General features: G+C 38.6%; 11 protein-coding genes and 2 long non-coding RNA genes across 23 annotated transcripts; 5 read left to right on the forward strand and 8 right to left on the reverse strand.

Moving 5' to 3' along the window:
* Positions 1 to 3,928: 3,928 nt before the first annotated feature.
* On the forward strand, positions 3,929 to 4,404 carry LOC148700722 (uncharacterized). The gene has a single exon (XM_088707367.1). The coding sequence runs from the start codon at positions 4,004 to 4,006 to the stop codon at positions 4,223 to 4,225; it is 222 nt and encodes a 73-aa protein (XP_088563493.1). The 5' UTR covers positions 3,929 to 4,003; the 3' UTR covers positions 4,226 to 4,404.
* Positions 4,405 to 6,924: 2,520 nt separating this feature from the next.
* On the reverse strand, positions 6,925 to 13,383 carry LOC103707121 (putative E3 ubiquitin-protein ligase XBOS32). The gene is made up of 11 exons (XM_008791493.5): positions 13,132 to 13,383; positions 12,529 to 12,844; positions 12,359 to 12,418; positions 12,013 to 12,084; positions 11,749 to 11,921; positions 11,472 to 11,638; positions 10,618 to 10,676; positions 10,487 to 10,533; positions 9,314 to 9,454; positions 8,190 to 8,281; positions 6,925 to 7,599 (listed from the first exon to the last, which is right to left on the reverse strand). Exons 1-11 carry the CDS (start codon positions 13,140 to 13,142, stop codon positions 7,106 to 7,108), a joined length of 1,632 nt encoding a protein of 543 aa, XP_008789715.3. The 5' UTR covers positions 13,143 to 13,383; the 3' UTR covers positions 6,925 to 7,105.
* Positions 13,384 to 19,411: 6,028 nt separating this feature from the next.
* Positions 19,412 to 25,946, reverse strand: LOC103707120 (uncharacterized). 6 transcript variants are annotated; one of them, XR_016397886.1, is made up of 5 exons: positions 24,765 to 25,946; positions 24,163 to 24,245; positions 23,030 to 23,183; positions 20,905 to 21,393; positions 20,017 to 20,669 (listed from the first exon to the last, which is right to left on the reverse strand). It is a non-coding gene; the product is annotated as an uncharacterized LOC103707120 (long non-coding RNA). The 6 variants fall into 6 exon arrangements; XR_015971394.2 differs by lacking the exon at positions 20,017 to 20,669 and adding an exon at positions 19,412 to 20,004 and having other exon boundaries at positions 24,163 to 25,946; XR_015971392.2 differs by lacking the exon at positions 20,017 to 20,669 and adding an exon at positions 19,412 to 19,951 and having other exon boundaries at positions 24,163 to 25,945.
* A 656-nt stretch (positions 25,947 to 26,602) lies between these two features.
* LOC103707119 (uncharacterized) lies at positions 26,603 to 30,520 on the forward strand. The gene is made up of 2 exons (XM_008791491.6): positions 26,603 to 28,226; positions 30,254 to 30,520. Exons 1-2 carry the CDS (start codon positions 27,294 to 27,296, stop codon positions 30,260 to 30,262), a joined length of 942 nt encoding a protein of 313 aa, XP_008789713.4. The 5' UTR covers positions 26,603 to 27,293; the 3' UTR covers positions 30,263 to 30,520.
* Positions 30,521 to 33,595: 3,075 nt separating this feature from the next.
* Positions 33,596 to 41,880, reverse strand: PGR7 (proton gradient regulation 7). 3 transcript variants are annotated; one of them, XM_088707370.2, is made up of 6 exons: positions 40,781 to 41,880; positions 40,566 to 40,708; positions 39,132 to 39,212; positions 38,583 to 38,687; positions 35,723 to 35,872; positions 33,596 to 34,006 (listed from the first exon to the last, which is right to left on the reverse strand). In XM_088707370.2, the coding sequence occupies exons 2-6, from the start codon at positions 40,605 to 40,607 to the stop codon at positions 33,779 to 33,781; spliced, it is 606 nt and encodes a 201-aa protein (XP_088563496.2). In that variant the 5' UTR covers positions 40,608 to 40,708; positions 40,781 to 41,880; the 3' UTR covers positions 33,596 to 33,778. The 3 variants fall into 3 exon arrangements, with proteins under 3 accessions (XP_088563496.2, XP_089782295.1, XP_026660460.4); XM_089926169.1 differs by lacking the exons at positions 40,566 to 40,708; positions 40,781 to 41,880 and adding exons at positions 39,348 to 39,894; positions 39,954 to 39,982 and having other exon boundaries at positions 33,596 to 34,003; XM_026804659.4 differs by lacking the exons at positions 40,566 to 40,708; positions 40,781 to 41,880 and adding an exon at positions 39,348 to 39,959.
* Positions 41,881 to 42,024: 144 nt separating this feature from the next.
* Positions 42,025 to 45,290, reverse strand: LOC103707117 (protein transport protein Sec61 subunit gamma-like). The gene is made up of 3 exons (XM_008791486.6): positions 45,082 to 45,290; positions 44,778 to 44,893; positions 42,025 to 42,251 (listed from the first exon to the last, which is right to left on the reverse strand). The coding sequence occupies exons 1-2, from the start codon at positions 45,173 to 45,175 to the stop codon at positions 44,778 to 44,780; spliced, it is 210 nt and encodes a 69-aa protein (XP_008789708.1). The 5' UTR covers positions 45,176 to 45,290; the 3' UTR covers positions 42,025 to 42,251.
* Positions 45,291 to 46,955: 1,665 nt separating this feature from the next.
* On the reverse strand, positions 46,956 to 61,107 carry SCY1 (SECY homolog 1). Of its 2 annotated transcripts, none has more exons than XM_008791485.5 (8): positions 60,786 to 61,106; positions 56,557 to 56,726; positions 55,450 to 55,835; positions 53,978 to 54,277; positions 53,803 to 53,892; positions 50,273 to 50,396; positions 49,356 to 49,519; positions 46,956 to 47,508 (listed from the first exon to the last, which is right to left on the reverse strand). In XM_008791485.5, the coding sequence occupies exons 1-8, from the start codon at positions 61,028 to 61,030 to the stop codon at positions 47,284 to 47,286; spliced, it is 1,704 nt and encodes a 567-aa protein (XP_008789707.2). In that variant the 5' UTR covers positions 61,031 to 61,106; the 3' UTR covers positions 46,956 to 47,283. The 2 variants fall into 2 exon arrangements, with proteins under 2 accessions (XP_008789707.2, XP_088563495.2); XM_088707369.2 differs by lacking the exon at positions 46,956 to 47,508 and adding an exon at positions 48,437 to 48,975 and having other exon boundaries at positions 60,786 to 61,107.
* Positions 47,625 to 48,091, forward strand: LOC149751659 (uncharacterized). Its single transcript, XR_016397814.1, has 2 exons — positions 47,625 to 47,746; positions 47,782 to 48,091. It is a non-coding gene; the product is annotated as an uncharacterized LOC149751659 (long non-coding RNA).
* Positions 61,108 to 64,750: 3,643 nt separating the features above from the next.
* Positions 64,751 to 68,732, reverse strand: LOC103707115 (putative xyloglucan glycosyltransferase 5). Of its 2 annotated transcripts, XM_008791484.6 has the most exons (6): positions 68,536 to 68,732; positions 67,161 to 68,289; positions 66,598 to 66,906; positions 66,206 to 66,496; positions 66,003 to 66,116; positions 64,751 to 65,919 (listed from the first exon to the last, which is right to left on the reverse strand). In XM_008791484.6, the coding sequence occupies exons 2-6, from the start codon at positions 67,899 to 67,901 to the stop codon at positions 65,275 to 65,277; spliced, it is 2,100 nt and encodes a 699-aa protein (XP_008789706.4). In that variant the 5' UTR covers positions 67,902 to 68,289; positions 68,536 to 68,732; the 3' UTR covers positions 64,751 to 65,274. The 2 variants fall into 2 exon arrangements, with proteins under 2 accessions (XP_008789706.4, XP_008789705.4); XM_008791483.6 differs by having other exon boundaries at positions 67,161 to 68,707.
* Positions 68,733 to 84,893: 16,161 nt separating this feature from the next.
* On the forward strand, positions 84,894 to 89,596 carry LOC103707114 (protein SMAX1-like). Its single transcript, XM_017842770.5, has 3 exons — positions 84,894 to 86,867; positions 87,333 to 87,636; positions 87,739 to 89,596. Exons 1-3 carry the CDS (start codon positions 85,582 to 85,584, stop codon positions 89,347 to 89,349), a joined length of 3,201 nt encoding a protein of 1,066 aa, XP_017698259.4. The 5' UTR covers positions 84,894 to 85,581; the 3' UTR covers positions 89,350 to 89,596.
* Positions 89,597 to 96,599: 7,003 nt separating this feature from the next.
* LOC103707113 (thioredoxin domain-containing protein 9 homolog) lies at positions 96,600 to 101,997 on the reverse strand. Its single transcript, XM_008791481.5, has 4 exons — positions 101,837 to 101,997; positions 101,412 to 101,684; positions 97,214 to 97,372; positions 96,600 to 97,137 (listed from the first exon to the last, which is right to left on the reverse strand). The coding sequence occupies exons 1-4, from the start codon at positions 101,858 to 101,860 to the stop codon at positions 96,958 to 96,960; spliced, it is 636 nt and encodes a 211-aa protein (XP_008789703.1). The 5' UTR covers positions 101,861 to 101,997; the 3' UTR covers positions 96,600 to 96,957.
* Positions 101,998 to 107,211: 5,214 nt separating this feature from the next.
* LOC103707112 (ubiquitin carboxyl-terminal hydrolase 18-like) lies at positions 107,212 to 127,148 on the reverse strand. 2 transcript variants are annotated; one of them, XM_008791480.6, is made up of 12 exons: positions 126,471 to 127,148; positions 118,355 to 118,547; positions 118,125 to 118,213; positions 117,910 to 117,995; positions 117,648 to 117,816; positions 117,432 to 117,555; positions 113,321 to 113,478; positions 110,164 to 110,248; positions 109,860 to 110,072; positions 109,721 to 109,782; positions 108,845 to 109,106; positions 107,212 to 108,691 (listed from the first exon to the last, which is right to left on the reverse strand). In XM_008791480.6, the coding sequence occupies exons 1-12, from the start codon at positions 126,746 to 126,748 to the stop codon at positions 107,732 to 107,734; spliced, it is 2,679 nt and encodes an 892-aa protein (XP_008789702.4). In that variant the 5' UTR covers positions 126,749 to 127,148; the 3' UTR covers positions 107,212 to 107,731. The 2 variants fall into 2 exon arrangements, with proteins under 2 accessions (XP_008789702.4, XP_038984030.3); XM_039128102.3 differs by having other exon boundaries at positions 107,212 to 109,106.
* A 6,890-nt stretch (positions 127,149 to 134,038) lies between these two features.
* On the forward strand, positions 134,039 to 139,540 carry LOC103707111 (ATP synthase subunit epsilon, mitochondrial-like). The gene is made up of 2 exons (XM_008791479.5): positions 134,039 to 134,319; positions 139,266 to 139,540. Exons 1-2 carry the CDS (start codon positions 134,121 to 134,123, stop codon positions 139,292 to 139,294), a joined length of 228 nt encoding a protein of 75 aa, XP_008789701.1. The 5' UTR covers positions 134,039 to 134,120; the 3' UTR covers positions 139,295 to 139,540.
* The last annotated feature ends 3,190 nt before the right edge of the window (positions 139,541 to 142,730 follow it).

Raw genomic sequence — 142,730 nt, forward strand, 5'->3', positions numbered from 1 at the left:
TGGCTTTCCATCTCATATTCTTCCTGACAATTATCACTTTCTTATGCATGACCATTTTTACGAACATTAGTGATAACCTCATTTATGACTAATGTGAAGATATGGACGTTAGCGAACTATCAACTTGGATCACTGGGCTAAGGCAAAATTATTATATATGTTCAATTGTACATCATCCATCCAGAATTCGTTTTCTAGGGACAGATTTTCTGAGGCGATTTAAGTTTACAATGAAATACTATTTTTCCGGGTCTAAGTTTAAGCAATGTTTTGGTTGGATCGGATCTTGTTAGAATTAACTATCAATGTTGAACATTTTTCCCCCTTAAACAATTGCTTCACAACATGAAAATAAATGCAGGCTCTGAAATCTATATATATATATATATATATATTTCAGGCCCTGTGGCAGCACAGAATGATCTATCCAACCGCTGGTGTTGAACTGTTTCTGGTTGGTCCCGATATTCTCTTTCACCAGAAAGAGGCTCACAGGCTTAGGGAATACGACGAGGCATAGCCCTCCCTCAAAAGCAATGGTCTGGCTGGTTTTTTTCACCCAGTTTCAATTGTACCAGGCCTAGACCTATAATTTGAGAATACGGTTCATCCTGACGGTCGGTGATTAGATTGTATATGGACAAACTAGGTTCCGGTTTGGTACAAATCAGGGAGGGGCTGATTCTGATTCACCTGCACCCGTAGATATTGATTTATTAAATCCACTGGACCATGAACTCAAATAAATAGGAGCAACAATTTGACTTAACCTGCCAATCAACTCACAACCAGCATATCAGTTTAGATTTGGCAAAAACAGATCTGGATCGTAAAGGAGTTGACCTGACTTAATATATTTATTAAATGGCTCAGTTTAAGATTAAAAGTTCTAATTTGTCCGATCGGTTCCATGATTATGTTGGGTAGAAATAATTACAACCTGTGACCTATTTAACTTGCAGTCTAGGACATTTAATTTATTATCATATGCTTGATTTGACTTAGCCTGTTATCAAACAGGTTACATAAACAGGGGCAGATTACTTGTTTAATAGATCGATAGGGTTTATTTTGAATTCATAGTTTGTTTAATAAACAAATCAGGTTCAAATTAATATTTTTAAAGATATCTGATTTGACCTTTTGCCACACCTACAGATAAAGTAGGATTATAAAGCTTTACCGAAGCTTTATAATTATAAGATATTTTTTTTACATTTATTTTTTTTAAGAATATTCGAAATTGCATGAATATCCTTATAAATTTGCAATAACATGTATACCCTCATTAATTATTATATATATATATATATATACACACCCTTATCAATATCTAAAATTATGTGTATGCCCTTCCAAATTTTCTATTTACACGTATACCCTTAAAAATTATTTATTTTTGTGTGTAGACCATTATAAATTACTTTTTTTTGCATGTATGCCCTTAACTTAATAAAAGTAGACGTATACAAAAAAATAATTTATGAGGATATATACATAAATAGAAAATTTGTGAGAATATATATGCAAAAAAAGGTATATATGTAAATAGTAAATTTATAAAGATATAGAAGTTATTTCAGATATTGATAAAGATATATACATAAATATATCCTCCTATTATTTGCACAACTCATGGCATTGAAACTACGTGCTCGTAGTTTTGATACATAGAATCACCTACAGGAAATAGGAAATCCTTCAATCTTGAATGCAACCTGTGGTCAAGGGGACTACAGACGAAAACTGATACTACACTAGTGACACGTTTGGGAGCTTGTTGGCTCTGCTCAAGTTCTCTTTGAAGGACAACTAAAGATTTCTTATATAATTCGTAATGAGTTTTTCTTGAAATAACTCAAGAGGGATTCTCGTGTGGTGATTATCTTGAAAGATTTTATGGATCAGTAATGGACCAAGATGGTGCCGATGAGTTGGGTTAGCAAAGTCATTTAGCGCTCAATACCCTTGATCTAGGTCTAATCCCGCCCTCATCAAACTTCGGCTGGACGACTCGTCAACATGGGCCAAATTCAAGAGTTTGCACATTTCTCTATTGGAAATCACCATCTGCCTCTATCCAAACATGGTTAGTTGATATATCCTTTGCATGCTTTCATGAAGTTGTGATTTCTCTTAGCTCAATTCTTCCATCGTTGATTAAAAAAGAAAAATGAAATGTGGCGTGCATCTTTGCCATCGGTGTTGCATTTCTTGTGAGTAGCTTATAATTGTTTACACCTTAATTAGAGAACTTAATAGGCTTCTCAAACTTTTCTGCTTGAGAGCATGTTGTTCAATTCACACGGGGTATGTAGGAGATTTGCATATTATTTTAGTTGTGCGAAACTAATGATGAAAAATAAGATACTTTGAATAGTAGAAAGATGTAGAGATGGACGTAAAAGAATTATTAAGGGAAGTCCAACTAGGCCATTAAATGACACAGAATAATTTCAACTTGTCCTGCAGAGAGTAGTATATGTCTATCAACGTTTTGATGGTGCGATGGGCCGCACACTTTGAGAGGAGAATGTGATGGAAAGCCTTAAGGTCTAAGAACAGACAGCAACTATTGGAACTAAAGTATTGATTTGGTTCGATAGTTTTCGAAAAGACCAAGTAGTTTAAATGCTGAAGGTGATGGTTCCACCCTGACGATCCTAGTCTTTTGTTCATATGTACATTTTTCCCCGGCAAATGCTGTGACGTACTATTGAAACAACGCAAAATAAAGGACAGATGAGGTTGTAAAGCAGTGCAAGTTGAATTAATTTAGAGGACCTTTCTTGACCAATTAAACCGCGTGGAAACTTCCCTCAGGAAACCAAAAAATAGCCTGTCAGTAATTTTTTATGTTTCTCCTTGACATAGGATTCCATTATTTGCTCTTTCCTCCACCGCTGTGAGTCATGGACACGTACCTGTACTTCGAAAGAATCTCACAGCCCGGAATGAAAGGACGTCACCCAACTTTTGAAGACACTTGATGATTAAGATTCTAGCTAATGTAATTCGATAAGCAATGCGATTACACCAAGAAAATATTAAGCAATGAGTAAACAAATGGGGAACGGCAAAAGGAAGATATTTTGCCGTGATTTCCTCTGCTAAGTGGGCATCACCAAATCATGCTTGAATTTGTTGGACTGCAATGTGCCTTAAAGAACTGGATTTTAGCAGCGCTTTAAGATAGCTGAAAAGGAAGACAGCTTGCATTATGTGCCAAAAGGGGAGGCTTTTGAAGCACACACCAACCCAAACCCAACCTTTACCACTTGGTGCTGAAAAAGCACTGATTCAAAGAGAACCTGTAAGTGCTCTTTTGTTAAGCCTACTTTTCCTTTTAAAGTCACCAAATCGTACGTACTTGTCCCTAAGAAACAACGGGAGCTTCTATATGAACGACTGGCAGCCACTAATTAATGATCTCGCTATCTATCAGTTGATCATTTTGAACCCTTGTTCCCGGCCGTTCTTCATGAAGTCTAAGCCAAGGATTGCACCTAAAATACAGTCAATATTACCACTGTAAAATAACAGCATGTTATAGCTTTAACGAAGTCTGCAGGCAAGCGAACGGTCATAGAACACACACTAGACAACTAGAGCTTCTTGCAATCCTGTGGGGTGGTGTTCGTTTAAAGTTGAGGAGGGGTTAGTGTTCTAATTAATATTATAAGGTGCATGCTCTCAAAAGCTGTCGTGGGGTACGGCCTAGCTATAACCATGGCAAGCAAATGGTTTAAATTAACACACTGGATTTTACCATGGCATCTCCACCACACTTTAAGCCATAGATCAAATCATCCACCTTTCATCTGGTTTTGCATGGTGTGGAATCCAGCAAGGTTTCACCACCCCCATGAGCTAGGGGAGGTCCTTTCCCTATAAATTCAGGGGCCCTGTGTTCTCTCCCTTCAGAAACAAAGACAAGCTCCTCGCTCTCCAAACTACTCTTAGCAAAGAGCTCTTAGCCAAGAGGGGAGGGAGGAAGAAAGATATGGGAGGGAAAATGTCCCGTTCCTTCTTCTGCTTCGTCTTCAAGTTCTCCGGGAGGTCGCGCTACAGGGATGTCGACGATGTTGATTGGGAGCCAACGTACACGAGAAAGATACGTCCCAGCGACGAGGACCGGGGTCGATGGGTTGGTGAGCCCGATGTCGACATGAAAGCTTCAGATTTCATTGCTAGATTTCATCAATCCCGAACTCTCTTAGCTTGAAATTTCTAGTACCTTTTGTGTTGCTTTCATCTTTGAATAGCTTGATGTGTACCATGTAGTTCGTTCGATATGATCGCTACCATGAGAAGAATAACATGACACTCATTTGCAGTATATCCTTGTTTTCATTCTTGTATATCTGGCTTTCAGTTCTCTACAGGGCTAGTCTGGAAGTAAAACCGATATATACCATGTTGAGATCCTGAAACTTAAACACAGTAGCTACTGTTATGCGATGCATACTGCCTTGATCTCCTTCAAACAGGGCTTCATATAGATGCCTTGGTTACCCCTGTGCATCTAGGGTCAAGGCAGCGCCTTTTTTATTCCTTCTTTGTAATAAATGCAAGCATCTTCTTCAAAACATGGCATCGTAGAAGAGCATAATCATCCCAAGCAAAGTTGCTCCCTGAGCACTGCAGAATAATCATCTTTTCAAAGAACTGACGCCTGCTTCCATCGTGCTGGTAAGCGATCTGCTCGAAAACCCTCCGTTTCCTCAAGCTTAATCATCTAAGCGCTATACCGGTCGAGATATCTGCTTCAGTTGGTACTTTGCTTGACCTGCATCTCTCTGGCTTTAGGAAGTCAACAAGTCTAACACAAATATCAGCGGTCTTCTGGTTGACTCAACAAACTATGTAATTCCCTGTATATATTGCAAAACACAGAAAGAAGATCATGAGTGTGAGGAATCGTGTGGGCGTATATTTAGTCCCACATCGGTTATTCGCTAGGTAGATCTTAGGTACTTATACAGGATCAAGAAATTCAAATACCTTTCGATTAGTTATTTTGGGTGAGGTCCCGAATTGTTACAATGAGCTCATTCATACTAGCGTTCTGTGCAATATTATGTTATACTCTCAAACCCCCTCCAAAGATATGATGGTTGTGGTGACTTTTTTTTTTTTTTTGATGTAAAGGGAGGGTTTGGCAGGATACCGTTGGGGTGATGACGGCCACAGCAGTTCCGAGAGGTGCAAACGACGTTAATTAGACGCGCTGGTTTTTCTTAGGATTATGTATGGAAAAATTGCTTAAGGCCGTTTCTGCTACCAGCTTCGGGTTTTGCTTTGAACCCATCCCTTTCCTTCTCAGTCTCATGACTTCCGTCCATCATCACCGGAGTGCTGATCTTTTCGCAGTTTCCACTCCTCTCGAGAGTGTTTAGTGTCCCCGTGATCTTTGGTTGTAATTTAGTTTCGATAATCCTCGTCCAGCTTTCCAGAAGAAGCGTGGATCAAAGAGCTCAGAAGAGACGTCAGAAGATGGGTGTGATGACTTTGGTGTCAAAAAGAGGCGATGGTGGTAGAAATCAAAGAGCTTAGATGGATTAATCTTGGTGGGTTATATGATGAGTTTGATGCTTATTTATAGGACACTACACCTTACATGTTACAGCAGTTATGAACATTCTTTTTCGGGCTCGTTTGGTTCGCGGGAAAAGAAGGGGGGAAAGTGTGGTCAACGGAAAAGTAATGAGATGCCTCTTGTTTGGTTGGAGTTTTCAAAGGAGAGAGAAGGGAAAGTTATATTCCCATGGGAATGTGATTCCCACATTTCATGGGAAAGTCTTTCCCATGAGAAACATGGGAAAGTTACTTTCCCATGAGGCGGGAATCACTCCATTTTTACTTTTTCCCAAAAAGTCCTTTCAGCATTAAAGAAGCATTAAAGAGGCATTAAAAACCTAATTTTTATTAAGGGCATAATAGGAATTATATATAACTTTCCTAGGAAAGTGGATGGCCAACCAAACATAAGCACCTTGGAAATTTGTCACTTTCCCATGATCAACCAAACGAACCAAAAGTACTTTCCTAGGCATCCTCTTCCTAGGAATTTGTTTCCCAGGAATCATATTCCTAGGAAGGAAAATGCTTCCCGCGAACCAAACGAGCCCTTCTTGAACTCGTGAGACTATTACTGCAACTCTAATTTAGGGCTGGACAAACAAGTTGTTTGCAAGCTAGCTCAAAATTTATCTTGAATTTGACCTACTCATTTGGCCAAGCTAGAGCTAGGTTTCACCGGCCCGGTTCAATGTACCTCAAAAGATAAATATATAAGTACTTTATATATTATATTACTTTAATTAATATTATTTATATAAAATACCTTTTTTATTTATTAGAAACAAATATAAGTTATATAAAATAGAATGTACTTCAAATACAATATTAAAATATAATCAGAATTTTATCTTAAATAGATAAAGAAAAATCTTATACTCTATCCAATTATGTTAAACAAGTTGCGGGTGAATAACTCGAGCGCGGCGCTATTGCAATGTGAATTGCGCTTGACTCGTGTTCGGCTTGTTTACACCTCTAGCCTAATTGAACCATTTCTAAACTAACCAACTTTATATTTCTTAAGAACTCAGCGGCTTTAGTTTTGATGTCAATGATCTCGGTAAACAAGAACACCATGAAATCGATAGAGAATTGAAGAACATCACTTCCTTGCCTGCCATTTACTTCGATCTGCTCATCTTTCAGCCCTTAGCTTTGTGCAGACATGCTTTCCATGTTTCTCAAATAGAGAGGTCACAGCAAGAGATATTTGACCTCTAAGCTTCCTATGGTTTTTCTCCTCTTTAGAACCCTCCCTTTGGGCTTTGTATGCTTTCTTGCCATCCCAATCCTGTTTTCCTTTTGAGAATCGATATATACGTAGATAATATACTGCTACCATAAAAGAAAAAGTATATACGTAGATAATATTGCAAGAGTTTATGGTTCCTCTATGTTTACAACCAAACAACATCTCAAGACCAGCTTGATCGGTATCTTAGCACAAGATACAAAAACCAAGTACGAAAAAAGGAAAAAAGAATGAAATGAACAAATAGAGACTCTGAGACCAGAGAACTTTTTAGCTGTCACCAGAGCTACTCAGATATTGGTTAAAAGAAAAGAGCCATGGTCTGCGTCGACCATCCAAGTAGGAAGCAGATCGTTTTAATCCTGACCTTGGGCGCCTGACAAGGCATGGTCTTGTCTCCGAGGCTTCCATGCAGAGTGCGGAGTTGAGTTTCATGGATGGGAACTTCTGGAGGTTGCGTGATCGAAAGGAAGAAGAGCCCAAAGGAGTCCGGCTGCAGTGGATCTTGGGCTTGCATAGCTCGGTGGCCATCGAGGTGGCAGACTCCAAGCTTAAGCCTGAACCGGTGGTGCATATGGACAAAGGCAGGCTTACCTTTGGCAGCTCCTGGGTCAGGCTGGGTTCTGGGAGCTTGACAAAGGAGAAAATGGCATGCCGGCAGAGAGGGCAAGCTATCGAGCCAGGGGGGCCTCGCTTAACTGTTGAGATGCTACCGGTGGAACACAAGTACAGTGCACATCTGGTGCAGAACTCATGAGCGCAACCTACAACGTGAGCATTATTTAATCAGTAGTGATGGTATGTATCGTAAAAGGAGCGATGGCACTTTCATACGCTACTTGGTTGCTCACAGACAAGCGTATTGACATGGTACTGCAAGCCTAGAATGAGGTGCCAAAGAACTTTTATATGATTAAGGGGATGTCGTTGTTTAAGTACTGAAGTTCCACAGAGTTAACCGACCTACTGCAATTATGATAAATAATGAAAAACATATCCCTAATGGAGTAAGGAACATGGAAAATACTCAGAAGTTCATTATGGGTCAAAAGCAATCAGCAGTAGATATTCGAGAGCATGCGTGTAAAGTAGATGAACAGTGAAGGAACTGGGAGTCAGATGTGAGATTGAGAGCTTTAGCAACAGAAGGCAAGCTAAGTATACATTCAGTAACCATCAATTAGCGACAAAAGCAAGCATGTCCAAGAGGTTTTTTATCCCTCTGAATCAGTTTCAAATATGCAACTTGTTCTAAATGAAGAATAAAGCCATATAGAATCTTGAGGAGAAAATCTGGAAGTAGATGGTTGGAGGGACTGTCCTTCCAGCAATTGGAAGTTTGAATGAAACTTACCCTCTGCAGCCACTGTACATCTCGATTCCAAACAAATCACACATGGATCAACGCATGCAGGTGACTGGTAGGTCTTCCTCCATCCACATTCTCTGCAAAAGATAAGCAAATTTTAACCAATAATTTCCCTTGTTGAAGTAAGGTATATCCAGATATTTACTTCAAGAAATTCAGCACCAAAGGATGGGAACAAGGATTGAACTGTTTCACAAAACAACAGCAGAATTGAATATATACAAAAATTCGAAAAAAAACTGAAGCTCTTCACCATAGTCATATAAAAACTAAAGCACATAATCCTAGTCTTATACAGCAAGGAAACTTCTGGTGTTCTGTGATCTGTCCTCGATCCCTGGTATTATCAATGATGGTGTTCAAAATATGTTATTAGATGCACGCAAAGCAGCAAAGCATGCTCCTCGAATCTAACAACTATGGTTTACTGGTTGATTTGCTCTTCATCTAAGAACTGCAACAAAGTTGCCTCAAAAATTAGTGTCTTATCGGCCAGCAGAGATTAGATCTAGTTTCGTCATGCTACTATTTTCAAGAACATGCATTTGAACAAGATGCTGTAATAGCCTTGCACAGTTTTTTATTTTCCATATCAACATTTTTATCTCAGTCATAATAATCTTTTGCTCCCATCCTTGTGGCAACACTCTAATATTACACTTGAAGAAAATAAAAAATTAAGGAGGATGAGGAAGAAGAAGGAAAGACAGAAAGAATTCAAGTAGGCATCATTTCATGCTAAGTAAAATTATCTTTCTGATTAAAAGCAGGATAAGTTTGGAATGAAATTTAATGTATGCCATATTAAATGAGAATATTCTCTCTAGCAACCAAAATATCTTATGCTTCACAGGAAAATGGATTCATTAAGCTAACAGGTTCAGCAACATGATACAGTTGTAATACTAAGTTGCTAATATACAAGCACAAACAGGGAAGAAGAAATGTAAGCTTATACAGGGACCAAGATGCATGCAGAAAAATTAAATTCTCAAGTAACTCAAATCAGATTATACGATGAAAAAGAAGGGAAGATATGTCCTCAGAAGATTCATAACTAAATTAACTTAACAAACAACATGATGATATGTGGACCATGGAGCACTTACCGAGCAATTCTCACCATGCTCATAAGAGGAAGAGCAAGATATGGGGAAGGAAGAACACGCGTTCGACCTTCTGGCTGTTTACTCAGAATACCCTCAAGCCAGTTTTTGTGCCATGAACGAGCCACCATCAAGGGAGTCCAACTTTTAGTGCACAGAGAAAAAATATCTAGTGATTAGAGTGAGAGTACATGCACAATTTCAAATCACATAAAGATCCATTAAGCTCAGAGACAAGAAGAAGAGGCATTAAATGTGTAAGAGTCATTGAAGTTTCGCATAAACCACAAAGAAGTTTATCAGTTAAATCCTCAATGATTCCCATGCTTTAGACCAGGGGCCCTCATCTGAGAACTTACAGTCAACATAAGACTTACATAGAAAAGAATATGTTCAAAAGATTGTTTTTTCTCATTTTCATGAGCGATGAACAATTAAACTTTAGCTTCTCTTTGACTAACTAATATTTTCTAACATGCTCATCACTTAGAATCAACTTACAATTTTTTTCTTTTTCTTTCTGGATCAGTAAAAGGTTAGTCAGTTGCATGTACGGTATTAGGATCTACACAACCGATACAACTCAGGAGGAAGGAGAAAAGGGGACTACCAGAAATGAGGAAGCAGACATCACGTTTTTATATGCTTCTATCTATGTCTACAATTGTTTCTATCAGATTCCTATCTAAAAGTTTTTCAAAATATTTTTTCGAATAATTCTGTGCTTTCAAATTATTCTTTTGCATAATTCCCTAATTTGCTTGGTGAATCTAAACCTTCACACTTTAATGCATTATGATCTCCTGAAGCACTGGTTGGAATGTAGAATTTCGTAGTCCTTGAGACTGATCTTCCACCTCAACACCATTCCTTCCTTCTCAATATAGCAATCAGTGACTCTGGGAGATCTGACAATAGTTTCAAGGTTCAACCCTCTCCCATTTCCTCAAGACAAACTTTATAAACAATATCATTCATAGTTTCATAAAACACATTGTGAGTTCTCCAATAGGTAAGTTCTGCAAATCTACCTGAGCTACTGGTACCATGCCTACATGTCCTTCAATCAAGTCAACAATTGTCATTTCGCGTCAAATGTTTCTAACCAGAAACAAAGTGGAATCTCCACGAAACATTATATACACTTGTTTATAAACTGAAATAGCAAATACATACCCATTTGCATTTTTAGCAGTCAAGCTGGCTCCTCTTGCAATAAGAATCTGCATGTCCATGTTTACCAAGTAAGATAATAGCTATTGTTAAAAATAAAAAATAAAAAATAAAATAGGAACAAATAAACATACTTGACAACATACTGCATTTCCACCACAAGCTGCATAGTGAAGGGGCGTGCTTCCTGCTCCTGCCAAAGGAAAAAAAATAAACCTTCTCAAAAGGAATGAATGACACTACAAGGATAACTTAATGCAAATTTAATCTAACGAAACACAAGTTGTTGGAACATGCGATGTTAATAACAAATAAAATTTCACAAGAAATTAAAATAATAAACCATTGTTTCCCTCTTGAGTTTGTTAACCTTTATATATACCATTTGAACCTCTTCTAAATGCTTGCATACAGGAATGGATACTTTACATCAGGTTAATGCAAATACCATTTCATTTTGGCAGGGAGAGACAAAATAGCTACATGATGTTTGTCTTGGCAACGAGAGATTGTAAAGACTATCCATTTGGTATTTTGTAGTTCCGCAACCAGATTTTCTTTGTATCTTTCCACTACATTTATTTTTTTGCCATGTAAAGCAATATATAATGAAAAAGTCTGCCCTATTAAAAGATTCACCAATGATTTCCTATATGATTCCATAATGTAAGATTTCATGAAACAAGAATACTGCAAAAAATTCCCCCACAGCCCAAAAAAAAAAAAAATCCCCCCCCCCCCACACACACGGACACAACCAAAAAAAAAAACAACAACAACAAAAAAAGAGTTAAAAAGGGAATACTGTGACCATTGTTGGCACATATATGCTGTTTTCCACCATAAGTATAAAGCAATCAATACCCAAAGTCACTCATAAAAATTTGGAATCCTGAAAACTTAACACCAGAATAATTGAGTATAGATGTTCATAGAACAAAAGAAAATAGGAATGAGGAACCTAGTGACAAGAATAGAAGCAGATCACCTATCAGATCAATTGTTGTCCCATCTTCCACAGTGACCTCAGAAACACAAGCTCCCAAGTCCAAGAGTAACTGCACACTCTCAACATGTCCATTTAGTGCTGCCATATGAAGCGCGGTGATGCCTCCATCAGCTCTTCTGTTCAGCATCTTAGATAGAGCACTAAAGCTGGAGGAGGAGCAGAAGCAGAAGCAGAAGAAGAGGAAGAAAAGAGGATGTAAAATCATTATAGTTATCAAAAAATAATATCAATAAAAATAAATGAGAATTCAACGTACACCTCATCAAATGTTATTGAAGCTTCATTGGTCAATCTCCTCCTTACAATATTCCAAAAATCAGGTGTGCTGGGTACATAATCAGCAAGGAGGAGCCGAATACAGCGAGCATGACCATTAAGAGCTGCAAAGTGGAGAGCTGTTCCACCACTGAGATAATCCATCCTGTGAATCTAAAATTCAATGGCCAACTATTTATCTGAGTAATTTAGTTAGGTTGCAATGCCAAATAAACAAAACCATTATCATATTGAAAAGCCTTACATTGGCTTTGAAAAGCATTAGAATTTGAACAACCTCCCAGTGACCATACAGACAAGCTTGCATCAGAGCTGTCTGTCAAGAAAGCAGAATGCATTTAAATTGGAAAGCTTCCATCAATATTCATCCTCTCAAACTGAGAATTAGACTACAACAACTCAAGTACTAATTTTCATCAATCGGATCATAGTAGATATAAGCCAATGATATTGCTCAACCCTCAAAAGACCAATGAAATATTCTAACAAGACAACACTGTTGAAGTATAATTCTTTGCCAAGCAATAGGCAAAATAGCAAGTGACCTCAATAAAAGGAAAGGGAAGTAAGGATATCAAGATCAATCTCACCTGGCCACGAGAATTCCTCAGATTAACGTCAACACCAGATTCAATCAAGAGAGAAACCATCTGGAGGTAGAAATCACAGAATTGGCCTCAAAATATGCTCCTTTTTTTTATTGACTAATCAGAAGTCACAACCATAAACAATAAACGGAACCGATAAATGGATCGATCACCTCATGGTGGCCCTTTGCTGCAGAGTAATGGAGAGGCGAATTCCGCCCACCGAATGTGGAATACTTGGCGAGGCGGGGATTGTAATCCAAGAGGGCCTTGGCTTCCTGAAGGTCTCCATCTCTCGCGGCCGAGACTAGCCGCTCTCCGGAAGCCGAACATCCAAGGGAATTGCCCATGATGCTCAAGAACCCCATGTTCTCCAAACGCAAAACAAATGGGAAGAAAGAGTACTGCCTTTTCTGCACAAAATCCCCTTCTCGACTCCAGAAGAAGGAGCATTCAACGAAACATCCACCGTCCGCAATAATCTTGATGCTACAAAGCCCATAAAAGAGAGACTATGAAATAAGCCATATAGCATATAACAAAATTAGAGACAGAAACAAGTCTTTGTCCATCCATCACTTTCAGAATAAGCCTATTAATTCTCCAAAGACTAGAACACAGCAACCGATACCAATATCCAACAGAATCAGAACAAGGGTCAATGAAACCAGGCAAAGAAAACGGAAAAATCCATAGAGGGGAGCAATAAAATCCCAATTTTCTTACAGAACTCCTGATTTTCCATTCGAAAATGAGTACAACCCATATGAAATTACCCATCGATCATCGAAGCATGAGATGCTCATCTTCCAAAATGCCATCTTGCGCCGTTTAATCCGCTCCCAGATCAGATTTAGCTGCATAGGGACATCTAGTTTGATGTATAGAGCAACAGAGCATGGAGCGAAGAAGGGAATAATAAATACACGAACAAAGTGACAAAGCCCACGCAGAGAGGAACAGGGAGAGAGAGAGAGAGCGCACAGTATAATAAAATCTCACTAGTAAGAACGTAAAGGAATGATATTAACAGAAAAGAGCCGGTAAATAAAGTTTAATTAAGTGGTAAACAAAGTATTAAAAAGGGAATACTATTGTACGGGAAAACAAAGAGACGCAGGGGCAGGGGCGACTTCTTTTTCACATATTTTTTTCTTTTCTTTGTTTCTCTTCTTTTTTTTTAATCGAAAGCCTACAAGTAAAGCATGTCAGTCTGAGAGAGAGAGAGAGAGAGAGAGAGAGAGAGAGAGAGCACCTATTAGAGAGTCCGGGTTGTGGAAAGGTGTTACTAGATCCTGGCCTTCTTACCTCTTCCTGTGATCATTGGAGTCTTCCGCATATTATTCAATTATACACGCAACCTCTATTGCTTGCTTGACGGTAGATTCCATTCTACACAAGCTTAGATTTCGTCAAACAGGATGCAGCCCACAGGCCTTAAGGAAGAATACAGACTTTTTTTTGCCCATTTTTGTTTCTTGGAGAGATTGGCGAGGGAATAATGGTCCTATTTGTTACAATAATGTCAAATGGTTGAAGAATTTACAAGATGTAGATCTATGCAGTAAAATGCATCACAGTTCACAGATGAAGTGTGGGGAGAGAGAGAGAGAGAGAGAGAGAGAGAGAGCACCTGTTCATTTAGATTTTCCCCTTTTTCTTTTCCATGTATAAATTATTTAATTGACAGAAGAAATCTAGAGTACGTCCAAACTAAAATCGCCATTTGAGGAATAGGATTTGTTACGCCACTCACTTTCCTAACAAGTTCCCAACAGTTTTTTTTATCAAAAAAAGAGGTTTCCAACAGTTTAAAGGAGTACTCTGGTGAAGTCTCCCACATGTGACAACTAGAAAACGATGTTGAAAATATTTTGATATGTTTGCCTTGTTTGTTTGATATTGCTTTTGCTTTAGGAAAGAGAAGGACGAATGCTAGGTTTTCTAGTTTCCTCTCAAAGTGCCTTGTAGATGATGTTACTAAATATTTATTTTTTGAAAGTATTTTTTGCTTTAAAGATCATAAAAGCATTTTTAAGAATGTCAAATATTAAGGCTACCCTTTTGAAGTTTCTATCATTTAAAATTTTAGCTATACTGTCTTGGCATTTTCTTTCTGGATCCTTTGTTTTGATGCACAAGACAAGCATAACCTCATGCTTAATCAATCATAATAGCACAAAATCTACCACTTTTGTAGATTAATCACACCAAATTCAATTCTTTTTTTTTAAAAAAAAAGTCAAGAAGTCTATCACTGTTACTAAATTAATTTTCTCTATTTTCTTGATCTTTTGTTTTTTTTTCTTTTTTGAATAGGTTTTCTAGATATAATGTAGAGGTTGTTATAGAAGATAAGGTGGTCAAATATACTGTTAACAAAAATCAAATATTTCCCTTCAACTGCAAATTTATGAATCGCAAAGATCCTGGTTAGATATGCAGAGTATCTTGAGCCTCTATCACGAGTAAGAGAAGTATCCATTTACAAGTCAAACTTCTAATTTTGAGCTGGTAGAAAATATTAATCATAGAGTCCTATCCTTGATCAATCACACATTAAAAATGCTTTTGAATATTAAATCAAAAACTTTTAAATGGATAATTGAGGGTAAAGATATCAACTTAAAGAGATGTGATGGCTAAACACTGCCTAAAATTCACCTTCCCTCTCACTGTACCTCTCCGTATCACCAATGATCTGTAACTCATTCATTGCTGGAATTGCAGTATTAAAACCTTGCGTACAGATCGTGGCTCAGGCCATAATTTCTGCTGTTTTCCTTTCTATTTTCCTTGATTTCGTCCGCAACAGAAATGAACTGATTCATTTATTGCACTCCGCTGGCATTCCATTCGTTGGTCCATCCTTTAAGGATCCCGTCTATTTCCTCTCGCTCTCTCTCTATCTTCCTCATCGGCCGTTTTTTTTTTTGTTTACCGTTCTTCTTGCTGTCCATGGAGAAGAACCTCCTCCTTGGATTCCACAACGTGATGCAAGAGCCCAAGAGCTGTCTTGGTTCTCTTGTTGGGTTCTCCAAGAAAGATGAGGTCTCATGACCGGTGAATCTCTCTCTTTCTCTCAAAATGATAAAAAGTAAAAAAAAAAAGGACACGGCAATGCTTGGAAATACTAAAAGAGAACTTTTTTTTTCATCTTGTCGTACTTATTATTTTTAATAAAATTTAGGTGACGTTCTCCCCTTCTTTTTCCTAAAAAAACCTTTCTTTCTCCGCTTCCACAGCCATCAGGACCACCACCTCCTGCTCCTCCTTTGCCTTCTAATGCTGAAACAGATTCAAAGAACACCAGTTCCATCTTTCTCATTATTGTGATATTAGCAGTCTTCTTTTTCCTTGCCAGGCTTTTCAATCTCGTTGTCAGATACGTAAGATACTTTTTGAGCCCGACTGATAGGAATCCAGATGACAGACACAACGCCGCAGCTTTGCAAGGCCAGCTCCGACAGCTCTTCCACCTCCATGACTCGGGTGGACCAGTGTTTCATAGATAGCTGGCCGGTCTTCCTCTACAAAGCCATCATAGACCTCAGGGACCCATTTGACTCTTCTGTGCCAATGTAAATTTAAGGCAGACGACAAGCTAAGGCTGCTCCTAAAGTGTAGCCATGCCCTCCATTTGGAGTGTATCGATACTTGGCTTTTGTTCCACTCCATCTGCCCTTTGTGTAAAAGAAACCTGCCGCCTGGCTTCTCTCCAAGCAAGGGCCGAAGTCCTGGTTGTTCTGTTCTTTGAGTCTCGGGGCGCGTGCTCGAGAGAGGTTGCTTCTGATAGAGTGGAGCCCGGGCCCATGGATTTTCCTGGAGAACTTGTTCTCGGGACTCCTAGTCATGAATTTTCTCAAAAGCCACGGAAACAGGGGACGACGAAGACATGGGCTGAGCTATTTCAGAGGCCTCAGAGGAAAATGCGATTCCTGTTAAGCTTGGAAAGTTCAAAAATATGGATGTTGTTGTTGGAGGGGGAGAAGGTAGCAGCGGTACTTGTATTAATAATTTGAATGAAAGATGTCTTTCTATGGGATCATATAAGTACGTGGTGGATGAGAATTCTCTGCTTCCTGAAGCAGAAAACAGGCATTATCAAAGCCTGGGTATCGGCTTTCATTGTCCAAGTGTGATTGCCATTTGATAAGTGAAGGATTCAAGGACTTTGATCCACCAAGAAAGTCAGAATCCATATGTAGTGGTGGAAGTGCTGGTCCAAGTGCTAATGCACACAATGAGGAAAGCTTCTCTCTTTCAAAGATATGGCTCCCACCAAACGAAGAGAAACTGATTGCCGAGGATTGTTCAAGGAGGGCAACTTCTTTCTGGTTGCATCAGGCAAGTGCTGATTCGAAGCTAAGGTGTGGTGACAGCTCGAGGACAGCGTCGGGATTTGATATTGCAGTGGGGGAAAAGAGTGAGAGTGAGATGGGTTTGGATGGAAGTTGGCAGCTGTGATAACAGTATGGAGTCTTGGGCAGAGGAGCCACCAACCCTTTCAAGGAGGGTGGGGAGGCCAAGCAAAGTGGCGAACCATGTTTGAACTGGATTAGTTTTTCCATTTAATTTAGGATTGCTCCCTCTTTGAAGTCCTAGAACTTGAAAGGGAAGAAGTCAAGAAGATTGGAAATATACTAATTCCATACAGAATTTTTAGACATACCTTTGGTTTTGTCAGTTGATGAGTGGATAGCAGGTATATTCCTCAAAAACTGAAAAACAGCTATAAATTCTATGTTAATTTAGAATTTCATATTTCTCATTTCAAATTCATGCTCACTTATTTTGCTTTGCCAGGGTTTTTGATAGAATTTTTTTTTTGCTTTTTTTAAAAATGTTTTTGTACTGGGAAATCTTCATTTGAAAAAGAAAAAAGTGAGATGAAAAGGATTGCTTGATCATCTTGCATTCATTTTTCCTCGTTTTTACTCCAATATCTTGCTTGTTTTATCCAAAGCTATGAGGTTCTGAAATTCAAATGCTCACTTGCATCTCACTTTGCGCTTTAATAGGAATTTTGTTTGGTAGGGCTAGTTACGTGCCAAACAGTAGATGATGAAACAAAAGTTAATTTGTCCGTTTCTTAAATAAATTTTTTTGAAGCAATGTTTTCCATTCATAAGGCATAGACATGGAGAATTAATACGCAAAAAAATGTTTGTCATGATAATGTATATTTTTATTAGTTATAAGTTTTGTCTCCCCATATGAAGGATGATTCTTTTTCGACATTAAATGTTTGTCAGAGCTCTCCTGTTCTTCACTCCTCACCTAGTATAGTATATATTATAGCTATTTGCTACAGGTAGTCATTTAGCAAAGCTAATCAATAAACTATAGATACAGTGTTTTTATGCTTGTGTTTGTTTATAATAGTATACTATACTAGTATATACTATACTATACTAGTATATACTATACCATAATTGTATATACTATATTGTTTTGTTTGGGAGATCCCAAAGCCTAAGCAATTTTGTTTTGCTTGACAGACCCTGGAACCCCATGTTTGTTCTTATTTGACCACCATTTAGATAAAAACCACATGGATCTCATGTCTCTGGGGTATGAAAGCCAAGATGGCTTAGAAACTGGTTGGAACTCCCACGAGTCCGAGTTGAAAGTTTGGTTACAGCCCACTTATTTCTCGTGCCAATTCAGATGCAAGATTTGGTTGCATCTGCTGTCACCCTTTCAATATAATCATGTTTCAAGTCAAATTACCAAGCAAAGCAATGGTAACTATTTGCAGTTGTTATAGTCATTCCTTATAGCTTTCAAATTTCATTCTTTTTGTGCAAGTGCAAATGAGTCCCCATATTGAATCAAGTCACTTAAGAAATGGATCGAGCAGCCTCGGATGTAAGCTCGGTCACTCTAAATCGGGTCAAGTTTGAAATCATCAGCATCATCTATACATTCTCCTACAAAATTGCGGTGAGAAAGGGTGCACAGTCCTTGACCAAGAAAGTACCATTAAAGGATCAAGCAAATTACTACCCTCAGCTGCCAACTTAATGCCTGCTGAGTCGAAATAATTGTCAAGCTGGCTAAGTTTATCTTGGTTCAACGATGGCTCAGCCATTGTTTAGGCCCTTGAAATCAATAGTTATGAGGATTGGTCCAATTGAATTCATTGGGATGGTAATCCTGTTAACAAACTCCTTTGATTCTTGTGAATTGTCAAAGCAGATCCCCAAACTGATATTAAGTTCTACAAAGTCTTGCTTGCACTGGATATAATAATCACATGATACAAGATGCCTTGTCGCCATTTCTAAGGTGGGGTGTCCTGCCCACCAGCCTCATGGGGCAGGAACTGTCATGAAAGGGATGGGGGTGGGTGTTACATGATCATCTCCTTAAATGATCCAAAAGATGCGAAGGACCGCTCGCATTAATGCGAAGTCCATTTAATCAATCACCTTATTCTATCATGGCTTTTGTAATGACCTAGCCTACCCTAAACAAAAAAAGTGCAGCTTTAATAAGGATAGGAGGGAGATCTTAGTTATGCCTGCTGTGAGTTGAACTCTGTATTCAGTGGTTGCAACCACCTTTGTTGCCCTTTGGTCTATTGGATATCTCATTAAGTCAGTACATTCATAAAACTGAGTAGTCGCGCAAAGTTATAAGGACAACATGAGGATTAAGTTAATGATTAGGTGGTTATATATAAGAAGCCATATTTCTTTTTGTTTAATTAATGATTAGTGTCTTGAAATCCCCATTTTGACCTGTTTCAATATGTTTAGGTAAGCAGAAAATCAACCAAACTTAGATATCAGTTAAACCAAAATAACTGATGTAAATCATAGGGCATGAGATTGCTGATTAACGAACATGAGTACTATATGACGATAAATAATAAAGAGCCGAGAAGTTTTAGATCATTAGATGGCCATTACTTCCTGATAATTCAAGTTGAGGTTGTCCAGTCCCCACCTTACTTACCAAAATCACTCACCAGTCCCCTTCCGATGTATCCTGTAAAAGGGTCATAAAATAAGTACATGATTTGGTTGTGCTATTAACCAACTAGTCGGGTTTTGAAAGCTTCTGGCTATCATAATATGCAAAAGGAATGAATATTGTTTGCGCTAAATGTTGATAATATTGAATTCTGCTATATCAACATGCCATCTTCGGAAAATCTGTTTAGATGAAGACTGGATCGATATAATTGCTGATTTACAGGTGACTATAACACCTGAAAAGACTACAAGGTTCCCATGATTTGTCACCAGTTGTGAACTGGCAATACACCTTAATGGTCACACACCTCTCAATGGAGAAGGTTGTGTGTCCCCAAGTATTTGGACCTCTGAGTAATTCACTTTAGGTGGCTCTTCCCTCCTCTGAAAAATGATTTACCAGACATCGGTTTTGTAATGGACTGTCATCTGAACCATTTGGTTTTACCAGGTAAAGGGCTTTCTCAGGGATCAAAATACTGAAGACAGAGTAATAATGGCCCAAGCTTTTCTCTCCTTGACGTCTGCAGACACTACGAAGTGCACCAGCATTTGGATTGTGGAAGGCATAGAAAATGAGCCGAATTCTTTGATGAACAAGTGCCAGAGACACCTTCACATATAGACCATATAAATAGATATCAGAACAGATCCTAAGTTTGAATGCTGCAATGAAAGACATACATATCAGAACATATCCAAGGCATAAATGCTCAAACACAAACTCAGATAAATGCTAGGAGCTAAATTAGGGCACCAGAATAAATTTTGGAAACAACTAATGGTTTGGACATGCATGGCATGACAAGAGCCTTAATTTAATTTTTAAAAATACGAATTTAATTTTTGAAAATAAAAATAGCTTAGCAATCTAGGAAGTCAATCATCCAATTCTCATATTTAAAGCCCAGGAGTAAAACCAAGATATGGAAGATTTTAAGCATATTTCCAATCTTCATCCAGAACTTAACAGGGTGGACCATATGATTCAGATACTGAGGAGCAATTTTGCAATGCAATGACAATGGCGTTGTTACAATTTAAATAGTTGTTCAGTGTATATTGTCCGAAACACATTGATCTTGATGAAAACAAAAATTTTTGACTGAAACTAGCAGAAATCAATAACAGGCTACTGCAGTCTATTGCTTAACCAGTCAGCTGCCAAAATGTTTCATACATAGGGTTACTGTATAAGCTTCAAAAGACAGATTGGTAACTTAAAATTTACATGGCTCCCCTACAAGGTAGATATCAAAACCAGTGCATAGATAAGGTTGCACTGCTTCAGAAGAATCGGTACTAACTTCGTTGATTAAGCTGTCCTTGTTCTGGAATAGAATCAGATAAACTGAGTCAACACAAAATCTGGGCATCAATAAGAAAGTACCATGCAAATAAAAAACATCGCAGAATCAAGAAGTATAACTAGAAGCACTGTCAACAATTTCAAAGTTGTACATGCATAAACTATTGTGAGATGTGAATTCTAATCATGTTATATCGTCCATATCATGATATTACTGCATGTCATACATAAGATCACTTGAGAAGATTAAAGCTCACTTTTGAAATTTGGGTCTTCAGTCACTTTGCTGGGCTGTTATCAGAAGCACAATTTAAATCGTCATTTGAATTAGATGGACTCTCTGAAAATCTTATGCTGGGGAATAGCTGCCTGTCCCTGCAGCAGCTATTCCAATAGCAACAAGAGCAGAATGCCTCAAAGGATGCCAGAGTAGCTGTTTCCACTTTTTAGTTCCGAGTGTTGATGGTACGGTCTCTGTTCTCTCCATCCCCAAGGGTTTCAACAAGAAACTCCAGAGTACAGGTCACTGCATTCATCAGGCAAGAACTTTGGAAATAAATGTTCCACACTGTTTGCTACTCCATCTGCAACAAATTGAGAGGAGGCAGTATCTGCTTCCTGTTCAATGCAGCTGACAACTTTTGAGCCAGCTCCATTTCTCGAACTATACCTTGGGCATGTTTGGTCGTAAAAACATGCAATAATTTGCCTACTCGAAGGATCAACTACACAGCAGCATTTACAACCTGATACATTGAAGAATACTAGTTCCATGAAATGAAGGATTAGCATCCACAAATTGAAAGGAAGATGTACATCATAGGTTAATATACTAGTTCTAGTGAAAAAACAGAAATATTGAGATTGAATATTTATAATTTGGATTGCAAGATGACACTCCTATAATGCTACCAGCTTGGCAAACAAATTGTAACCTTATTATTGAATATAGTGTTACTTTCCTATCTTCCATATTAACTTGAAAAATGGTAGAATGTAGTGATGAAAAGAAATATGGGCAAGAATTGTCTTTGTATTGTTTATATAGGCAGGATTTCTTCAATGGTCAGCTGAGAATAAAACACCTGAACAAGTGACGTGCGAAAAAATGGAGCTAGATATGGAGATATGACGTCAGCGGTCAGTCACTGCATATGCGGTAAGTCACCACAATGAGAATTCTAAAATGGATGCATGAGAAAACTAGGAAGCATAGGGTCAGAACTTGGTGCATTTAAGAAGAAAAGGGACCAATGAACCGAGGAAAAAAATCATGGTTTGACAACTGAGATAATCAGACCGTATGTGGAACAAAAATTTGAAGAGGTCCTTATTAGAAGAGATACTAGGCTTTGTCCAAGGGCTTGTGTAGTGAGAGAAGTGAGAAAAAAATTACAAATGCACTAACAGAGGAAGATGACCTCGACAAAAGAATGAAATGCGAAAAAGAGATTTAAATAGGAAGCACTAAAGAATTAAATAAGCCCTCTTCGTTTATTGTGGTTATAAAAAATGCATCCAGTTAACAATTTTTATGAACATGGAAATGGAAACCAAGAAAAAAAGTTAAATGATTTAAGATAAGTAGAGTTGAACCTGATAGAATAATGAAAAAGGATGTTAAAACTTGAAGAAAGAAAGTTACAAGTTCCCTGGAAAAGCATGACATAGAAAACATAACCTCATAAGCATCATATGACAAGGTACTATGCTTGTATTTAGGTGAAGTTTCAAATTTCTAAAAAAAGTTTAGTTTAATTGCATAAGCTTCTCCATGGATGGTCCTAGAGGGAGAGTGAAAACAACTTCAAAAATCTCAAAAGATCTGTCAAGGAAAGCATGTACCAAACCATGCTCAACAAAATAACATTTAAAGAAAAAAAAAATGAAAGCACGGCATTAAATGATCAAATTCTAGTACCATCTGCTTAAATGTCATGCATCTTCTCATATTTTATCTGAAAGTTGAAAAGAATGCAAGTCTTGGAGCAAGGAACCAAAATGGACCAAATGCAGTAGAAGTAAGAAGCATTACATCAGCATACCTTGTCACCATGATAGTGTCGTTTAGTTAATTGGATCACAACTCTCATGTATTTAAAGATAGATCGTGATTCCTCTTCACTAAACCCAGTGATGCCATCGAGATTGCCTTATTTTCAAAGGGAAAAATAAATCCCAGACATGGATATTATAGTTTCATTATACTATAAACTAAGTTCTTCAAAAATAATTAGTAAACAACAATAACTGGCATTTATGCCTTTTTTCAGAGCATAAAAGTGCAGCATCTGCTTCCATCAGAAATTAGAAGACATGCGCATAAAGTTGTTTATTTATTTATTTATTCATTTTTTAATCTCAGGTGGTTCCTCGTTGTACCTCTTAATTTCTCCACCATCAACTTCTCATGCCTTTCCTATTTTCCTTTTTTTTTTCAAATTTGTTGAAGACTGGTAATCTCATTACATCTGAAATAAAATTGTTGAGATTTCAATTCCCTGGAAAAGTTCTTGGGATAATATCTACCAGCCTCCTGAAGTTAAAGGAAGCAAACAAAAGATATATCAACAACAATGTCACTAATCAGAAGAAAAGGATATCGTAGTCAGAGACAGCTAAAAAATGATTACTTGCAGTAGAAATCATCTGATCTTATATAGTTAGGTGACCATGGGGTGATCAAATCACCAGCATGCCAAGCATGGTGACCCATCACTCATGTCTTCTCATTTATACGTTCTGGCTCAAACACATGAGGCCAACTTGAGCTCAATAAAACAGAACTGTATGAAAGATAGACCCCAAAAAGTCTTAATAAACAGCAAATAATGATTGTTAATGGCAAAATCTTCTCTTTTAAACTACCCCACTAGTTGCAGTATAGATATAAAAACAACAAAAACTTGGAGAGGAACTCAGGTGATTTGGCCCATCTAAGAATTTTAATAAACATGTTTTGGCAACTTAATCAGAAGATTTAATTATAACAATTAAAAACTTAGTTCTTATGTTTAATTTGTTATCACATGTTTGGGGCTTTTTATGTTTTATCACTTCATAGTTTAACTCAATTACACAAATGGAACATTCATCTCAATAAGAGGAGACCTTAACCATGATAAACCGTGTGTGTATTTGATAGCTTGATACCCTGCTTCTTCACTAGAATAGGTAACAATAGTTTGTCGTTTACCCTTCAATGTCCAATATAGCTGTCGAGAAATATAACATATCATATTCAAGCAGCCTGTATAATTCATGATGAACATTTCTTCCCACAGCTGTTTTAGGCTTGGAAAGGTAAAAACTTTCAGCACCTTTCCTTCAAGAACTCTTTAATTTAAAATGAGAATGCAAAGGGAAAAAAAGAAGCTTGATAAAACAGGAATACCATGTATTTATCTATATAACACAAAAACCATGTAAGCAGAACCTATGAAGCAATGACTGCACTAGAACTTAAACAAAACTAATGTTCATAATGCACAAGTGTAGAAAGGAAGGAAGCAAACTTGGTTGGTGGACGGTAGGATGTTGGGCAAAGCTTGCATTTTTCTTCCCATTCTTCTTTTGCAATTGCAGCATATTTCGCAACCTGGAAGCACTTCCAACATTAATGCATGTGATTCTTCTTCTTAAGGAGTTGATTCAACATTCAAGTATCATAAAATTGATACTTACAAAATACCATCCATAAAATTGAAAGCAACTGCTTAGTAATTACTTTTTTGTTGCATAATGTTAATTGTAATAATTAAAAGAAAACTCTGCAGTAGAGATACCATCAAACCAGCTTCCCATGGACTATTAACTTCAAAAAACCAACTTAGGAAAAGCTTCTCTAGTTTCACTCTCTATCACTCAATTGCGAATATCTTTTTACACCTAAATAAACACTGCATTTCATTATTTCCAGCTGCTTTTTCACAAAGATTTTTCAATATCAAATGGTTTGCTGACAAATCTGAAAATCTGAATCTGAAATCCCTTAATCTCATAATTTTAATCATTGGCTGCTTTTTTATGTGGTACCAACTTTGGATCTTTGGAATTTGCAAGTGGCAATTGCCATTATCTAGTAATTCTAATACAAAATGTAGGATTAGAAGGATACCTCGCTTTGCATTAAAAGGACTCAAATGGTGGGCACTTAGAAGCTGAAGCACATTATTTGGTATGCCCTCCATGTGGTTTTCATTTTCATTGGAAAGGCATAAAACCACTGGCAATTCAATTTTCCCTGCCAGGAGAGCAACGTATTAATATAGCTTGGGGGTACTCCATTACCTTGAGTCGATCTTAAGCCTGAGAACTGATCTCAAAATAGTTTCAGGCCAAGCTTCAGATATGTTGATCCTGCTCATTTTCAAACTGATTAAGTTTGCCAGGTAAATGTACGTATAAATATGACTCATTCTTTTTTCAAAATATATGTATTCAATATCAATATCAATTTAACGGAAAACGTACTTATAAATCAATAAATAATTCAGTTGTTAAATCAAGATCCTACAAAAGAATTGGCAGAAAGTATAAGGTCACACCTTGGTGCTCGACAAACGTAAATATTTCTTGACCAGACCCACTGGCATCTTCCTCTTAGCATGTCATATTATTTCCCCAACAAGCAACGGTGGAAATGGATATGACAACTGAAGAGTGATTTTTGGATGGGGGAAAAAAAAAACGCACCTTCCCCAGAGCTCCTTCGAACCCGGTTCGCATGGAGAAGAATAATTCAGCTGGTTAGCCAATCCAAAGAAATCAAGAAAGACCCTTAAAAACAAAGCCCATGAATTCCACATTACATAATCCAGAAAAAATTTAAAAGTACAGTAAATGTTACTCTTCTTGAAAAAACGAAAAAAGAGCTTTTTGGGGAAGCAATTAATACAGTTGAGAATGCACACTGCACTCCCAAGTTTGTTTGCAAACTTCAGCTCCATATTAGAAGTTAACACATCAACTAAAATAAATATTAGAAAATCAAAACTTTTGAAGAAAACAATCAATAAAACAAACCTTTAAAGAAAATTTATCTAAAAAATTAAGTGAGAGAAGGAGTAGGAGGAGGAGGATGATGAGAAGAAGAAGGCTTCACAGGAATGCGAATGATCTCCATTGCATTGACTATCTTCTCCTCTACTCCCAACACCGGACCACGAGAGTCGAGAAGACGTAGAGTCCAGAGGAGAGGAAAGACGAATGGCTGGGAAGCGAAGGGCTCAAGCACGGCCGCCTTCGGCTCTGCGTAGGGTCGACGCGCACTCGGACCGAGCCGCCACCAAGATGGTAGCCAGGTGGTGGTAAAGGGCCTGGACTCTATTCGGGTGCGAAATGCGCGGACATGGATTAAATCAGAAAATCGCATATTTCATGTTTGGATGATTCTGTATGGATATACTTTCCTTCCATCATTATTGAAATGGCGCTGGAGTGACGTACTCACACGTAGATGATTTAGTCAATTCTTTTACGAATTGAGGAGGACACGTAGAAACTTGCGATCCGCATCAAATATTATTTCCTGATAGGAGGGGAGCTCAATAAAGACTGCTACGCGGATGGGGCTCTACGCCTCTACCCCTCTCCCTCTCCTCGTATTTTTTAACCAAAAAAAAAAAAAAAAACTCGGACCGAGCCGGAAACGTTCGGACCGCGGGGGGGTTTATGTGCACAAGCATCGTCAAACTTTGTCGCATTTTATTAGTGGAAGTCAATGAAGGTCGTGTGAATAGCTAAATAATTCTTTTTTAACGTTACCAGTGGCCCATGAACATTATTGGGCGGTTCAAGATGCGTTTTCTCGATATCGCAGAGGGTTTGATTGAATGGCAACATAGAAAATTATCTATGGACGAATCGGGAGCTGAACCATTGCTCTGATTTCGTGGCGGGCCCCAGGCACCATCTTCCACTATCCGGTAGCAAAGCCTAAAGACGAAGCGTTCTTCTTCTTCAAAACGCCAGCGGCTGCAACCGGACTTCAAGTCCGCAAATCTACTACATAATCCACTCCGAATCTTGAGGTACACGTTTATGTCCCTGGTCTCCAGCATAAACGCTTTCATCCTCGTTGCAGCGGCGTTGATCCTCTCCTGCTGACGAGAGCTTCCACTGCCGCGTTATTGCCTTCTGACAAGCACCGGCTACTGACCTCCGACGGTCCAGATTCCCCCACGTGGAACCAATAGCTGGTCAGTGCTGCTTCACGGCGATTCGCCGATGCCTTCCCGGCTCTCCCTCCCTTCTCCTTTTCGCCCCCAACTCTTCTCAGAGAAGGAGAAGGATAGATTCAGAGGAGAAGAAAGATGCGAACTACCACCCCAGATGAGTACTAATTTCGATTTCTGGCTATCTTTTGGATTCAGTTTTCGGTGCTGAATTTATGTTTATGGTCCTTCAATTTATGTCAAAATACCATTTTTTGTGGGGAACTATATTAGTTTTGTGGAAACCATAATCCCATTTCCTGCATTAGAATCATTCAGAGATGGAATTTCTGCACCCAAAATGCCATCTTTTAGAGAACCCGTGCTTCGTTTTGCTTTCGGATCCTGAAAGCTGACCCCCCCCCCCCTTTCTTTAGTATGATCCCTGGTTTTCTACGATACTCGGAGGCCAGTTCTCGCTTTCGCACCCGATGGATAGCGCCCAGGGAGGCAGCAACCACCTCCCTGCCGACCCGGATCATTCTGCTGTGCCGGCGGCGCCAAGGGGCCCGGACAAGGGGAAGCGGGATGAGTGGAGCGAGAGCGGTGTGCTGTGTTTACTAGAGGTTTATGAGTCAAAGTGGCTGCTTCGGAACCGGGCGAAGCTGAAAGGGAGTGACTGGGAGGACATAGCACGCCAGGTGTCTGCTCGGTGCTCGGGGATGAAGGGCCACAAGACCCCTAGTCAGTGCAAGAATAAGATCGAGTCCATGAAGAAAAGGTACCGGGCAGAGTCGGCCGCTGCTCACGAACCCAACTCACGCTCTTCGTGGCAGTTCTATGCCCGTATGGATGGCTTGCTGAAAGGGACCCCAAATTGCTCGGCTCAGCCCAAATCCCATCATGATATCAATCTCCAGGCTCTGCCAAAGGTGGAGAACGAGGTCGACGTAATGGGGCGCTTGCAGGATAGCAACCAAGATGATGCGTCAAACACGTCGCCCGTCGACGGTGAAGCTGTTAAGAATGACAACGTTGATAAGAAAGAGAGCAGGGGTGATAGCGATGGGAGTGCCCCGAGAAGCAAGGCGGCCAATGCTGAGGATAAGGCAGGGAGGGATGGTAATCCATCCAAGAGGAGGAAGGAGTCAGGAAATGAGGTGGCTGATAGCATTAGGTTGCTCGCCGAATCGATCTTGAAAGTTGAGCAGGCGAAGATGGAGATGTACAAGGATTCTGAAAGGATGAGGGCTGATGCAGAGATTAAGCGTGGGGAAATGGAGCTCAAGAGGACAGAAATTATAGCAAAAACCCAGCTGCAGATCGCAAAGCTTTTTGCAAAGAAGTCACAGGGGAGAAGCAGTAAGACTGAGGGCTCATCTTTAAGAACTGAATTTGATATGCTGCCAACGAGAGATGGAACGGTCAGTTATATCCTATGCTCTTTCCTTGATGCTTTTTAACTCTTCGAGCAGCTGTTTTCTTTCCAAAACAATGATAATTTAGGTTTGCGTTTCCCAAGCATTCAAGTGAGTATCACGGTGTAAGGCTTCCTTGCACTGCTGCTTTTAATGTTTTCCTTAATCTATGATTCTTGTTTCCCATCTATGTTTGATGGGCATGTCTGAATCTTTGATATGAATTGTGAGAAGTGGCTTTCTCAGTTTGTACAAGTCATATAATCATGTAAAGATTGAGTAATGGTCCTTTTGCGCATGTTTGCAATTCGACAATGGAAGTAATATAATCTTTACATATAATCTACTGACAAAAATAGAAGCAACAATAGTAATTGTGACAAATACTCTGAGTACCATTAAATTAACAAGTTGTTCTTGGAAATTATTTTTGCTAGCTCCGGTTACCTAATCCCACTGCTTTACTTTCACTAACCTAATTGTCGATTCTAGTTCTGCTACACTTTGAGTACACCTAATAACTTTGTCCTCATGTAACCAAGAATATTCACATGAAAAACATGAAGGTTGACTTTGGATAGTCTCTTCCATTTGCAAGGAGTTTGAGGACGTACCATGAGTTTGTATCACGCCTTTTTTTTATCACGAATTGCGAACTTCTGTAAACTACCTTTTTTTTTTATGGGTTTGTTACTGCTTTGGAACATGGGGAAAAATATGACACTCCGTTAGCTCCTATGAAGCCCAAATGTTTCTCTGAGATCTATGTTAAGGGGCAAAAAAATAATCTAAGCTCTACATTACCAACTCGGCAAGGTGCTTTAATCATTAGAGTGAAGCAATAGTCTACTGATCAGACATGAGACCAAGAATTCTAGCCCTTTCAGTGCGAACCAATTACAATTTATGACCTGCCACACACATACAAGCTTGCAAAGAAGATGATAACTGATTTTCATTGCAAATGGCTAATGGTTGGCAAATTGAACATAATGTTTTTGAAGTTGGTTTTAAAGCCTGTAATAATCCTGTGCTCCAATACCATGAAACTCAAGGAGCAAGTACAATATGTCGTTATTCATTTTAGTGATATCTTAACAATTGCCAAGGATAAAGAACCCTGCCTGCCAGGCAATACATCACACTAGATATTGCAGGTTTTCCTTGTATGAACTCTAACTAATAAAATCATGTGCGCTCATAAATAAGGAAAAAATAGCAAATGCTTGTGCTGTATTTTATACGAACTTGGATAGACTTTTCTACTAGCTCTCTGTGATAGAAACAAGTGGTAAAATTGGAACTGTAAGTTCAAAAATAAATAGGTGGAACAAGACATAAGAATATCACTCGTGGAATTGCTCGATGAGACATTATCTGTTTCTTGCACAATTTTCTTATGAGATATGCTACACTGAGGACTCGAATTCTCTTATTCTTTATTTATCTTGGGACCTTACCTTGTACCTTGTCATTCTCTGTCGCCTAATAGGTCTTCTGTACCAAGATAACCATTGACTTTCTTATCCATATCATATTCCCAGCTTTCAATGTGAAGGTTTTCTTCCTTCCTATTTCAGTAAAGGTTGCCCTTGCCTATGGCTATGCTACATTTAACATGGGTTCACTAAGGTTCACCCTTCTTTTAAATTACTATTGCACCTTTAGATGCAGCTTGTTCAAGGACTTAGAATGCATATATGGGCATGTGATTTTGCTGAACCTTGATCCATGAGATCAGCTAGTGAAAACTATGTAGATGCATGTCCAAGTTTTGCTTAAAATTATCTTGCTCTTAGAAAATGGCAAATGGTTGAATAGGTGAGAAGAGAGGTGTCCACTCCCTCAATTTGAGACCAAATGAGTTATGTAAAGCTTGTCTTAATATTTTTATCTTGAAGAACTCTTTGATTGTCTATTTGTATCCATATGTGTGTTAAAACTCTTCCATATTGTATGAAGACTACATATCTGAGTGATATATTCATCGATCTGATGTGGTAATGATGACATTGGGTGCCAATATGTTTCAGGATGATTAGCTGCATGAAGTGGATTCTGTTCAAAGCAATGGTTCGTGTCACTTTGTTCCCAGAAGCGCTAATATCCATTGATTTAATCTCCAATATTTCTGTGCTGTATATACCAATGTATCAATCAATGTGTACTATCAACAATGCCAAAAAACTGAAGGGAGAATTTGCCTCCCCTCAGAAGGATAGCAAGTGCAGCAATAGGTTAAATAACTAATAAAATGGTGGCTAAATCTTGAATGCTGAGGACTTTTTTCAGCTCTCAAATATGCAGGTGCTTGGGCTTCACATCTGTAAACTTTGTACAATTATGTATCTTGGAAAACAACGGCAGGTAACTATTCTCTTTGATTGCGATGTCCCTTGTTTTAGTATCGGCCTTTTATTTTGTGCTTGTTGGCGAAATCTTATTGCTGCATCATAAGCTATTTCACAACATTATTACAGCTTAACATTATTCTTCCTTTCTTTCCCTCTTTTTTTTTCTTATTTCTCTCGTCTTCCATCTTTCCTTCTTTTTTTTGGTTCGTGCTCTTATTTCTCGCTTTCCTGCTTTCTTTCTTTCTTTTCTTCTCGCTTCCTTCTCTATTTTTTGTTCTTTCTTTCTTTCTTTCTTTTTTCTTCTTCGACTCCCCCTCCCACCAAGACTCTCATATTCTCAGAGCAAGATGATGAGCGACAGGACTCCCCCTCCTCTCCCCCTCCCACCAAGACTTAGAACCATGGTCGAAGGTGTATTAATATTGTATAGATGTACTCTAAAGTAGGTTGCACATCCACCATAGATAAGTATCCTAGTTCTAAAGATAGCATATTCAGTGCAGATATTATCCTAGATCTATTGTAGTCTTGTGTAGGAATGTGAAAAACTCCATTCTTGTTGCCTGTTATCATGAAAAATGAAGTTATTTTTAGCAATAGCTTTCCGTGAACGGTTGCTTCTTATCCTTAAAAACTTTTTAGTACTTGACATGGTCACAATCATATCGGCTCAGATAAATGAGTCGAGTTGGACACAACTCAACCTGTTTCTTAAATAAGGTAAAAAATCAAATTTGATTATTTTATTAAATAGATAATGCAACCTAATCAGCCGAATCAAGTTAAATTGGTTAAGCATTGCCATCTCTATTTGTCAATGATTCTTTCTATAATTAACTTCTGTTTTGTCCAAATAACTTGCTTTAGGAAGTTAATTTCAACAAAAAAAGTTGTCTTATGTAGCCTCTTGTATAAGTGGCAAGTGACCAACTATGAGCCTTCCATCTATCATGTATAAATAATTTAGTGAATCATGATGGATATAGTTAGTTGATCTATATTTTTATTGTTAGTATAAAATGAATCCCCATGACTCAATAAAAATGAATATCTTTGTTGAGCCAGATAAGCATAAGTCAACACTTGATCAAACAACTATAAAAAATATTGACCAGCATCTATTAACTATGTTCAACTAGAAGAAATGGTAAGTCAATCGTGGTAACAGGCCACTATTTAAGGTCAGATCAATTATATTCATATTTGTCAATCATGTTTACCGGTAATGGTGTCGGTCGATTAGAAAAGCATATACTATTTTATTTAACGAGCAATTGCATGTGTTACGATTAGAAAAGTATATACTTTTTTTTTTAATGAGCAATTGCATGTGCTACAGTTACCAACCACCCAATTCTTAGTAAATAGACTCCAAATAGTGAAGTATGGTAAATATTAATAGTGTGACAAATGATTGTATACAGATAGTTACCATGATTCATGCTATTACTTGTGATTGGCATGAAGAAATTTATTGGTAGATTGACTATTTTAAATTGATTGACCTTTTTTCTTCTTTTTTTTTTTTTTTGCCTTGGTCGGTGTAATATTTTGGCTTTTTTTACTCTTGATCGAACAACCAATTTTTGTCCATTGACCTGGTCTTGATCAATTAACCATTATTGATCGAGCAATCCTGCTCAGCCTTAGCCGATCCTATTGGTCAATTGGCCTTTTTCGGTCTTTGTTGATTGACCATACTTGGCTGATTTATTTATGTTGAATTTGGTGAAATGACGGTTCTTAATTGATTGATTTTTTCAATCAAATTTAACATACAATTCCTTAAATATTTCTGGCATTTGTTCATTCGTCTTTTCAATCAAGTTTAAATGGAACCTCCAATTTCAAGATTATGATACACATCTTGATTTTTATATCCGGGCAATTCAACCATATACTTTGAATAACTTTGCCTCCCAGATGTAAAATTAGGGGGCCCATATTCATATGGTCGACTTTTAGATCATGACCATATATTTTTAATGGCACTCCCCCGAGTTTAGGATTAGAAGGCCTATTTTGATAACAACTGCCAGTTTGGCCATCATCAAACAATCGACCATTTCCATTCTTCCTATTCATGAGATGGATCATTAGGTGAATAACCTTGTATTCATCTTACAGGAGTTTTGCGTAATCTGAGATAATATAGCCATAATTGATCATATCTTGTTTGAAGTCGTTTAATTCTTTTAGTGTCTGAATCATCATAATTTTTTAACTAAATAGTCATAGTCTCATTCTCACCTAGACGCCAAATCACTTCTTAAAGTGTAGCCAAAGCTGACATCACAAATTAATCACTTGACATCCCCACAGTGGAACCAAAAAAATCTTTGCATATTTTGAATGTTCTCTTGTGATCAACTTGGGTTTAGATCACTTTGAGAAGAATGCAGGTTCTTTTCACACCTCAAGTAAGAGGGCTTAATGTTGCTTTCTTTGGAATGAAAGTTATAAGATGCACCTAAAGCATGAATAAAAAAGAAAGGTATCAAATCCACCATTATTTAATATGAATGCATACAATATTGATATATCTAATACATATGATTGAGAGTAGAGATGAAATAAGGTACTGTTTTAAAGAATTGAAAGATATTTGCCAACCTCAATCCATGGGGATGGCTTCACATGACCAAGGAGAATAACATCTAGAAGATAGCATGAATGTGAATTAAGCAGGCCAGCCATATGCACTACTGCATCATCGTAGCCCCATCAAAAGAAAAAAAAGGAAAGAAAAAGCTTAGAGTGAAATTTTTTTGGAGCTTGGATGAACCATAGAATTCTTCCTTTAAAAGACATCATTAGGCTTGGATGGTCTTCTCAAACAGGGGCTTGGATAGACCCTAAGGCAATCTAGGCATGCAAGAGCAGAAATTAATTGTTTATAAGAAAATTGTGGGCAACCCCAGTCATTTCTGATATCCTTCAAATATCAGTGCGTGAGGCATCCTTTTTGAGGTCTTTTGAATATGAAAGAAAAAGTAAAACAATGGTGATGCACAAGATTGCTGGAGAAAAAAAAATTGAATTTATTACGAATTCTGTGTCTTTCACCAAATAACTCTATGAGATAATGCCACTGATGAAATACAAGAGTGAAAAAAAAAATCCATAAATCACCGTGCATATCAATACAAGCAATGATCAAGCTCTTAAACAGGATACGGAAGCCGCAATAAGAATCCACACCTCCTACATCATCTTCTTCAAGCATGTCACCTTCTCAAAGTCTGGAACAACATAATTCTTCTCAACCTCCCATGCAAGATGAGACATGGAATTAAATGATGATTTCACACCCTTCTCATCTGCAACTTCTCTTGGAAAAGGGATTCGGGCTGCAAATACCCCTTTCTCAGAATAAAAATGCATGTCAAAACCTAGCCTATCGACCCAAATCATCTTTGCACCCATTACCTGCTATCATGAAGAAATCATATATGTTAAATGAAGCAAGTTTGAGGATGCAGGCATTGATTGGATATGGAGAGATTATAACCGGCTCATAATGCAATCCTAAAAGGCTAAAACAGCTGTCAGAAGAAGAAAAGGCCAGCATTGCAATTAGCAATAAAGCATACATAATCCTAACATCTACCAGAACACATCCTTTATACGAGGTACCAAATTAAAGACTTGAAAGATCTGAATTTTAGGACATGCATTATCTACTGAAATTAAAATATTGTATCTTTTCTCATTAATTGATAGGAGAATTTATTAAATGTGAGAAGAAGTTATAGCTGGTCAAAGCTAGGTTCTCAAGGGAGGGTGATTCCATTGCCTTGTGCCATTTAAGCAAGAAAGTTCACATTATTAGCATGCTGCCGTACAAGACAAAAGAAGCTAAAGGAGAGAGAGGATGATCCCACTAGCTTAATATGGAAGATAACAGAGTTTGTTAGCACATAGTCCATGCTGCAGTCATCTACATGTAATTCAACAATGAAGTGAGCATCCTGTGTTCATGATAAAGCACCTAACTGGAAATGACATGAAATTTTTTGCTTTTATCGATGTATGCTTCTAGTGGTGAAGGTAAAATGTAAGGTGTATTCCACTTCAACAGTTCTCTGCATGTGTCAGGAAAATCATGTTATATATATTTCTCTAAAAAGAAAAACAAGATAGAACTGTTGTATATATATATATAAGTAAAAATAAAAAAAGAAGAAAAGAAGGTTTAGTTAACTAAAAATGGGCAGAACAATGTCCTATGGAAGGTGCCAGATCTATGTTTTTGCTTTTATCTGTGATACTAGTAATAATAAAAGCATAAACCAAGATCCGTGGTACCGAAACAACACCCGTGCTAATAGGCTGGTGGTAAGATATGGTACGATACCAAGCCATATCGTTTCAGCGCATACTGACAGAGAAAAATCGGCGAGGGAGGGTGAGAGAGAGAAGGAGAGAGAGGGGGAAGGGAGGAAGGAAGAGGGCAGCGGAGAGAGAGGCGGGAGGGGGGAGGGGGAGAGAGAGACGGGAGGGGGGAGGGAGAGAGGGTTTTTGAGCCCTCTCTCGTCTGTGGTGCCCGAATGGGGGCGAAGCCCTTGTTTCGGGCCTCGGGCCCCATTTTTTTGAAACTTTTTTAAGTGAAGTCAGACTTTGGAATAGAGCCTCCATCCCTATTTGGGCAAATGGAGGAGAGAGGGCTTCAAAAACTCTCTCTGCCACCCTCTTCCTCTCTCTCCCTTCCTGCCTCCCTATCCCTTCCTCTCTCTCTTCCTCTCTCCCCTTCTTCCTCTCCCACGCCCTCGCCGATTTCTCAGATTGAGGGGCGGACCGGCACCCAATACGGCTTAGTACACACCAAATGGGGCGGTTCGGGATGGTACCACCAACCTTGGATTTAACAATTGATAGGAAACTGATGTAATTTCTCATAGATATGTGAAATAGTTAATAGTTGTTTCACCGACTATGTTGAGAAATTGACACGAAAGCTCACTAGAACTAGGAAATGATGTTAGTTTAGTTAGAATGATTAAGTTGGGAAAATAACTGAATCTAGCACATACCACAAAATGGTTGATGAAATCTAGGCACTTATGCTAGAAGAAACATAGATGTAAATAAGCATATATAAAAACTTTCAAGAATCTATAGTCTATACACTTGTCAATAGATTCAAACCTGAAATCCCGAGTCCACAAAAACATTGCACAATCGCTGAACATCTTCAGCATGTCTTAAATTCATCTCCTCCACAATTTTTTCAGCAAAGTCTCGAAGAGGATCGGGGTCTGCATTCATATACTCTGAACAGGCCACCCATACACCATTCTGGAAAGAAAATTTATCAACAGTTTTTAGCAACTCAAGTTTATAAGTCATTCTAGTAATTCTCATGCAGAAAAGCATGGTTTGAATGAAGTATAACTGAAAACCATCAATAATTCCTACAGTCAACAGAAGATATGCATCCAATTTGCACACGAATGATAACAGCCAAAAAAATATAATTAATTAAAAGAACTCACATGTATTTGGTACACAATAGGAAAAAATTACTGCCCATGATGTAGAGCCAACGATGTTTCATAAATGGAGTCAGATCTATGTAGATGGATTCAGAAATTATAGCCAGCAATCTATGTGCTGAAATCTACAAAATCTACAACTTCTAATTAAACAAAAATGCTTTTCGCTAGAATGATTTAACAGAACAGTGAGGCTTTGTCCCTTTCTTTTTGAGAGGAACAGTTAAGCATTGCCAATGGCTTGATCATTGGTATTAATAAGAGAACATGAGGAACAATCCAAGAGCAACCATCCAGGTACATTGACAGGGTTTGAAAGATAACATAGTAGATTTAGAGCTGTAGGTGTGTGATTCTAGTTCAGTAAACGTGTCTTCCAATATTTTCCTTTCATGATCAAGCGAACATCCTGGATATCACCTAGTAGAGTTGGGGCTTCTGAAAATGGAGTACAATGCAATTGCCAATAGACTTTCAATTACCTAATTTAACAGTCAACAATTAAGTATGGATAAAATGGTTTAGTACACTAAAAGTTTGTATTCAGAATTTCAGAGTTTGAAATCATTCAGGCAAAAACACAAGCAAGTTCTAAGAAAAAAGAGGCTGAGATTAGATACAAAAGAAACAAAAAATATTTTTAAATTTCCCGATTAAATAACATCAAGAAATTCATGTCACTAGATGCACATATGCAAGCAATGCAATATCAAAAAGCTAGAAATGTAATGAACTAGTATGAAAGTATATATATGATGCAATCGAGGTTTTTGTTGGGCACATCATAAGTTAAGTCCTCCTTTTGTTAAGCTTGCTAAAATGATTTAAGTTTATAGAGAGATTATTGTATTCCTAGTTAGCGTATTGTTTACACCCTTAACTGAAAAGGTGGCCCCAGGAAAAATCATAGTGATTAGATAGAATTGCTAGAATTATCCATAAAGAACCAAATCAGGTTAGAATGAACAAAATAAAAGTCATCTTCCATGATTCCTAGTTTGAACTCTACTTTAGGGCACCCAGAATTGTTTTAGGTCATATTTTGGTACCACGCAACTGTGCACTGACACCGACAAACAGGTGCAAGCACACGCACGTACACACACATGCACGGACATAGGAATTCATGGGTCGGGGGAATCTTAAGATGATAGAAAGTTATTGAAACCTATTCCTCAAAGTTCCAAATTCATCTTTATTTTCTTTGAAGAGAAAGAGAAGGTTGAGATTTTCCCCAATGCATTGAGAATTTCACTCTCTTCTCCATAAATTAAAGAGCAGAAATACATTTCATATCTTGATCAAACTTGCAGCTCAGAACTGAAAATTAGACCAATTCTTATCCCTTTTGATCTAAATTTTTATCCTTGGTGTCAGTATGTTTCTATCTTTCACAGAGACAAAAAAACCTAATAATCTTCACTCCCCTTATCTGATGTCAGCAAGGCAGTCCAAATCCGTTCCATATTTAAATCTAGACAGGGCGAAAGCGCTTAAGAGTCCAGCACAGTGTGATCCTTTTCTTGGATGAGTAGGTAAGAAAATTAAGATTATAAGCTACATTTTTTAGCATGTAGATCTTAAACTAGAGTACTCTAAATCAAGACATTTTATTTCTGAAATCAGTTAAGCTGTACATACCAATGTCGAGCAATATGGATGAGTCGTGAAACTGAAAGATGCAACAATTAGAAAATTAGTATCTAAATGCTTGTATAGAAAATAGAGAATAAATTGATGGAGAATCAAATTCGATATTTGCCCATGTAAAGGTGAATATAGACATTCAAGAAGGAACTTAAGTTATTGAGAGACTAAGAAGAAAAGAAAACCTAATGTTGGGTAGATGGAAGTGGTGAAAAAAGAATTTACAGAAGCTTGTTATGACAATTGCACATTGTCACATTGCTCTAGAAACAATGGATATTGTAAAGGTTTCTTAAATGTGATATAAAAATAAGTCAAAGCTCATGGGTGTAATTATCATATAAACTACATAAATATGTACATTCATGTTATGTATCGCCGGTAGATTATTAGCCTAGAATGGAGAAACTATCTAGAGATGGAAACTTACAAGACTGCTATAATTATAGGGATGAGCCAATTCCCAGAGCTAGCTACCAAACCCAGGATAATAAAAACTAGAATTGCTTTTTTCTCTTCTAATGAGGATTTGATTTGCTACTTTTAGCCCCTAGAGATGGGAGATAAGGAGTTCAATGCACATGCTTTGTTTTCATAATTGTGGTGGTCAGCCGAGTCGACATAGCAGACCATCTTAATCAAGTTGTTTTAACAACTATTTCAAACTCCACGAACTTGATATCGCAACAGGTAAAGTGGTTGCAGAATTAAAATGTAAAGGTAAGAAGAATTATTAATTTGAAACCCACTAAAAACTTTTCTCCACAACTTCACATATAATACAAGTTAAAATGAGGCAGTAATTCATATAAGACTTAAAGAACATTGCTGGTTAGAACAAATAAGTCCAACAGTTCCATCCATACCTCCTTGAAATCTTCCATGTGAAGCACCCGCTCTATTGACATTAAGTATACAAGCTCTCCATTCACTTGTTCTCCAAACTGCTTCTCCCATTTCATACGAAGCTTCTAAAAAATGCACTCAAGTTTGAAAATTAATTTATTGAGAAGATTTACAGACTAATTTCTAATCAAGCATTGCAATTTAAAAGCAAATTCTTCCAAAAGGTGGCTGGTGAGAAACTCAGTAGTAAATACAACACCAATGAGGTTAGAAATCAGTGTCATTGAATTAATAGTGCAGAAGCAGAATATAACATTAACAAATGGCGTTCAGAAATTGAAGAAACTTTATCCGACTCATGTTCTTATTTGAATTGCATGCGAAAAAGTATTTAGGACAGAGATCCAATTTTTAGAATCCAATCAACCTTTTAATAGCAATCAAATGCCAAGAAAGGACAAATGATCAAGGAAACGGCTGAGAAATTACTGATATAATGCTTAGACACGCATACAATTCTGAACAGCTCACGGATCAAATAAAAGAAAGGTGAGGATAGAAAATGATACCCTCAGAAGCAATTCATCGTCAGGTTTGCTCAGGCTTCCGAGCAGCGTGCACTGTGGAGTTCGCGACCCACTCTGCTCAAACTGTAATCACCAAAAATGCACAGAGAAACCATCAGGCAGTGGGAGAGAGATCTACAGCTCCGATGATTCACCAAGTCCTCATTTTCATACCAAATTATTGCATCTTAAACCAATCCAAAGAAGAGAACCCATCACCTGTACGTGGAAGCTGGCCCGACCGCCGATTCCAAACAAGCTATCGGGCTGGCTCAGGCACAGGGCAGGGGCACCCCGAGCATCGACAACAAAGCGAGCGCCGATGCCGAGCGGCCACCCTTCGGGGGTTAGCGTGGAGAGGGTGCCCGTGGAGGAGAGCTCCATGATGGTCCTCGAGACCTCGGCCGGCGAGAGGCGGGCTCCCCGGGGCTCCCCCATCGTGGGGGGCACCTCGGTGGAAACGGATACAAGAGAGCATCGTAGGAGGCGGCGAGAGGAGGGATACCTGAGAGCAGAGAAGCGATGCGGACAGGAGAAAGGGGCGTTCTTTGAGAGAGAGGGGTTGAGGAGAGAAGAAGAAGAAGGGAGGGTGGAAGGGAGGAGGGCTTGGAGAAGGAGAGGCATTATGGGAGGACAGATGAAGAGGGAGAGCGAAAGAGATTGGGAATTAATCGGGGAAGTTGGATTAGAGGTTGGTGGAGGAGTTGGCTCGGGCTGAGTTTTCCCGAGTCGCCTGGTGAGTCGACTCAGTTCATCTTGGCAAACCCTTTTTTTTTTTTTTTTTTTTTTTTTTTTTTTTTTTTTTTTTTGCTAGCATTGGCAAACCCATTTGGTTGTAGGGAAAACGTTTGTCGGAGACGCTGCAAGATATGGTGAGAGTCTACCAGCCAGTGATTGATGATCCCACAAGGCGCAAGAAAGAAAAATAAAAAATATGGCTGCTGCTTGGCTAGATCTAACTTAAAGAAGCATGGGATAAAAACATCTTTAGAATAAAATCTTAATCTACCAAACATTGTGATCATTAATAATTATGCGCATGCAGTAAACCTGTGTCCGGTTCCATCTTTTTCCTGATTTTTTATCAAATTTCCACTCAGCTTGCTTCTTGAAAAAGAAAAGGTAATAAAGATATAGTTTATGTTGCTATATAGGGACACTCAACCTTTCCAATCCGACCTTAAATTAAAGAGAAGGCTTAAAAAGAATAAATTTCTTCATTTTATATAAATTTACAAACACTCCAAGTATCTAATTATAATAATATCAACCGTGCATTTTTTCCAATTGTTGCAGTATGATCCATTCTTATTTCTTGGGGTCAGAGATGTCGTGGAGGTAGCTATAATGTGGATTTTTATTAAAAAAAAAAGATGAAATATGACATGGATAAATCTTTAAAAGAAAGAGATGAATGGGGAGGGAGCTATATCTCACAATAAGCGACTCGCCGACGACGATCACCCCCGATTCGATCATAGCAAGAGCCCCACGCTACCTCTCCCTCCGTCGGCGCCAAGGCTGCTGTTGCCGCCCCTCGCCGGAGGTGAAACACCTTCCTCTCCTACATTGGAATTCATCTGAAACGATCATTCAGCAAACCGCATTGGCCACCTACTAGCTCTAATCAAATGAAACGTGGAGGAGGTTACCCATCATCATGAGATCATAATCCTTGGCCATTGATTTGCTGCGGCAGCCATCGGAGTGATTGCAACGTGGAACAAAAAATCTGCCATCCTCGGATGCATAGTTTTTTTTTATCCCTCCACCAGCGCCAAGGTCTCGGCCTTACTCCTGCAGTCCTCACGGTAGGGCAGTGTCGGGTTCAGCGGCCATGGCGAAGCCATCTCCCTCCCGTCCATTGGCCGTGAAATCACAACGTAAAGAGAAGAAATCTCTAGATCTGGGGCCCAGATCGATTACCCCCTTCTCGCCCTCTCGTTTCGAGGACTGGGAGTAAAAAGGGAGAGGGGATGTGAGGAGCACTTGAAGAGTAGGGAGGGGATCGTCGGGAAAGCGTGCGCGCCAACATTCATGCAGGAGAGTTTGCCGACATTAGCTGCGGGGAGGGGTCCATTGGATCAAAGGCCATCACTGCCATTGGTTTGGGGCTAGACTTTGACGGAAGGACGGGACGTTGGTGTGAGAACGGATGGAGGATCATCCAAGGATAATTAGGATCAAGGATTATCCATTGGTTTCCGACATCATTGATCCTTGGCTATTGAAGAAGAACTAAAAGAGACGTAGGAACATATTGATCCAGATGTGAGAAAGAGAGACACAGTAGCGTTTGATGAAGAGGATGAGATACAAAGAGGAGGAGGTGGGCGTTATGGCCGTGGAGGGTGGCGTAAACTTATTTTGTAGAGGATTGGGGCGGAGGTGATCTTCGTTGGTGTGTCGTTTTCGGCAAGACATAGCTCTCTTTCCATTAGGGTTTATAAAACCCTAGGTTTTGAGGAAGAAGAGAAGAGAGGTCTATCCCCTCCATTTTCTAAGAACAAATTCACATCATATTTATTCATGTCAAGTTCCATGTTTTTTTTTTTAAATCCATAACATAACCACCTCCATGTCACCCTAACCCTAATTGGAAGGAGAGTGAGCCATACTACAACAATTTGAAATATACAAGATTGGCATTACAGCAATTAGATATGTAAGAGGTATTTGCAAATTCATACAAAATCACCCACTTTACTCCTATATTTTGTTATTATGCCTATCCCATTTTTGTGTTAGGAGAGCGGAAGGTTGAAATGCACACTTGCAAAGTAACATAATCCTGCATTTGGACAAGATTTTGGATGTGATCGCTAGCAAATTTTTTGTTTTTTCATTTGGAAGTAAGCTATCTGCAGTAGATCAGTTTGCCCCTTTACCCAGTAACTCATCATTAACATTTCCTTCTCTATAGATAAATTCAGAGAATCCACTACAAGCTAATGATAAAATACAGACTGCCATCAATGGAAAAGGAAACAAGACAAACGACAAACACCCTATCATCTTTCAAAGGTACACTTCTATGTGTCAAATGAAAAGAAAAAAAGTCTTCATAAGATATAAACTTAAAAATGTAATTTCTTGTGTCGCTTCCTCCACAATTTCTCATTCCTGCAAACAAAAACATCAGTAAGAAAAGATTCAGTGCTGATCATGCTGATATAGGAACTGGTTTTGATAGATGATACCACGCGATATGCATAAATGAGGAAGCTTAAACATGTAAAAATAATGAGTTGAAATTATGATATGGGAAATCATTCATCATCCAGAACCATGATAATAAAAACCTTGATAAATCTCAATGAACTACAATCAGTTAAAGGTTAAAATTTTCTTATACTGATGATATAAAACAACAATTTCAGGGTAATGACTGAGATCTAAATAGTTAACTGCTAAAACAAGGCAAAGATGCTTAGATGCTCATGCAAATTAATATACAAGTGAATGATTCACAATAATGAATACCCGGTGAAACACTAGGATGCTGACAATATATTAGCTTGCCTTCGCATGCCATCTATCATACCAGAAGAGAAGGTCCGAATCCACGTATGCATGTATACAACACCACTAACACATACTTGTTACTCTAGCATGATTCATGCCACAATCGATGAAATTTATTCGCATTGCTAAAAACCAAGAGAATTGACTACCATGAAAGTGGCACCTCTAGTGGCATCAATGAAAAGCCAAGTTCCACGCAGATTCCTCCATGAATTTCTCAATGGTCCAAGCCATGGAATCGTTGGATTCCCTTGCTATACTATAATTCAATTACAAATAAATATCATTTAATGTCAAGAGCCTCTGCTCCATTGGAAGGTTTAAATCCAATATAATTAGGGATTGATAACATTAGATCAATCTGATCCCCTTAATTCTCCATTGAGCCTGCATTGGGGGTTCAGGAATCTAACTCTCAAAGGAAGAGATTCACAATGCATATTTTTGATATGACCCAATGAAATCAGCCCCATATGACAGGTTTTTTTGTTTATGTGGGGCCATGACTTCCAACATACTTATCAAGTTGCTATTACCCTTTAAAATTAGAAAACTTCTGATTCAGAGACCTTGACAAGAACATCCAGATAAAATGACAATAAATAACCAGGGGCATACCCTAGTTTAAATAAATGAATAAATATATTTACATTTGCTTTACATTGATCTATGTCAAAATAACAAGATGAAAAGAAACACAATTAAAGGACTTCAACAAGATGTTGAGGTTATGACTTGGATGTCTATTTCAATTTAATTTGTCTTACTGAGAGATTGAGGTGTTTGATAGGGCTTTAGTAGCAGCAGGTGGGAAATCATGATCTTTTATCTCCTCTCTATCATTTTTAAAATGATAAACCTGATTCGATCATTCAATCCAGATGGTTCAAACGGTTGAACTATCCAGTTCAATGGTGTAGAACAGATAATTGAGTCTTGAACTAACCCAAACTGTAATTACTAATGGGTGATTAGTGAACAGGTTGACCTGTTCAACCTAGATGGGTTTCATAACAGAGTAGTTGATTTTATCAACCTTCATAAGCTTTTCTAGATTATGTTGCAACTCTTCCAAACAATCAATCAGATCTCCCATGGGCAACCTATTATGTTATTGCAAGCTATTCCAAATCCTTTCCACACCTTAACTTTACTGGAATACTACAGTTTCCTCCTCCCACACCAAAGCTGCTCATAGATCCAGAATGATGCTTCAGAGTATCCATCAAGCCTTTCAATAACAACGCAATAAAATCATACGTAAGCATCTTCTTTTACCTCCTTCAACAACATTATCTGAAAGGAAATCAGCTAGGGAGACAACCTCCACACACCCCCGTCCCCCACCAACCCCACAATATATATATATATATACATATATATATATATATATACATATACATATATATATATATATACATATACATATATATATATATATATACATATACATATATATATATATACATATACATATATATATACATATACATATATATATACATATATATATATATATACATATACATATATATATATATATACATATATATATATATATATCACCACCACCATCAACTTGATCTACCATCAGGCTGAATCCTCATCTTTTATAGTTGCTGTGTACTCTTTCATCAGCTGTACTGCTACCTACGTGAATTCAGCACTTCATCAAATCTAATAAAAGATGCACTACAACAAACAGAACACTGATTAAATTCCACATCTCTGCATATATAACAAGATAATCATATCATGCAACCTACATAAGAAGCAAAAAATCGAAAATGTATGAATTTAAACGTCATAACAAGTGATTGGAAACACAAGAAAAACATATTTGATTGCAAGAAACCAGATAACTAAATATCAACAAATGATTCAGATGTCCAAGGACTCAATCTCAAAGCCGATCAAAATAAAACGTTGAACTTCCTTAATTCCATTACATATAATATCTTCTACCATAATATCTAACATAATTTAAGGGCCTCGGTGTTCACATTACAAATCTCCCACTAATGAAAGCGAAAAGAACCAGAAAAATCGATTTTTTTTTCTCGTTCCATTTTTCCTAACAAGCAAAATCCTAGGAATCTCTACGGGCAAAAATGATTTCATTACCTAGCCAGATCCGACGATGATGTTGTTGATCGGGATAAAGATCAGCTTCACGAAGAACCCCACGAACCCCATCACCACGAATCCGACCGCCGTGCGGAAGGCCACCTTTGTGAACTCTGCAAGCGGGATCCATGAAATCCAGTCAAAATTTAATCACGAATCACAATAAATTCTAATCATGTCAAAGGACCACCTATAAATCCATCAGGAACCACTATAAACTCAAAGAATCGCCTACCGATCCATCGATCCGTAGGACGAGATCGCGATAGATCGATGGTAGAGACGGGTTCGGAGCGCTAACCTTTGCGATCAGGCTTGTGGCACCTCTTCACGAGGCGCATGCTGTCCTTGGCGAAGTCCCGCAGGGGATCGACAACCGAATCCAAGGCATCCATCTTCAGCTCAGAGAGGAGAGGAGGGAGAGAGACGAGACGGAGGCGAAACCCTAGATACGAAATGGAGAAGAACAGTGGAAGATCTTTTAAGGCAAGGAGGAGCACCCTACGGAGTAGTTTGACCGTGCCGGCCGGCCCAACATCTAAGACAACATCAAACAAAAAATATAAAAATAATACTAAAAAAATTAGAAAAATATATTTTATTATAAAAAAAATTGAGCCAAGGCTCCCTCACTCTTTACATGACAGTATTTTTTTTATTTTTTCTTATCTGATCCCGTGGACAATGCTTGCACTGCCGCACAGCAAACTATTGGAAGCTCTTCAATCACGTAGAGCAACGAACACATGAATAGCCGATTTCCAAACCTATGGCTCTGATACCATGTAGAAGGACCCAAGATCACTACTCATCTCTATAATAATTAAATGTCACAATACTATGACCATAGCTGCTGCAGTTCCTCAAAACGGTGTGATCCTCGCACGACCATTTAAAGACAATTCTGCTTGTAATGCATGGAAAGATTTCCGGGTCAAGCCCCCCATCACACAGTAGAGTTAAGTCTGAATTATAGGAAAGTGAAAGCCCTGTTGACAGTATTTTAGTTTGGCTCTTTGGAGATTGATAGGCTTGTAATCTTTCAGAATCTAGCTTGATTGTTGTACAAGAAGGACTCACCCGTCTATGGAACTACCGTCCTCACCTAATATCATCAGTTGAACTGAAAAACCAATTCTTTGTCAAGAAAACTTTGGTGTGGATTAGCTTTTGTATTGCCTTAAACTAAATATCAAGTACCAACCAAAAATGGCATTATCACTAACTCCGACAGCAAAACCCAGATCACATTGTGTGAACGCCAGCAGCCATTTTCCATTCGGAAGGGGCGGAACCATGTTTATCCAATGAAGGCTGGTAGACAGTTCTTTTTCTTTTTCAGAAAAAAAGACAAGCCCATCCAGAGTCATTTGATTAAGATGATGGCCACATTGATTGCCAACTTAGCAAAAGATGTCTACAGTACGAAATAGCTCAAGCCTGTCAATATTTTTTTTCTTCTTTACCTCATATGTCACTTGCAAAGTACTGCAAAATATTTCATAGTAAAATTACAGTATTCATGCAACATTGAGGCAAATATCGTTGCAGTGCGATTACTAAATCTAGGAAACAGAACCTTCGTCTGGTTCATTTGGCCTACAAAAAGCTTTGCTTTTCACAAATCAATCTTTATCAGTATCTACTTGCTCTAAGTTTCTGACAATGGCACTAAATCAACAAACGTGAAATATTTTCCTCAAATTCAGTCAAGGCCAGAAGCTCCTCTCTGGTTCAGACATTCTCTAATATGTTCGTTCTAATTTGCTTCACAATAAACATAAAAAAGAGAGGATCTAGTTTTTTTTTCTTTTTATGCACGTGTGTATTGCAAGTAGTGTAATTCCAATTCCAAAAACACCTTCACATTCGCACATAAGTGTAGCCATACAGTAGAAAAGAAAATTTGAGAAATTTCTGGTGAACAAGAACTGAAAGAGATGTCATATCAACTTGGATGAGCCACTACACTGACAAAAAACTCACCAGAGGCCTCTATACTGAATTGCAGAGTTTCGATATTTTCTCAAGATATTATAGAGTATAAGCAATAAAATTGGACCAAATCTGGTGCATAGTCTACAAAAAAGAAGAATATAAAATCTTCTATGTAACTGCTGAAGCTTCCAGACAGTTTAGCAAGCCATCAATACAACAATATATATACGCAAAAGATCAATAAAATTAATATATATGTCTTTCATTGATGTTGCATTTGCTAGCATAGCATTTGCAATTAATATCCAAAACATATCATCATACAAAAATAGCAATCAATGCAATGTTTCTGCAAATGTTAATACTATACACATCAAACATTGAGAGAGATGGGGGGGTAGAGAGAGAGAAATTCAACTTAACATATGTTCACAAATCTAATTTTCCTTTTTTCCAGTGTGCATGGATGAAAAAAAAAATGCATGGATTTGCTTGGACATAATGCAGATTTGGTTGGACACATTCATGAGCCATAAGAAATCTGCATGGATTTTGTTGGACTCATTCATAACCGGTCAATATCATAGAACTCAATATTCTTGTACTTCTGTGATATTATCTCTGCCTGAACTTTTCTTGCTGTATCAGTTGCACACCCAACGAGGATGAGAATGGAAGTGCCTGCAAATCCTCGGAATGCAGTCAAGTGAGTGGTCTGTTCGATCACAGCGGGGCCAGCAGCCAGCACGGCCAAAAAGGCAGAACCTAAAACTGATATCCGGCTAAGAACCTGAGGATCAATTATATCCAGAAACAACATTTTGTCAGCCAGAGAATAATGATACAGGATCACAGACAAAGGCATATTGGGGCATGCCAAGTTTGATTTTTCAGCAACAATTTCAAAACCAATAGTTGAAACAACAAATTTGGGTACACTGGTCCCTTTTTTTCAATAGAAGTGTATGTTCAACTTCTTGGGTCTGAACTTTTATTCAATGAGAAGTTACTTTGAAAGAAAGAATAAGGTGCGAACATATCTAACTTTGAAAGAAAGAATAAGGTGCGAACATATCTAACTCCAGGCACGAAAGAAATTTTGATTGCTATTGGGAATTAGTCGAGACATCATAATGCTAAGCTATGTCTGAATTTGAAACACTATAGATTGTGTTCTCAACAGAGATGGGATATAACCATAGAAAAGTGTATTGAAATTTGAACCTGGGATTGAAGTTAGAGCAGTTTACTCGTTAGTGGATTGAAATCAAAGCTGTGTACTTGAGCATCACTAACATAACATTGGGTAGCAGTTTCCCCGTATTCGTTTAAAATAACAAGACGAAGCATGCTCAAAATTTAGAGCACACTGATGAGCAGGACGAAAAGGCACATTGACTGCAGTGCTTATAAAGGCAGTGGTTCATACACGCTTTGGAGATAGAAACTGAAGTTTTTATGATACATTTATGATGAAGGTGAAATGGACAATAAAAGCTGCCAATTCAAATGAAAAGAAAATACCTTTGGGGTACAATTATACTTAAAAAAAAATAAAACTATGTACTGCCGTACCGGACTATACCGGCCAGTACGGGCCGGTAAGTACCAGTCCGGCCTAGGACCGGTACCGGATCAGCGTGGAATCCGGTACCAGTAGCTTATCGTTGGATAACCGGTACGGACCGGTCCGGGCCGCCACCGGTACGCCGATCGGTACTGGTACGGCGGACCTTGCTCCTACCCATTCTCGGTATAGAAATTCTAGCAAAGACAATAAATTGAAAGTATGTATTCCCTTAAACATAGAAACGAATTATACAAAATTAGACATCATTATAGCAGTCTGAGGTTGACTATCATTTATTTAGTTCAAATTTAAAAAAATTTAAGGTGATTAAATTCAATAAGAATATCCTTACCAAAAATAAAAAAATCATTATCATCTTTTGAGATCTTTATTGATACCTCCACCATGTTGGATGTGTCATAGAAGCCCAACCAAGGCGATTTTTAACTTTATTATAATAAGCTGAGCATAATTGATACCTTGAAAACATTTTTAGTCAAATCAATGATAATCAAGACTAGACACTTGGAAGTAATTAAAAACTCGAAGAGTATGAACCGGGGCTTGCCCCAATGGTCACACATTTCTGCTTAGCAACTAGTGGTTCTAGGTTTGCATCTTGGGTAGAGCATCCCCACGTATTTGGACCTGGGTAATTAAAGTGCAGATGGATCTCCTTCTCTTTCTCTAAAAAAATGAAAATAAAAATAAAAATAAAAGAAATAATTAACTCGGAGCAGAAAATGACAATACCATACCAGTATATGTCAGGTAGAACTCCAAGAAATGTAAAGCTAGTTCTGGAACAGTTAGGTTATCTTTATTCGAATGATTTATGAAGACAAAGATATAATAAATGCTGAAATCATATGAAGGATAACTCCGTTCATCTGAGGCATCAGGTTATCTGTTTTAACAGCTGGCAAACAAGTCATTATACTATATATGCACATTACCTATTTAGATAAAAATGAACATTTTATTTCAAAGTAGAGGATGGTGGAATATACAGAACTTCATATACCAAAGTAAAAATGCTCACCAGATGTTAAATAAATTTTACTTACTGTTTTAAGAAAAGCAGCTGTACTTTTTCCAGGTCGGACAAGTGGTATCGAAGCACCCTGACGCTTCAACTGCTCACTTACATCATCAGGATCCAATTGGAGAAATGTATAGTAATAATTGAAGAAAGCTATCAGCAATACATTAGTAGGAAGATACAATCCACCTGTAACAAATGGCCGCTTGGAGTCATAGTATCTAGGAAATATTCCTTCTAACATAAAGCTGAATATTCAAAAAGAGATCGAGCATTTAAATCACTATAAAAGAGGGATATCAAGGTTGCCTACTTGATTGTGTTGTCTCATACTTTTAATATATATCAAAAGAAACAAGATTTTTACATTGAACAAGATCTCTCCTTCAAAGAGCACCCTGAGAAAAGAACACAGCATGCATGATACTGAAAGGCCTTCTATTGTTCCATCCCATTTGCCAATTCACTGGAATCAGTTTCAGAATGGAATTGCCCATCAAACTTATTTCTTGTTTGCACTGTAATGGTCTCCCTTATGATGAGATACCAAAGAACTCATGTAACTATATGCTTTGCTAGCATGCCCAATTCACTTAGATAGTTAGATGATTGACGTGTTTATTTGATTTTCATGCACTAAATCAAAGACTCTGCTGAAAGACAACACTGCTAATAAACTGAAAGATTGAGGCAGTCCCATGATCAGTCAGAAAGCCAATTGCTAATTGATTTACTTGTAAAAGATCATTTGTGCCAGAAAGTTTATTTTCTAACTAGAAATTCTGAGAAAATATTACTAAGTATAAATACTGAAGCTTGATAAATATAAGGTTTCGTTTCTGATAAATATTGTGAAAAAAAACACCCATTGAAACCACTCAAACTAGACTAAGCATATGCTCCTCTAGAAGAACTTTAGTGGGTTAATATAAACAAGCTCACCGCCTGGGTTCAATGCAACTGCAGCTTTTTTGAGAGCAGCCAAACCAGAGAAGCGTGCCAGAGTACCAGGTAAAGCTAATGATGATGTTGAAAATATGATGGGCATCACCCCTGAGCTGTTCACCTGTTCGAAATGATCAGTGAGACCAAGTACATGATTTTACTTTGTAAACTAGACAGTGCTATACTTTATGCAAGAAGGAATATTTTAACAGAAAATGTAAAACCAGATGGCACTTAGATCCACAATGAAACTCCAGATTGGTTGGTTTTGAGATCACGTAGTAGTATTTTCAGGTAAGCGGGAGAAAGAAGAAGCATCGGGGTGTAGTTGCGGTATTTTGTACAAGCTATTATTTCTAAAGTTGATGCATGCAGGTGCAAAGAAATGGATTAAAGATGAAAAGTACAGACATCCAAGGCATTGGGTTCTGCAAATAGCATACGTGCTTGGCAATCTAAGATGAAGATGTTAATAATGTGTTAGGACATTTATGGCATATGCAATGGCCATCAGAAAAGAGGTGAGTGGCAAGTGGCATGTCACAGTTGGCTGGCTAAAATGACAAAGGCAGCCTAAACTTCATGTCAAAATCTCTGCTAAATTCTGAGAATCAAGACTTCGAGCTTATAGAGTTCCCTAAAGGTGCTGCAAATCGGCTGGACTGTGACAGGAGCCATAAGGATCCACTCCTGGGTGGTCTTTCTTCTAAGCATAGGGGCTTGACACCAGGTATAAGTTCATTGTAAGATTTTGAGTTCCAGATCTGGGTCTAAGTCATAGTTAGACCAATATATGTAAATACAGGTACATAACATGAGAGTGAATTGGGCTTAGGTCAAATATTGGCAAAGTTTAATCCATGATTCAAGGTCTGTCCCAGTAGAATTTATAAAGCAGCCTATATCTGAATGTTGTTAGGTTTGAGTTTTAACATGCTCAGGCCAGATCCAAATCCACTGATAGTTCCAATGTAGCAAGGTTGGACAGGCTTTTATTTCCCCATTTGCAAAATTTCTTATTTGAATAATGGTTGATAGCAGTATTTAATCCACACCAACAGTTCTATCCTCTCCCTCTCAAATTCTGTTCATCTTCAAATGCCAGCGAAGATGCACAAGTATACAAGCTTCAAAGTCCAGACTTGCTGTTCTAACCTTACATGAACTTGTAATGGACCAATAAATCAATGTATCGATATTTTCCCACGCATGCTTCGATTCAAATGCCTCACCAGGTTGGGTCCATGACAGATGCAAGGGACCCAGCCTAATCCAACAAGAAGCTGACAGATACTGAAAATCTGCCGTTGGTATACTAAAGCCAGACACTAGTCAACTCAAAGCAATGTTCTAAACATGAACCAATACTTATTCAAATCCTATAACAAAGCACGTTAAGTGTAAGGTTCAAATATGTGAAATCAACCATTTGCAACAGTAATCAAATGTTGCCCAAGCACAAAGAGTGAGGTTCATATAATAATGCTATCATAGATATGGGAAGTTTTTTTTGTTCATTTTTTATAAATAAACATAAAGAGTACCTTTGGTTGCATGCAATTAAAAATAAACAACTCAGCTTGTCATAATCTGTTTTCAAATAAATGATTTATGGCAATAGATGAACTGCAAAAGGTCAAGTTCCACCTAGGATATACAAGGATGGAAATCAATAAGTAGGGGGAAGAAGGGAGGTGGATGGTGACCGTCATAACCTTTCTAGGAAATAGGGGAAATTTTGTGTATATGTGTGAATTTGTTGCACCATACAGCCAAAGGTAAACTATATACAACAGTAAATTCCAACACCACTTTCTATGTGTAAAGAAGTGCAGGCTTACAATACTAATACCTTAAATAAATCAAAATTATAACTTAATGAGATGGGATGGTGGTAAAGCTAGAAACAATTATTATGAGCAATATAATAAAATCCATCTTTTTTTGCTAAATTCTAAAAAGGGAATCACAACATAATTAGCTTTTGACAAAAGTATACTAGATGAACACAAATGAAATATACTAAATATAATGACACAAGATCTCACCCAAAAAGGCTAGTTAGAGGGTTACTAATCGGGTCCTTAACCCTGTTTAAGTATCAACGACCTTTCCAAGGTGTGGGACTAAACATACGCCTACACGGATCCTTACACCATGAGAAGGGTTTAATCACAAACACCATAACTAGCTCTTAGTTGGGCCCAAAAGGACCCATATTGCAATGTACCCTAGCCATGCGCATAAGCCATGGGCTGGGTCATTTTTTATACCACTTGTAATAACCTAGGACATCACCCAAAAAGGGCTAGCCAAAATTTATTAAATAGGGTCTTTGGCCCTACTTAAGTAATTAGGACCTCCCCAATGCACACCCAATGCGGATATATTTTTAAATGGGGCCAAATACTAATTATGGAAACCACCTTCATTAGCAGCCACTCAATTATACATGGTATATTGGCTGATTCTAGGTTAACAAATGGCCCAATCACATGAATAAATGTCCATTTTGGGTCACCACATGTAATCATAAAACTAAAAAATCAAATTCAAATTGTTGGCTAGATGTGCTTTTGTGATCCTTTTAATAACGTCCTCTGTTAGTAGCCCTATAACTCAACAAGTCATCCAAATCAGGAACATTTTTCATTGTGTGGTGTTCAATTGTAATATTGAAAACTTTAACAATGTCATTCCTTGCAAAAAAAAAAAAGTCAAAGTAAATTTAAAACGAATATTTTTGACCATTCTCATGTCCTCTTTAAAGTTCTTCATTGTATTTAAGTGTGGTAACCTGCCTTTTGTTCATTGTCTTCACAAGCTAGGGTCATGTTGAAGAAGTAAATATCAAAATTAAGTTTTTACTCATCTTCTAACTAGAATTTAATACAAAGTTTAACTTTTGCCTGAAGTGAAGAATTCAAATGTTGCCTTCCAAGATGTAACAAGCACCAAAGTAGTTATGTATTTCAGCCTCATTTCAGTCTGTTCCAGACATATCTGAGCCAATCTCCTAACAAAACAGTTCTGGATGAAACCAAGTAGATTCTAGCTAAAATACACAAAATTAAACCTATAATCATGAGCTTTCAGATACAATTTAATGAGCTTGACAGTCACTACACATAATTCCAATTCTTCATAGAATTAACTATTTGATTTGCATCATTTTTTTCTTTACTCGTTTATGGTTTGTAATTCAATGTTCTTAAATATACTGATACTTCAATCATACTATCATTATAGCTTATGGATGAACATTATATCATTTTCTATAGTTAGCCATCTCAGTAAAAGCATCTAAAATAAACATGGTAAAATCCAAAATCATAGGCCTAAGGAGGAGTGCCACAACATAATCCTAAATCAAAATATAAAGCCTTGAATCAAGGATGTTTCTTCAAATACTTGACTAAACTAAATGGATACACACACTATCACAAGAATAAATAAAACTACACCAAAAGTGCCAAACACAGCTCCTGAATATAACAGATAACTCATAAGTGAGAAATGCTACAAACCTTGAAAGGAAGATATGCAGATTTTTGAAGCCCCCCACTTCTACTGCTGTATCTTGAAGCATAATTGAGGGGTATTTTCCTCTCAGCTTCCTGAAACCCTTTGTTGGGATGCTTGTTATCCCAAAACAATAAATTTAAAATAAATCCTTTTTGAGTGAAAAGAAAATGGAGTTACCTGGACATACACAATACCAAGGACTAATAGAAAAAATGACATGATGATGGTAGCAAGTCCGATGTAATTTCCATCCTGAAATGCTTGTGCAATTGTTCGTCCAAATGATATAGGCAAGTATGATATGATGTTTGTGAATATTAATAGAGAAGTTCCATTTCCAAGTTTCAGGTCAGATATCCTTTCCCCAATGTAAGTAGTAAAAACTGATCCAAGTGTCAAAAATGTAACTGATGATAATACCCATTCTGTACTGAAGTCATTGACATATGGACGAAGGTAAAGCACTTGCCCAATGGCCTTGCAATAACAATAAAAAAATTATTAGCACATACAGGAAGTTGTAAATCCATGGACAACACAAGCGGCCAAAAGAAAGTCACTATTATTTGAAGATATTATTTATGAAAACATTGGTCCAAGATTTAAATGATCTTACTTCTAAGTAAAAAACCACTAGCAGTTTTTTGAGTATAAAATAAATTTTCAGCACAGTAGCCTGCATAAATATTCTCCTTGTCCTAGACGTCAAACTTTATGACACATATGGGATACAAGTATGAATCTTCAGTGGAAGGGAGAAAATATGTTCATTACAAAATATGTTCATGTAATGCATAATTCTGGCAGAAGCCCAATGCATAGTTACACATTTGATTAAAATTTAGTCACCTTTTCCTTCAATGCTCAAGAATCAAGTGCAGCATTACGGTCTTTGTGAAAGTTAATTTTTCAAAATTTAACCAGTTCTCCATAGAGTGCAGTACAATTCAGGATGGGATCAAAAATTTCCATCTTTGCATGGAGGATAAGATATGAGAACATTTTGAGGATGCACAAAAGTTACATCACTAATGGAAGCATTGATGGATTTCGTAATATGGCATGGGCATATCCAATAACGATGTAAGAAACATAAAATAGATTGAGGGGGATCAGGTTACTATTGAGGTGTGAAAGGACCCACAAGGATATGAACAGAAATGAGGAAAGATTCTGGAGAAGCTGGCAGTGACATCAAATGTGGTCCCTTTAAGGAATGGATTCACAAATCTAAACATTAGCATTTGGATAAGGTTTGTTGCAGCATGAATATAGTGATGAATGACTTGACTTATGTAGGTACCGTCCTACATTATTAACTAAAGGTTGAGTTTTTACCCTGGAACAAGTTTCTATGGTAATTGTATTTATTACATGTTTCATTCTTCAGGTTTCAGGTGTTGATGCTTTGACAGAGTATCAGGGGCAAATATTCTAAAACAATAAAATCACTTTCTATTAAAAGAAACCATAATTCTATAAGAGTAAGTAGAAAACAAATATTGGGGCCCTCTACTGCTGTCCTAGCAAGCTTTTGCTGAATGTAGAAAAGCAACATGGAAGAAAATGATATATAAAAGATATAACACAACTCTCTGCAAGCTGCAAATTTTATTCATTCCATCAGTAACAAGACTAGAGTTGTCTACCTGGACCACTGCAAACCCTACTGAAGCATAGCGTGTATACTGAAGAACCTTTTTCCTGCCTGCTTCTCCCTCTCTCTTCTGAAGATCTTGCAACTTTGGATAGATCTGAGTAAGAAGCTGAAATACTATTTGTGCATTGATAAATGGAACGATACCAAGGGAGCAGATTCCCAGCCTACCAATCCCACCACCAGAAAATGAATCTAAAGTGCTTAGAAGACTGTTCTGGTCCAAATTACCAACAAATGCTTCACGGTTGACTCCACCTAAAGGTACATAGACTCCAAGTCGAGATAAAGCTAAATATCCTAAAAGCTTCAGAAATTTCCCAGGTAGAGGGCCTTTAAAAAAATCACCGATGTCAATGGAGCTATCCTCAATTGCAGCTGCCAATATAAACATATAATTCGTCAGGTTTGAAACCAGAGTTTTACAAGTCATTGGTTAAATAATTGACAAATAAGTGAGGTTCTTCCTTTTAAAGTGGCATGTCAGGGTTAGATGTTATATTAGAAGGTTTACATCCTGGAAAAAATGGCAGGCTTATACTTTCACAAAAAGTTGCAAAGCTGATCTCTCAGTAATTCTTTCACAGCTGTTATGGTTAGCATCTTTCTTCAGGTATTCATTAAATAAGATAATGATGATTCATTTTTTAAGACTGGAACATATAACAAATGCTTTAACCAAATTTCAGAAATTTTATTCTCTTTGTTAAATTTTCTTTATTATGCCACTCATAAGTATTAAGGTATTGACAAAATGATAGTCCAGCTTAAACATTTTTGTGAAGAATACTGATGAATGTATTTCATTGTAAGTTTAATTCTTGCATTTATGCTCATTAATTTGTTTTTTCATACATAAGGCATAAAAACCAATTCTGAGTCCTTATAAGTCAAATTTTGTTGGAGATATAATTTTCCCATAAGCTAATCAAGATTCTTTATATAACTAAAAATTTTTACTTGATTAGAAAGAATTAGAAAGAGAATAACAGTGCCAAGTTTTGCCAAGCTATTCTCGGCAATAATCCTATTTATTACCAAGTTGTTTCTTGACTCTTATTATAGGTTGAACAAATCTCTAACTGGATAATAGACAAACCTGCTACCCCTCGATTTAAAGAAGATTTCTCCTTCCTTGGACTAAATGTACTTTCAAATGTTTGGGAAAAGAAATCCATAACACTGTCCCAAGCAACATTTAAACCTGAAGGTTTCTCCATGTTAAAAGCCAAAGGATCAAAAACTGAGCCATCAGGTTGTGGAATACACCTACAAAGAGTGCCAGTCAGTTGGAGAAAACAGCAGCAAGTCACAACACGAAATTCTAACATACAGAAATCTAATTTCAATCATTTCAGGTGTAGATCCAAGGGATTCTTAGACAGTTGAGTTGTTTGCAAGATCTAATTAACTAGGATTAGCAAAAATACCACATAACAAGAAAGTCATATGCAGAGAAAATTAATTTTTCTTAGTATTTTAAAAATTAATTTGGTGAAGACAGAAAATTTTGATAATCAACAAAATAAATTCAAACAAGAGTCATAAAAATAATAAAAAATATGCTTTTGATAGCCTTGAAGATCCATACAAGAATCGAATTGCTCTTCTATGTTATACAAAAATAGAACTGTTATTCTAAACTAATGACTGTTAGGGTAGCATGTCTCACACTTATATTGTCCATAATGAAAATGACGTGGAAGGGAAAAAGAAATTACAAATGAGACGAAACTAATTAAGAGGGCTGATGAAATAATATAAATATATCATGGTAGCCCTTAAAGTTTAAGACCCAGACAAAGGCACAGATATGTATTACATCAAAGCTATATAAATAAAATAAGTGTAACATTCAATATGAATTCGAGATTGTCGCCTATGTATAAATTTTTTTCCTACCAATGGTTCAGTGCTCAGATGTCTGAGGATTTGTGTTTAAGGACAATAATTATATGCTTTCCTGCCTCATCAAGGTTACACATAAACAAAGGACCACATTCTTGGTATTATAACACAAAATCCTCTCAGCCTTTCTCCCTGAGGCTAACATATTACATCTCTTAATCCAGCCATCTGCAAATCCCATTTTTTTACATTTTAGTATATGCAACTTCAAATTCACTCACTACTAAATGACGGTGAATGAGTAATATAAGCTAAATATTTATCACTGCTGAAACCAATCTTTTGATTAATGGTATCGCAGCCATCGATCAAAAGCTCCTCCTCGAATTAACTAGATCACAACCATCCAAAATTCAGCTATAATCCCCATATAATTAAGCAACTTTCGCATCATTCCACAAAACTTAAATGAAGATACCTCCTTTTCTTTGATCTTTTCAACTAATCCTGATTCTATTCCTTAAAAGAACCTATATATTCTTCTGTAACACGTGTCCATAGCATCTTGCTATAATTTTCAGCACTTTGACCCTGCATATGCAACATACACTCAGTTCCTCGCTTTAGGATGAAAGAGGTTAGGATATAGCTTGGCTATGATAATCAAATGGATTGAGATGATTTGAAGGGATGGAGATGTCCTGTCATGGGATGTGATAATAGTGACAACAGGTGTTGAAGGGGTAGTAACGTATGTTCAACTAAAATGGCATTTGAAGTACCTTCGGAAGGTGGGAAATTGTCATATGATTGAGATTATAAGGTTTGGTTTGAAAATAAAATAAGATTTGAAGGGGTCCTTGGTGTGGTCTGATGTACCATAAGGTTGATTTTTATTAACATATTTTGATTGCACAAAATATAGAAATTGTTACCAAGACTGCTTTAAGAAAAAGAATTTATCATTGTTTATTTTTGGCTTCCCTCCTAAGAGAAAAAGAATAAAGGAAAGAAATTAAAAAAAATCCCATGCCTTCTTGTGATCCTTCAAGACCCCTATTTGCCTCTCAGGGCTTTAGTATTGATAGCTAAAAATTCTGGAGACGCGAGTTTTAGAATGATTTCTCAGCGAAATCTCACTTTATTGTCCTAAGTTTGCTCACTAATGAAGGGTTACAACTTGGTCTTCAAAGTCTAGTCTATAAAGCATATGTTCATTGGGAAATGTAGGTGCTTCCCAGGCTTGTCATTCTAAGAACATCCACACCAATGGCAAGCAGCCCTGAAAACTAAGTAGAAACGATGCCAAGAAATTCTAAGCTAAAATAGTTTCTCCTCTGCCCAAATTCACACCACTGGTAGTACCAAGGAAACAATGGAAGGTTTGGCCCAAATTTTGACTAGACATTACTAAGAAGATTGGTGGAACCTCATATACATGCAAAACAGGAAAATTTTGGGGGTGAATAGTGAAGTATGTCCAGGAAATGCTTGTGACTTTTAATCATAACCTAGAAAGAATAAAACAAGATGCAGTAGTGAATTGGTAATAAAAAATTCAAACCAAGTAGAGTTATAGCTCTTATGAATGCAAGCTTGTTTATGGTCTAAATAAGACGGCTAGGATGCAGTACTTTCTGTTTGATATTTCAACCAAGACACGAGCATTCAAAAACAGAAAGAATATCATCAGATAGCTTTATGGTAAATAAATATGAAAATAAAAACCACCTTTTAGCACTCATTAGGTAGTCGATAAATAATATGAGAGTCAGTAAGCATACACAGTCAATCACCAGAACAATTTAAGGATTTCTAGCTTAAATGCACCTTGTGCTCTTTTTTTTTAGCTTCAATGCAAAGAGCAGTAGCAACATTTAGAAAAATGTTAGGGCTTCCATTTAGCCACCCTGATTCATAGGGGTAGATAACCATGCTTAGAGTCTGGAAATACATACTGATGCATGAAACATTATAACAAATGAAATGCATAAATGTCATGATTAAAGAATTCAGGAAAATATTACATCAAAGAGTTAGAAAAGGATTCAAAAAAACTGTATAAATTAGAGAGAGCATTAGAATTGAATTGCATCAATAAATCCAAGTGCTATGACAAAAGTCATCCATAATAATCAAAAATTACAGGCATCACAAAGAGAGGGAATAGTATATGGGCCCTAAACTTCACTACTCATTGAATCAAAGCAAGCAGTAATAAAAATAAGATTGGAATTAAATGGCAAATGACATCATTTCGCTAAAGGATAGACGGCAAAAAATAGCCATTGGAAATTGAAATATCAGAGTCCAAATGCGGTGACTGATTGGGAAAAGACAGCCATAGATGTCCCAACTGCCAGTGCCATCAATAATGTATTTACATGGACAGTTGAGTAAGCAAGGGAGCTGCTGCAATCAACCTCTAGATGTCAACCGTATTTCTCTTTACGAGGCGCAATCATCTTTATTTGTATATACATCTTGAAAAATGCAATAGTTAGGAAAAAGTGTAACCATGCAATTAAGAGACTCGATGATTTTCCTAACTAAAAGTAGGTTATAATGAAAAGAGAGCACAAGTTGATTGCTCATAAAAGAGGAAAAGACAAAAAAATTTACCTGGAAGGTTTACCAAAAGATGCAAGTTATGCAGCATTTAGTTGTACTGTTCTAGAGTGAAAGGCAGCAACAGGAGAGCCCGTATTCAATGGTGCAGCCGCAAGAAATTGTAAACCATGTAACAATGTTGATCAGTTTGGGTTTTAAATTCGATTTTTGCTAATATTTTATCCCATTACCCGCTGTTAGTCTGCTGAAACCAGATTCCGTTTGCAGTTATTATCCCATATACTATATAATATATTCACAATGAAATTAATTTGAATGAATGAATGTTCACCAATTTCATCACACATTGGTCTGCCTCCTTCAACCGCTTTGGTAAAGGAGGCAAGATTTCAAATTACGTTAATATTTTCCTTCTTCCTTTCCAGAAATCAAATTACTTTCAGATTAGCAGTAAAATTCTACAGCAAGATTTCAAAAATAAATAAATAAATAAATAAATAAATAAAAGAAAAGAAAGAGAGGACATCCATTGATAAAAAGTTCCAACGTTGCAACTTTCTTTAAATTTCACTTAAAACCCTGTAAAAACTAAAGCCTCCAATAACTTCAACTAGCATCCAAATTGAGCCCTAAAAATCAAGAAACACTCCAAATGAAAGCAAAAAATCCAAAAGCAATATGCAAGCACATTAAAGAATATAAAGAAAGTGGAAAAGCCCGCAAGAATAGAATTTCAAGATTTCACCCAAGTCCAGTAAAATCACCACGTAAGAGACTCCAATTAACAGATAGATCCAAAACCCTAACGCAGAGAAGTAATCAAGAAAGAAGATCAAATTACGGAAAAAGAAAACAGATACAGCCATATAGAATAGAGACCGAAAACCTAACGGAAGGGAAGAAGCGGACCTCTTGCTGTTTCCGTTCTTGAAGCCGAGACGCAGGAGAGATTTCCAGCTGGGGTTTCTCTTTGGCGCTCCTTCCACCACGGAGGAGGACGAAGCCCTGAGGACGCGGTGGCCAGACCACGAGGAGGCGGTGGAAGGCCGAGGGACGGAGGAACAGAGGCCGGAGAGTAGAAGAAGACCGGAGGAGGAGGAGAAGGAGGAGGAGGAGGAGGAGGAGAGAGGCTCCCGAACCGAGGGGAGGAGCATGGTGTCGCCGCTGTTGCGCTCTCGCCTTCAGCCGCGCTCTCTTTTCTCCGCTCTCTCTCCACTTCAAACGCTATTGTAACGTTTTGTAGAGATATATAAATCTTATCTCCGTCTGGGGAACGCTATCCCGCCGAGGCCTCATAAAATATTCTATGCGGGCCTAAGAGCTACCGTACCGTTGCCCTGGCCCCTTGGCCGGTTGCTAAGACGCATTAGGCCTCCTTTGTTCGGGATTAATGTGGAATAGTATTTTTTTTTCAGCTCATTCAACCAACAGAGGTTAGCGACCACTTTTTTAAAGTCACCAGAATACAAGATGGATAAAGTCATTCAGCCAAGAATGTGTGGAATAAATTTAGCCCAATTTATCCCTCTATTTTTTCTAAATCTTGTTGAATGCAATTTCACTGGTCCTGAAGCAAACAAGGGAAATAGGTTGCAGAAAAGCACTGCAACAATGTAAACAGGTTTCAATTGTCCAGTATTTCAATTGTCTACTTAACAATGCTCATATATATATATATATATATATATATATATATATATATATATATATATATATATATATATATATATATATATATATATATATATATATATTGTTCCCTGCAGCAATCTTATAATAGGATTTGGATCCTCTTCAATGCTAGATTTGCAGTAAAAAATCTAATATTATCTTGGATGGTTGCCATGCCATCAATTCTCAAATTGAAGAATGATGATGACTCAGCCATTAATGTTTTTGAAACTCAACTAATATAAACGCATTTGAATACAATACAGTAGTTATGCTATTCAAGAGAGGCTAATGTATGAAGAATTATATTCTACCTGTCAAGAAGTATGCTGAATGGATATTTGTTTGCCCTCCATGAGAGAAGTGACATCAGGTACGACGTGATACATGCAGCAAAACGGGGTTAAAAATTTGCACAGAGTTATTATTTGACATTCATGCGGTGGTAGTAAAACCTGAACAATCTTTAACATTGAAGATGCCTCTGGCACAAATGGTTTTATGGCAATACTACTGTAACATCAAAAAATCACTCAAAAAAGTCACTTAGGTGTCTTGCACCGATAATTTTGCTTCATTAGATGACGCACTTCACAGTACCAATTAAAAGGAGCAATTAAGATACACCACACCAACTGAATGACTTTTTTAAGTGACAATTGTGAGTCACTGAAAAAATTTTGAAAGGATTTACAAAGGCTTGCCCTCCTTGATATACATTTAGACCAGTTTTTTATCTCTCTCTTCAACAAAGATCTGTCACAATGGAGCGAAATGCATCCCTATATAATAGGTATCCAGTTAAAAGTGCAATCTAGGTAATGTTGCCATCAAAAAATGGTAAATCTTCAATGGATGTGAGTTGGTGGCCACTGGCCAGGATTCACAAACAAATGATCTTCTATGACATGTAAGTATTTGAGTGCTCAGAGATACCCACATCAACAGGTGAATGAATATGTCATCAAAGTGGCCAGTAAAAGTTTGCCACTACAGCTTTGCAGTTCTCTATCAGGCCTTCCTTTTTTTTTTGTTAATCTATCACCCTTTACTCTTCACAGCATTGGCTTTGGCATGGCTAGGAGCTCTCGAGTTATTAAGCCGAGTCTATTATAAACCACTGCTTATTCCCCTTCACCTGATATAAGCTGACCATTTACAAAGTAAAATTTTACATGATTTATTTCTTGACCTGCGGTTCTTTTGATGCAATTGAGAATCCTTCTACTGTTGTCTCATTAAGGCCCTCTTTTTAATGTTTTCATAATATACTTCTAATCAGGATATCATAATCATAACCACAATCATCATCTTCAACAAATTTACTACTTCAGTACTTCCTAAATTATGCATTAAATAGGCTTTGGCTATCACCTATCAGTTAGTATGTCCATGTTACACAAGATTGTTTGTTAATCGAAAACCAAAGAATGCTACAGAATCTGCAACACATTCACGGATTCAGATGCATCTCCTAATGTTATGTCATTTCAAGCTTCGAGCAAATGTCGCTCCTTTTAATATATCTTATACAGTATTTTATAGTAGATCGAATGCTTTTTAAAGTAAATTTTAATTCATTCTTGGGCATTAACTCCCACTACATTAAGATTGATCAATATCACAGACTAATCAACCGTAGTGACTACTCCATGATAAAATCCCCTATACACCACCAATTATATCCAAATTTGAGCATCATGAAAATATTATGGCATTCCACTCCTGTTGGATCCTAGATATACAATGATATACAAATACACTGACCTTTTCCAATATGTAATTATTTGTTCAAATGTATACCAAAAAATTATAACAAACTAGTATTCCAAGTATTTGCAAATCATATGCTTCTTTAAAATACTGTATGCAGGAAATTTTTCCTTTTTGATGGAAAGTAAGTGCAGTAGTGTGCCACTAGCCCATTATGCTTGTGTGATATCATGACACAGGAAAGCTGTACTAGATTTGCATCCATTCAGAGAGACAAGTTCACAGGGCTTGCATGACATTCAGATGGAACAAGTCATAAACATCTTGGCTCTGGTGTAGCTGACAAGTTGTTGGATTCATAGCAAACCGAAGACCATGCACGTGTTCAGCGGACCCCTCCTCCTTTGCCCACCTAAATACACTGAACAGGGCAAGGGAGAGCTCGCTCTGCATCAGCTTCTCTGACCCAGAAATCTTAATTCACATGTTCACTGAAACATGTCAGCCAACCAAATTAAATAGGTCTTCCTCTTTCCCAACATGTAGTTGAACTAATTGCAAACCTAATCAGATGAGCGAAGTTAGCAGTATTAATAAATGAATGCGAACCTCTTTATCTCTCTCTACTGGTAATAGGAAACTAATATACAATAGATTAGTATCCTTCCTTTCGTGATTAGACCGCACCAAAGGCTTTCTCATTCATCAGATAAATGATTCAGAATACCTATGATGTGCTGGGATGCATTCATGAGAACAAGGTCTTGCTCATGTAATGTGTCTAAATATAAATACTGAACAACCGGCTCTATATGTATATCATATGGGAATACTTGTAGAAAACTTAGATGATCTACATGTACTATTAAAAGCATTTTCATCTCAAAATCAGAAACCTGCATGATCTGATGTACTTGTGTTAATAAACAAAATGCAACATATTACAAACTTTACCAAAAATAAGAATGGAATCAGAGATATTGCAGGGCATTTGTTTATATGCAAGCATACCGTAGAAGATAATATGCTCATACAAGGAAAATGCTAAGAACTTGCGGTTAGCTGCATCAGACACCAAAGTGCAGAAAAGAAAAATGCAGCCAATATCTTTGACCCCCTGTCAGCATCCACATCCGTCCATATATGGGTATCATAGCCTGGCAAATTTGTATGCATTCCATAACAAATAAAAGAACTCATCAGGGCAAGATGATTACTGTTATTATTAAGGCAAGTGGATAGAAAGAACAAGCTGCATGGATGCTGCTTGAATCCTATACCAATTAGTTCTTAACATGTTATGTAATCTCAGCCTTCATGGTTAATACTGAGTGGCACGTCAGTGTCCCCTTGTGCTTCCCAGATAGAGAGATGCTATACCTTCATCTCTGTCCGTCTCCACCGATAACTTCTTTGCTTAGAACAAGAATACCATCAAACCATAAGGAGTAAAAAGCCAGAGAGATAAGAGGAAGTAAAAGCACAAGAAGTGAATGGAACCCACAAAGTGGGCAATGAGCACTGGGCATCTATCTTGACTTTAGAGTAAACTGAATTTGGTCAACTATACAGAATGTTACACAAGTATAATTGGACTGGAAAACCAGGACCCAACTCCCTCACCCTTCAGAAATAAATAATAGAATCCAACATTTTCGCTCTTTAGTTTACAAGTACATGCGAGCTGCATCTCAACAGCGAGCTGCACTCAAGCAAGAATAAAAGGGACTGGGTCCTATCTATAACAACATCAAATTTAATAGAAGAATGTCTGTGCAAGAGAAAGACTTCACAAAGGAGAAAGAGAGAATAAAAATCCTATCCAGATTTTGAAATGATAAAGTTCTTATTGCGTAGAAGCCGCTATCCATCCTCACCTCTTGCAAAGGTGAAGAACAAGAATTCGATAGGGAATATCTTGATTAAACAAATTCACCAAGGTGTTCTCCATGGAAAGAAAGCTTGGATGACCAAAAATAATTCGGATCTGCATCTTCTTTTTTCCCTTCGCTCATCAGCTCATCTGCTCCCCAATCAGATCAAGTCCCACAAGAAGAAATGACAACCCTTGGAAGAGGAGGAAGTAGAAGTGAATTCCTTGTGCAGATAGAAGACTTCTGGCTGCAGCTGTGAGGAGTAAAAGGGAAAGAGCTAACTCCTTCTTATAGATTTTATTGGACTTTTTGACAGGAGGGAGAGCTTCTTTTTCTTGTTCCTTCAACTTGTTCAGCTCCATGAGTTCGCTCTCCGAAACCCCTCTAAGAAGCTCTGGTTGGTTCACAGGCTTTGATTCCATTTCTGCTGCTGCTAATAAATCAGACTCCGATGGCCTACCTGCTTTTTTAGTAACAACCCACTCATACGAACTCCCCAGTTTGAATAATCCAGAGACCATAGCATTAAACTTGGTTACTGACATGGTGTTCTCGAAAAGAAGGTAAGGAACAACGAAGGGGAAGGATCTTGGAGCCGGCAGAATGTTGAGAAAGGACATTAGGACAGGCACGTAACAGATCACCCAGACAGGCAACTCAGCCTCGGGCACAAACATAGTTAGAGGGAGAATAACGCAAAACAATGTGAATGAATAGAACGGAAGGATTAGCTTCCTCAGGAGGAAAAAGAGCAGTATTAAGTTTGCCTTCTTCCATATGGATATCTGCATTGCAACATTGATGGTTTCCTGAGAATTTTATATGGCCAGACAAGCACAAAAATTATAACTATGGAAAGATGGCAAACCTTGGAAGTTATAATTGCTGGAAGACACAATCGGAATAGGTGCATTGGGCCAGAATGCCATCGGTGTTGTTGTTTCCTGTAAGCCTCATAAGACTCTGGAAGTTCACATGGCACCTGGTAAAAGGTGATTCACATGAAGGATCAAAAACTATTTCCTGAAGGAAATGGCAAAAGTCAAAGTATGACATGGATCATATAAGCACCTTGACATCATTAAGGAAGATGAATTTCCAACCATTGAGATGGGCACGAACTGCAATATCCATATCCTCCACAGTTGTTCTCTCAAGCCAACCCCCAGAGTTCTCTAATGCTTTGATTCTCCAAACACCAGCAGTACCATTAAAACCGAAGAAGTTTAAGAAAACACCATTTACCTGCTGTTCCACTTCAAAATGAAAGCAGAGGTTGATGTTTTGGAGACGGGTTAAGAGGTTTTCATCCTTATTTACAAAATTCCATCGTGCCTGAACTAACCCAAGTTCAGGATTTCCCTGCATTGAATAAGATCAGATAATTAATGTGCCGAAGGAGATTCACGTTGCTTATGCAACCAGAGTGTAGTTTCTATATGTGGACTGGATAATATAAGTACCTTAAAATGTGGAATTGTTTGTTTAAGAAAGTCGGGGTTAGGCTGGAAGTCGGCGTCAAATATAGCAACAAATTCATAATCCTTAACATAGTCACAGCTCATGGCAGACTTGAGATTCCCCGCCTTGTAACCAGTGCGGACCAAGCGATGCCGATGGACAATGTTCACACCGCGTTGGCTCCACTTGGACACCTCTGCTTTGATTAAGATTTTGATGGTCTCGTCGTCTGAGTCGTCCAGAACTTGAATTAACAAACGGTCTTTGGGCCAATCAATATGGCAGACAGCTGAAATAGATTGCTCATATACCTAGAATAGAGCAAAATTAAGATATAAGAAGTATTTCTTCTGAATTACATCATCAGAAACAGTATGAGCAGCAGACACATTTCAAATCTCATCCTTGTGTAATTATGGTAAAAAGATGTCAAATTATGGAAGAGCTCTTGGGTTCAAATATATCATCTCCAATTTCTTTTGTTGGACGAACAACATATAAATGTATTCGGGTGAAGAAAAGAAGAAAAGCACGGATAATAGAGAGCAAATGTTATAATTTTTACCTCCCTCTCATTGCACATTGGAATCTGGACTAGAACCATAGGGCACTCAGAGTTCGAACCCTCCTCTTCATCAGAATTGAAGGGATCGCCTTCTACTCTAGGTTTGATCTTCTTGAACTTGATCCAGAAGCACCCAAGGCACAAGATCATTCTATCGGCTGACTGTATAATGAACAGAACGATACAGAAGTTTGACAAGGCCTGAATTGGGTAGGTAATATAGTCAGCTCTGAATGAAAGCCATGAGAGATAGGCAGAATGCATCCAACCCCGGATCTCGGTGGTCTCCAGTATGTGCAAGTTCTCAGGTATGCGCAAATTGGGCTTTTGAAAGTGCCAGCCGTTCCAATAGGCGATCATCTCGAACACGAGCATCACCAGTGACAGCACTAAGAATCCCCTGAGGAACCTGAACAGTATCTTGCCCTTGCCGAGCTTATCGCTTTCCACCGCAACTCCCTGCCGAGAGATCAAACGCTTCGTGATGGCTCCAAGCAGTGCCCAGAGCCCAGCTGCCAACCACGCAACACATCCGACAGCTCGGTGGGCCTTGAGGAGCATGACCCAGGTGAACTGCTTTGCGTTCTTCCCCCGGCCCTTGTCCATGGACTGGAAGGCGGCAGCCTCAGGGCCATCGACTTCAACTACTGAGTAATTGGGGTTCTCCATCGTCACGGCCACGGGAGTGCCTTTGGGCGCCTCCTTCGCCCACCATTGAGAAAGATTCAAGCTTGGAGGCATCGCTTCCCTGCTTCAGCAAGCACTGACCAACCCGTGCAGCGGAGAACTCCCAAAACCCTCACAAGGCGCGTAAACCATCCACAACCGAGACCCCAAAATCCCAACTTTCCTCAATCCCCAGCATCAAAATCAGATCTTGCCGTCAGAAACCCGCACTCCAGGCTCAATGCAGTAAGCAAGGAGCGAGGGACCAACACAAGGACTTGGGGTTAGGGTTTTGTTCCTCCTCCGCCCTCCAGAGCTCCACAAGACAGCAATGTGAGGAAAGGTATCTGCAGTTGTAAAGCTCCAAACCATGTGGGCATTATTCAACAGGGTCTTGGCAAACAAATCTTCCAACCTTTTTCTTTATTTTTCCAGATCTTGGGTAGATTGCTAGTTCTTTCCCCTGTCCAGAGGCAAACAAACAAACAGTATCGAACAAGATCTAATGAAAGAGAAACAAAATCCAAATAAGCCTCAAGTAATGGTGTGTAAAGAGAACAAAAGGTGGTAAAAACTACATCAAAACCACTTCAGGACTTTGATCAAACAAGAACAGGAGCAGCTACATAGCAACTAAAGCCTAAAAATAAAGAAACAGGAATCTGAGCTAATCAAGCAAACGAGAGATGGAGTGAAGGAGGGAGCTGACAAGGAAAATGCAGACACCGAGGTCATCTCTTTCTGCTTCAGATCCAAGCAAACAATGGCACAAGACTCTCCACTGTTTCAGCCGCTTTCCTGCTCGTAGAAGTGCAGGGATAGGGGAGAAAAGGTGGGCAGAGAGGTGATTTAGTACCAATTTATATTCTGTTTCTGAGAATAAATTATTAGCTTGTTATGTGCTACATTTCTTATGGCATATTTCCCAGTTTCTTATAATTATGAGATGGGGGAGAATAATCGAATATTCATGAACGTATAGTATCCTGTAGTGAGTCATCTTAGCAAAAATTTGGAAAATTAGACATGTTTTCTTACCCTTTTTCCCTTTTCTTTTATTTATTATACTAGCCGAGAAATCTGTAATTAATATTGCCTAAACTTTCGGAAATAGTGAAAGACTGGCATTTTTCACCATGGAAGTTATGACCAGCAAGCAACTTATTCACAACCACTGATGAAGGATTCCTCGAGAAGTTAAGAATTAATAATTCTTTTTAGAAATTACAGAGCTTCTACAAAAAGATCAGTCCACTCCTTTGTATTTATTATTTTTTTACATATAATAAGGTCATAAAAAAAAACAGCATGCAATGAAGAAAGGCGATTGTTCCGGATGGAAGGCTTTTAGCTTTGGCAAGCAAAGGATCAAATGAATTGCTTTTTCCTTTTCCTATGTTCTTCTTTTTTTTTATTAGTGTAAATTTTCATAATTCTATCTATTAAAAATTAAAATTTTCAACAACAGAATAGCTTGATTTATCATCAAGGCTTGTGACAGGACAAAAGAGAAGATATATATATAGACACGCATATTAATTATCATCATTTACTAGTTGTTTTACTTCTTGCAGCCTTTCAATTTTTTTCTGGAGAAAAAAATATTTTCAGCTTTCCAAAAGATAATTTGACCTACTGATGCATGGCTAAAAAATATATTAGCTTTAAATTGAAGCCCCCCTATATCAATTTACTTGTAGTTTAAGAATTTACCTTTATTGCTTTAGAACATGCTGGGATAGATATTGATTTAGGACACAAATGCTTTATGTCAATACATGAAATGTATTCATCAAACCACCAGCAAATGAAGTCAATGATTGGCCATCGAATAATCAGATTAATCACAGCAAATGATTCCGACAATCCAATTTGTTCTTAAAATTTAAAAAGAGAAATTCTTGCAGTTCAATTCCAGGGTTTTTGATCAATAGAAGCCCAGCCTGGCACATACTTGGTTTTATTTTTGTTGATTATTCTTTTAATTAAAGTGAGATGTCAGATTGGAAGGTGATTGATGCAGGCAACTCTTGCTATCAAATGCTAATAAAGACAACACTTAGATAAACGATGTAATGGTGATTTGGACTTACTAATCTCTTTCTTACAGTCTCCACTCAAATGCCTAGACATTAATATATCATGGTGTACTTTGAAAAATAGACGACGCATGATCTCCTTATAATTTTAGCTAGCACGGTCCCAACACTCTAATGCAAGTGCCATAAGAGCAAGAATAGCATTCCACATTAAACAACAAAGATTACAATAATCACATAGATGAGATGTCATTGGCTGGCCTAAGTATCTCGCAGTTCTACAGAATACTCAGCTAGATTCTCTCCAAGCTCATACGAGATTTATTTTAACACTAATCTACAATAGTCTAATGTTTTAAGAATGAAGATATTCAGCCGGAATATCATATCCGCGGCTCCATAATATCCGGCGCTATCAACTGGCGAGCAACGTTTTGCTCGGTCAAACAGTGCTCGTCCAACGTGCAGAAGTCAAGCAGATCCGCTGCGAGCTCATACCCAATCATGATGCATTGTCTCGATCGGACGGCCTTTAGTGCCTTCGAATCCATTTTAACGGTCGGAAACATCCAGACCGCGACTCGTTGTTCTTTGGCCTCTAACTAGAGAACAGGGGGAAGGGTCCATCGGACGGTCAGGATCGGTGGTCTCGTTTGATAGCGATGAGAGAGGATCGGCGACGATTTGGCGAAGGGAGGCCACCGACAGTCCGAAGCGCGGCCGACAAGGGGCGTCACCATGGGATCGTATCATCGTATAAGATGACATGGTGGAGGGGCCCGCATCATCGGGTTTTTTAAAAAGCACGTTAGTGGGGCGCACGTGACGGCATGCTGACGACGCTGGTCTGCTCATCAGCGTCGCCGTTATTCGTAGAGATGGGGATGGTGGGCACGTGTTCAGCCGACACGAGAGAAACTTGAGATTGCCTCACCTACGTAATTGTGTAAAAAAACTTAAATAATATCTTTCGACTAGATATTTTAGATAAAGCTCTACATTATTACAAGTAGATCAGATCCATAACATATCTAAATTAGAAAATACTGCAGTACGGATCATTGGAGCTGACCACGAGCCAATTATGGTATTAATGATTAGAATTATATGGATTTAAACTCTTAGCCAATATAGATTTGAATTCTTAGTTTGATGAGTACATCGCGGCTTAAATGGAAAAAGAGTAGGTGTGGTTCTGCTTGTCAATTTGAGAAACAAACGTCATAGGACTCCTACTACTAACAGAATTCATCAATCTCGTAACTTAAAAAAAATAAATGTCATATGATTAATTGCTTGGTATGTATTATTTAGATATATAGTGCGTATTGATAAAAATATTTTCTGAAAATTGCATATTAATTTACCTAAAAGTGTATGTTAATCATTGTTAGATTTGTATCCAATCACTACTGGGAGTATATCAAGATAAGCTTACAGTATGTATCGATGAATGTGTATCCCCAACCATATAGTGTGTATTTGTGAATGTAGTACTCTAACAACTGTATATTAATTTGCTTATAAGTATGTATTGGCTTGTTAGATGACTAATTTGCTAAGTATATATCATTTGACTATGTGTCATATACTAGTGAACATCATGTTTTAGAAATTGTGTATTAATTAACCTAGATGTATGTATTGACTTACTAAATAACTAATTTGCTTAGTGTATATTACTTGGCCATATAGTATGTACTATAATTTTCTTTCTTTTGTTGCATTTTTTTTAATCATAGAATTGATGACTCCATTAGTAGAATAAATTTATGACATTTGTTTTTTTTTTTAAATGTACACTAAAGAAAACGTGACAAAATAGAAGGCATGTCTTATATTTTTTTCTTTTGTGCCCACCTCATATAATTTTTGTTCCTTTTGATGGGTGTAAAAAGTTCCAACCTTCGTTTATAGCCATGCGAACTTCAAGGGAGCTCCCCAAATCCCAATGCTGGCAAATGTGGTTAGCTTTTTGCTTTCTTAGGACTCATTTAGTTCATGAAAAAAAAAAAAAAAGTATGGTCAACAAAAAAATAAAAAAATGCTTTTCGTTTAATTTTCAAAAAAAAAGATGAAAAAGTAGTATTCCAATAAAAATAAGATTCACATGTTTAATAAAAAAAAATTCTTAGAGGATATAGAAAAGCTATTCCCACCGGTTGGAAATTGTGGTCTCTTTTTTTTTCCAAAAGTATCCTTAAAGTATTAAAATCTATGGTAAGATCTTTTCTTTATTAAGAATATAATAGGTATTTCATACAACGTTCCTGAAAAAATAAATGCTCAACCAAACATAAACCACTCTGAAATGTGTCATTTTTTTTATGATCAACCAAACATGCAAAACTATTTTTTCGGACATCATATTTTCAAAAATTATCTTTCCAAAAATAATATTTCAGTGAGAAAATTTTTTTTTCACGAACCAAATGAGTGCTTAGATTTTTTATCAATATAACAAACTCCTTAAGCAAAATAATAATAAGCAATATCTACTATTGTATAAAAAGATAATAAATAAATAAATTCTTTGCAAGAAAATACTTTGCTTCACGAATGAAGGAAAAATGGCATGCTCGATGTCCAAGGTCAACCACCGATATTGTCCAATTTTGGGCCTAGCAAAACAACAAGAGCCAGCCGGAGGTTGGTGAGCAAATTGCATGCACCGTCTGGCTACATGACATACGTGTTCTCAAATCACAATTCACAGACTATATTGTCCAATTTTGGGCCTGGTGGAAAAAAGATGAACCAGCTGGAGGTTGATGGGCAAATCATACGTGCATTGGACCCACTGGTGATGCAAGGTAGTCAAGTAGATTGCTCCCTTAAGATGATACAAATTTTGATACAGTTCAGAACAAACACAATCATGCCTCGGGTTTAATTAGGATCATAACTAGGTATATATAATAAAAACATAAAGAATTGTGCTGAACTTAGAAACCAACTTGATCGGAGTAAGAATCCCTTCAATATTTGGGGCATGTTTGTTGTATTTATCCTTAACAACAACAATAATAACATCTATCAAAGTCCAGCAGCATAGAAGGATAAAGATGGATCGTGTTAGGAGAAAAACTAGGTTACCCCGGAACAATTAGAAGGCGCTCGATTAGTGAACACTTAACCCAAAGGCGCCCGGGCTAGAGGCAACTAGCCCGGCTCGGCACCCGACCAGAAGGCGCCCGACCAGAAGGCGCTCGATCAGCGAACACTTCATCCGAAGGCGCCCGGGCTAGAGGCAACTAGCCCGACTCGACACCCGACCATAAGGCGTCCGACCAGAAGGCGCTCGATCAGCAAATGCTTAACCCGAAGGCACCCGGCCTAAAGGCAACTAGCCCGGCTCGGCGCCCGACCAGACGCTAGTTTCCAAGATGCCCCGCCCGAGCATTCAACCTATCTAATCTCCCTCGGATGCCTCACAAACTCGACCTATCCCCTCACCTACTAACGTCACACCCTTTCCGTAGTTCAGCCAGAGACCATACCCTGCTTCGCCGCCAGCAATTAATGCGCATGGCCTGTTCTGATCTCCGGCTCACTCAACCATTAAAGCGTATGATCTCTTCTGATCTCCGGCTCATTCAACCATTAAAGCGTATGATCTCTGCTGATCTCCGGCTCACTCAACCATTAAAGCGTATGGCCTCTGCTGATCTCCGGTTCAGTCAACAATCAATGCTCATGTCATCTACGGACCCCAGCGCCTCCACGGCAGGCAGTTGAATCACTCCACCACGTCTGATCAGCCACGACGACTCACTAACTCCGGTTTGATCTCCCACGACACCATTAATGCACATGATCGTGTTCAATTATGACAAAAAGAACAATCTGCCCCGTCACTTCACAGGTAATACGATACCCCTCTATAAAAAGGGGACCCCTCCATCTTGGAGGGGGAGGGACTCTGAAACTCAAGAAACACATCTACTCCTTTCTACATACTAGCTCCCTCTGACTTAGGCATCGGAGGGCCGGCGCCGGAAACCCCGGCCACCGGCTTCTTGCAGGTCTTCCGAAGGACGCCGCCCGCCAACCGACCACCGCCCCCCGTCCGAAGCGCCGGAGCTCCTCCTCCTCAGCCGACGGCCGCCCCCGGGTCCAATTTCCAGCAACAGATCGTGTCCATATACTAGATCTAAAGCTAATATAGGTAGTCTTAAGATTGCAGTATGACGAATCTACCTCATTAGTGTTGACTGCTGAGAGCTAATCCCGCTGTGACATATAAACACCTCCTTGACATTATTATGTTGTTGCAGAGAAATTCTCATGCACAATGCAACAAATGGACTTCTCTGAGCTCAATTTTCCTTTTTTTTATCCTCCAACATCACTATTTGCATGGCCCTACCCACGACAAAGCCAGGCAGGCATAACAAAAATTTTATCAAGAAAATGAACGCTGGTAAACATGATTGGCAAAAATCCGAGAATGAAATGGTCATAAAAGGTGGCAAACTACACCAATTATTTGACTCTTACCAAGATGATCATTTAAATCCTTCCAGTAGGGAAAAAGTGACAAGATTAGGGATGCCAACTGGGTCAATCTAACATGCAAATCAGCAATCAACCCATTCTAGTCTTGACTATGTCAAGATTAAACCGACCCAATTTCGCCATAGAAAGAACTATTTTTTGGTCGGTCCAAGCCTAACCTAACCCATATTCTCTTTCGAAATAGAGGTGCAGGTGTGTTAAGTAAACTATATTTAATTTTAGATTGGTAGCCTAGGAACCAAATCCAAGCCTAAAACCTAGAACCATATATTGGGTCGGATTCGGTCGGAAGTTAGTCCGATTGCTTAAAAGGTGCTGGAAATGGCACGATTAAGGCACCCAAATGGGCCCAACTAGTCCAATTGTAAATCGAACACTCCAAGCTCTGTGCAGTGTGTCCATGGTAATCGCAGCTGGTCTGCTGGAAACAAGTTGGATATGGGCCCACAAGGAACTGTTCAGGCCCACTAACCCAACAAAGGCTTTTTCCTAACTTTGCTGGCGAAGCCCATACCAACCCAGAGTATGTAACAGCCTTTTCAGAAAACGCATGTATGATATAAAAGTTCTCATGCATGGCAACATGGCAACTTCTTCCTGCGAACTCCATAACTCCTGATGAAATTTAGAACAGTGTTCCATGAATACTACTGCCTGCTGAAAAACAAAGCTATGATAGCCTTTCTACCGTTGCACATTTACGACCGGAGACAACATTAATTTATTGCAAACCATATATTTATTATTTCGTACATTGCTCAATCTTTAATTTTGCTCAGTGTTGTTGTTTATTTGATTTCCTTTATTTTGATTGCTGATTTCGTGAGCTATGATATCCATGGAGAATCTCATGTGGTAGGAAGAGGCATTTTATATGGTCACAATGAATGAACCAGAAAAACGAGCAATGTCAGTGGACTAAGTTATGGTCAGGTTGGGGTCCATCTGTCCCAGCCCAATCCAGCCTTCCACTAGACCCTGACCCTGAAGCGGTTGTAACTTGGCCCGACCCAACACTTCTTATGGTAAAGAAGAAAAGATAATCTACTGCAGAGTTTGAGTGATCTTGTAATAATTTAAACGGACACTATACATTGCCTGTATTATACAATCAGTTTGCAATTCAGTTCATTGCTGTTTTTCAACGTATTAGTATGTAATTTAGTTCGACTGATGCAGAAAGTATATATTATTTCTTGCAAGCTTGATGACTCCATCCGAAGTTATTGTAGCTCTTGATAATTTTTCCAGCAATTTAATTAGTTTCAGCTCCGAACATTTTTTTTCATCCAGTTGTCTCCATCCCATAAATTACCTCCAATCTGAGTTGGAGAAGGGCAAGCTCCTAATCTTTGTTCTTTCTGACATATCTGATCTAATTTCCAGCACATCCAACTAGCATCGTAATTTTGGGAAATCTCATCTTATGCACACGGGCCACTAATCGACGATGAATTTAGGATCAAATGTTAAATCTATATTTTATCGGTTAGAGGATGCCGATTTGGTTGCATAATGTATTTTCGAAATGAAATGAATGCACTCTTGTTTGCAAGATATCCAAGCATTAAATTAAGATCTTATAAAGCTTGCCTTTGAAGAAAATGGGTCATGATGATCTTGAACGCATCATTATCATGATTTATTTAGAGGAGGATCACCTACACAAGTTGGTTGGATTGGGTTAAATTCAGTTTGAGCCCACCTTACATCAGGCCTTGTACAGTATTTTTAATGCATTACAGATTATGTTGTTCGGCTTTAAAAGCTTGACTTGTCTATCCACCAAATTTGCAGAGTTGGAAGAACAAAAAGGATAGATGATTCTAATTGACTCAGTCAACATCAACTTTGAAAGCCAAAATCTGGGCCATATAAAGCTAACCCAACATATCATTAAACTGGAACGCCATCCTAACCCTATCTAGCTAATGGATTGGCTTTATTCCAAATCTTGTGACAAATCCAATCTTGACTTGGTTTATCAAGATTTTCATATTGTTAGCTATTCGTCATGTTGAGAGAACTAGACCTCCATTGCACAGCCTAGACGGGTTCCTTCCAATAAGTTGGGCAATGTACTTCAAATTACTAAGCCTAATGTATCTATTAGCTTAAACGTTTGGGACCAAATCCTTGTTAGTTACAAGGGACATTTTATAATTAGCTTCAATATTTTGAAACTAAGAATTTATAATATTAGGTGACAATATCGACATCATTTGCCACTCATACTAGTAGGCAAATTGGCTTGGTTTAGGCTGCACATACTCAAGATCCTCCACTAAATTAGAGCCATCATTTGACGAAACAATACAGACCAAAATAGACATCCAATTTGTATCTCTTACAAGCCTAATCATCTCGACACAAGGAAATTACTCCTCTTTTCTTAGAGAAAATTACTTAGGGTATACAAATACAAGGCAGATTTAGAGGACAATTACTGCATTATTTAATTTTTTGTTGATATAATATCAATTAAGTCGATAAGTTGACATCATGTTGATGAAATAATATAAACGACATCAATGGTCCCTTTGGGATTCCCCTGCTACTACTGGTCTTTTAATCCCTAAAATGCTACAAAGGCACTTCCATGACTAACCATGTGTCAGCCATGGAAAGCTTGTTAAGCCCAAATGAAGTGCATCAAATATCTAACCCTTGTTTAAATCCATGTAAGGCATAGTCCCGCATTCACATAATTTTTCTTCCAAAATCTAAATCATAGATCCTTTAAGGTGTTCACCTTTTTACTAGCATTGGAGTCCCACCCAACTCCCGCTCTGACACGTAGCACCCTCCACCTCACGATGGTCGCCCTTTTTATGCACCCGCTATTGCCCCTCTCCATTGGATTCAACTGTTGGATCCGTATCTTACACGGCCCTTAAAGCATTTCAAATTTTGGTCCATCTGCGGAGCTCTCGAACGATGCAAACCGTACGATCGGTGCAGCCGCTGCCGAGTTGCTGGGCTCTTAACCCCGGCCTGGCCCATTTTGATCAGGACAGTGCAGCCATCCGTGGCTACACGGAAGAGGGTTTGTGGCCTAATCTCGGCCGTCCGTACAGTGGTTGTCTTATACTTTATTTGGGTGGGGCTCATGATGGAACTGAAGTACACTGCATGGCCTCCAGTGCCGGGGTCCCCGGCCAGTCCGGGAGTAATTTATGGGTCATCTGAGGCCTGAGGGGACGGTAAACAAATAATAGCATTTTATATGAACGGAGCTTTATATCATCAATGCGTCCTCTGACTACAATGAAGAGAGGGGGAGAGAGTGAGAGAGTGAGATGAGCGCCCTTTGTACCTTTTCTGAATAAGAGGAGAGAGTTACTGGACACTCACTCCGATGCCTCCCTGTAGCCTGTCTGGGAATATTATTAACTTGGCTTTTTTTGACATAAAAATGCACTTAACCCTGCCCCTCCGCTGTCTCTTCACTTTATCAATGCATGCAATTAATCCTGGGCTTCTTTTTACCCCCCCAAAAGACTTAGTAAAAACTTAAAAAAAATATAATTACTTGAACTATCAAATGGAAGAGTGAGTTGAGAAAGCGAAATGGTTCAGTGACACAAGAAAGTAGAAAAAAAAAATAAATAAGGTACTTCCTGGCTGGTAATCTTCTCACTTGCTATGGATACAGTGCAAGGAGATGGCAAGTTGATGACAGGGTAGGCTGCTCTTTGTGAGATTCAGTTTCTTTTTTTTTTTTTTAGGACCTAGAGATCAAAGATTGCATAATATGAATCCATGACCTTTAGATTTGTCAATTACGGATCCATGACCTAGATATCAGGATTGTTGGGACTTGGGTCTCTTTTTTTTCAGATGATAATTCAGCTGCTCAAAACTAATGGCTTGGAACTGATACCTCTTGTTACTCAGGCTCCAAGCAATTTAGGCACCATCATGGATTTTCTGTTGATGCAAATTCTATGGAATCCACCAAAAGATGTTAGGAGCAATAATGTTCTGAACAGTTTATCTTATCCATTATAAGCCTTGGAAACCCTTAAGTGGGGTCCAACTTCTAGTTAATGCAAGGGGTCCTTTTGGCCTCACACCTGTAAAAGTTTATATATGATCAACTTTGGTACGCATTGTAGATACCATATATTCACACAAAGGTGTACTCCTGCTAGGGTTCGTATATCGCATGCTCACGTTCCGGAAGTAGGTTCTTGGAGGAAGACTGCTTCTCAATGGAGGATGGACCACACAAGAGAGAGAGAGAGAGAGAACACTCCCCATCTCTCCTCTTCAACCCTCCCCTTCAAAACAAAAGAGAAATAGTTTCCATGGTGCACTTCGACCAGAAAAAGCCTACACCTTCTAGACCTCATTTACTCTTGTTTACGACGGGTCGTCCTCAAAAAGATGGGCTTGTCCCCTCACCTTTACGCCCCATGAACTTTCTTCACATGCAATGCATGTAGAAAGAATCAATTCTTGTTTTTGTTTCATTTGTTCATTCAACCTTTGCCTTTCATCATGTCATGATTCCCATACCATTTCCATCACTATTCCTGCCTTATTCTACCTGCTGCACTAATCATCCCTTTAAAGGCCTCTCATTTTGTCAAACACTAGTTAGGGCTTGGTATTGGGTATTAGGGGTAGGGTTAGAGCTGGCCCTAGATTCGTGTATGCATGCTGAGCAGCTTTAAGCTACTTTTAGACCACAGCGATCGATCTGTTTGTCGCTAATAGGACGATCATTCAACTGTCGATGTGTGATTTATAACAAGTTTAGATTAATCATGCAGGAAAAGATAAGCTTAGGGTTTGGAATGATCATGAATAAAAGGTAAATAACTTGCATTTAATATACTAAGAATTTGGAGTAGATTAGAGGGAATGATATCATACAAACCTGCCCCTTATGCAACAGAGACGAAGTACTCATGTATAAATGATCAAAATACAACTTTTTTTTTTCTTTTATGTTTTTTTGGCCCCTGCTGCACCCTTGTTCTCTTTGGCAGTTGACATTTAAGAATGGCAGATGACAAGGAGAAATGCAGTTGAATTAATGGAGAGTCAATAAATGGCCCTTCAACAACATCTAAAAAAAAATCAGCAATTCTTCGTTTCCCTCCCAATACTTTGCTATCGCATGGATCAAGTTGAGAGATCAAGAGGCCAATGGCATGCTCTCAGTAAATTTTGAGCTTGGCCTTTTTATCGGATCTTCTAAAACCGGTCATGCGTTAGCATCGGATGATGTCATCTTCAAGATGCAGTCCATTCCACAAGCAAGCAGCAACCTGATCCTGTGATATGATTCAATGAACACTGGCACCAGTAAATATTCGTGGGAATGGAAAGATTTCGATATGTTTGCTTGATATATACAGACATATGCCACCATCAAAACACGAAGGCTGATGTTCAGATTAATTTATACCTGTCTATGCTTGCAGGAACTCATGATGTACCATATACCTATACATGCATGTATATATGTATGTAATACATGGTATTTAGTATGTTTGCGTTATGTATTATACTAATATTATACGCCATGGACTCCATTTGTTCTGCTTTCCCATCACATCTTGTAAATTAGAATGGTCTTGTATGCGTACAGTTAGGCTGAAAGACTTTAGGAGAAAGAATATCTTTGCTTCACAGACACTTCAGAGAGAACCTTGATAGCACTAAAGGTGGCATGCTCGCTTCTAGCTGTAGCCTACTTTTCTTCACTTTGAATCATATGTGCGTCCCATCCAGGAATAAAGCTACGAGAAGTCTTGGTAAGTTTTGCCGACTCTAAGCTTCCATAAAAAGTTCATTCTTTGAGAAATTTAAATTGAAAATATAATTTAAATTACTTGTGCTGTTCCTAACATTGATATGCTTTATATAAAAGTTAAGCTTCCAGATATTGTAAAATACAATAATAAAATCTCATGATTATGAAAAAGATACTAGAAACTATAATAGTAATATCCTATGATTTGATAGTAAACGCAAAATTTGAATATTACAATCAGATCTCATAATTTTTGGATATTGATCTGAGGTAATATATCAAGATTGTGCATGCAATATATGGTAGTTGTGATATTCAATATCGTATATACTATAATAAGCGAGATTGTGCATGATTCTAAGCTGTAATAGTCTTCTTCACTCATTAGTGCAAGATATGATCTCGCTTGAGTGTTAGGAGAAAAAGTAGAATAAAGCCTTTTCTTTGGCCCTTTCCAGTGGAGAGGATTTCTATTGTTGGCAGGTTTTAAGGAATCCTAAACCACTACAGCTTTAGGGAGGAAGTGTGCCTTTGTGCAAGCAAGCAACCAAGACTTTTGGAAAGCATACCCCCACTTTTCAGTTTTCTTTGGAATAATGAAGCCCCCTTTTTTTCCCCCAAAAAGAATGAGTAGTCTTCTCCCACTTGATTGGTGTATCCAATTGCCTCGTATGTCCAAAAGCATACCCACTTTCGAAATGCAATCACTCCCTTTACGTACAAATAGGCTACCTCAATCTTTGAAACCTCTTCAACACCCCCTCAATGAGATTATATTTGTTGCTTGAAGCATGGCCTAGATGACAAGAGCATCATAGCTTACAGCTTGGGCGGTGGTGGTAGTAGTTTGCACCAGAGGAAAGCTAAATGGAACCCCATGTCCCATGATTTTCAATCAATTAGGTACCGACAGGGCTCGTGTCGAGCTCATGCAAACATGATTCTATGACTCTCTTTCGTGCTTTCTCCGCAATTCATAAGATCTTGATGGAAGGCCTCAACAATGTTGCAATCGATTCGCATATGCTTTTCCATGGATTGGAAACTTTGAAGGGATAATAGATCAATTTGCGACACTAGGCTTTACTCATACTCCAAATATGGGGTAGAAAGGGTTGTTTGAATTTTGAATAAAAATGTTGCATAAAGGTAGTGGGAGTTGGAGAGATGAGGTCAGTCATGGCTTTTAGATTGGAAAAGGGATCATTAAAGTATGATGCTTTAGAGATGTGGGTTTGGTAGAGACAAAGAAAGTTCTCAGGGAAACATCATCCTTCAAAGCAACAACTACTACTTTTTGTAGATGGAGAAGAGCAGGGATGTTAGATGTACACCTAGCAATCTTTCTTATTATAATATTTTCCTTTTATTTTTCAAGGCCTTTTTTCTCTGTCGGTGAACAATGCCATGAAGTGAGACAGAACTCATGGCAGTGTATTTATTAATTCCAATTTTTTTTTTTTATGACTTGTTACTTAGGCAATCTTTGAATACATGAGGATATTAGTACAACAAACCTATACATATTTATGGCCCCTATCCTCTTCATGTTTCTTTCGATGCATGATTTTTGGATGTTTGCACACCTTTTATCCCCATTTCAGTATACCTTTGGAATTTTTCCCGTAATCAAAAAACAGATTAGAGTACTCCCCATTATGAGGTCACTGGGACATTTTGACTGTAATTATTTACTAACAGTGTGTAATGTAATATTAATCATCTATCAGTTCTGGATCAAAATGTCATATTCAATTAATGGTTGTTTTTATTTCCGACACCTTATGACATTTACCTAATAATGCAAGATATTTAACTAAAATATCATAACTTCGACTAAATGCATGCATAGTTTCCAAAACGTCTGTGGTTGCTCTATTTATTTATTTATTTTTATGAGTCCATCTAGGCATCATATTAGAATATACAGAAAAAAAATACCAATATAAAATGCTAACTAGCTAGGCATCATTCCCCAACTCTCCCATGACATATATTGTATGCTTTTATCCTAAGTGGGGAAAAGTTGGTTCAGCTGGATCTCGTTTTACCCATCTTTTCCCATATTCCTATAAAGGTTTATATTATTTCCTTAATTTGATCGAACTAAAGTATGGAACAAGTAAATTGAATTTACTTTTCAAGGAGTGGTGCATGAGTTCGCACTTAGGATTGCTGGTCTGGCTTTAGGATGAAATTTTATTGGATTAGTTTGGATATTTTTACAAGATTAGGCCAAAAATTCTATAGGAATCAGGTCTGTTGATCCATCTAGCTTACATTTTTAAAAGCCTATCTAAATCTAGGTCAGATCCCAGCCTTTTAGGCTGTGGGGAGAAAAAAAGGATCCATGGATGTCTTTTTTTCTTAGGCTAGATGAAATTTAGTCTAATCCACGAATCCTATAGAATTTTTAGTCCAATTCTATAAAAATAGCCAATCAAACCTTAAGTATTTGTAAATATTAGCAATAAATCAATGAATATCTTCATAAATACATATGTCTTGTATAGGGGCATACTTGATGCAGTGCTCAATATATGTTGAAGGAAAAAATGATAGGAATCAGAATAATCTTTGACCCATTTGTTTGAGCAACAAAAATAAATTGAAGATCATATAACTTTTTTTTTTTTGCTTGCTGATGTTATAATTTTGAGTAACATTGTGCATGCAATTATAGTTCTCATGTGATAAAGCTGCATATATCTCGTTTGCACATAGTTGGTGAAATTTGGATATTACAGTAAAATCTTTAAAAAGTATAATTATTAATAGCATACTGAATAGTTTTGGAAATCAAGTAAAATTGTTTTAGCTGTTTTGTCCTATATTTATCACTAATTAATACCTTTGGCGTATTAGCACAAAAGAGGTCCACGTCTCCTGAGACAAACCAAGTCTCCCCTCCACCCATTCATCCTCCTATTGACGCTGCTGCCTCCTTTTGGATTCGCTTGAATCTGACCCATTCTTGACAATGAAATATTACAGCATCGTCAGCTGGAATAAATTAGACAAAATCATATACTTAACATTATATTTTACTTAAAAATTCATGTAAAACTAAAATTTGTATTATTTTTTGAATTAACTTCATTTATTTTTTTTGGTACACCGGCAGCTCACACTAGTCTCGCGTGAATACATCTCTCCAAAATGATAAGAGTCAAAAGAGACGATCTAGTCTGTCTCTCGGAATACATGCATAGCTTAAAAAATGTTACACTGATGTAGCAGCCGGTGGACGTTTTCCAGAAGCGGATGGTCGAATGCCTTCGGTCCTTTCTGTAAAATCCACTCAATCACCTTCAATGAGTCTTCCTGCATAATGATACTCCGGGCCTTCAGAACTCGTCTCATATAGAACACACCCTCTTATGCGGCCCTGATAAATTTTCAGATACTATCATCTAAATCCATCCATAATATGCATACTTGCTAACGTGTAAATATGATTCGCTGTGGCTGGAGGTTGCAAAAGTGGTTGTTACTCTCTTGTAAACGTAATCATTTTTATTTTATTTTATTAGTTTTAAAAGTTTTTATTAAAGTTAATATTTGGGACGATGGTATTTTATAGAGCAGACAAGGGGAGTGGGGGAGTTGAAAAAGGAGGCTTGGTTTGGTTTCCCGGGGCTTGAAAAGGTGGGACGGTGGTGGGTAATAAAGAAGAAAAGAGAGTCGCTTAACTCCACCGCCCGCTTTACAAAGCTGCTCGAGAAACGCGTAAAAGGGAAGGCGAAGGGGGGAAAGGAGAGCGTGCGTGCGTGCGCGTTATCGTGGGTGGCGTTACTGTGGGGAATAATGATGACGATGATTTCCTTGTTTCGGCCGACTTTAAGGACATGTAAAGGAGTGAAGAAATAAATATTATATTTAAAAAAAAATAAAAAGGAGGGGGAGAGAGAGAGAGTTCTAACTGATTTTAAATTAAATCAGATCTTTAATTAAAAAATGTTTGATATTCCCACTCCTTGGATTTGTCGTCCGCCAGGTATGAGAAAATTAACAATCTTGATATTTAAATTTAGTTCAATCCATTTACTGGCTGGACTGATATATTGCACAAATATTATGGAAGATATATATTATTCTTTGAATTGTGTATGAGTAACTTAGCTTCACATTTGTCAAACATTTGTAATATTTGGATACGAATCTTGGATCTAGTTAGACTCAAATTCATAAACATCTGTATTCTTAATTGACCACTTATAAGTGTTCTTGCCAAAAGTGTGGAATGCAAGAGTCATTCAAACTAGATATGATCTTCTAAATTACTTAACCTATTTCAGTTTGAAAAGTCTCGGTTGGCTCAACTCCGAGGATCCAAACCTTATCCCTTGGTAGCCCATAGGCCAAAGTCATTTTCAGCTTGAAGAAGAAGAGTGCAAATAGCAAGATAAGCTACATGGCTGATCTGAAGAGATATGTTTGGAGTAAAATAATAACCATACAGTGACGTGTGAAAAAGGAGATATTGAGGAGAGAAAGAAGAGAGAGAGAGAGACTGTTCGCGGTCCCGGGAAAAGGTATGGTCAATCGTCGGTCAGCACACCCATCGATAAGATGAGAGACGGAAAGGATGGAAAGAAAGACATGGAGTAGGGAGGACGGGAAAAAAAGGGAACTAAAAAGTAAGTGAGAGAAACTAATAAATATGTCAACCATTTTAGATATAAACAAAGCAGAAGAAGACAGAACTCTCTTAAAAGATCAAATTAAACAAAAAACTGAAAAGAGGAAAAAGGTTATGAGAGAGAGAGAGAGAGAGAGCTTTTGTCCCGTCGAAAGCCAACTCCATGTCCCAAAAATCCTCCCCTTCCCCCAAACTTATTCCCCTCCTCCTCTTTCTCTCTCTCTTTCTCCACTCATCCCTCGTATCTCACTCTCTCCCCGCAAAAACCAGTTTCTCTCTTCCTTGAAAAATACAAAGAGGAACAGATAAGGGAAAGAAGATTCTATTCGTCCCCCCCTATTCCCCTTCCCCTCTTTCCCCTCCTTCTAACCTCCGTACAATTGAATAAAAAGAAGACCACTCCATTTCTTCGTTTACCCTTCTTGTATCTGCTTCGTTTCTCTTATCCCCTTCGCCTCCAAAATTCTTACAATTCCCTTCACATTTCTGCTGGTAACGTGGTGCCTCCAATTTGATCTTCTCCTTTTGTGGGAATTTCCCAGTATAAAACAAATAAGCAGAGGATGACCTGTTGGCTTTCTATTACCTTTCCTGGATATCTCTTTCTTCTCCGCATCTTCCCCTCTTCCTCTTCTGTGTCATTGTTTTCTTTCTGATTCTTTGTCGAGAGGAAGAACAGAGGCTAAATAAGAAGTTCGCTTTTTTCTTGGTTTCCAATGTGTATAAGCTTTGAAAGGTGAGATTTTTATTCATTAGATTAGAATTAGAAGGTGGGGAGAGAGATTCGGGATGAGGGCGGGACTGAGCACAATCCAGCAGACGCTGACGCCGGAGGCGGCGAGCGTGCTGACGCAATCGATTAAGGAGGCGGCGCGGAGGAACCACGGGCAAACCACCCCGCTCCACGTGGCCGCCACCCTCCTCGCCGCCCCCTCCGGCCTTCTCCGCCAGGCCTGCATCCGCTCCCATCCCCACTCCTCCCACCCCCTCCAGTGCCGCGCCCTCGAGCTCTGCTTTTCAGTCGCCCTCGACCGCCTCCCCACCTCCTCTTCTTCTTCTTCCAACCCCCCCAATCCCACTACTAATTCCACCATCTCCACCTCCCCCTCCTCCTCCGGCGTCGCCGAGCCCCCCATCTCCAACGCTCTCATGGCCGCCCTCAAGCGCGCCCAGGCCAACCAGCGCCGCGGCTGCCCGGAGCAGCAGCAGCAGCCCCTCCTCGCCGTCAAGGTCGAGCTGGAGCAGCTCGCCACCTCCATCCTCGACGACCCCTCCGTCAGTCGCGTCATGCGCGAGGCCAGCTTTTCCAGCACCGCTGTCAAGGCCACCATCGAGCAGTCTCTCGCCTCCTCCACCTCCTCCGCCGCCACCGCCGCTTCCGCCCCCAGTTCCGCCTCCCCTGCTCTCGGCATCAATTTAGTCCCCCGCGCCCCCCCGCGGAACCTCTACATCAACCCCCGCCTCCACCAGCATCAAGCCAACACCGCCGCCGCCGCCGATGGCGGCGCAGACCCGCACCGGAGAGAGCAGGTGACCCGGGTGATGGACATTCTGATGAGATCCAAGAAGAGAAACCCGGTCCTCGTCGGCGACTCCGACCCGGACGCCGTCATGCGAGAAGTCCTGCAGCGGATCGAGTCCGGCCACCCCCCGCCACCCCTCCGCGCCGCCCAAGTCATATCCTTGGAGAACGAATTCGACCGGCCCCAAATACCATCCAGGATCAGAGAATTGGGCAGCTCGATCGAGGCCCGGATCGGCGGCGGCCACGGCATCGTCCTCAATCTCGGGGACCTTAAATGGCTGGTGGAGAGCCCTGCCGGCCTCGGCGCTTCTTTGGGTCCAGCACCAGCTCAGCCACAGGCGATCATCTCGGAGGTGGGCCGGGCGGTGGTGGTGGAGATGGCGAGGCTTTTGAAGAGCTTCGGCGAATGTGGCCGGCTGTGGCTCGTCGGGACGGCGACGTGCGCCACCTACCTCCGGTGCCAAGTCTACCACCCGACGATGGAGAACGACTGGGATCTGCAGGCTGTGCCGATCGCCCCGAGGTCGCCGCTCCCCAGTATTTTCCCGAGGTGCGATTTCTATTCTTCTTCAGCAGTTTTAATGCAGGCCCCTAGGCTGCATCCCTTTCTTATTGCCTTGGCTCCATAGTTTCTATTTTTGGACCCAACAGTACTAGCTAGTTTCTCTGATGGAGTTGGTCGCTCTTTCTTATGCTGCTATTGTTTATTAATCATAAGTTGCAACCAATAATAACAGAGGGAGGGAATGGATCTTGTGCCATTTGGGAACTTGTTTGATGTTGGGTCTTTATATGGCAATTTTGAAGCAGTGAGCAAGGGACAGGCTTTTCGCTCTGCCCATCTGATTGTACTCTGATCTTACCTGAGAGCTTACGTTTAATGGTTTCACCTCATCGGTTCGTTTAGCTTTGTACCTATAATGCTGATAGATTCATTGGTTTCATTTGAGATATAACTTTGGAGCAAACATGGCTGCCATGAATGAAGCTGAACTGTGGTTAACATAAATTGCAGGCTTGGGGGCAATGGAATCCTTAGCAGCTCGGTCGAGACTCTAGCCCCGATGAAAGTTTTCACGGCGATGGGCTCTACGACCGTACCTTTAAGACAGCCACCTGAAGGCGCCGATCCTTCCCAATGGACAAACCTCTGCCCACCATGCATGCAGAATTATGAGCGTGAAGTCGCCAAGCTTGCTGCAGAGGAGTCCGAGAAATCGTCTTCGAAGCCGGAAGCTCATAAGGCATTGCCTCAATGGCTCCAGCTTGCGAAGCTGAGCAATGGAGACTGCGCCGATTCCACAGCTGATTATTTTCAGGTCCGAATGCTCTCGTCGTCATCCCCTAATCCAATTTATGAAATGAAACTATGTTGGTCCTTGAAGCTGATTCTTTTGAACTGTGGTTGTGCTCTTCTGCAGTCGAAGGAACAAGAGCCGGTGCGGAAGCCGAGCGCAGAAGAGCTGCTGAAGAAGTGGCGCGACGCATGCTCCCGCCTCCACCCAAAATTCCAACCGATGCTCCTCAGCTTTGAAAGGCCTCTAGCTCCAGCCCTCTCGATGCCCCTCTTGGGCAATTCGAGCATGGTCGATCCTCGCCCACCATTTGAACCCAAATTAACACTTGCTCATAACATTATACCGGCCCCGCCGCCGGAGCAGGCTTCAGGAAGCCCAGTGAAGACCGATCTTGTTCTCGGGCATTCAAAGGCCTCTAAGGACAATTCCCTGGAAAAAACTCATAAAGAGCGCATGGAGGACCTAGCTGGGTGCATGCAGGATGGATTCTCGGAGCAACAGAGAGCTAAAATTGCCGGCATTTCCGAGACAGACTCCTTCAAGAGGCTCTCCAAGGGACTCGCCGAGAAGGTCAGCTGGCAGCCAGAGGCAGCCTCCACCGTAGCCACTGCGGTGATGCAGTGCAAGTCCGGCAACGGGAAGCGGCGGAGCTTCGGGCCAAAGAACGACACTTGGCTTCTGTTCATCGGCCCTGATAAGGTCGGGAAGACGAAGATGGCGACCACCCTGTCCGAGCTGGTGTTTGGCACTGGCCCGGTGACTGTAAACTTTGGTGGCATCCCACGAACGGATGGCAATGATGGGGAGTCCAATACTAATTTCCGAGGGAGAACCTCTCTGGACCGGGTGGTAGAGGCCGTCCGTCGGAACCCGTTTTCGGTGGTTGTGCTTCAGGACATCGATCGAGCAGATGGGCTCGTACAGGGGAGCATCAAGCGTGCGATCGAAAGGGGCCGGCTGCCAGACTCCTACGGCCGGGAGGTCAGCTTGGGGAGCGTCGTATTTATCCTTACTGCTGATTGGTTGCCGGAGGAGCTCAGGGCCACCACTGATTCCATTGTACAGTGCGAGCAGAAAATATTGGATTCAGCCAATTGTGGGTGGTGGCAACTGGAGCTTTCAATTGAGGACAGTCCCGGCAAGCGTCGAGCAGATTGGCGATGGGATGATGATCGAGCTGTGAAGCCAAGAAAGGAGATGTCGGGTGGCGCGGGCCTATCACTTGATTTAAATTTGGCGGCGGGGGTGGATGATGATGTCGAGGAAGGCTCAAGGAACTCCAGTGACCTCACTGTGGAGCACGAGCTCGAGAAGAGAAGGTTGGCGATCAAGTGTTCGACCTCATCGGCAGCCTCTGAGCTGATGGAGTTGGTGGATGAAGCGGTCGTCTTCAAGCCTGTGGACTTCGGCCCTCTGCGGAGGAAGGTCTCGGAGTCCATATCGGCCAAATTTGCCAGAGTCATGGGCGGTGGGTGGTCGATACGGATGGACGAGGACACACTCGATTGGATCGTCGGGAGACTTTGGCTCGCCGGAGCAACCGGCTGCGGCGGATTCGGGGAGTGGGTGGAGAGGGTGTTGGTCCCTAGCATGGAGCAATTGAAGGGTAATTTGAAGGTCGATGAAGGAATGGCGGCCGTCAGGCTCTCGGCGGTGAAGGGCGGGCAGACACGGAGGAGCGGCGCTGGCAACTGCCTGCCGGGGACGGTGGCCATTGCCATAGATGGACACTAGAGAATTTGTGGTCATTGTCACATTTGTTAAGGGTATATATGTAAATATAGTTGGATCTTTTTTTTTTATAACTAGATTCTCGCCTTTCTTCGGCAGTTAAGTGTCGGGGGAGAATCATAACTACCAATAGGTCCTGGGGGTGAGATGGCTTAGCGCTCATATAATTCGTAATTTTGAGAATAATTACATATAAGTTTTTTAGAACATTATTTTATTGGAAATTTTATTGTCTCGATGTTATTTCAAACATTTTTTTTCTACCGCATTGGATTCAGCTAAGATGCTCCTCGAGACGTGGTCATTCAGGTGGGCACGTTCTTTTCCAAATCTGAGATTTTTTTTTAGTGTGTGTGTGTGATGAGAGCTTGAGTTCTTACTTGAGCAAATCCATTTGTGACATTGATGGTTTGAAAGAGAAGCATCTTAATTAAGATGGACAGGTTGAAAACCACAGTTAGTTATCTGGCACCTCTTGTGGTGCAAGTTGGTGATAATATGAAGTCAGGAACAAAATAATTATCGGATTTTAGAGAAGAGGATAATTTACTCACGACTCTATTCTTAAATGGATTTATATATTTAGTTTAGTCAATCCTTGTATACTAGTGATGGATTCACATCCAAGACACGTATATGCAATTATAGAAATTCTGTTTGTATGCAAAGAAAAACATGATAGAAATTTTGATTTGTTTATATTAGTTTTCACTTCTTTAGAAAAGATAAAAATATTGGACGCATATTTTGCCTTTTTTTCTGATTATAATGCAAATATGACTCCAATACTTAAGAGCTTACGAGCATTAACAAAAATGGATTGCTGACATAAAAACATTTCTTTTCATATTTTCGGATACAACCTATAAAGAATTATTATTATTATAGTACAATGGTAGCTCATGCCAATCTAACAAGAGTACTACCAGAAGAGTCAAAAGAAATAAGATGATACAAGAGTTTAGAGATAGAGTTAGATCCTGTCCACAATATCTCTTTCGAATAATGAGCAACAAAGAAGGTAACCTATTCAATAATTCTATTCGTCTCTCGATATACATGAGCAATCTGAATAAAACGATAGCCGAACACCAATTTCTGAATATTCCTAAGTAATGGATGGCCATCGCTCTAAGTAATGAATTTTTCGTTCTTTGTATATAAATCTTTACGAGGGTTTTGCGAAGTTTCAGATTGTCGGCTGAGATAAGGTAGCTAATGAAGGTGGAGTCACCCTCATGGGGGTGTTCAAATCCAGAGCCATGGGTTAAGTTTAATTTTTAACTAGCTTTTGGTTTCGTTTGATATAGTTATTAGCCTATCAATTTTGCCTGCATTTATCTGTTGGTACCCTAAATCCTTTTTTTCCTTCTTAGGCAATATCAAAAGGATTATGCTCGCGGATTTCCCTTTATGAGCCTTGAAGCTGCATGAAAAATATCACCTGTCAATCACTTCTTGCACATGTGTTTGGGAAGGCGTGCATCTGTTTCTATACTAATTTCTAACTTAATATATGCAACAATCAAAAAATTTAATGTACGATTCCATCAGCCAACAAAGTATTTGAGAATTGGATTTGTATTACGTGATGTACTTGTTGAAGCCAGCATATATAGTTGGATTTCGGATCGTGAACATCTTCAGTTTTTCTTTCTCACATTTCATTTGAGTTTGAGATATTGGCTTAAACCGAAGACTTTGCCTACAAATCGAGTTAAATCCTTTGTCCTCAGCTGTTATGTGTAATAATTACCTATTATTGCCAACATGGGCAAGGGCTGGGGACTGACTCCCACCATAGGTGGGGTGCATGTTATCACTACTAACAGCCAGAAAATCTAAAGCAATCCCCATGATGCCTTTATGCTAAGCTGCAAACCCTATGGTGCAGGGTGTTTGAAAATATTGCCTTCTAGCACACTGAGGCCATTAAATAAAGCAAGGCCGGTTGCCCTCCATGAATCATGCCACCCTTGAAGGGAAGAAATTATATCCTACATTATATATACATATAGACATATAGACAGACAGACAAACAAACAGACATATATCAGACAACATGGTAATTCTATATTGCAATTGAGACATTATAGTTAACCATTTGAATTGATAATAAAATTCAATCATTTTCCATTAAATGATCAGCAATATAAGCACCGGCATGTTCTATATTGCACTTGTAAACCAAAAAATGGCATCTAATATGTATTGACAGCTAAGTCGACCATAAGTTAATAATACCATCTTGTTTTCGCCAAATTGGTTGGTAAAAACTTGTGGATGAGTTGATTTGACTGCAAAAATAGATCAAGCTCTAAATTCTAATCCAAGAAAATTTTTGATAGGAATCGATAGAAGTGAAAAGAAAGAACCATCTATCTATCTTGTGGGCATAAAATAAAGTCATAAGCACTTTTAGCAAATAGGCGAAGATGATGAAACTCTAGAAAATGATACAATTAGTGATTAGTTTGAGTACTGCTACAAGTCCCTACTCGTTTACGACTTGATTCTTTGATTTTAGATGGCAAGGAGTAATTAACCAAATTTTGAATTTGAATTGTTGCTATAATCTTCTCCTTATTTTCCTCTTGTAATCATTGTTGTACGTGATATACACATTCAATACACACTCGAACAAATTCCCGCTGCTTAAGTGAGATTTTCCCCATCACATTGAATCTCTTTAAGTATATCATCATGACTAAAGTTCAGCGATAGCATAGGCTTAAAATAAGCTACGGGATGGAGATCTTTCACTTTTTCTCTCAACTAGATTTGTATGTTTGAAATGGACCAGATATCACTGCCGTGAAGGCTAAGCCAACCCAAATCATTTTTCCAAGCATAGATACCACTAAATAATGCATTAGGAGTGGTTTAAAAGACAGCAATCCTACAGCAGTCTAAGAAGATTGGAGTCATTATTAGACAACACGAGCTCAGGGAGATATCAAAACAAAAAGAAAAGGCAGGCCCTACTCCCTACTGCAATTCATGGGATTCCATTCATTCCCTTTTCCCTTTCCCAACTTCCTTCCTTTCCCTCCTTTCACACTGCATTGGCACCTTCATTAACTAATAGCTAATTTGACTGAATCAAATCAAATAATTAATAATCTAATATAAAGCTAACCTTCGATATGCTAATATTGCTTGAGGTATCAAATGTTTTGAAACTTAAACAACTCAGTTTTGTTGTGCAATAGATTATTAGCGTGTCTAAGTGACCTAACGGCTAATACAAGTAGAAAAATTTGATTGATCCAAGCAACCATGTATAGGCGCTATGATTTATCTCTGGTGGGGTTCAGTTTTTGTTATGGGTGGGTTCGAAGTAGGCTTTGATCGAATAACAAATAAGCTAAAATTGGGCTCGAAATTAATTTTTAAATGAAAAATTGACTAGACTCGAGCTTAATCAAACTCAGCTTGGTTGCATCTCCAGAGGACGAATGGTTAAATAAAGAGAAGGATAATTTTTCAAAATTTTTCGGACTCCCTAAACTTCTAGCTAAGATGGAATTCGAAGTTTAAGTCTGCGACCAGACATCTACTCTTTTTAGGCTACTAAAAGCTACTTTATCCCCAAGTTATAGAAAAAATTCTTGTTAACTTTGGGATGCAGCTGATGGATCCCAGTGCATTGCACGTATTGGACCTACTTGTTAGTGATATGGAACAAAAGAAAAGACAAAGGTGAAAGACTATTCAAAAAATGGCGACACGACCAACGCGCACAACATTGTTGATCAATAGATTGAAATGAATGTCACAAGCCAAATTACAGCCGTCCCATGTGACTGCGGCCCCCTAGGTCTTGGATCGTGATGTAGCTTTCTCCTACCTACATTATCCTGAGAGATGGAAATAAGGCAAGGATCAATTAAGAACTCATTTGGTTTGTAGAAAAAAAATTTTCTTCGCTGAAATATTTATTTTAAGAAGCTGATGCCTAAATATATAATAGCAAAAAAATAATTTTTGCATATTTGATTGATCATGAAAAGTGGCATATTTCAAATGGCTTATGTTTAGCTGAACATTTACTTTGATGAAAAAATTATGTAAAATACTTCCTTTATCATTAACAAAAAAAAAAAAAATCTTATCATATTCTATCTGAAAGTTTAAGAGTAATTTTAAAAATAAAAATTATTTCAATTCTTACTCGGTTGGAGTTGGATTTTTCTGTCCTATATAAATTTTTTTTATAAAATATGAAAATTTATTTTTATAAAAAAAAATTAAATATGAGATATTTTTTTTTCTTTTTTTTGGGAACCAAAATGAGCCGTAAAAGTGAACACTAGAGGCAACCAGAGGATGGGAGAAAGAGAAAGATACGATGAAGGTGCAAGAAAACAAACAAATGCCAACAATCCTGGGAGGGAAGAAAGTCGACAATGTCGAGCAGAGTGGAATTTTGTCTTCTACTCGGTGTTTCGACGAACACTTCCAATGTAGGGACAGTGTTACATATATTTGCAGTAAAAAGCAATGATGATTCAATATAGTGGTTAAAATTTAAGATCATTAAGTACAAAAAATTATTTCAAGAACTAGTGCACGCCATGAATGATGATATGAGGTGAGTCCCTAAGATGGGCCCTTTAGCTTTTAATGTGTTAGCGATTATCATGACAGCACTAGATCTTCAAAAGCCCTAAGATGGGCCTACCAAAAGTCATCAACAATTTATGAAGTTTTCATAATATTGATGAACTATTAAAATAATTCATGAACAATTTAATTATTCAGAAATCAAATAATCAAGCCGATGAAAAACTTATGAACAATTCATATTTTTTTCTTAATAATTCAAAGAAAAAAATCTGCTATTATTGCCCTACTCTAATATTACCAAAATAGGATGAGGGAACCTAAAAGAGCTAACTAGATCAGCCACCAAATTTTGTCCACTTCAGGATGGGCTTAACTTTTCTAAACAGGTAATTTACAAATGATATTTTTGTTAGTTCTTGATTTTTTATTTTTTTATTTTGAACAAGGCTTAGAAAACCAGCTATTAGAATTTTAAGTCAAATAACACCATAAGATATGAACTCATAATATCCTATGGAGGGGTAAAATCAATAGGCTATATCCCATTCTATATAATTGTATTATCACTTCAAAATTTTGAACTCTTCAAAAAAAAATAGCATCCATAAGAATCTATATAAATATATGTTCATTTATATGTATATATCTATATTTATATACTTATATCTACCTTTACTAGAGAGAGATATGACCTACCACTAAGGGCCCCACTTGGTGGGCACCCAAAAAGAAGCAGCTGGCGTACGCTTGAGCACAAATCGAAAAGGAGGTGTCGTTTAGTCACTCTCCATTCTAATGACAAGCAGAACTTCTCTCCATTCTAATGACAAGCAGAACTTTCCACTCCTCTCAAATCAAATCCAACTTTTTCTTCTTTCTTTCGAATCCAACCCTTTCCTTCTTGCTTTCCTTTTGTTCCCCAATGCAAACAAACACACGGCTCTGTCCGCTCCAATCTTTCTCCCTGTCGTTTCCGGATCTTCTCTCTACTGCGAATCATGAGCCATGCGAACTCGCGAGACCTGGACATCTCTTCGTTATCTTCTTTGCCTGTTATGCTAACGGTCAAATTCAGCAGAACACTTAAATAGCAGTCTCTGGATTTTTCATTTTTTTTTAGAAAAATAGCATCTCATTTAGTTAATTAAACTAAACACAATATGCTATATCAAAAACATACATATATAATAATACGCCTTCTGTGTTGCAAAATTAATTCATAGACAACTGGTTCCACTGCAAACCGATGAATTACTTTAAATTGTCTGGTTTTATAAAATGTCTAAGGCGAGGACTGGGCACCCTCACCTTGTTCCCTATTTGTAACAAGGGTTAGTGGGATCCAGAGCTCATGGATTCATAGGTTTCGAATACTCAATTCATTCTAAGACCGGTGCAAACAATCAAGTCCACCTCATTTTTATATTGATGGCCTGATAAAAAAGAATCTATTAGCTCTTTTCTTTTTATAAAACTGGGATTGGTAGAAGCCTAGCTGAAACAAAAGGAATAGAATAGGATCAAATCCATGTCTTTTTATTAACACAAGAGACTTTACCAACTGTTTGACCGGGCACCTTAATTTATTTTGCATCCTAGTTTGTGCTTCCATGTTTGAGGTCTCAATCTTGTTCTCTTTCTAATTCAGGATTCTACATTTTAGTGTACAGGTGCTTGGTTGTTAAAAGGTAATACAAAACTTTAAAAAAGTATCGGTTGATAGGGTGAAAAAATTATACACTTATGAGATTCTATTAGCAGCAGTAATTTCTCATTTTATGGTTCAAGAAATTTTATAAATTTATGTTATACTAGAAGCTCCTGGTTGATTAAAACGACAACTTCAGAAATATATCGTGCGAGAGAATAGTATGAAATGTGGTGGATCGGATGCCCCTGGATGTAATCAAGCAATTTTGTGTTTGAATTGGTCATGATGCAATAGAAATTTGATGAGTTTATGAAAGGCGAACACTCCCCCATCGTTACCCTCGAAAAACTAAATCTAAGCAACCCCACCGAACACAGAGTTACCAAGCTCCAGAAAGACCACAAGACCCTTCGATCCCTCTGGATTGGGAGATGTTTGAATGTTAATTAGTTTTAATCCCCTTGAATTTGGAGTTTCGTGAGATAAGAGATGCATCAAGAAGAATAATGAATGCAACATGGTAGGCCAGATATATATGACAATTTACGTTCCTAGAAAGTATGTTGCTAACAAAGGGCTATAAAATAAATGTCTGAAATCAAACTATACATTTCATTATCCATAGGAAATTAAACCAGGATTTCCTGCGCTGATGGGCCCCAAAAATAACGGGAAAAAGGGGGAAAAGAAGAAAGAAAACACCATCGGTAAATCTTTTCTTTTTCCTTTTTCTTATTTTGCAAGTTCTGGGCTGAGGGATTCGGTTGGCTTGGGCCGGGCCTAATTAGGCGTTCCCAATCCCACGAATCCAGCGGGATTGGTCCATTTTGGCAAAGGGCTTCTTGTCAAAGACCAACAAACGCACCACCGAAAGCCTCACCTATGCCCATACCACCTCAATGCTGTTGGTCCTATATATGAAGCACTCTTTAGATCCTACATATAAAATATTAGCAATATAACGTAACCTCAAAGCTGGGACAGACCAGGCCTGACCCCTTTGCCTAACTGCAACAAGACAAGCAATACTGAATGATCGAGCAAGCAAAATATCCTAGTATTTCATTGCACCATAAGATATATAGTAGTTTCATGTCTAGAAGTACAAAACAGATTGCACTTCTATGATGCTGAGAATTAGCACACAAATAGATATTTCTCTCATTTAATCTAGAATCAAAAGCCTTCCCCCTGACCAGTTCCAAGGATTTGCTTAGGATGCAAACAACAGGATGCATAATCCATATGATGCCACATAAGTGATACAGTGGATATGGATAGGGAAATTTCTCATCAACTGGCAGTCAAATTTGCTATTTCTCTTACGATAGCCCGGAAGCTCCCACCATCATCTAAGCCTCTCAGCGCCATTTAGTGAAGTGAAGACCGCACTAATCAGAATCAGATAAATTAGATGTTTCTGATTGCCTGACACTTCTTTTGGTTGTGCTCGGGTTGATTGGATGTGATGATGCTTCCCCCTCAAAGAAGATGACTTGGGACTTAGCAAGCCTCTCCTCCAGCTCTTCTGTACTGAATTCATCAGTGCCCCCAAGCTCATCAAATCCAACCTGAAATGAATTGTCGGATCAAATATAAAATGCGTGTAAAAACAATGAGACGCATTGAAAATCTTCTCATACTCACCACATAGTCCTCGACTTTGGCATCCTTTACGAGAGCAAGAGTGGGTAGTACAGTAATCCTGAGCTTCTCAGTCAAGAAGGGGCTCTTTTCAGCATGAATTTTCAGAAAGCGTGCTTCTAGATGTTGCTTTGCAAGAATGTTCAAGTGCTTGTCCATCACCTGCATAAGAATACCAATGACACTCTCTCAAAGAACAGCATAGGTTCAATGAACAAACCCAAACATAGTATATCACTCATTTGAATTACTAACTCAATATGTACAAGAAGGAAAACAGGAAACTAGCATATCTTGTCAAATTTGGATGCAGTCTATATTTGTACTAGCCTCCCATATATGGGTCAGCATGAGTCCCCGTTGTGTGCATTTTAACATGGTGATGAGAGGAGTCGCAGGGGGTGATCTGCATGCCCAGATCAGCACATGAGACCTAACCAATCCTTTGAAGTTCTCTCGAATACATTGTTCTTGTTTTACATTAATACCATGTTTGGTACATTTCATTGTGGCAAAGATTGGTAAAATTAAAGAGCACTTCACTGACCTACACACACACACAAAAAAAAAAAAACCCTTATCACTACTTAATAGCAGATCAAATCTTGCAATTCTTACATATTATTGGATGCATAAAAGTTGTGAAACTTAGAAAAATAAAAAGATTGAACAGAAAAAAAGTTGGTATAAAACACATTAAATTTAAGAAAGAGCTGATCATGAATTTATTCTGATAAAAAATCTTTGTGAGAAAGCATCATAACATAGCTAACAGGGGCTTGTCCTACTGTTTCACCCCACAGCTTAACAAATAGAGATTCTAGGTTCGATTTTTGGGTGGTGCATCGCCAAACATTTGAGGCTAGTGTGGGTGGGTCTCCCTCCATCATTCTCTCTCTCTCTCAAAAAGAGAGAGAGAGAGAGAGAGAGAGAGGAACATCATACAATAGTCTCTCATTACATTTTCTGTTCTCCCTTTTTCATTTTAAACTCACTAAGTTCCATGATTGCTAGAAAACAATTAAACATGATACTCTGCTCCTCGAATATTACATTCCATATATATGCCATGATCTTTTATATTTTGACAACAATTTATTCCACTAGAGCAAAAGGCAGTTTCAAGCATGTAAGATGATGAACATTTTGAAGTAGATGGTGAGTTCAGATCCTCTCCAGTTTCTGGAAAGATCTAGTTCAATCACACATCATCTGCCTTTCGTGCGGGCAACGTGTTCAATCACCTGCCGTTCAGTGATACGTGGACACTAGGTGATGGAATTGGACTTTTTTTCCTTCAAACACAAACTCGAGACGATCCAAACTCCAAGATAGTTGTCCGGCCAAATCTATCTTACAAAAGGTTGAAGCTAACTTTCTGTTCATCTAAACAAGACTTGAATGCATATATATTTAAGCTTTTATAAAGCTATAAGAGAAGCCGAAAATAAACTCATTTGATAAAAGACAAGCCATCACATTATGTTCTTTCTGAATTTATGGAAGAACACAGAAGAATTAGGTTCTATCAGGATATGCACAAATACCATCACATGAACGGTGGCAGTCTCCCTAGTCTGTACGTCTGTGATGATCATGGAGCATCAACCAATAGACACAAAAAAATATTTTGGAGTTTAATTTGCCACCTGTACAAAGTAAATTAAACAAAACTATCGTGTGATGCAAATGAAGATTCTTGGGATGAAAAAGTTCGTCACTCAAGTTGTCATTATACTATGATCATGTGAAATTCATATATCTAATAAACCAAGCATATGCAAGGCGGAATAGTTAACCATTTTTTTTTTTACATGAATCAAGAGAACCCAAAAGGGAACACTTAGAAGAATGAGAAGGACCTTATCTTCCCTTACTAACTGTTCACTCCGCCCCCAAGCAGTTGCATGGTCGTCAAATGTAGAACAATTTTTTGCAATTCTAACATCGCATGTTGAATGAGAATTAATTTGACTTCATCAAAGGCATATTCCTCCCATAGTTTTCTTCCTACCGTTCTTTCTTCTCTTTTCCTATACCACAGATAGGTAAGTCCATTCCTTGGCTTGTTTTACCCCCAGCCTATTCTTTCAAAATTCTCATCCCCATCTTTCCTCTATTCTCTTTTCTATCTCTTCTTTCTTTCCTCACATCTGGTAACCCTCCTCTCATCCTTCCCATGTTCTGTTTTTCTCTCTCCTGTCTTTCTTGTTTCAATCTCCTCTTCTCATTCTCCTTCTACCAGTCTATCATCCTCCACCAGCTTTTCATGTTAGATAAATCACAAACTTGATCATAATTTCAACTGCATATCATACTTTAACCCCCTAAACATTACATAACAAACCCCCTCCCTTTCCAATGTATTAACAACAACTTGTACCTCCTTTAATTTTTCCTCTGCGAAACCTGCAAACACTAGATCCATTTCTCTCCAATCATAAAATCCAAAATATTTACCAAAAATCTGTTAAAAATTCCAAAACATGCTTGAGCCAATCAACAAAGCCCCGTTTTCCCATCACATATCCACCTGCCTAAAACCCATATCCTCATTGATTTTATTAAAAAAAAAAAATTTGTAATGCTGAAAGTCAGCTGCTGCTTTGCCACCAAGGTAGTAGCCTGGTGGTAAGGGGGCGATAATTCCGCCCAAGTTGCCTGGGTTCGAAACGCACGGGCGTCGATTAAATTAGGGGACCGAATGCCCCACGCTCGGCTGGCTTGTTGGCGGTTATGCTTTCCTTCCACTTGTACCAAGGTGGCACTGGGGTGACGTACCCACACGTGAGGCGGTGAACCCAGTGGGGTGAGCCCACGGGTCGGGGAAGGCACGCGAAACCTGCGACCTGTATCGAACATTCCCTAATGGAAGGGGGGCTCAGTAATGGGGCTGCTACGCGGGTGGGCTGGTCCCTCCCCCTCCCCTCCTATTTTTGACCAAAAAAAAAAAAAAGTCAGCTGCTGCAGTCTCTCCATTAATAACATCAAAAGGCCAGTATTAAAGACAAAATGCAATGCAAGAAACATAAAATATGACAATTAAAACATCAATTAATAAAAATGACAAGATCTATAGATGTAGCAATATTTCAAAGGCTTATTCATTATTGTAGTGAACTATTCTTCAAAAAAAAAACTCATAAATTTGTTAGGACCGGAAAAGAGTGCACTAAATAAGATGCTTTGAGGGAAAAAGAGCAAAAGCAAGAAAACGCAATGCCAACCTTAATAGGTGTCTAATACCATGAAGTTACTGGGTCTGGATAATTATGTAGCTTTATAAGATCAGGACTTCCATTCCTAGAGCAGTTTCACTTAAGTTTTAGTTAACCATACATTAATAAGATTGCAAATGAAGTTTTAATAAGGCATATGTTCTCCTTCCAGGTGCCCCCACATGCAAGCAGGAAGATCGTTATAGCAAAAAATTACTGAGTATGTAATCCAGTTAGTCACATAGTCTAGTATGATTTGAATTAGTCACATAGCATCCATTATTAGTAACAACATCTTCACCAGTGATGGAAACCTAGAAGTTAGCATAAATTAACCTGTCCATTCCTCTTCTAAGCAAGGTTCACCATCAATTGCCGCACTAGCAGTATGCCGGTACGGTATGATATGAAATCTTTTTGAGTGTGGATACGCCACTTGTACCAGATATTGATACTGAACCGCTTACCATCTGGTTATGGGGTGGTACAGTAAACCATGCTTTCGAGTCTATTGTCACTAAAGGAAATTAAATGGAATTCTTAGATATTAGTATTGAGGTTTATCAGATCAACATTAACTAAGGCTTGACCCTATGATGTTTTGTGATGGAGTTGTTTCAGTCTCGAACATATGCACAGATCCACATCTTCCCCTTAATTCAGCCATCACCATGACTTAAAAATATAACAATTTACCCCTTATTTTTTCAGTCAGGTCACCGTCCTAAAGCCAAGAAGAACCACTTCACATGTTAATTTGCTCCAAAAGAAAAATTTCTTTGCAAACCCATGATGTAAATGAGGACACACAAATCGAAACCTTCCCTAAGATCTCAGATCACCACCTCCAAAAAAAATCCAATTTTCCTCCTTTAATAATTAATTCCTCACATTGCCGGTCCAGAGAGAGAGGATGATAGGAAAGGGAAAAAAAAAATCCGTTCTTGAACAAATGGAAGAATCAGGGCAAGGGGCCCACGTACCTTGCAAGGCCAATTCTCGCGGTAGAAGTGGCAGACGACGCGGTCGCTGGCCTTGACGGCGGCGAAGAACTCCTTCTCGGCGATCTCGGAGTACTCACCGTGGCCGAGGGAGATCCACTTGCTCCGCCTCTCGGCCATCTTCTTGAGCTGCTGGCGCCTGCGCTCCCGGAGGACCTCGATGTCGTCAAGGTCAAGCCTGTCCAGTGCCTCGATCTCCTCATTGAGCTTGTCCTCCACCGCCTTGGCCACCGTCAGCACTTGCTGCTCGAGGATCTGGAACAACAAGGAAGAGGGGAAAGAAAAGGGTTAAAAAAAATAAAAAAAAACTAGATCGATCTCCATTCCTCCTAGAAATTAATCGAAAAAAGAATTTCTGATCGAGAGAGGAGAGGCGAGAGACGTTTTTCGTGGGTGATTCCGCTCACCTGCTTCGCTTGGTTTTCGGCCATGGCTCAAAGGAATCAAGCCTCTGCCGAAGAATGCGAGCGATAGCGTCATAAATATAATAACCTGCCGGGCCGAGTCCAGGTGTTACGAGGTCGGAAAGCCTTCAAAAGCCCACCTCAGAGACCTTAAAATGAGACCCTAATCACGACTAGGAATCAAGGATAAATTAATTACGTTGGTCGTAGGGATGTCACTGGAAGATCATAAGCTGATATGCTGTCAACACGAAATATATCATTAGAATATAAAAATAAATCCAAAGAATTAATGGATTGTTGGATCTTAAAATTATAATTGGATTTATGCATATCCATACCCAAGAGCTAAAATTTCGACCAGATTATTATATAAGATATATATTCACATACATATATGTATATTTTTAATTAAAAAAATTAAGTAGAGAGTTTTTTTTTTCTTGGTACATAAGTAGAGAGCATATGAATACATTACATTCTGATCATTGTTTTATATAGTTATAGCTAGTCGTTGTTATTAAGTATAAGTTTTCTAATCTTGCATGATTTAATATTTATGTTAAGTAAAATTATGGTTGAATTTTTTTTCTTTTTCACATCTTTTGTTTGCATAAAGTCTTAGATGGCAGAAAGTAACAGCTAAATAGATGTTTTTTTCCTAAATATAATTTAGAGTAAATTATAAATATTTTTGAGGTTTACGTTTATTATACGTATAACCATTAGTTTGTAAAATCTGCACTTATATCAAGTTAAATTAACGGTATTGCTGACTCTGTTTTCTCATATAAAAAGTCAAAATTATCCCTGAATGATGATTAAATTACAAAAGTCCCATAAGATTAGGGATAAATTATACTTACATCCAATAGTTTGAAAAATCTACATTTATTCCCATAAAATTTATTTTTATCCAAAATTTTAATCCATAACTTAACAGAATGTTAGCCAAACCATTAACTTTAATAAGACCTAAACACCACATCAGAAAAAATTTAAAAAATAACCAAACTAACCTTAAGTGATATAACATCCACCTAAGAAGGAGAATAGCCGTGAGGTGCCATGGATATGAGCTTGATCTTGATGAATTATCAAAAAAAGAGCCATGTGCTAAAGAAAAAGCAATCTAGATCTCTCATAGAAGACTATGTCTCTAAAAATTTTTATTGCAGAAAACTAACATTATGAGTTTTATCGTTTAAGCCAGCCTGTCTATGATCCAAATCAGGCTATAGAATCACAACCGATGCACCCTCCAAAAGGAAGAGTTCTCACACACGTACTAATTTGGATTCTTTAGATGATAGGCTGTCAGAGCTATTATAGCTCTATATATAGATATAGGAATTCTCATTCACCATGACAATGTTAAGAAATAATGTCTACAGTATTGGACAAGTAGAAGTCAAAATCAGCTAATGATACATCGGCATCCCCAATCTCAATGATGTGGTGGGTGAAAAAGCAAGAACAAAACTTGATCAGAAAGAACAGATGCTGGTCGAAAAGAATGCTCGTCGTCAGATGTCAGTTGGGAAGGAAGCTCGTTGTTGGTCGCTCGTTGGAAAAAAATGCTCGTGGTGGGATGGCAAAATGGAAAAGTACCCCTAGCCACTTAATCTCGAAGAGAAGAAGACTCTTGAAGATATAATACTTTGAAGAGTTCCGAGAATCGGGAAAGTAAAAGAGGCACCTTATTTTTTTTTATAGAGATATTTTTAACTTTTTACAATAGATAAATAGTTTCATTAACGTTGTCAATTTAAATGGGTGCTAGTATAGGTTTTACAAAATATTGAGTGTGAGTGTAATAAACATAAACTTCAGAGAAATTTTTATAAGATTATTTTGGTTATTTTTAAAAAAAATTCAGACATGACATTTGGGTCTCATTAAAAGTTAACTGTTTGACTAATATTCTATTAAGTTATGGGTTGAAGTATTGCATAAAAATAAATCTTAAATGGATAAGCACAGGTTTTTCATACTATTTAGTGGTAGTGCAATTTATTCCTAATCTCAGTAATATACTCTATAATTTATTATATTTTTCTATATTATTATTCTTTTTCATAGTACATAGTTCATAAAGTAGTATTTTAGGTGTACTAAATAAATTTAGAAATAGTTTTAAAACTATAGCAAAATACTATGTTAATATCCAATCTCTATCCAAACCTGATCCAATATTTGATTTTTTAGATGTTTTTGGGTTTAGGTATAATACGACCAAACCAATTGAAGCTTCACCGAGATGGCAAAGAAATGATAAAAAGAAGAACGACCCCGACATGTTTCTTCCTCCCTCCTCCTCCTGCTGTCCAATATATTGCCATCGCTTTTTCACAAGGTTCGCTGAACTCCTCCATCAACGGTGAAGACTGTCGTTGTTCCTTTTATGGTGGGGTCACTAGGTATATATGGTCTTCAGCAGCTCTAACTCCCTCTTCCCCGCATCACCTTCTCACAGAAACCTGGGGCCTTCACTGTCTCGAACTCCTCCTCCGCACGCATTCTCAGATAAATCCAAAGCTGTCCTCAACACTTGCTGCCCAACATCCAACGTCCCGATATCCTCATGTTTTGACGTGCCCCCCTCCCGCTCGCTGCCCATTGGCGACACCAATGATGATACTAGCCCCCATCTCATTACGCTTGTTACTCGCCACCTGCTTCCTCCTCTCGTCCTGTTGCTTGTCTGCTCCCTCTTCATCGGCAGAAGACCCATGGAATACATTTGAGGAGGAGTTCCTCCGATTTGTAGGAGGAGCGAGAGGGATGAGGTGTGAAATGGGAGGAAGAGGCATCTCAGTAATCATGCCAAAAATCCTAATTTTTTTGAGAGTTTTCATTTTTATCCCGAAGTTTAATTTAGTACAATCTAAGTCATCTAACTTTCAAATTTTTTCAATTGATAGCCAACTATAACTTCTGTTTGATGGCCCTGACAGAAATGGTCGCATCCTATCACATGTCATTTGAAGGTTGTTGTTATGAACTCGACTGACACGGAGAAAGTCATCTTGAACTCTTTCTCCCTACTTTAGCCACTGTTCTTTCTTGAATTTTTCTTTTCCAATTACATCCTTACTCTCTCTCCTAAGATAGCCGCAAGGCGGGCAGAGAGAGTGAAGGATGGCATAATAACTTGTTGCTAATTTCTGTTTATCCCGTCAGACGAGCTGGGTCATGACTGCAAAGAGCAAAAAGCAAGAGATTATCGACTATTGGTTTGGGAAGTGTTGGTTGTTTAACCCCTATGCGGTAGGGAACAAGCAGCCCAGGCCGAAGGCAAATCTGACTTGAAACAGGGGCAAAGGATTTAGGTTACGAAGTAGATGAATAATGGCGGACTGAGGGACTGAGACTCCTCAATACATTGTATCGCTTCCTGCCATATGGTTAGCACATTAAATTTTTTCAATTGATAGCCAACTATAACTTCTGTTTGATGGCCCTGACAGAAATGGTCGCATCCTATCACATGTCATTTGAAGGTTGTTGTTATGAACTCGACTGACACGGAGAAAGTTATCTTGAACTCTCTCCCTACTTTAGCCACTGTTGGGTGGTTCTATATACACCCCCCCTATTGCTCAGGACACCCCCTAAAAACCAAAGAAAATACCCAAACTAACCTTTAGTGTAATTACCATATTGCCCTTGAAATTTTCTCAGTACACCCCCCCCTTCCTCCTCACTGCCGCCTCCTCCTCCTCCTCCTCCGCCTCACTGCCGCCTCCTCCCCTCCCCCTCCTCCTCACTGCCGCCGCCTCCTCCTCCTCCGCCTCCCCCATCACCCCTCCTCCTCCTCTTCCTCCCCCCCTCCCCCCTGCGCCCGCTTCCTCCTCCTCCCCATCCCCCACCTCCCCGTCCTCCTCCTCCGCCTCCCCCCTCCTACCCCTCCTGATTCCCCACCTCCCCCATCACCCCTCCCCCTCCTCCTCCTCCTCCCCATCCCCCACCTCCCCGTCCTCCTCCGCCTCCTCCTCCTCCTCCTCCGCCTCCCCCATCACCCCTCCGCCTCGTCTTCCTCCCCCCTCCCCCCTGCGCCCGCTTCCTCCTCATCCCCATCCCCCACCTCCCCGTCCTCCTTCCTCCTCCTCCCCATCCCCCACCTCCCCCCCCTCCTCCCCGCCACCTCCCCGTCCTCCTCCGCCACCTCCTCTCACTCCTCTTCCCCCACCTCCCCGTCCTCCTTCCTCCTCCTCCCCATCCCCCACCTCCCCCTCCGCCTCCCCCCGCCTCTCCGTCCTCCTCCTCCGCCTCCCCCCTCCTCCTCCGCCGGCGGGTGTTTTGGAGGGGAAGAGCGGGGTGGGGGGGTTTGGGGGGGTGTAGAGAGCAATTTAGGTGAGGGGGTGGGAAGGGTGGGGGGTAATTTAGGAATTTTTAATTTTTTAGGGGTGTCCTTAGCAAATGGGGGGGTGTAGAGAGTATTTAATTTTTTTTTAATTTTTGGGGGGTGTCCTGAGCAATCGGGGGGGTGTATATAGAACCACCCGCCACTGTTCTTTCTTGAATTTTTCTTTTCCAATTACATCCTTACTCTCTCTCCTAAGATAGCCGCAAGGCGGGCACAGAGAGTGAAGGATGGCATAATAACTTGTTGCTAATTTCTGTTTATCCCGTCAGACGAGCTGGGTCATGACTGCAAAGAGCAAAAAGCAAGAGATTATCGACTATTGGTTTGGGAAGTGTTGGTTGTTTAACCCCTATGCGGTAGGGAACAAGCAGCCCAGGCCGAAGGCAAATCTGACTTGAAACAGAGGCAAAGGATTTAGGTTACGGAGTAGATGAATAATGGCGGACTGAGGGACTGAGACTCCTCAATACATTGTATCGCTTCCTGCCAATGGTTAGCACATTAAAATAAATTACAGCTCCATTTGTGGATAAACGCTTGCAGAAAGTGGTGCCACACTGATTTCTGATCGCTAGCTTATCATCTTACGGACCCCTTTAGTCCTCTAAAAATGTTTTTTCGCATTTGAATTTAGGAGAAGCATAAATTTTAAAACACAAACTTCTCATCAGCATGCAGAGCTATGCTGCGGAGCCAGAGTATCCCAAAAATTTACACTCCAAAGCCGGGCTGTGCTCCGGAGTCACTAGTTCAATTCATGCATGATGCTGTGGTAACTCGAAAAAATCACTCAAAAAGTCACCCTGCTGTTCTGCACGACTGCACCTTCCACATTGCTCCATTTTGTGGCATACATCACTATGCCAATTCAAAGGGAGCAAAAGGACTGCAACCCACCAGCTGAATGACTTTTGAGTGACAAACCTGAGTTACCAAAGCATCTTCCAAAGTACACGTATCGCATGATAGTTAGGACAATTTAAACAGAGAAAAACCAATAATAACTATCTTTTGCAATCAACGTTCTATCAGAATTGATAAAATATCCACTTGCCCAACTGCGATGATCAGCATCATAAAAAGGAGCAGGCAATAACTCCGTACTGTATATAGTTTATTTCAGTTCTAGATAATAGAAAAAAATAAGAATATACAGCACAAATACTAATGAGAACATGGTATTAGGGGAGCCTCTGTGATTCTGCAAATTGTGTGGAAACTCAGAGACCCACCTCCACTCCTGTCTTCAGTGGAACCATGAAAAAAATAATTATACCAAACAAGACGGAAAGCAAGCCCCCTCTTTTTGGCAAGTGCCCTAAGAATGCTTAACCACCAAATCAGGCAGTCTTCTTGCCTCAGGTTAACTTCGGCTGGTCCGCAGTCCAATCATTGCCTGCACATATTGTCGCGGTACTCTGAGCAATTTTGACCCACATCTACAAACTATTACTTGTCACTTAATCACCTGAAATAATACTTCCATCTTCCCCTATAGAATCTGAGCAAGCCAACCTACTACTGAACCGCTACATGTCATGCTCATTGAGACACCCAGACGGTGGTTTCAGCAGATCTCCCAACCCAACATTCATGTTCTGTAAAGCTGGTGTCAGTGGACCATCTTTCTTGTAGACCTTACTGCCGTTTTCATGAACAAAAGCAGTCTCACGGAACTCCTCATGGTTGATTTTAGTGAAGTCTATGCCATTTGAGCAGTAGGCCTCTGGCCTAAAATCTAATTTGTCAACAGAAGCCTGTTCAACGGACCCATTGCACTTGGGTTTGCTACGATAATCAAATTTCTGCATCTCTGTTTTCTTAACCCCCTCTTCATCTGATGATTTTGTATAAGAACTTCTCAGGAAACCACGAGATTTGAACGACATGTCACCTCGAATAATCCCTCTGCCATTTTCACAAGATGACTTCAGACTGGCAGAACAATTATCATAATCTTGCTCTGACAACCCAAGATCAGAATGACCATTGCAGTAACCATTTACCCTGGGAACAAGAGCAACTCCATGACTTCCTGTGTGGTTTTGTCTACTACTATCAACAGATTTCTTTCTGGCAGGCCTGTCTAGAAAACCACGAGAAAATAGGGGCTTTGGTTTGCTTCTATAACCATTCTCCCAACATGATGGCAAACCCTTGTTTCCATTATCTATAAAAGAGGTGTCATCCAACCTGCTAATTCCATTAGCTGAACCTGATGGGCTGCATGCTGCTACTGCCTGCTCTGATTCTGGCCTCAAATCATCTGAAGGTTCGGAAACCAGACTTGAATTTATGGTAGGAACAGCAGAAGATGGATCAGCTATCTTATCACCAATATTTTGACCAGTGACTGAGAGATCCAGTATTGACACCTTGGATGCTTCCGCTATACCAGTTGATCCATCATTATCTTCTTCCATATGACTTTCCAAATCTGAACAAACACAGGGTTCTGCCACTGTATGAATTTCGACGGATGGAAGCTCCTGAGGAGAATTCAAATGCATATAATTTAGAGAGGGCACAGGAAAACAAAGACTAGGGTTCCCTTCTTCAAGATCCTTTGGTACCGATGAACTTAACGAAGGACCATCCATATCCATATTTCCTAAACCTCTAGGTAAGGTCACATGGTTTACCTTGGCAGGTGCATCCGTTTCCATATCTTCCAGCTCTCTGTTCTTTATAAAATCACCTTCAGAAGATATTTTCTCAGGTCCAGTATTCTTCAACAAGGATGCTTCAATAGAATTTGGTTTGCTATCAACATCAGAAGGCAGGCAGGAAACCTTGAAGGAGTTCGATACCGTGGAAGGGCTTGATAACTTGGGATTTGCTTCAGAGAGCTGTTGCCTTGGTGGATCCACAGGCTTAACAAAAGGCTCCCGACGGGCAGTTTTCCTACACAACGACAGAACACAAAAAATCACTCAGTTTAAAATTTCTGAGAATGTATCTCATGGTGATTATAACCAAAGCAGAGAAGAGGGCAAATAATTTGGGGTTATGACACAAAAAACGAGCAACAAACCAAACAAACCGGCCCAATTACATTGGCATTCTAATGTTATTCAGAACAAAGAAGATATTTTCGGTCACGTTAATAAGAGAGATGCAGTGCTAATCCTCCCATTTAATCTATGCACCCTGCATCTCTCCCTGAAAGTATATGAGCACTGCTCTGTCCAGGTTTTATCATATGTCTGGATATATCCTGTAGTAGCATGCCTTAGAGAAGGTTCCTTTCTCTATAAATTTACAGCCAGGCTTTCAAACAAAAGCATTAGCTCACTAAGTCATAAATTGCAGGAAGAGGATAGTAAGCAATTAGTTGAACATTTAGACAATGAATAAATAAATAAATTTCTATTATCCATATGTATGGTACATAACAACTAGTTACATTTCTCTAGATAATAACTTGTCAACCAAACAACCATATCACATGAATGATTTCTAAACCTGCACATTGTTTCTCACATTCATATACAAAAGCAGAAGTAACGAATCATTACCTGCAATATAAGAGCATATATGCACCTTGAGCAAGTACTTCCTCCACTTCGACATTCAAGACCTACAATATTGCATTTGTGAGGCCAACAGATCAAAAAAAAGTGCCATAAAAAATATGCATAATGACAGATGATTTACCTTGCAGTCATCAATCCTATACCAGTGCCCATGATAGTCTTTGGTATAACAAACATAGTGACCAAAAAATGAAGCATTCAACATGTCCAGGTGAACAACGACAGCATACAGTGAATACAGATCAGTGCCATCTCCATTGCCACTCATGTATGGAGTGAGATCTAAGTTCTCAGGAAATGTTATTCTTTTGTTTAGTTTCCCAAATCTACCGCTCTGTTTATGTGGTCAAAATAGAGCTGTCAAAAACAACAATGCTTTGTACAACAAAGAATAGGTTGCAAACAAAAGTAGCAGTAGTTCTAACCTGGAATCTCTTAAGAGCAATTGTGAGGATATTTGGAGGCTGATGAACTGTAAGACGTTTCCATGCTTTAACATAATCATTGCATCTGAAGATGATAACAAAATTGATAACAGAAAAGTCATTTGAGTATAGAAATAAAAAAGATTTATGAATAGTCAAAAATTAATTGAAATGGATACTAGACAAGATTATTCAACTAAACACTGGATCAATTCAACATGTCTAATGCCTTCGTTAATAACAACTACAAAAGGTAATTCCATTGCATGCTCAAAATTTGCATCTGTTAATTAGAACATATATGAAAAAACTTCCTTTTCATGTTTACTGGTACTTTTGATGACTTACAAAAGCTTGCATTGGCATGTAGTGCTCCATGGGAACCAATGAAAACAAGAAAAGGTTTTCTCATCATTGCTACAGTCCTTGTATCTCATCACTATTCTCGGTTCAGATTTTCTATGTTCTTTCTCTAAGTCACGTTATCCAATAAATCAGAAGTACCATTTTTTTTTTTTTAATATTCCTGATAGCACTTCAGCCAGGACATTGGCAATGGCCCTGAAAAGATGATTCTTTTTAGAAACTCAAATATTTCAGCTTCTTCAACATCTTATTTGCAATGTATTGACAGTTCAAATTTCTAATAACGATTAACATCTCAATCATACATGCCAACACATTGAAAAAGTTTTCTAGTGGATGCATGTGTCTGTGGATGGTCAAAACCCTCTAGGAATCCCAAACGCATGGAAGCCATCAAATTTAAATAAATCCCATTTCCATGGATCATTCCAGCAACAAGATCCAGAAAAATTCAAATAGTTAAGAGGTGCAACCAAAGTTCGCCATCTCGGTACCAGACCCCATACCGGTGCCATACTGGCACAATATCGGTACGATACGGAATTTTTTTGACATACCGAATGTCGGTACGCCACCCACACCGGAAACCAGTACCCAACTGGTATGGTACCGTATGCCCCGTACCACCCGGATCGGGCCGGTACAACATACCATGAATGCAACTTTCAGTAACTTTTCTTACTAGTAAATCTTTCAAAAATAAGGCATTTTATTGCAAAAAGGTGATGGATCATATATAGCCATTGACAGTCGTCAAAATATGCACTCCACTACGTACTCCACTTAGTTAAACCTTCTTGCCTCCCAGATGTTACTTATTTAGTCATTCCAGCAACCGAATGTCCTAGCAAAACAAGACGAGTAAATCCCTTGCATTTCCAGATCAAACTTTTTGTTAGCAAAATGTCCCATGCCTTGTGATTGCGACAACATCTGAAAGGCTATGTAAATCGTACATACTAGAAACTCACTCTCATTCAGGAAATCTAACTTTGTAGAGCTGACCACAAGTCAAACAGACCTCAGATGAAATTACTATTGATTCCCCACTTACATCACATTACCATTCTTTACCATGTATTTTTCTGATTTTCTTCTTTCCTTCTAGATGCAAAGGGTGCGAGAAACTCAATCCATATATTCATGGTATATCTTGTATAAGGAGGCAATTCACTTATGTACCGATATGCTACAGAGAGTATCCATCAAGGCTTGGATTTCAGAAATTTGGGCAGTTAAGACCGCTTAGGCTCGAGCTTCAGAGTTCTGGGGAGAAATTATGGAAAAAAAGGAAAAATGAAAAACGAAGACATAACATTATTTTAAAGCATATTGCATCATTTGTAATCTTTAGATTAACAGTATTTATGTTTTTGGGATGGAAGCCTGAAAGTAATGTAAGAGCCAGTGAAAATATCAAAAACTTGTGTCACATTCGATTGTTTGGCACTAGCCTAGGTATTAAACACCTAGAAGCTCAAACATCCACAAGAATAAATGAACCAACACAAAATTTCATATGACTACTTAAGTTGATAAAATGATTACCATTTCATCAACTACAAAGCACCATCAGATCACTTACAAGCCAGAAACTATGAAAAAGACCACAATCAGATATTCACCTATATAAATGATTGTGGGCACAACATTGGAGCCAAACTCCTTATTTCTCGTATGTAACAAGTATTTGTGTAATTTTAACATTCATGAAGATTCTAAGGTAGTCGACAGGACTTAAGGGCCATCCGCCGGCATCTTTTCCATTTACTGGATAGTTGTTTAGCATTTGAAACATGAGCAGGCGGCATACCACCACTGTTTAAAAAATTGTTTTTGTAATTAAGAATGTAGGTGTTGGACGTGTGCAGATTGGTATATTGTCTGATGTGTTTCGTATTTTTTATCAATCCTCAACTCAATGTAATTTCACCTCTATGAGGATCAAATGGCTAAAGATAATGTCAACCTATATACAAGAATATCATAGTGCATGACTATCTTGAATGATACATGGAAACTTCCAAAGGATGTCTGCAGGCACAAATCAGAACCCATGATAAAATGATTAAGAACAATAATCAGTTTGACAATGGTCCAAGAAAATGTGAAAACTTCAGGTTATTAAGTTTTATCATTTTAATTGTCTTGGAAAGAACCCAACACCTATATCATGGAGTTCAGTGACTGGTCTTTATAACTAGATGTCATTATAGTGCTCAACTTCCAAAAAATACCCTAGCCATCCTTGCCCTGATTCATGCCACAACAAGATTATATTCAAGCAAGTCGCTTACAGTTATGTTCTTGTGTTAGCTAAAAAGAGCTTGAGATTGATAGAATCTTTAACACTAGCGTCTACAACCACTGTTACTTCAAAACTTAACATCAGCCCCCTACTTACAACGAGTATCCTAGATGAATGTCCACATGATGAGCACCATCAACGATTATGTCACTGGCAAGTTGATAAATAATGGTAAAAGCACATAGTGGAAACTTACAGATTATAAAAATTTAACCTAATTAGAATTGTAACTCTAATATGTTAATAATTATGGATTAAGAAGCATATGCGATATAATATCAAATTATGAATAAACCAAGCTTAGCCTACAAAACATTACTAAGGCTGTTTGTACAAAAGTATATAATGCACAAAAAGAACAGCATATACCAAATAGGCTATTCAATATGAGACATTTACATCCAACAAGAAAATGATATTCTCTGCTGGAGGTTTGTAGATGTCTGAAACAAAGTTGACAATTTGTAAAAGCTAAATGCTTACCCATCACATTTATACTTATTCTCTCCATCAAGCCACTCCTTGACAGTAAATTGATCTAAGCATTCCTCCAAAGACTCGGCATCCCCTTGAATTTCAACTGTCAAATCCATCATATTCTCATAGCGATTTGAGACCTCATTGCAGTTTGTACATATCACCTACAAACAAAATTTGATAGTGTAAGAATTACATTATAGTATGACGAACAAGGAAATATTTTTACAGCAAACAAATATAAAAGACTGCCCATCTTCCTGTTAGCACATCCATATTTAAAAAAATTGAACACATCCAGCATGTTGTTGAAACCAAACCATACAAGTGTGCACATATGCATGCATGCACACATACAGAGAGATTAACAAAGAATGTAGAGGAAAAGATTATGCTAAGACCTGAAAAGATTCAAATCTGCATTTTGAGCAAACCGCCAAGACCCATGAGAGACACCAATAATTTGTCAAGCTCGTAACCAAGTATCACTTTCTCCACGACATAAATTATTAACCTATGCACTTGATATATTGTAACCCTTATCAACTTCAATACAGCTAAAACATTCTCGCCTACTCATGTAACTATGAAAATACTCAGCCAAGGTCAGCTGAACCATGCCGAATCGGCCAGTTTAGGGCGAAACAAACAGGACCGGCTGGTTACTAGCCCGGTCCATCTCATCGATTCGAAACAATTTTAAATCGGCAAATAGTTTCCCAACTTCACTCAAAGAAAAGTCAGCAAATCGTTTCCCAATTTCAATTCGAAATTTACAAAAAGAAATTTGGGCATCCCTTTTTTCGTAATGAAATTGGAGCAGCCTCCTATCGTGCGGGCTTTCGAGCCGTCTCCCTCTTCCTTCCTCTCCTTCTCCCTCTCCCCCTCCATCGCACTCTATATTGGTATGACTTGGAACAACACGATACAACCCATACCATGTCGAATCGATCGCCAGCTGGTACCCCCTCCAGTACTAATTCAACGAACCTTGCATTCAACTATACTTTTGTATATAAGCACATTTAGGTAGTCCAACTTTTTTAACTCCTAGAATCGCACAACAATATCAAACAGTACGATTAAAATGTCTAGTTAACTGATTTTAATTGCAAAAACAGAATTGAGCATAAGCTTGTTATGTTGCAAACTAAGATCCTTGAGTATTTGTATAGTCAATAAATATTTTCACATATTTCATCCCTTGTCACATCAAATTTCAGCATACCCTACCCTATACAGAAGAGTCTTCTCTTCAAACTTGCAGTGCAGATCATCTGGATTATAACTTGTACCACAAAGATGAATGCAAATCCTTATCAAAACTAGCCTCCTTACATCTTCACCTAGACCCTTTCAACTATAGGGATCATCAAGGGTGGCTCCCCACCAACCAAACTACATGACTGAAAAATAGGGTTACATTGGATCGAAGATAACATGATTGGCTCAAAAAGAGGCAGAACTTGGCACATGGGTTAAACAACAGATGTTGACTTTCGAGGTTTTGCAGAATTATGATTTTATATATAAGAAGTTTTTGAGTATCTTGAACGGCTGGAATAAATGGTTGTGATTAAAAGATCAACCATCTTTATTCAGCTCGGCCCATGTCTTAATTGGTCTTGAACCCACAGCTTGATTCATGATAATATTCAAGTACCAACTCGAAACTTACACGAGGTAGCTTTAACATGACCAACTACTTACAGCCCACTCTTAGAGAGAGAGAGAGAGAGAGAGAGAGAGAGAGATGAGACGAAGGCAAGTTCACATACCCACCATCATTAAGAAATTGGTTTTCGCCCCTAGAGTGGACGGCACCTTATACATGCACTGTTCTTCTCTTCCTTCCCTTTAATTTCTGTCAAAGAGGCCATCTCAAGCAAGTTCTAGATAGATTCTTCTAAAAAGTTTCTTTTGGGCAAGGAACATATCCTTTTGAGGATAGGTCTATGTTTGTCTGATACACTGAATAATTCCCACTTTCCAAGCACCAATAATACACCCTCTCACTAACATGAATAAGGCCCTATGCCAGTGAAAGATGTGATTTTGGGTGTTAAAAAGTGGGTTGTATTAAGTTTTTCTGTTTTCTTTTTTCAACCATCATTTCAGATGGCAGTCGCTTGGGATACCTAGGCAGCTAGCCTATGTTTAGGCCAGCCCAATATGTGGCCTGGCCACACAAACATCCCCTAGGTCTAGGTAACCTAAGCATGTTAATTTAGACTATCTGTAGGATAGATAAGAGTATCAGGCAGTGTGGTTTGAAATATTGGTGATAACAAACGGCAAATTATAACTTTCTCATGCCCAAACACTTTGCTAGAACTCCAGATAAGTTAATCTTGAATTACTTATATGCAAACTTATATTTATTATTCATCAAAGTCGCACAAGTTCTTGTTGTGCTATGATACCTGTCTTGGGGTTTTTTAAATTATAAATCAGGAAATTTTGTAATTTTATAATCAACTTCTTATTTTATAATTACTTGTTGCATGTTTGATGTTACTTCTCCTTTCTAGAAAGTTCTTCTCATAAAAGTAGTCAGAAGCTAGGTTTTCTGGGTTATCCTGGAAGCACTTTTTTACTTCTTGCAAAAGCATTTTTAAGATATTGTTACCGAACACTCACGACGTCTTTGGTGTTGCTTTTGCTTTACAAAAAGAGAATACACAAGCTAGGTTTTATAGCTTCTTCTAGAAGCACTTTTTTTGACTTTCTTTTTTTTAGTATAAGTACTTTTCAGATCATGATACCAAACACTTATTTTTTAAAAAAAATAAGAGTTTTTGCTTTAAAAGTCACAAAAACACCTTTTTAAGCAATACCAAACACGCCCTTATTTTTTCCAACAAGCATTTTTGCTTTAAATAAGCAACACTAAACACACCATTAGGTACTTGAAAAAATATAAAGTTTCTTTGGTTTACCCTTTCTTAATCTACTGAGTTATTTCCAAATTTATACTAGAAGTAAACTATTTATAAAATTAGTTATTTTTTATAAAAAAATCACCCAAGCTTCTGCCGAAGCACCCACATTCCATGAAAGCTATAATCAATGCCCCTGGCCACCTGCGTATGCTGCCTTTTACAAGCCAGCCTCACCCAAAAAAAAAAAAAAGGAATTTTCGGTATCTGACAAAAGGAGATCTTGTTGCTTGGAAAAGTAAAACAATTTTGATAACTTATAATTATCACGTTAGTTGAGTAGCAAGTCAAGGCACAAAGTATGTAATTACTTCGCCAAATCCCATTAAAGGCGCATAAAAAGTATACCATGAAAGGCAAGCTACAAGTCATGTACCAAAACAAACTCGCGTTACTGTGACTTGCACTCCCTGGCAGTATTTCATTAGTTGATTTAGTGATGTTTCCATTGACTGGTTATGAAAGGGAGCATATCATACTTATTCCAATACAAAGAGGGGGTATATAAATGAATATTTAACACCTCTCCAACCTCTTTTCCTTTCCTCCGTCTTTGCTTTGTATTCCTTCTCAGATCCCCTATTCTTCATCAATCTTTCCCATTTGTTTTTATATTCTATAGCCTCAAACGCTGCCATATTGTTCTATATGACTGAATTAAACCTTTAAAAGTTGCATTAAGCGAATACTTTCAGGCCTTTGTCTTCAAGACTAGCATAGATCAAGTTCAAATCCTAAGATTTTATGTATTTAAATTTGTACACATGATTAAGCTAAAACCACATCCTTCAAGAGAGCAGACTTTTGATTGGAGCTTTCTCATTTATTTCTCATGAAATCTTCTTTAAAAAAACAGCTATCTTCAAAGAAAATGCTGATTAATAATACATGTTTCAAGCCCATAAACAACAGATGTGACCATGATTGATCATATCTAACTAGAACCATAATTTGCATCCAAACATATATATTATAATGCAATGAAGGCACCTCCTATATATAAAATGCACAAACAAAGAGAATGCAAACAAAAGGAAAAAAGAAAAAATCATAATGCAAATACAACACCACCAGTCCAATTAAATTATCATAATATGTCCAGCCATGCATCAGATTAATATAATGAGTATCGATGAGCATATTATAAGATTACAAATTGTTGAGCTGCAGAATCCAACCTGAGACTGGAGATGACCACCAAATATGTGCTGAATAAGGGTTGTCTCTTGGGTACTGGGATCCAGAGCCTTTTCACCTCCAAACTCATCAAGGCAAATTGATTGCATTGTATCAATCGCAAACCTACAAGTGTTAATGACCAATAAAGGATCCTGACATTAAACAAAGTAATAAAAAGATCTGGGTGCTCAATCAGATCAAAGAAAGTAAAATACCTCATGAATTCATGAGCATCCTCCTGTCTGCCATACCCAAGGTTGCCACCAATATTAGGTAGTCGATTAAGAATATTCATAGGTTGAAAAGGCTGAGAACTTTTACTTGCCCTTTGAACATGTACTTGAAGCTCGCATAAGAAGCACCAATCATCCCGCTTCCTAAAGCCTACCCAGAGAACCGATGGTGGGAAAGATAAAAACAATACCCTCCTATTCAAATAAAGAATAAGAAAGATCTGCTCAGAGTCTTGTCACTTACATCCTCTACTGTGGTCTCTCTCCAGTAAATAGGCAACAAGTGGTCTAGTGCATGTAAGACATTGTAGAACCACATTAGCAAAGCAACTGCAAAAACAAAAGGTCAGGCATGCACTTACAGAGATCGCTTGATCAAATCACTAATAACTGGGCAGTTACAGGTAAAAGAATCACAAGATATCCTAAAAAGATTTTAAATATTTTAGTAACTCAAACCTGTTCCCACAATTAACTAGTCCACAAGGTGGAAACCCTGGCATAGCCCAGTTGAAAAGCTCCACAAATTCATCATAAGGAAAAAGAATCTGATGGTACAGAACAACATAATCAGTATTAATGCAAAACAAAGAAAAATGAATGCCAAAGGGTGCATTCACTTTACATAATGAAAACAAATATATCAGGGTGTATTCACTTAACATAATGAAAATAAATATATCAATCACCTTTTTTGGCTCATGCAGCACCTTGCAGGTTCCTTGGGCAGGAACTAATGAAATTGAGCTAAACCCAGAAGATTTCCTTCTTCTGCAAGCACCATTTCCAGAAGAAACAACCTCTGCCTTATCTAACAACTTAATTTGCTTGCATTTATGCTTGTGCTCGGCTTCCCAATGCTTTGACTGGCATGCTTGTGAACTGAGAATGCAGTAGTAGCCTTTCATCAGAAGTTTTAAAACTTAAAAAAAAAAAAGAAAAGAAATAACTGATTTATATATTAAAGTTATGTAAAATATCGTAACTACTACAGAAATGGAGGGGTGATACAATACTAAAAGAACTAAGATGAAAAAAGCTTGAGGAGTTGAAAGACCCCAGACACAATAAACATAATATTTTTCTGTTGGCAGGATTCACTGCACAAAAATGAACCCAGATAGGGCGATACAAAGAGAAACTTAGAGAATGAAGCCAAGAAGAGCACAATGTAACCCCTTTTCTGAAAATGATGGAAACACGCCACCCAAAATTGTATTTGAACATGAGGAAAAACTTGAAAACCCAAAAAACTCAGACAAACCATACACACAAAGCCTCAAAGTAGACCAAAACAGAAATGCAAACAACTAGATGCAAAGACAGTATCAAAAAGAAAAAACAAAGATACCAAAAATTAGACGACCAAAAAAAGACAGCATTGATCGCTCCTTAGAGCAGCCTATGAGCAGAGAGCATTGAAGTGTTAGCCTAATACTTTGCAATCTACCCTATCTTTTAATTACAAATCATCTCAAAAAACCTTGTTTGATTCCCAATTAGATCAGCTAGCACAAAACTTTTGCACTAATGCCTTTGAAGGCACTGACATCCAGCGTATGCCGAACCGGCCCGTACCGGCCGGTACAAACCGGTCCGGCCAGCTACCGGTACGGCGGAGCCGTGGAAACCGGTACAAGCCGGTTTCTTGCCGGAGACGAAGAAGACGAGGAGAAAAAGAGGGAGCGCGGGGAAGAGAGGGAGCGAGCCCACCTTCGGCCGCCATCGGATAGCCGCGGAGGGGCGTCGGAGGCCGGTGGGGGGCGGCGGAGGCCGGCGGGGGGCGGGGGAGCCCGCGGGGGCGCTGCGGAGCCGCGGGCTCCGCAGCGCCCCCGCGGGCTCCCCCGCCCCCCGCCGGCCTCCGCCGCCCCCCACCGGCCTCCGACGCCCCTCCGCGGCTATCCGATGGCGGCCGAAGGTGGGCTCGCTCCCTCTCTTCCCCGCGCTCCCTCTGGTTCTCTTCTTCTTCCCCGGTTCCGGCGGGGAAGAGCTTCCCGGTTAGTACCGCCCGGAGCACGGTACGAACCGGCCCGTACCGGTCCGGTAGGCAACCGGTACGCCTACCGGACCCGGTACGGTGGACCTTGCTGACATCCTTGTAGTACTTAGGCATGTTTTCAAACAGCCTTAATGAAAGTTGAAACATGAAAGATGTAGGAATGCCTATATATGAATGCATATGGCTGAAGGCATCAATAATAGATTCACAAAACATCTGGACAACACTGTGAATTGTGCAAAGACTCATTCAACAAAAAAACAGAATTGTCAAGAAATATGATAGCCAACGATCCATTTCCGACTACAGCCCCATAAGTTAGAAGGTTGATTTGCAAGCCAGCATGATAGACAACTGCATTTCAGAAGGAAGCCTTCATTTTAAAAGTATTCTAACCATGGTTTGTCGTAATAGTCAGTACCAGTGTATAGCAATTGTATTATACCATACCGGTACTGAGCCAACACACAGTATAGAGGAGTGTGCCAAGGGTCGGTATACTGAACCGGCTCTCGTACTGGGCGTATCGATACAATAACAAGATGGTAATGATACGTGGTCCAGTACCAAGACGGCAAACCATAGTTCTAACAAACAAGCTTCAATGCTGCTTGGAAACATATACAAGGACTAATCACCCCATGAATGTCACTTACAAAACACAGAATTTTCTTAAACATTAATATTACAAAACTGACATGGAGACTCCTTACTTCAACATCCATGATGCTCCATCTAAGTCAAGGTGTCGTAGCAGAACTAGAAATAACCATCTCAAGATAATTTAAAACAACCTCAGTGTTAGTTGTTAATTTAAACATAATTAGTCAAATCTGCAAGGGCAAATCGGAGCACCAGTTATCATGCAAACGGAAATCTTACTTTCTCATCCAATCTAAAGGTCTATCTATTTCCATATAGCTCAAAAAGTTGCAAATCATCTAAGTCATAGAGGTGAGCAACTCCAGAGAATCTAATTAACCACTAAAAACCAGCAAAATATGTGTCCAGCCTACATAACAAGCCATGTATACCACAAAGTGGCCTCCTAAAAATATTAGAAGTCGCTACATATAGTATAAAAGCCACCCCATTTCCCATCCCATTACCAATAGCCTCTCTACTTCAAGTATTTAAAAAAAAAAACAAGAGCAAACCAAATGATTGAAGTGTGGTCTAGAACAGAAGGCATATACTATACAGAATAGTTAAGTGAATTTCACTCCCAAGGACCACTTCTATTACTTCTATTTACAATTGAACAAACAAATAACAAACATAGGACCAAATTCCACAAGTAATCATGTCAATGGCAATTGCTGAAACCAAATCATGGCCGGCCACATATATGGCAACCACGTGTGCAAATGGAGGCAAAGCAGCTAACTTGAGTTCTTGGTTGTTGCCAGCGACTGTCCGCTTAAACATTGCCTGAAGAACAAGAAACCACCTAGTCTGGCACATGCACAATATAGGTTACTTATCATTCACTATTTATAACAACGTTTATGTGTTAAGTAGGATATGTCTTATAACCACTAAGTTATGCTAAAACTTTTGGCTACCAGCTAAACTTTTATAACGTAAATATACATAATATATGTACCTAATTTCATAACTTAGACAACTTGTGAGTTGTAATTGAGTAAATGACTAACGAATTATTACCAAATATACGACATATTGTCAAAACCTTCCTCCACACACAATAAAACCTTACTTCATGAACTGAAAATGAGGAGGTTTCTCAAATGCCAGCCTTTAACAACAATCCACTAGTCCATCATGCTCTGTCAATTGCAAACCAGTTAACCTCCCCCTCTAAGCCATCCTTTTATTCAGACTTCCTTCTACTGCTTTCTCTTTATCTTCTTCTTTCTCCTATTCCTGCTCTTTCATCTTCTTTTTTCACCTCTCTTCCTCCCTTCTCCTTTACCTCCTTCTTTTTGAATTCTTCAAATAAAACAGTTTCCTTCTCATCTACCCCCCCCCCCAAAAAAAAAAAAAAAACCAAAAATAAAATAAAATAAACTCCTTAGCTTGCATCCAGCCAAGCACCCAGGTCATGCATAAGGCTCCCTATCACCTATAGTTGTTTATTGCCATCCATGTCAAAAACCATAGCAAACCTCCGAGACCCTACTTACTCTCATTTCGTACTAAGATCCACATCAATTTCTCAACAACAAAGCAATATTGATAGCAAAATTATGTCTACACCACCAAAATGGCTTGAAATTTTATACTCACATGATACCTCCAACATACCTGCAGAAGCCATTTTCTACATGATCTAAATTAGTTACCAAAACCCATAGGTAAAGCAAAGAAAGAAAGAGGATATAAAATGGGAAGCCATATTAACTAACTAGCACAGCAATAATCACCTATCTGACAATATTTTGTTTACTCCCAATTGACAGCACCTTTGCCGCACCCCCCCCCCCCCCCAAAAAAAAAAAAAAGAAGAAAACAAAAAAAAACTCATTCGCCAAATTAAAGTGTTTATAAGTCCCCTTGTTTTTGATAAGCATAGGTCGAGACACTCCACGAGGAAGTTTTTCAACTTTGAAACTCATTTAAGGCACTTGTACATAAACCTCCTCCCTCAAATTTAAACCAGCAATAAGACATGGAATATTCACCCTCGCACACAATAAACATCAAAAAACAAAGCACCAGTTGGAGATTCAGCAACTAGTTTAGCCATCTAAACATAAAGCTAACATATCATCGTCATACGGAAGATAACCAACTTTCGAATGTTATACGTCTCAAAAGATAAGATACAGATGTCTTCCAATCATCTAAACCAATAACTGAGCATATTAACATCATGTATTTCCTGATTGATCATTTTTTGCTAGTATGTTTTCACATTATGCTTTCCTTCCAAAGTCTTACCAGTTAACCAGAACTACCTAAAGGCATGTGAACTAGAAAATTAATAGTGAAGTCCCAATTGAAACACATCAGAAGTCACCGAGATGTTCTAACATTATCCAAAACGTACAGTATGTAAATTTCTGATTTTGGATCAGAGTATATACACATAAATCATATCCTTCAGCCTTTTGAAACCCTGGGGGAAGTGTGATCAAGTAACCCATGAAACTAGTTATTATCTCAACTCACAAAAGGATAACAGTACCCATGTTACTTTTTAAGTTTGCTCCACCTGAATTTCCATCACTACTCTATCTTTGAATTATTCACATACAACTATCAACATATTCAAATCTTGTCTCCCCCTTCAAACCTTGTCTCCCAGGTGCATGCTACACAAGAGCTCCAAAAGATCTTGTCATTTGAAACCATGTACATATGCATGTGCACATACATAAATAAAAGTCACAAAGACACACATGCGTAAACACACGGATATAGATACATATATATTATATATATGCATCTTCACGTATCTATAAGTATACGTATATATGTACATATTAATTATTCCCGAACCTCTCCTCCATCTCTTTTTTTTTTTAACCTAAATCCTGACAAACCTCAACATCCAACTCTTTGACTGAGTTTCTCAACTGCCTCTTCCTCCCATAAGCACTATCAGACATAGTTCTTCCTTTCACTCTATTATTAATAAACTTCCTTATCTCACTCTTTTAAGGGAAAAAAAAAACTTCAATTCTCTCATGCTTTCCAAAAGAAGAACTCAAACATCATATTTATGTTTTGTATTCCATTATTTCCATATTCTCATTCTGAAAATCTAAATCCCTACAATCCCAATCATTCCAAGTTTAGGCACCTTTCTGCAATTGTTGTCTTTTCTTTTCTAATTGTGTGTATAGAGTATATCCATGAGGAAAGTCTTATCATGTGCATTACAATTTTGCCCTTGTATTATAAGGAAAAAAAATAACAAACTTGACATTATTAACCAAAGAACTAATGATCCTTTTGTGTCCATTGCCGGCAATTATATTCAGCTTCAACAAAGACAATAGTGGCAGATATTTTTATCTCATAAATATGTAAGGTGCCTTCCATACAAACTTGTTCAACCTTTGTTGCACAAGTTGGAAGATCATTTACCTATAACTGATAATGTACAGAAATAATAATCAAAAGGCTTTTCAAATCGAAATGACTTGTCCCCACTACTTAAACATCAGGTGCATAGCTCCTCTAATAACCTAAATTTTTTTCCCAATCCATCCTCACAACATCGCCAAAATCATCATGTAGCTTGTCCGTTTCATTATAAATACCCCCAACCACAAATTCTAGGCCCTCACTAGGCCACTTTCTAGAATCGTTGCTAACAAAATGCTTGTTATCCTGTTGGATTATCCACTATCCCAATCCTTATTGAGTTAATTCTTACACTTGCTTTAATGTACTCATTTATAATATCATTCTTCCTATTAACCACCACACATGCACTTCAACTTTCTTACCTGTGCAATGGTTATCTCATAAATTATATGTGCCCAAGCCTTTGATGCAAAATGATAAACCCATAAAGGGATCAATATCTAGAACTAGTTCAGATCTGATTTCATCGACGTAAATCTTTTGCATTTTACACACAAAAAAAAAATCATCACCTGAACGAGTATAAGATCCAAGGCTTATAGAGGTAACTAACTAAGATTTAGTTGACAAAAAGCCCACCCAAAAGGGGGAAAAAATAAAGGAGCATAGAGAAAGAATTAGATTCCATTAGCTACGTATCATAAACTATATGCAGTGCTTTCTTCTCCTCCTTTATATTTCTCTGCATTCACCTAGACTAGATCTCATAGCCTATGTGTCTTGTCTATGATCTAGAGGACGAAATACGGATTTTGAACAAAAAAAAAAAAAGAAAGAGATGGTGTCCTTCTTCCACTTTTCTTCTGTTCGTTATTTTCCGTCCCATACACTTTCTCTTCCCTCATCTTTATTTCTTTATTTCTCTAACTTTTCTCCTTCTTTACCGTGTATATTTTAGGTGACATAGTGTCTTTGGACTGCCACCCAAGCACATGTAAGATGCAAGGTGATCTAATCCACAAAGCTTCTTCAAATATTTGCAGTGCCCATTGTGTGACTTGGCCATACCGACACAAGTAGACAACTTATGGATCTTAAAACTTAAAAAGATGCTGTGGTGCGACCAATATCAAACACTAAACCACAAAATACCTGAAAGGTATATAATAAAAGATGCCATTAGGTAAGGATATAACATTTTGCCTCTAAAACTAATGTACTTCATGAAACTCAATAAGAAGCAACAAAATAACTATAAAGCAAAGCCTTATGAGAGTTAAAACCTATCCTAGATTTTACATCAGCCTTCATTATAAAAAAGTATAATCCATATGACATGCATGCCATATTATTACCTTACTGACATCTTCCTTTATATCTTAGGGGCATGTGTTGATTATACAAGTCTTTGGGAAACCTCCAATTCACCCACCATAGTCCAATCCCACAGCAAGTAGGTTAAGACATGACATAATACTTACAGACATGCTAGCCAACCCTTGCACATTGTTCGCCACATTCTATTCTAGTTATTTATTTTGACAAAACTACATGCATGCATGAATGCAAGAATACACGTGTCTCCATGTTTAACAAGAACAACTTCCTTTGTTTGAAGTTTGAACCTTTTCCCCCCAAGTAATTGTCATGTTAACATAAATCATCCACTTGTGCATTGATCTTGGGAGATGAAGCAAAAAAAAAAATTGAACAGGAATTCGCATTAAAATACAAAATTTAAGAGAAAGGGAAAGAGCATATCCCGATGCATATAGAGATCATATTATGATTATTGATGTGTACAACACAAAATAAGAGGGGGTAGAAAGAGGATCAACAATCACGCATCATTATAAATCTATCTTTGCCTAAATTCCTGGTAGCCAGATGCGAGATGTCCATAATACTTTTTTCATACATACTAAAACATCCCTAACCGTAGTCTAATTTAGAATAACTAAATGTTCAAAAGCCAACTACGACTCCGACCTGGCTATGAATCGCATAAAAGTAAAACAACATTGCTCATGGAAGTTCATACTTTGTTACCATATATCAAACAATTGCCACATTGATTAAACTCCTGGGTCTCTTGTTTAGATCCCAGCAGATGATGAACCATAAAATCTATCAAAATTTAGATAGGCCTGGAACAGATTTATGCATTCAAACCCAGGCTATATTTTGCTTCAGGAGTTGTATCTACACTACTAAAGATGTGATAGCTTAAACCTTCTGCAATCTTAAAAATCAGTAAACGTTGAAAACCTTATACTACAATCTCCCCTTGTTTGAAGAGATCGACAAGCTCCTTGAATCATCAAAAAGTGGTGGGTGTTTCTATCAACAGTCTTCCTTCCAGTGTGCTCTATAAAAATTCCAGCTGCTCCTATGATTCCATCATCACAATTACCATATGACTGGACTTCATTATCACACATTATGGTGATCGTGAAAAAACACAGACAACTAATTTCTCAGCCAAAGAATCAAACATGGTTCTAGATAACGTGTTCTGAAAATCAAACTTGTTAATAAAATTCTTTTTTCTGGGTTCTTGAAAAGCATTGTTTAAAGTTCACTTCCTTGACAGACCACGGTTCTAAAATATAGAGTCTCTCATCATCAATTTGAGAAACGAGGTTAAATTAATTAATCAACGGCCCTTGGAACCAATACTGAGTAAAGTGTTAAAGAAGGTAAAAACAAAGCGAGGAAAAAGAATCTTTGTCGAGAAAAATCAAAAAAGACTTTAGCAAAAAAAAAAAAAATCAAACAAGACGGAAAGGCAACGCGATGGGACTTACCAATAGCGGACGCTCTTGCACCGGGAGCACTTCTTGGTCGCCAAGCTCCCACAGGAAGCACAGACGTCGCCTCCGCCGCTACTTTCGCCGCCGATCGACATCTGGCGCCGCGCCTCGTACCCCGTGGTGGCGGTCTCGAAGCTGGCGTCGACGACGAAGTACCTGGAAGCGGCCTTCCTCACCAGAAGGAGAGCCCCGGCGAGTATGAGGAGCGCGGCAAGCACGAACTGGAGCAGGGACGAGAGGTCCAGCGCGAGAAGGCCGGCGGCGATGAGCATCTAACCCTAGGGTTCCCGCCGGTCGGGGCTCTCATCGATCGGCCCGCCGGTCGCCCAATCCGCGAAACCCTAGACGAAAAATCCCTCGATCGAATCCAACTCCAAGAACGCAGCCCTCTCGCATTCCCCACTCTTAATCTCTCTCGGATTCGGAGAATAACTCGATGGTATGAGATGAAGAAATACGGCGAATACGAGAGGAGTCGAGGGAATTAATAAAGAGGGGAACGGAGAGGAATTGGAGAATTATTCGGTCTCTTGGGCTTCTTGAAGTCGAAGGCGGTGGAAGTTGGGGTATGGGTTCGGGTTTTATTGGGGGCTTTCTTTCTTCTTTCCTTCTCTTTTTCCGTTCGTTCGTTTGTTCGCTTTCTTCTGCGCGGAAAGCAACCGAAGGCCACGCGGCGTCTTCCTCGCTGGATCAACTTATATTGGGCCTGCCTGTCAGGTTATGTTTTGTGGACCTAATCATGTACTTGGGAACTGGATGGTAAATTTAATAACCCACTAGGATTTGGGTCCAAATCCTGATTCTCGACGAGTTAATAACCCACTACACTGTACTTAATGGAAGTTGAAAAGTTAATTAAAAAATTTAGCAAAGAACCTGCCCCAAGGAGGGAGGGTCTTATCACTTGTTAAGCTACTACATTAAACATCCTCTATTATTTACATTGATGCTCCTATCTTGATGCTCTACGGTAAGGAAACATAAATGGGATCTATTCACATTCTGAGTTGCTTACATCTGAACATTAATCACTCATTGACCGACTCTAATAAAATAGTTGATGGTGTTATATCAATCAAGATTTGATTAATATATATGCTGATGGTTGGAGAAATCACGGTTGGGCGCTCATCGCTTATACAGAAGACCGGATGGTTGATTATTGCAATCAACTATATAGGAAGAGTTTTTTATACAACTAACCGTCGTTTGGAAAGGATAAAGTTATCAAGATAGAAGACCACCTAAAAGATAGCAGTTATTACCGGATAACTACCAATCTGTGTTATAAAATGATGAAGAAGTTTTCTTTAGAGGTCTCTTTCACTCTACAGATATAGATTTTTGACTACTCTTACACGAACAAAATTGCTACTCTCTCCTATATAGGGGTGGCAATCGAGTCAGATCGGATTGGGTCAGATACGGATTGGATTGGACGCGGATCGAGTCAAAAATTTATCAACCCAAATTCGATCTATTTATTAAATTTATCAAAATTGCAAATCTGAATCCGACTTATTTATGAAAAAGGTAACCCGACCCGACCCACATAACTCGTCTATTAAACATGTCAAACCAGTTAAATGGGTTAGACAGATTTTTAACGGGTTAAATAGATTTAAACAGATTAAACGAGTTTGATTAAATGGGTAAAAAAGAGGTAAGTAGGTTTCAAACAGATTAGATGGATCGAGTCATAACTCGATTTAATTTTTAAACAAATTAAATGAGTTAAAATCGTTTATGTCAAATCCAAAGCTACTTAAAGCGGGTCGTTATGGGTTCAGCTAACAGGTTGGCTCATAAATTGCCGCCCTTACTATGTAGTATAATGAGCATTGAAAGGATTTAACATCTCTAACCCATGTCCAAAATTTTCCAACACAAAGTCTCATTCTAACTTGGAAAAGATCAACCGGGCACCAAGTGTATCCTACATCCTTAGCCTTTATCGGCATGTCTAGCTCTATAGCGTGACGATCATTCCACCCCTGCTCCCTAATTTGCTTCTATTTTTTCTCTTCGTAATATTCTCATATTGGAAATTTTAAGCGGTTTTACTGAGGCAAATCAAACCATCTTTCCCGATTGGCAAAATTTTACCGAAGAACTCGATCAATCTGGCAAACCAGCAACTCCAACAATCATTATAATAGTTTCCAATAAATGGAAGTATTAAGAATGAGGTGCATAGTATGGACAATGAAACGTTAAATGCAACATCCATCCACTCCGGAGCTTGATACATGGTCTCATAGAATATAAAGGACTTAATGAGTCTAGCGGGATCTACTCTCATAGGGCTCGGGCTGACCCATTATATGGTTTTGAGTCTATTTTCTAGTCTGGTTTGGTCGACGGGTGTGGGTCTAACTATGCCCAATTTTTTGTTGGAGTTTGAGGTAGCATCAACAGCTCTATCTTAGTGTTGGCTTCATGAGGTGCAGTTTTGGCTATGATACGGCAATTCTGATGTAGGTCTAAACCTATATTTGGTAAATGGGTTCACAACCACTCCAATTAAAAAGAAGCTTAAGTACAAGTCAATTGAATCCGAGCATGATCAGTATGAAAACATGTCACGTTCTCCAGGAATCATATGCATAATAATCTATTTAATTAGCATGTTCGGCTCTTCTTATACCTAACTTTTAGACTACCAAGACTAGAAACGGCAGCACACCAGGCTTCAATTTCTTTTTGCATTGAGTTGGACCTGATGTGGGTCCAGAACTATCAAAGTCATTTGAAGCACTCAGGTGGGATCCTTTCCATGCAATTTTGGCCGGCGGAAGTACGAATCCTAATACGGAATCCGTTGTATATTGGATTATATCAAAAAAACTTTAAAGATGCCGCTTTCAAGAAATTGGTAAGAGTATTGTCGGTATTCGCCCCTCTACGGCTCTACCTCGGAGATCGGGCCCAGCTGCTTGATGAATAAATCTATAGAAATTAGCCGTTATCATTGGCCGCATACGCGGCTACGTGGTGTAAATAATTTGTACCTGGTCGAGCCCCACGTGTCACGCCAGGCAGATACGCGGGAAATAATTAAATTATCTGCCACGTGTCCTACGCGTATGTTGACCCGATGTCGCATCTGCAAAGCATATGCCGGATTCTAAGTACAGGTAGCGATCTCTGTCACATAGCCTTGTTTTAAATTAAATATTTGGTATGAATTTCTAATTTTATTTGTATCTGTTATAAAATGCTTTGCCACATCACATGAGAAGCTCTTTGTCTCTAATTTTTTATATAAATTGAACGGGTAGGAGACATAAACCACCACCTCGAGCATGTGACGACTCAGCCTGCATGGGTTTAGTTTGGATTAGTTTTACTCAGGACGAGCCAAGATAGCCCAACTAAGAAAATACCTGACCTTGGCTGGGTCTAACGGATTAATCATTTTAAATAACCAAATTAGAACCGAATCCTGGTCCAATTTTTTAAATATAAATACAAATTTGATTAGGTCACATTAAGTAGGGCAAGTTATTCGATTTCGAATAAGAATGGGTTGCAACTAAAAAAAATGTAATTCAAAATTATAAACCTTAAAAACAGATATGGTCAGCTAAATTAGGTCATTTGAGTTGTGTTTGCTTTTGTGAAAATAGTCAATATCTTATAAGACCCATCATTGGGGGGTTTAGATTCATTCCACTATATACCTTTCAGATAATTTGGCGGCTATTTTTTGTTTATTTCTAAGCAACTCGTGCAATGAATATGCTTATATGAGAAAATTTTGATGAATAGTTGTAATATATTAGTGTGGTTTTCTTGTTAAATCATGCTTCTTGTGAATATCGTGTTTGTATTCTTTATTTTCTATTTAAATCATTTAATGAGAATTCACAAAATTTTCAGGATATATACGGGATGTTGGAAGGAAAATATGACCTTTTTTTTTTCTTTTCTTTTCTTTACAATAGCTGTTCAACCTTTGTGATGAAATGAGGCAAGGGTATTACAATTGAGTTTTCTTGAAACCGAGTTAATAGAGGAAGGATTGTTTTGCAGTAGCAATCGTTTATGTAATTTTGGTTTAAATTTTCTTAAAAATTATTAACTTCATTGCTGTAGTTGTTTCGTAACACTAAATTATTTTTTAAAAAATTATTGCAATATGATCAAAAAGATGTGTAGTACAAGCTTTGTTAGAATGCCATGCATAAATGCGCAAATGCTAATACACCTATTACCAACTCGTAGAATTGTGGAAGCCTTGTAGAGCTAGTTTGGTTCATGGAAAAGAATGAAAAAAAGTGTGGTCAATGGAAAAGCAAAGAGATGCTCTTGTTTGATATTCCTATGAGAAAAAATACTTTTCACGAACCAAACGAGCTCGTATGGTTAAAGTATCCATTTAAATACAATATATTAGCAAAGATTGGCATCAAGGTTAATTTCTTGGAGGATAAAGAATGAGATCCTCAAGGATAAGGAATGTCATATTACCGAGCAAGTTTAGTTGAACAGATCCGCTTGTTATTGATATCCCCACAGCAAGTAGTTTTAGGAAGAGAATTAACAAGTTGAGAAGCTGACTTGAAAGCAGAACCATACGAAGGAACAATCAACGCATTCTTAGCCAAAAATTCCAATATCTATCAGACAATACAAAATTATTATTGATTTATTTGTAAAGGTATTATTCATCTAGAATAAGCATAAGACTATTTAGGATGTCTTTGATTAATTCGGCTACTCGAGGGGCTTCTGTTATTATATATTTCTTTAATGAAACTCGTTTAAAGAACCTCAACAAACTGGCTCAACTTGTGATGCATGGAACAAACTGTGGAAGACTTATTTACAGGTCAGGAAACAAGTTTGGGCTCGAACATTGATGCTTGATTCACGGATGGGTTGAGCTTGGACAATTTAGACTTGCAAAAGCGAGCAGGAGCTCTAGTCGAATGGATAAAAAACTCGTTCAGATTTGGTTAGTATGACAAAAGAGTCATATTAATATTTTCAATATGATGATGACCAGGAACTGATCATCTCGCTCCTCAGCTTGAGTTGTCTACTTTGCACCCATATAGGAAATACAAGATTTTGCTACTAAAATTTCGAATTTTTAACTTCTCTTCTCATCATCCTTAAAAAAGATCCTTCAAAAACATTCTAATGCAGTTTATGATCAAAATTTTAAGGGTTGTTTGGAACCCCATGACTGGAGATGTATTGTAGCTCAAATAACATGTTATTGGAGGTGCGTGTAAATCAGTTACATGCGGGTATGTTTACTTGTAAATTGTAATGTAGCCATTATTGTTTAAATGATTGCATATTGTTGGAGGAATATGCTTAGAAATTGCTAAGTTAGTATTTTTATTATTTTAGAATAGTGTTATAAAAAAATTAATTTACTAAAATAAATTTATAAGATTGAAAAAGTCTAGACTACACCAAGGCACGTGATGTACACTATCCTAAGAGCATAATTCATCCCATACATGCGAGTCTGTTGCGATCTCATCCTCAAGGTATAACAATCTGGTTCAACTCGATCTTTCTCTAATGAGTACGATCTCCGGAAGGGTTGATCCAAATGACTTCTTTCAGTTGTCCAAAAATGGAAGAAAAAAGTGAAAATTTAGAAAAAGAATAATTTTAGAAAAGCAGCGTGCTATGAAAGACAAAGTATGAAAGGAACTCAACCACAGTGATCAAATAGATTCAGGGGCTGATTCACGATATCCGTAGATTTTTGGGTGTGTGTGCCTTCCATAGAGCCACTCATGCCTACAGAGAGGCAAACAATGTACGGACTAGGTGGCATCCTTTGCTACTGTTGTACAAAAAAAAAAAAAAAGAGACAAAGTATCAAAGGAAGAGAGAGTAGATGTAATGTGTTCAGATATATCACAAAGCGTTGGACTTAGAGTCTATTTATAGACTCTATTTGGGTGGGTGACCGAAGAGACGTTACAGTTCCGAGGATACAGCTCTTTAGAAAAAGCCATCAATAAAAAAATGTTTTAAAGTAGTTAAACCAACTAGAATTTAGGGGATAAGCTTGGTTTATTTTTTTTTAAATAAATTTTTTTCAAATTAAATCTCCAACACATGTAAATTAGATGTTTTTGAAAGACTGCTGGAAAGTCTAAAAGGAATAATCGGTTGGATATAATTGTAGAAGATGGAATCACTTATCTCCCCTCGTGATGGATATATCGTATCTTATTGGGTATTCTTTCAACCAACCATACACTTAATTGTTTTAATAAGATTGTATTATGATAATTCCATATTTTCTCATAATTACACAAAATTTGAGAAATAATATATTATTCAAAATTAATATTTGTTAATTATTACTCAGAGGTGCTTGCATTCATTTTTCTCCTCAAATTAATAATATTTATTAATTATTGGCAAACACTTTCCAAAGAGAAGTGTGTACACAATCCTTAAACTTCATTTATAAAAACTATGTCAAACTCCAAACAAACAGGAACACATCAAAATAGTTTATTAAGCATTTACTTTAGTTATTAATTATATTGAGACATGTATACCTATTTCCGAACAAAATCAGCGAAACTAGAAAAAAAAACAAATGACAGAAGGATGTGTTCTACAAAATTTATTGTTATTTTTACCTTTTTTTTCAAAATAAAAAAAATAGCATCATGCATCCCAAAATCTAACAACAAGATAAAGTGCTACAAAAGTAAATATTAAATAAAAAAGGCAAAGAAGACGACTCTCCGAGAATCTCTGTGTTACTCTTGAGAATCCAAACCTAGCCATGGTCACACAAGGTCATGCCAAGGTCTCTGGTCCATGCCGAGAAACTCTGCTCGGGCCTTTTCTGCTTCTCCCCCTCAACGGCCCGTCCTCGGAAGCCACGACAATATCTAATTTTGGGTTCCCAACGTCGTAGATGTGGACCTTGTTTTTTCCTCGATGGCCTATCCATGGACCCCTCAATGGGTTTGGTTGGACTCTTTGGAGGTGCTGCAAGGCGAAGCTTCCTTCCTCTTGAGACTCGTCAATGGGAACGAGAGCCAGCCATCATAATGAGAGTGACTGTGAGAACCTATGCGGACATGTGTTTAGTCTCATATCAGTTATTTGCTGGATAAATCACCTTCCGACTGATCATTTTGGGCGAGGTCCTGGATTGTTACAAATAATATTAAAGCGAACTCGGCCAATACGGACCGATCGTGATGTATGTGATTAGATTTGAATTCTTAGCGTTCTTGAGAGCAAAAGCTGTTCATGGGTTGGACTAAACTTTGGCCCGACTTTGTCTAAAACGATTTGAGTAGTGCTTCAACTTCATCATTTTTTTATAAAAATACTAAAAATTTATTAAAAATATTTCAAATTATTTTTAAAAATAACTAAATATTAATAATAACCCCCAACACATTATTATTTTATTAAATTTATATATCAATAATAATTATCAATTAAGTCAAGTAACTCGGCTCCAATTCGCATCCCTACCCTAACCCGGTCATCCCGGTCATCCCGGTCCAGTCGATCCCGGTCGAGCCTTCGCACCAAATTTAGCTTCATCCGATTTAAGCGACAGAGCGAGAGCATTCGGGAGAGGAAGAACGAGAGGAGGGTTCTTGTCGGCGGCGGAGGCTTGAGACCATAACAGCGATGGCATCAGCGGCGGCCGGATCGAGCGCGGCAGTCCCATTCTGGAGGGCTGCGGGCATGACGTACATAACCTACTCCAACATCTGCGCGTCCCTGGTGCGGAGCTGCCTCAAGGAGCCCTACAAGTCGGAGGCCGCAAGCCGGGAGAAGGTCCACTTCGCCATCTCCAAGTGGGCCGACGGCAAGCCCGAGAAGCCTAGTGAGTCCTCGATTCCTTCCTCTTTCTTTTTCCATTCCAATTAGTGATTGGATCTGCTTGAATTATCGGTATACTTCTAACAAAATTCGTGGGAATGATTTTCTTTTTTCTTTTTGGTTCAAGTAAAGTTTGTGGGAATGATCGGATGCGTCTTTTTGTATTGATATTTATGCTGATGTATATCGTGTTATTTTGAGATTGTCTTTCTTTTATCTTGAATAGGTTGCTAGATTGTATAAATTCTAGGGTTTTGAACCTCGAGGTTAAATCCAGGGAAAGGTGAGGATTTGACGTTTTTTAGAGCGTAGAAGAATTTTAGACATCGGTGGTGTTCTTTATTCCAACGCCGGGAGCCTTTCAACAAGTTCTATTTCTGGTAGACCACCTAGAGCAAGTTACACGTGTGGAATCTACACAATCGGAAACATAGAGAAAATGAGTAGATGGACTCATTATTAGCTTCAGAATGCTTGGCAATCCACATTTAGCTGTATTCTCGGCTATAACATGTTTGAGTTGTGGATGTCTATGTTTGGTTCCACACAAATTTGAAACTTGAGGTTGGTTTAAATCATCATTCCAATATTCTTAAAAAGAAAATGCATTTTAAACGAAAAACTACTCCGTTACAATGACATAAACCAGTTTAAGAAGTGTTGTTGCTTAAAATAGTTCAAATCAAACACCGTTTATTTCTCTTTACAGTGTATATGGCTGATCCAATAGGCAGACAACAATTTAACTACAAGATCATGTGGTCCATGTAGAAGTCTTAAGTGATCAAAGTCAGTCAACCAATCAGATCCTTTGGATTGGTTGCTTGGTTTTAAATACTGAATATGATTTTTTTTGAATCAAAAAACCTTTTCTTTCATAAACATTTACCAAGGATATAGAAGAAAGAATCCATCCGTTGGAAGTCGATCTTAGTAAGAAGGAATGTTTGCCCAAGTAGTTGCATTGAGATTGGCATTTTTTATTTATGGTTGTAGGTAATTAGTAACCCCGAAAACAAGTAGATGAAGTTGTGATGGTCCCATCCAAATTTTTACAATGTAATTGAATTGTTGATCATCATTTCTTTGATATGCTGTTACAAATTGAAAATCCTAGCAATACTGACGAGTCTCCAGAAAAAAAACATGGATTGCTAAGGAGCACTGATATTGGGATAGTTTTACAGTTTATTCTATACTTTTATCAATCTTTCTAATTATTGATCATTCTATATCAATTGGTAGAATTGCCAAAAAAGCTCCTCCTCTGATATCCAAGACATTGAATGTCAAAGAGAAAGACGCAGGATTTCAGGAATATCCTGAGAAAGTATAGTATAACGCCCGAACCTAACTAGAGAGTCTTAGTTGACCCTAGAAAACTCGCTGAGATTGACGATTCTCTCTGTGTTGCATCCATGGCGCTTAATGGTTACAACATTGGCTGGCAAATTGGGGAATACGGCTTTGAGTCGGGGCACCCCGCCCCGGGAAACCCCTCTTGTATTCGTTGGCCTAACTTTCTCGTGTTATGGTCGACAGCGTTTTTTCTCCGGGGTATGGGAAGAGTACTCCTAAAGTGCACTAATGAGAATGGAGAGAAGGTCACCTCACCCGGCGCTTCTTTGATGATTTCGTTTTCTTTTATATAGAAAGTACGAAGTCAGACTCCAATTGAGTGGAGCACCTCGATGATAAAGTGAAGGAGGGGGAATCTTCTATTTAGAGACACCTTGTTTGGAGTTAAAAAAAGGGACCCTAAAAACCAATTCGGATGGAAGGAGCCAACATGTATGAACCCCAGTTATCTGAAGTCGACGCCTTGGACTTAGAATGAAACTGTGACCCATCTTTGATTGAAAGCCTGGCTCCTTCTTTTTATCCTTTACCTCACTGTCTAGAGGGAAAAATCTCTACATACTTAAAGATGTCGCGTTGATATTGTTCATTTGAAACATTGAGCCCCATGACATTTGATCTCTGGAAACGCTCAGCAGTCTTTAACTTTGGCATTCTGGTTGTACACAATGTCACACCAGCAAACATATTACGACCTATTCTAACATAGCCAAACATCTTTTCAGAATATTACTACTATAATGCCTCTAACTTTTCAATCTCGATCTCAACTCAAAAAGCTTTCGGTTGATAATGGTTTCTAGATTATTGATATATGCTTAGATTTGTTTCATGATTTTAGACCAAGATCTAGCTCATTTAATAACTAAGTTGGACTTTTGCTTGGATCCATGAAAAATGAGGGACATGACCGGTTGTTTGGCTTGGGCAGGGTCAGGCATGATTCTGACCTTGATTTTGATTCAATAGCTTCAGGGGGTTGGGTGAAAATGGATTTAGGGTAACAGATGTCGACCACCAATGGACTAGGCTCTGGTGGCTGAGGGAGGCGAGACGAAGAGGAAGAGAGAAAAAGAAGAGGAGGCTATTGGAGAGTAGAGGAGGTATATTTTAGGTTTTGATCTGTTCAGGTTAACTCAGATTGGGCTGCAAACCTGTTCCGAGATGGGTCGATTGTGTCTTGTGGAAAATGAAATGACTAAATATAATGCAATTAATTTTAACTGGATAATTTTTATGCGTGGACTTTGGCCTAAGATTCTTGAACATCATATTCCATTGAGCCTAGTAAGGTCAGGACCTGCACTACGTCATGGGTTGATTTGACCTATGTGCAGGCAGGGTTTTACTTAGTTTGGTTGAATTATGTAGATGAACCATCTTGCATCATTGCCCACTGCTTTCCTTGCATAAAATTGTTGAGATTTGTAAGTCTAGAGAAACATGATTCACACATCTAAAAAAATGACAGAGTAAATGTGAGAATGTTAAACAAAACAAAATCATGACTAACGAGTGATCCAACAAACAAGATAACAGAATTCTCTGACTAGCAAAACATCAATTGGTGTCTTGAAACATGAGATCCCAAATTTTGATTCTGGTTTAAGGAAGCAGAAAAACACGGCAGTGGACTCTAAAATAAGGTTTTCTATGTTTCCTACAGGCACATGCCTGTTCTCCTTTGGTAATCAAAGAGCTTTTGTTGTAATGCACACAGACTTGCTATCTTTTTTCTTTTTCTTTTTTCTTTTTTTTCCTTATCCTTTCAAAGTATCCAATAACTCTGTTATCAGCACTATGAATGGGTTCAGGTCAAAAGGCATTCAGACAAGAAGACCTCCAACTAACTCTCAGATTTTTTAAATTTCAGTGAACTTTCATCTTCATTATCTAGGGGAAAGGTGAGTTTAGTTGCCCTTTTGAAGGCCCTTACTTACTACATAGAAAGCCTTCAGCAATTTTATTCAATAGGATTGTGAATTGGAATATCTTAGTACTTTTTTATCACTGAATCCATCAACCACCAGATTTCATTTTCTCCATCACAAACAGTTTACTTTCTTTGTTCCAGCTGTTATTAGCCTTTGATAAACCCACCTCAAAATAAAATCTTTGATTCCTCTGTATTGTTGTATTTCAATACTCATTTTTCACCATGGTTTTAAAATCTTTTCTCAAGGTTTAAAAAGCTTTCACTTGAGGCGAGACAGTAAAGAAAGCCTCCAACTTCCAACTCAGGTTCACTTTTTTCACTTCTGCAAAACTAACCTCTTCACCTTATTTGCCAGACAAATAAGCGGCCTTTTTTTTGTTATCATATCCCTTAAAAAAAACGGCTTTTAACTTCATCAATTGTTAAAATAATGATTATTCTCTCATAAAAGAAGTCAACTCATTTAATGCATTTCCTCTGTCCACTCTTAGTTACTTACCATGTTTTAACACCCTAGCCCTATGCTTAATACCTTTGGCAATTTGGCTCACTGATCCAAGATGGAGGCTATCAATGGTGTGGAGAAGCTTATGAGTTGTATAACTAACTTCAGTAAACTAGCTAAAGTTATCTGAATTAAATTTTAGGCTTATGCTTCCAACTGCCTCAAGGCTTATGGCACATGTTTTTTGGCTGAACTGCATCATCTCTGTTTTTCAGCCTTTTTGTGTGATTCACATAGAATATGCTAGAAAAGCCGAGCAGTTTGCCTTGAAACCTGAAATTCCTAACCTTCAGTTTAATTTGTCATTTCCTGTTAACTGACCTCCTCTTGCCCATCTTACTTCTTTACATGAATATAGACCTGTTCAAATATCTATGAACACTTCACACAAGTACTTTCTTATTCTCATAATTTCTTCGACAATCTGGCTGACATTACTTATGCACTAATATCACAACGGATTCATCCTGTTTACCTCTAATGAATGCTCTAGTTTAGGCCCACCTCATCTCAAAAGGCATATTAATGGAAAGGCATGAATTATGTTCTATCTCACTTTTGGTCTTAGTGTAGTGGTGGAAGTGGCTTCAGCCTAAATCCAGCATGGTCAAGTCGTTGATATGATCACAATGCTGAATGGATAGAAGAATAATAGTTGGGGTGGGGGGTGGGGGGGGTGGGGGGGGGGGGGGGGGTGGGACTAATATATCTGCCAGGGAGTTTGCTTAACAAGAATTTATATGTGCGTGCAGCTCATTCCAGAAGTCTCAACACATTCTAAAATGTATTTGATAATTCAAACAGTGACTGCATATGCCTGGTAGTGTTGATTTATCTCACAATTTGGACATTACAATTCCTAAACCTACTATTTATGTGATATTTAGGTGTTCAAGAGACTGATGTAAGTCAAATAGTGTGCATGCAGTTTCCAATTACTGCAGTCTAAATGTTATTATACAATTCATATTATTACTTGCCTGTATTCTCTTAGTTATCTAAGAAATTATTTGGTTGCTACCACATGATTTTGTGTATACAAGTTCCATATGGATTGGCATCAACAGCTTGTACTGAAGTAATGCGTGCTTTCAATTCTTTCTTTCGGTCAATCTCTCTCTCTTTGCTAATTTGTCTGTCTGCATGATAGCTGTCCGTTCGGATTCACCTGAAGAATGAGAGCTGACCAACTGGGGCTCTGACGGCTTGGTGTTGACGGTGGAGCTCTCTCTGTCTCGATTTTTTATGCACTTTTATGAAGCTTAGATATGTAATCTGGCGTGGCTGTTAGCTGATGAGATATTTGCAGCATGCAGTGAATAAATTTTTGATGTTGGTAGATATCGAACCAATATTTTTTTGATGGTTTCTTGGTTTGGTATGAATTTAGTTTATCATTTCAAAATTCAATTTGTCTTCTCTTTAGCTTCTGCCAACAAATGCATGAGCACACCCTACAGCACTGGAATATTGTTCTTATATAATCCGAATGTTGTAGTTGGCTAAACAGGTGACCAAATTTTTTTCTCCGAGATATGCCTGGGCATTTTTGATGGTGGATTTTTCTTAACTTGTGATATATGCATTTTGCTTGGGATCATACCTTGTTATAAATTTTGGGTTGAGATAAAACAAAAATCTTCCTAGATTCAGGATTATTATGGCATTATTGGTTCTGCCTACAGCTAAATAACATAACCACATCCACCATCAATACAACTTCTTGAGAACTAAAAAAATGATATATAAAGTTCTTGGACTCTAGAGGAGGTCTGTATTTTTCTGGGTGCGCAGTAACTAAAGCCATGAAATGATTTGCGGCTGTTGTAAATGGTAATTATTCTATTAGATGTGGATAGAAATCCAGAAGGCCTTAAAACTCCATAAGACGAGTCTCCACGTATGAAGTTTCATGCGCTCTGCATCGTTATTACATCTGACGGCACCTCACTCGCAAAATAACTCAAAAATTTGGGAGTACCACCGCCTGTTTTTGCCCCCTCCTTTACGTGTCACTTGCAAAGAACTCAAAATTCTTGGGCACCAGATACTGATCCTTGGTTGTTCCCTTTGGAGGAGAAGATATTACGTGCTCATGGGGGCAGATTCTGACCCATGGTTTCCTCTGGAGGGGGAGATACCGGAAACTTTGGGGGGAGCTGGATGCAAAATGGGGAAGTTTGAAGTTTATAAGATCTATTGGAGTGAAAGCAAGTGTTTTATAGTCATACGATGCAGGTGCAAAAAAAAACCTGAAATCTCGACTCGACTGAAAAATAATGTCCAGTGGTGCAAGAAGGGAATAACCGAATAAGGTCCATCAAGTCATGTATCAGCTTTCTACCTCTCAACTGCCCTCAAACACTAGTTTACTGACAAAAAAAAAATGACATCAAAAAGCAACCAAAGGAAAACGCTAGGGGACTCCAATAATCCTCTCTCGCAGGGTGGCATGCAAGTAGAAAAGAAAATATTTCAATATGAGAGTTGGGCTCTGCACCTTTGCTTCAAGACCTAAACATCCTGCATTACAAAGGTGTCAAGAGAAGCCTAAAATTGGAAGGCACCCTGTTTGTGTTTATGACAGTTTAGGAGTTACCATATCTAGATGCAAACAGATACTTCAAGATTCTCTTTCAAATGTGATGGTAACCTCTCTGCTGCCAAGGAACAAGCTGCTATGATCCTATGGGTAGGATCTTCTAAGTGATCCAAAATCCTCCCAATGGGTTTAGAGGATCTAGGGACTGTACTGAGAATGTGAGTTATCGATAGGCAGTGGTTTTACTTGAAGGCTGCAGGTTATGAGTCAAAGTTTGGAAACATATGAATTATGATATCAGATATTGAGGTGAATAAATTTTTAGAAGGGTTCAATAACTTGAGTTATTGTAAATTGAAGAAAGGAGGATCTCTGTTTTAGAGTTCAAAGGGTCGAGATTAAGGCTACATAATCGGCAGGCTTGTTTGCTGTAACATCAGACTAAAGTTGCGGTACAGCGAGAGTTGGAGGATTTGTTAGGGATCAAATATATAGAAACACAGGGATCACTCCAGTTATAAAGACAGCAATCTGTTCAGGGGTGACAGGAGAGGTTTCAGATCAAAGGAAGGCAGGTTCAAGATGGTTTGCAAGGCTGGCTGATCTGTCATTGAGTAATAATAGCTTTGACTTGGACTTTTTCCTGTACACAAGTTTGTGGTTGGGTTTTGGTTAGGGTATCACCAACATTCTGTAGATGATAAGCAGATAGAATTTGAAGCTTTGTGTTTAGCATTTTCGTAGACTTTTCCCAAATAAGCCTACAACCTAAGCCAGGGTCGGCGGAACCATTTCGAACCGAGTGGTTTTAGTTGTACCAAGCCATCCTGGCGGCGGATCGGGACAGTTTCGGTAATGAAAATGAAATCCATTGCCAGAAAGGAAGAAGGAGAAGAAAAAAGAGAAAAACAGAGAGTGAGCGGAGGAGGGAGGGAGAAGGAGAGGAAGGAAGAGAGAGGGACATAGAGGTCAGCCGGCGGAGGGCCAGCGGAGGATGCTCTTTTGGGCTCCGCGGCCGGGTTCCCTATTTTGTTTGAAACATGAACGAAACAGGGGACTCAACCGCGGAGTATTCCTCCACATGTTGCTCGGATCGCCGGTCTCCGCCACCCTCCTTCTCTCTCCCTCCTTTCTCCCCCTTCTCTCTTTTTCCCTCTCTCTCCTGTTCACCCTCTCCTCCGTCTCTTCTACTATGTCGGTATAGACCCGACACGGCATGATGCGGGTCTGTACCGACCTATGTCGATGGATAACTGGTTCGTGGTCCGGTACCGATACAACAAGCCATGACCTAACCTCTTCATTAGTCAACAGTCATTGGAATTAGGACTAAAGTATCATGAATCACCCAACAGGTGCAGATATTATGTTGTCACTCGGCATGCATGAGTAAAGAAAGATTCATCTTTATAAAATGATTTGCAGCTGGCACATTAGGATTTACCATTTTAATGAAAATTTTCGAATAAAGACCACTTTGGACTGCATTTTAATGGTGTGTGAATATTTGTTCCTTGCATGGTAAATTTGTTTTGACCTTTTGTTTAACTTTGCCAACTGTTTAGCTGCTTCACCAATTAGATAAGCATAATCGTAGTTTATGGAATCCTACAATGTTTGGATCGAAAATATAATTGTACAATGTTACTAGAAGGGGTATGGCCTCTTAGTTTTTGTTACCCCTATGCATCTATCTGTTGGAAAAGTATTGAAGATTTTCTGTAGTCATTTTATCATGAGTGCACTCTTATACATATTAAAAGTGCCTAGTTTGTGATTCGTTTTTAGGTGGCTGGTACAGGTGGGCCTGTATGTTATTATTCTTTATCTTGCATGGAAGAGCGAGATAGCACTGACGAGTTCCAGAAAGCCATCTCATCATTAAAGTAACTCATCTAAGCTTTACAGTCTATCAGTTATTTTATCGAGATTCATTTGTGTGTTTATTTAAGCATTGTCATGTGATTGTCACTATAGGTGGCTGGAAGTTTCTTTGGAGGAACTGGATGGCTATTGGAAGCTCTCCTCTATTTATATGCTTTACTTTCTTTTGAAGGTTGCTGGAGACTGCGA

Source organism: Phoenix dactylifera, chromosome 11 (genome assembly GCF_051530095.1).
Source record: "Phoenix dactylifera cultivar Ajwa chromosome 11, Ajwa_hap1_PhDact_Kaust_v1.1, whole genome shotgun sequence".
In the NCBI taxonomy this organism is placed as follows: domain Eukaryota; kingdom Viridiplantae; phylum Streptophyta; class Magnoliopsida; order Arecales; family Arecaceae; genus Phoenix; species Phoenix dactylifera.

Coding starts and splice junctions, on each gene's coding strand:
- LOC148700722 (XM_088707367.1), top strand. CDS start 4,004: ATGGGAGGGAAAATGTCCCGTTCCTTCTTCTGCTTCGTCTTCAAGTTC.
- LOC103707121 (XM_008791493.5), bottom strand. Junction 11,922..12,012: donor TAATGCTTTTCAAAGCCAAT/GTAAGGCTTTTC, acceptor ATTGAATTTTAG/ATTCACAGGATGGATTATCT. Junction 10,534..10,617: donor GAAATGCAGTATGTTGTCAA/GTATGTTTATTT, acceptor ATGGACATGCAG/ATTCTTATTGCAAGAGGAGC.
- LOC103707119 (XM_008791491.6), top strand. CDS start 27,294: ATGGATAGCGCCCAGGGAGGCAGCAACCACCTCCCTGCCGACCCGGAT.
- PGR7 (XM_026804659.4), bottom strand. CDS start 39,752: ATGCCTCTCCTTCTCCAAGCCCTCCTCCCTTCCACCCTCCCTTCTTCT. Junction 39,213..39,347: donor GGGCCAGCTTCCACGTACAG/GTGATGGGTTCT, acceptor TGGTGATTACAG/TTTGAGCAGAGTGGGTCGCG. Junction 34,007..35,722: donor TTGTGGACTCGGGATTTCAG/GTTTGAATCTAT, acceptor TCTTCATGATAG/CAGGTAATGGGTGCAAAGAT.
- LOC103707117 (XM_008791486.6), bottom strand. CDS start 45,175: ATGGATGCCTTGGATTCGGTTGTCGATCCCCTGCGGGACTTCGCCAAG. Junction 44,894..45,081: donor CCACAAGCCTGATCGCAAAG/GTTAGCGCTCCG, acceptor TCCCGCTTGCAG/AGTTCACAAAGGTGGCCTTC.
- SCY1 (XM_008791485.5), bottom strand. CDS start 61,030: ATGCTCCTCCCCTCGGTTCGGGAGCCTCTCTCCTCCTCCTCCTCCTCC. Junction 54,278..55,449: donor TAGGGTTTGCAGTGGTCCAG/GTAGACAACTCT, acceptor TGTTATTGCAAG/GCCATTGGGCAAGTGCTTTA. Junction 49,520..50,272: donor AGTTGCATTGAACCCAGGCG/GTGAGCTTGTTT, acceptor CATTTGTTACAG/GTGGATTGTATCTTCCTACT.
- LOC103707115 (XM_008791484.6), bottom strand. CDS start 67,901: ATGCCTCCAAGCTTGAATCTTTCTCAATGGTGGGCGAAGGAGGCGCCC. Junction 66,497..66,597: donor AAACAATTCCACATTTTAAG/GTACTTATATTA, acceptor TATTCAATGCAG/GGAAATCCTGAACTTGGGTT. Junction 65,920..66,002: donor CAGCAATTATAACTTCCAAG/GTTTGCCATCTT, acceptor GTTGCAATGCAG/ATATCCATATGGAAGAAGGC.
- LOC103707114 (XM_017842770.5), top strand. CDS start 85,582: ATGAGGGCGGGACTGAGCACAATCCAGCAGACGCTGACGCCGGAGGCG. Junction 86,868..87,332: donor CTCCCCAGTATTTTCCCGAG/GTGCGATTTCTA, acceptor CATAAATTGCAG/GCTTGGGGGCAATGGAATCC. Junction 87,637..87,738: donor CCACAGCTGATTATTTTCAG/GTCCGAATGCTC, acceptor GCTCTTCTGCAG/TCGAAGGAACAAGAGCCGGT.
- LOC103707113 (XM_008791481.5), bottom strand. CDS start 101,860: ATGGCCGAAAACCAAGCGAAGCAG. Junction 97,373..101,411: donor GCGAGAATTGGCCTTGCAAG/GTACGTGGGCCC, acceptor ATTCTTATGCAG/GTGATGGACAAGCACTTGAA. Junction 97,138..97,213: donor CCAAAGTCGAGGACTATGTG/GTGAGTATGAGA, acceptor AATTCATTTCAG/GTTGGATTTGATGAGCTTGG.
- LOC103707112 (XM_039128102.3), bottom strand. CDS start 126,748: ATGCTCATCGCCGCCGGCCTTCTCGCGCTGGACCTCTCGTCCCTGCTC. Junction 117,556..117,647: donor GATGCTCATGAATTCATGAG/GTATTTTACTTT, acceptor TAACACTTGTAG/GTTTGCGATTGATACAATGC. Junction 109,107..109,720: donor TATATGCTCTTATATTGCAG/GTAATGATTCGT, acceptor GTCGTTGTGTAG/GAAAACTGCCCGTCGGGAGC.
- LOC103707111 (XM_008791479.5), top strand. CDS start 134,121: ATGGCATCAGCGGCGGCCGGATCGAGCGCGGCAGTCCCATTCTGGAGG. Junction 134,320..139,265: donor CGGCAAGCCCGAGAAGCCTA/GTGAGTCCTCGA, acceptor TCTGCATGATAG/CTGTCCGTTCGGATTCACCT.